This window comes from Ambystoma mexicanum, chromosome 4q (assembly GCF_040938575.1).
Source record: "Ambystoma mexicanum isolate Mex_15411 chromosome 4q, UKY_AmexF1_1, whole genome shotgun sequence".
Lineage (NCBI taxonomy): Eukaryota > Metazoa > Chordata > Amphibia > Caudata > Ambystomatidae > Ambystoma > Ambystoma mexicanum.
Genome location: NC_090928.1, coordinates 531,188,607 through 531,332,785, shown reverse-complemented (window position 1 = coordinate 531,332,785; position 144,179 = coordinate 531,188,607). Strand labels below are relative to the sequence as shown.

The following is a 144,179-nucleotide window of genomic DNA, read 5'->3' as shown; positions in this document are numbered from 1 at the left end:
GCTGATGTGTGTTTTCTTTCCAAACTCCACCAGAGCCTATGATTACACAGCATCCTATCTGTGGAAAGCGGCAGTGCAGGGAGAGGGAAGAAAACTATAGGCATCCTAAGGAGCCCTGCTAGCTCAGTCGGTAGAGCTTGAGTCTCTTAATCTCAGGGTCGTGGGTTCGAGCCCCACGTTGGGCGAAAACAACTAAGATTGTAGTGCTTTTTGACCAAAAAAATACATCCTATCTGTGGAAAACGGCAGTGCAGGGATAGGGAAGAAAACTATAGGCATCCAAAGGAGCCCGGCTAGCTCAGTCGGTAGAGCATGAGACTCTTAATCTCAGGGTCGTGGGTTCGAGCCCCACGTTGGGCGAAAACAACTAAAATTTTAGTGCTTTTTGACCAAAAAAATAGAAATTGAAAGTCTCTTTACAATATTTGCAATATTTTCATTGTTAACATGCAATATATGAATGCATGTCTGGATGATGTGTAATGGGGCAATACCATACCTTAATGTATTCACTGTAAAAGAAAAAGTATGTATCATCTTACTATAAAATAAAGTGGAGAAAACACAAATAAGACTTTTTTCCACACAGGTTTAATCGGCTATTTCCTGATATTCTTCAATGCGTTCTGATATTGACTGGTAATTGTGTTTGATACTTTCTTAGACTATTTCTGCCTCTGGCTGATGTGTATTTTCTTTCCAAACTCCACCAGAGCCTATGATTACACAGCATCCTATCTGTGGAAAGCGGCAGTGTAGGGATAGGGAAGAAAACTATAGGCATCCAAAGGAGCCTGGCTAGTTCAGTTGGTAGAGCATGAGACTCTTAATCTCAGGGTCGTGGGTTCGAGCCCCACGTTGGGCGAAAACAACTAAAATTGTAGTGCTTCTTGACCAAAAAAATAGAAATTGAAAGTCTCTTTACAATATTTGCAATATTTTCATTGTTAACATGCAATATATGAATGCATGTCTGGATGATGTGTAATGGGGCAATACCATACCTTAATGTATTCACTGTAAAATAAAAAGTATGTATCATCTTATTATAAAATAAAGTGGAGAAAACACAAATAAGACTTTTTTTCACACAGGTTCAGTCAGCTATTTCCTTATATTCTTCAAAGCGTTCTCATATTGACTGGTAATTGTGTTTGATACTTTCTTAGACTATTTCTGCCTCTGGCTGATGTGTATTTTCTTTCCAAACTCCACCAGAGCCTATGATTACACAGCATCCTATCTGTGGAAACCGGCAGTGCAGGGATAGGGAAGAAAACTATAGGCATCCAAAGGAGCCCGGCTAGCTCAGTCGGTAGAGCATGAGACTCTTAATCTCAGGGTCGTGGGTTCGAGCCCCATGTTGGGCGAAAACAACTAAAATTTTAGTGCTTTTTGACCAAAAAAATAGAAATTGAAAGTCTCTTTACAATATTTGCAATATTTTCATTGTTAACATGCAATATATGAATGCATGTCTGGATGATGTGTAATGGGGCAATACCATACCTTAATGTATTCACTGTAAAAGAAAAAGTATGTATCATCTTACTATAAAATAAAGTGGAGAAAACACAAATAAGACTTTTTTCCACACAGGTTTAATCGGCTATTTCCTGATATTCTTCAATGCGTTCTGATATTGACTGGTAATTGTGTTTGATACTTTCTTAGACTATTTCTGCCGCTGGCTGATGTGTATTTTCTTTCCAAACTCCACCAGAGCCTATGATTACACATCATCCTATCTGTGGAAACCGGCAGTGCAGGGATAGGGAAGAAAACTATAGCCATCCAAAGGAGCCCGGCTAGCTCAGTCGGTAGAGCATGAGACTCTTAATCTCAAGGTCGTGGGTTCGAGCCCCACGTTGGGCGAAAACAACTAAAATTTTAGTGCTTTTTGACCAAAAAAATAGAAATTGAAAGTCTCTTTACAATATTTGCAATATTTTCATTGTTAACATGCAATATATGAATGCATGTCTGGATGATGTGTAATGGGGCAATACCATACCTTAATGTATTCACTGTAAAAGAAAAAGTATGTATCATCTTACTATAAAATAAAGTGGAGAAAACACAAATAAGACTTTTTTCCACACAGGTTTAATCGGCTATTTCCTGATATTCTTCAATGCGTTCTGATATTGACTGGTAATTGTGTTTGATACTTTCTTAGACTATTTCTGCCGCTGGCTGATGTGTATTTTCTTTCCAAACTCAACCAGAGCCTATGATTACACAGCATCCTATCTGTGGAAAGCGGCAGTGCAGGGATAGGGAAGAAAACTATAGGCATCCAAAGGAGCCTGGCTAGTTCAGTTGGTAGAGCGTGAGACTCTTAATCTCAGGGTCGTGGGTTCGAGCCCCACGTTGGGCGAAAACAACTAAAATTGTAGTGCTTTTTGACCAAAAAAATAGAAATTGAAAGTCTCTTTACAATATTTGCAATATTTTCATTGTTAACATGCAATGTATGAATGCATGTCTGGATGATGTGTAATGGGGCAATACCATACCTTAATGTATTCACTGTAAAAGAAAAAGTATGCATCATCTTACTATAAAATAAAGTGGAGAAAACACAAATAAGACTTTTTTCCACACAGGTTTAATCGGCTATTTCCTGATATTCTTCAATGCGTTCTGATATTGACTGGTAATTGTGTTTGATACTTTCTTAGACTATTTCTGCCTCTGGCTGATGTGTATTTTCTTTCCAAACTCCACCAGAGCCTATGATTACACAGCATCCTATCTGTGGAAAGCGGCAGTGTAGGGATAGGGAAGAAAACTATAGGCATCCAAAGGAGCCTGGCTAGTTCAGTTGGTAGAGCATGAGACTCTTAATCTCAGGGTCGTGGGTTCGAGCCCCACGTTGGGCGAAAACAACTAAAATTGTAGTGCTTCTTGACCATAAAAATAGAAATTGAAAGTCTCTTTACAATATTTGCAATATTTTCATTGTTAACATGCAATATATGAATGCATGTCTGGATGATGTGTAATGGGGCAATACCATACCTTAATGTATTCACTGTAAAATAAAAAGTATGTATCATCTTATTATAAAATAAAGTGGAGAAAACACAAATAAGACTTTTTTTCACACAGGTTCAGTCAGCTATTTCCTTATATTCTTCAAAGCGTTCTCATATTGACTGGTAATTGTGTTTGATACTTTCTTAGACTATTTCTGCCTCTGGCTGATGTGTATTTTCTTTCCAAACTCCACCAGAGCCTATGATTACACAGCATCCTATCTGTGGAAAGCGGCAGTGCAGGGATAGGGAAGAAAACTATAGGCATCCAAAGGAGCCCGGCTAGCTCAGTCGGTAGAGCATGAGACTCTTAATCTCAGGGTCGTGGGTTCGAGCCCCACGTTGGGCGAAAACAACTAAAATCTTAGTGCTTTTTGACCCAAAAAATAGAAATTGAAAGTCTCTTTACAATATTTGCAATATTTTCATTGTTAACATGCAATATATGAATGCATGTCTGGATGATGTGTAATGGGGCAATACCATACCTTAATGTATTCACTGTAAAAGAAAAAGTATGTATCATCTTACTATAAAATAAAGTGGAGAAAACACAAATAAGACTTTTTTCCACACAGGTTTAATCGGCTATTTCCTGATATTCTTCAATGCGTTCTGATATTGACTGGTAATTGTGTTTGATACTTTCTTAGACTATTTCTGCCGCTGGCTGATGTGTATTTTCTTTCCAAACTCCACCAGAGCCTATGATTACACAGCATCCTATCTGTGGAAAGCGGCAGTGCAGGGATAGGGAAGAAAACTATAGGCATCCAAAGGAGCCTGGCTAGTTCAGTTGGTAGAGCATGAGACTCTTAATCTCAGGGTCGTGGGTTCGAGCCCCACGTTGGGCGAAAACAACTAAAATTGTAGTGCTTTTTGACCAAAAAAATAGAAATTGAAAGTCTCTTTACAATATTTGCAATATTTTCATTGTTAACATGCAATGTATGAATGCATGTCTGGATGATGTGTAATGGGGCAATACCATACCTTAATGTATTCACTGTAAAAGAAAAAGTATGCATCATCTTACTATAAAATAAAGTGGAGAAAACACAAATAAGACTTTTTTCCACACAGGTTTAATCGGCTATTTCCTGATATTCTTCAATGCGTTCTGATATTGACTGGTAATTGTGTTTGATACTTTCTTAGACTATTTCTGCCTCTGGCTGATGTGTATTTTCTTTCCAAACTCCACCAGAGCCTATGATTACACAGCATCCTATCTGTGGAAAGCGGCAGTGCAGGGAGAGGGAAGAAAACTATAGGCATCCTAAGGAGCCCTGCTAGCTCAGTCGGTAGAGCTTGAGTCTCTTAATCTCAGGGTCGTGGGTTCGAGCCCCACGTTGGGCGAAAACAACTAAGATTGTAGTGCTTTTTGACCAAAAAAATACATCCTATCTGTGGAAAACGGCAGTGCAGGGATAGGGAAGAAAACTATAGGCATCCAAAGGAGCCCGGCTAGCTCAGTCGGTAGAGCATGAGACTCTTAATCTCAGGGTCGTGGGTTCGAGCCCCACGTTGGGCGAAAACAACTAAAATTGTAGTGCTTCTTGACCATAAAAATAGAAATTGAAAGTCTCTTTACAATATTTGCAATATTTTCATTGTTAACATGCAATATATGAATGCATGTCTGGATGATGTGTAATGGGGCAATACCATACCTTAATGTATTCACTGTAAAATAAAAAGTATGTATCATCTTATTATAAAATAAAGTGGAGAAAACACAAATAAGACTTTTTTTCACACAGGTTTAATCGGCTATTTCCTGATATTCTTCAATGCGTTCTGATATTGACTGGTAATTGTGTTTGATACTTTCTTAGACTATTTCTGCCTCTGGCTGATGTGTATTTTCTTTCCAAACTCCACCAGAGCCTATGATTACACAGCATCCTATCTGTGGAAAGCGGCAGTGTAGGGATAGGGAAGAAAACTATAGGCATCCAAAGGAGCCTGGCTAGTTCAGTTGGTAGAGCATGAGACTCTTAATCTCAGGGTCGTGGGTTCGAGCCCCACGTTGGGCGAAAACAACTAAAATTGTAGTGCTTCTTGACCAAAAAAATAGAAATTGAAAGTCTCTTTACAATATTTGCAATATTTTCATTGTTAACATGCAATATATGAATGCATGTCTGGATGATGTGTAATGGGGCAATACCATACCTTAATGTATTCACTGTAAAATAAAAAGTATGTATCATCTTATTATAAAATAAAGTGGAGAAAACACAAATAAGACTTTTTTTCACACAGGTTCAGTCAGCTATTTCCTTATATTCTTCAAAGCGTTCTCATATTGACTGGTAATTGTGTTTGATACTTTCTTAGACTATTTCTGCCTCTGGCTGATGTGTATTTTCTTTCCAAACTCCACCAGAGCCTATGATTACACAGCATCCTATCTGTGGAAACCGGCAGTGCAGGGATAGGGAAGAAAACTATAGGCATCCAAAGGAGCCCGGCTAGCTCAGTCGGTAGAGCATGAGACTCTTAATCTCAGGGTCGTGGGTTCGAGCCCCATGTTGGGCGAAAACAACTAAAATTTTAGTGCTTTTTGACCAAAAAAATAGAAATTGAAAGTCTCTTTACAATATTTGCAATATTTTCATTGTTAACATGCAATATATGAATGCATGTCTGGATGATGTGTAATGGGGCAATACCATACCTTAATGTATTCACTGTAAAAGAAAAAGTATGTATCATCTTACTATAAAATAAAGTGGAGAAAACACAAATAAGACTTTTTTCCACACAGGTTTAATCGGCTATTTCCTGATATTCTTCAATGCGTTCTGATATTGACTGGTAATTGTGTTTGATACTTTCTTAGACTATTTCTGCCGCTGGCTGATGTGTATTTTCTTTCCAAACTCCACCAGAGCCTATGATTACACATCATCCTATCTGTGGAAACCGGCAGTGCAGGGATAGGGAAGAAAACTATAGCCATCCAAAGGAGCCCGGCTAGCTCAGTCGGTAGAGCATGAGACTCTTAATCTCAGGGTCGTGGGTTCGAGCCCCACGTTGGGCGAAAACAACTAAAATTTTAGTGCTTTTTGACCAAAAAAATAGAAATTGAAAGTCTCTTTACAATATTTGCAATATTTTCATTGTTAACATGCAATATATGAATGCATGTCTGGATGATGTGTAATGGGGCAATACCATACCTTAATGTATTCACTGTAAAAGAAAAAGTATGTATCATCTTACTATAAAATAAAGTGGAGAAAACACAAATAAGACTTTTTTCCACACAGGTTTAATCGGCTATTTCCTGATATTCTTCAATGCGTTCTGATATTGACTGGTAATTGTGTTTGATACTTTCTTAGACTATTTCTGCCGCTGGCTGATGTGTATTTTCTTTCCAAACTCAACCAGAGCCTATGATTACACAGCATCCTATCTGTGGAAAGCGGCAGTGCAGGGATAGGGAAGAAAACTATAGGCATCCAAAGGAGCCTGGCTAGTTCAGTTGGTAGAGCATGAGACTCTTAATCTCAGGGTCGTGGGTTCGAGCCCCACGTTGGGCGAAAACAACTAAAATTGTAGTGCTTTTTGACCAAAAAAATAGAAATTGAAAGTCTCTTTACAATATTTGCAATATTTTCATTGTTAACATGCAATGTATGAATGCATGTCTGGATGATGTGTAATGGGGCAATACCATACCTTAATGTATTCACTGTAAAAGAAAAAGTATGCATCATCTTACTATAAAATAAAGTGGAGAAAACACAAATAAGACTTTTTTCCACACAGGTTTAATCGGCTATTTCCTGATATTCTTCAATGCGTTCTGATATTGACTGGTAATTGTGTTTGATACTTTCTTAGACTATTTCTGCCTCTGGCTGATGTGTATTTTCTTTCCAAACTCCACCAGAGCCTATGATTACACAGCATCCTATCTGTGGAAAGCGGCAGTGCAGGGATAGGGAAGAAAACTATAGGCATCCAAAGGAGTCCGGCTAGCTCAGTCGGTAGAGCTTGAGTCTCTTAATCTCAGGGTCGTGGGTTCGAGCCCCACGTTGGGCGAAAACAACTAAAATTGTAGTGCTTTTTGACCAAAAAAATAAATCCTATCTGTGGAAAACGGCAGTGCAGGGATAGGGAAGAAAACTATAGGCATCCAAAGGAGCCCGGCTAGCTCAGTCGGTAGAGCATGAGACTCTTAATCTCAGGGTCGTGGGTTCGAGCCCCACGTTGGGCGAAAACAACTAAAATTTTAGTGCTTTTTGACCAAAAAAATAGAAATTGAAAGTCTCTTTACAATATTTGCAATATTTTCATTGTTAACATGCAATATATGAATGCATGTCTGGATGATGTGTAATGGGGCAATACCATACCTTAATGTATTCACTGTAAAAGAAAAAGTATGTATCATCTTACTATAAAATAAAGTGGAGAAAACACAAATAAGACTTTTTTCCACACAGGTTTAATCGGCTATTTCCTGATATTCTTCAATGCGTTCTGATATTGACTGGTAATTGTGTTTGATACTTTCTTAGACTATTTCTGCCTCTGGCTGATGTGTATTTTCTTTCCAAACTCCACCAGAGCCTATGATTACACAGCATCCTATCTGTGGAAAGCGGCAGTGTAGGGATAGGGAAGAAAACTATAGGCATCCAAAGGAGCCTGGCTAGTTCAGCTGGTAGAGCATGAGACTCTTAATCTCAGGGTCGTGGGTTCGAGCCCCACGTTGGGCGAAAACAACTAAAATTGTAGTGCTTCTTGACCAAAAAAATAGAAATTGAAAGTCTCTTTACAATATTTGCAATATTTTCATTGTTAACATGCAATATATGAATGCATGTCTGGATGATGTGTAATGGGGCAATACCATACCTTAATGTATTCACTGTAAAATAAAAAGTATGTATCATCTTATTATAAAATAAAGTGGAGAAAACACAAATAAGACTTTTTTTCACACAGGTTCAGTCAGCTATTTCCTTATATTCTTCGAAGCGTTCTCATATTGACTGGTAATTGTGTTTGATACTTTCTTAGACTATTTCTGCCTCTGGCTGATGTGTATTTTCTTTCCAAACTCAACCAGAGCCTATGATTACACAGCATCCTATCTGTGGAAACCGGCAGTGCAGGGATAGGGAAGAAAACTATAGGCATCCAAAGGAGCCCGGCTAGCTCAGTCGGTAGAGCATGAGACTCTTAATCTCAGGGTCGTGGGTTCGAGCCCCACGTTGGGCAAAAACAACTAAAATTTTAGTGCTTTTTGACCAAAAAAATAGAAATTGAAAGTCTCTTTACAATATTTGCAATATTTTCATTGTTAACATGCAATATATGAATGCATGTCTGGATGATGTGTAATGGGGCAATACCATACCTTAATGTATTCACTGTAAAAGAAAAAGTATGCATCATCTTACTATAAAATAAAGTGGAGAGAACACAAATAAGACTTTTTTCCACACAGGTTTAATCGGCTATTTCCTGATATTCTTCAATGCGTTCTGATATTGACTGGTAATTGTGTTTGATACTTTCTTAGACTATTTCTGCCGCTGGCTGATGTGTATTTTCTTTCCAAACTCCACCAGAGCCTATGATTACACAGCATCCTATCTGTGGAAAGCGGCAGTGCAGGGATAGGGAAGAAAACTATAGGCATCCAAAGGAGCCTGGCTAGTTCAGTTGGTAGAGCATGAGACTCTTAATCTCAGGGTCGTGGGTTCGAGCCCCACGTTGGGCGAAAACAACTAAAATTGTAGTGCTTTTTGACCAAAAAAATAGAAATTGAAAGTCTCTTTACAATATTTGCAATATTTTCATTGTTAACATGCAATGTATGAATGCATGTCTGGATGATGTGTAATGGGGCAATACCATACCTTAATGTATTCACTGTAAAAGAAAAAGTATGCATCATCTTACTATAAAATAAAGTGGAGAAAACACAAATAAGACTTTTTTCCACACAGGTTTAATCGGCTATTTCCTGATATTCTTCAATGCGTTCTGATATTGACTGGTAATTGTGTTTGATACTTTCTTAGACTATTTCTGCCTCTGGCTGATGTGTATTTTCTTTCCAAACTCCACCAGAGCCTATGATTACACAGCATCCTATCTGTGGAAAGCGGCAGTGCAGGGATAGGGAAGAAAACTATAGGCATCCAAAGGAGCCCGGCTAGCTCAGTCGGTAGAGCTTGAGTCTCTTAATCTCAGGGTCGTGGGTTCGAGCCCCACGTTGGGCGAAAACAACTAAAATTGTAGTGCTTTTTGACCAAAAAAATACATCCTATCTGTGGAAAACGGCAGTGCAGGGATAGGGAAGAAAACTATAGGCATCCAAAGGAGCCCGGCTAGCTCAGTCGGTAGAGCATGAGACTCTTAATCTCAGGGTCGTGGGTTCGAGCCCCACGTTGGGCGAAAACAACTAAAATTTTAGTGCTTTTTGACCAAAAAAATAGAAATTGAAAGTCTCTTTACAATATTTGCAATATTTTCATTGTTAACATGCAATATATGAATGCATGTCTGGATGATGTGTAATGGGGCAATACCATACCTTAATGTATTCACTGTAAAAGAAAAAGTATGTATCATCTTACTATAAAATAAAGTGGAGAAAACACAAATAAGACTTTTTTCCACACAGGTTTAATCGGCTATTTCCTGATATTCTTCAATGCGTTCTGATATTGACTGGTAATTGTGTTTGATACTTTCTTAGACTATTTCTGCCTCTGGCTGATGTGTATTTTCTTTCCAAACTCCACCAGAGCCTATGATTACACAGCATCCTATCTGTGGAAAGCGGCAGTGTAGGGATAGGGAAGAAAACTATAGGCATCCAAAGGAGCCTGGCTAGTTCAGTTGGTAGAGCATGAGACTCTTAATCTCAGGGTCGTGGGTTCGAGCCCCACGTTGGGCGAAAACAACTAAAATTGTAGTGCTTCTTGACCAAAAAAATAGAAATTGAAAGTCTCTTTACAATATTTGCAATATTTTCATTGTTAACATGCAATATATGAATGCATGTCTGGATGATGTGTAATGGGGCAATACCATACCTTAATGTATTCACTGTAAAATAAAAAGTATGTATCATCTTATTATAAAATAAAGTGGAGAAAACACAAATAAGACTTTTTTTCACACAGGTTCAGTCAGCTATTTCCTTATATTCTTCAAAGCGTTCTCATATTGACTGGTAATTGTGTTTGATACTTTCTTAGACTATTTCTGCCGCTGGCTGATGTGTATTTTCTTTCCAAACTCCACCAGAGCCTATGATTACACAGCATCCTATCTGTGGAAAGCGGCAGTGCAGGGATAGGGAAGAAAACTATAGGCATCCAAAGGAGCCTGGCTAGTTCAGTTGGTAGAGCATGAGACTCTTAATCTCAGGGTCGTGGGTTCGAGCCCCACGTTGGGCGAAAACAACTAAAATTGTAGTGCTTTTTGACCAAAAAAATAGAAATTGAAAGTCTCTTTACAATATTTGCAATATTTTCATTGTTAACATGCAATGTATGAATGCATGTCTGGATGATGTGTAATGGGGCAATACCATACCTTAATGTATTCACTGTAAAAGAAAAAGTATGCATCATCTTACTATAAAATAAAGTGGAGAAAACACAAATAAGACTTTTTTCCACACAGGTTTAATCGGCTATTTCCTGATATTCTTCAATGCGTTCTGATATTGACTGGTAATTGTGTTTGATACTTTCTTAGACTATTTCTGCCTCTGGCTGATGTGTATTTTCTTTCCAAACTCCACCAGAGCCTATGATTACACAGCATCCTATCTGTGGAAAGCGGCAGTGCAGGGATAGGGAAGAAAACTATAGGCATCCAAAGGAGCCCGGCTAGCTCAGTCGGTAGAGCTTGAGTCTCTTAATCTCAGGGTCGTGGGTTCGAGCCCCACGTTGGGCGAAAACAACTAAAATTGTAGTGCTTTTTGACCAAAAAAATACATCCTATCTGTGGAAAACGGCAGTGCAGGGATAGGGAAGAAAACTATAGGCATCCAAAGGAGCCCGGCTAGCTCAGTCGGTAGAGCATGAGACTCTTAATCTCAGGGTCGTGGGTTCGAGCCCCACGTTGGGCGAAAACAACTAAAATTTTAGTGCTTTTTGACCAAAAAAATAGAAATTGAAAGTCTCTTTACAATATTTGCAATATTTTCATTGTTAACATGCAATATATGAATGCATGTCTGGATGATGTGTAATGGGGCAATACCATACCTTAATGTATTCACTGTAAAAGAAAAAGTATGTATCATCTTACTATAAAATAAAGTGGAGAAAACACAAATAAGACTTTTTTCCACACAGGTTTAATCGGCTATTTCCTGATATTCTTCAATGCGTTCTGATATTGACTGGTAATTGTGTTTGATACTTTCTTAGACTATTTCTGCCTCTGGCTGATGTGTATTTTCTTTCCAAACTCCACCAGAGCCTATGATTACACAGCATCCTATCTGTGGAAAGCGGCAGTGTAGGGATAGGGAAGAAAACTATAGGCATCCAAAGGAGCCTGGCTAGTTCAGTTGGTAGAGCATGAGACTCTTAATCGGCGAAAACAACTAAAATTGTAGTGCTTCTTGACCAAAAAAATAGAAATTGAAAGTCTCTTTACAATATTTGCAATATTTTCATTGTTAACATGCAATATATGAATGCATGTCTGGATGATGTGTAATGGGGCAATACCATACCTTAATGTATTCACTGTAAAATAAAAAGTATGTATCATCTTATTATAAAATAAAGTGGAGAAAACACAAATAAGACTTTTTTTCACACAGGTTCAGTCAGCTATTTCCTTATATTCTTCAAAGCGTTCTCATATTGACTGGTAATTGTGTTTGATACTTTCTTAGACTATTTCTGCCTCTGGCTGATGTGTATTTTCTTTCCAAACTCCACCAGAGCCTATGATTACACAGCATCCTATCTGTGGAAACCGGCAGTGCAGGGATAGGGAAGAAAACTATAGGCATCCAAAGGAGCCTGGCTAGCTCAGTCGGTAGAGCATGAGACTCTTAATCTCAGGGTCGTGGGTTCGAGCCCCACGTTGGGCGAAAACAACTAAAATTTTAGTGCTTTTTGACCAAAAAAATAGAAATTGAAAGTCTCTTTACAATATTTGCAATATTTTCATTGTTAACATGCAATATATGAATGCATGTCTGGATGATGTGTAATGGGGCAATACCATACCTTAATGTATTCACTGTAAAAGAAAAAGTATGTATCATCTTACTATAAAATAAAGTGGAGAAAACACAAATAAGACTTTTTTCCACACAGGTTTAATCGGCTATTTCCTGATATTCTTCAATGCGTTCTGATATTGACTGGTAATTGTGTTTGATACTTTCTTAGACTATTTCTGCCGCTGGCTGATGTGTATTTTCTTTCCAAACTCCACCAGAGCCTATGATTACACAGCATCCTATCTGTGGAAAGCGGCAGTGCAGGGATAGGGAAGAAAACTATAGGCATCCAAAGGAGCCTGGCTAGTTCAGTTGGTAGAGCATGAGACTCTTAATCTCAGGGTCGTGGGTTCGAGCCCCACGTTGGGCGAAAACAACTAAAATTGTAGTGCTTTTTGACCAAAAAAATAGAAATTGAAAGTCTCTTTACAATATTTGCAATATTTTCATTGTTAACATGCAATGTATGAATGCATGTCTGGATGATGTGTAATGGGGCAATACCATACCTTAATGTATTCACTGTAAAAGAAAAAGTATGCATCATCTTACTATAAAATAAAGTGGAGAAAACACAAATAAGACTTTTTTCCACAAAGGTTTAATCGGCTATTTCCTGATATTCTTCAATGCGTTCTGATATTGACTGGTAATTGTGTTTGATACTTTCTTAGACTATTTCTGCCTCTGGCTGATGTGTATTTTCTTTCCAAACTCCACCAGAGCCTATGATTACACAGCATCCTATCTGTGGAAAGCGGCAGTGCAGGGATAGGGAAGAAAACTATAGGCATCCAAAGGAGCCCGGCTAGCTCAGTCGGTAGAGCTTGAGTCTCTTAATCTCAGGGTCGTGGGTTCGAGCCCCACGTTGGGCGAAAACAACTAAAATTGTAGTGCTTTTTGACCAAAAAAATACATCCTATCTGTGGAAAACGGCAGTGCAGGGATAGGGAAGAAAACTATAGGCATCCAAAGGAGCCCGGCTAGCTCAGTAGGTAGAGCATGAGACTCTTAATCTCAGGGTCGTGGGTTCGAGCCCCACGTTGGGCGAAAACAACTAAAATTTTAGTGCTTTTTGACCAAAAAAATAGAAATTGAAAGTCTCTTTACAATATTTGCAATATTTTCATTGTTAACATGCAATATATGAATGCATGTCTGGATGATGTGTAATGGGGCAATACCATACCTTAATGTATTCACTGTAAAAGAAAAAGTATGTATCATATTACTATAAAATAAAGTGGAGAAAACACAAATAAGACTTTTTTCCACACAGGTTTAATCGGCTATTTCCTGATATTCTTCAATGCGTTCTGATATTGACTGGTAATTGTGTTTGATACTTTCTTAGACTATTTCTGCCTCTGGCTGATGTGTATTTTCTTTCCAAACTCCACCAGAGCCTATGATTACACAGCATCCTATCTGTGGAAACCGGCAGTGCAGGGATAGGGAAGAAAACTATAGGCATCCAAAGGAGCCAGGCTAGCTCAGTCGGTAGAGCATGAGACTCTTAATCTCAGGGTCGTGGGTTCGAGCCCCACGGTGGGTGAAAACAACTAAAATTTTAGTGCTTTTTGACCAAAAAAATAGAAATTGAAAGTCTCTTTACAATATTTGCAATATTTTCATTGTTAACATGCAATGTATGAATGCATGTCTTGATGATGTGTAATGGGGCAATACCATACCTTAATGTATTCACTGTAAAAGAAAAAGTATGCATCATCTTACTATAAAATAAAGTGGAGAAAACACAAATAAGACTTTTTTCCACACAGGTTTAATCGGCTATTTCCTGATATTCTTCAATGCGTTCTGATATTGACTGGTAATTGTGTTTGATACTTTCTTAGACTATTTCTGCCTCTGGCTGATGTGTATTTTCTTTCCAAACTCCACCAGAGCCTATGATTACACAGCATCCTATCTGTGGAAAGCGGCAGTGCAGGGATAGGGAAGAAAACTATAGGCATCCAAAGGAGCCTGGCTAGCTCAGTCGGTAGAGCTTGAGTCTCTTAATCTCAGGGTCGTGGGTTGGAGCCCCATGTTGGGCGAAAACAACTAAAATTGTAGTGCTTTTTGACCAAAAAAATACATCCTATCTGTGGAAAACGGCAGTGCAGGGATAGGGAAGAAAACTATAGGCATCCAAAGGAGCCCGGCTAGCTCAGTCGGTAGAGCATGAGACTCTTAATCTCAGGTCATGGGTTCGAGCCCCACGTTGGGCGAAAACAACTAAAAATTTAGTGCTTTTTGACCAAAAAAATAGAAATTGAAAGTCTCTTTACAATATTTGCAATATTTTCATTGTTAACATGCAATATATGAATGCATGTCTGGATGATGTGTAATGGGGCAATACCATACCTTAATGTATTCACTGTAAAAGAAAAAGTATGTATCATCTTACTATAAAATAAAGTGGAGAAAACACAAATAAGACTTTTTTTCACACAGGTTCAGTCAGCTATTTCCTTATATTCTTCAAAGCGTTCTGATATTGACTGGTAATTGTGTTTGATACTTTCTTAGACTATTTCTGCCTCTGGCTGATGTGTATTTTCTTTCCAAACTCCACCAGAGCCTATGATAATACAGCATCCTATCTGTGGAAACCGGCAGTGCAGGGATAGGGAAGAAAACTATAGGCATCCAAAGGAGCCCGGCTAGCTCAGTCGGTAGAGCATGAGACTCTTAATCTCAGGGTCGTGGGTTCGAGCCCCACGTTGGGCGAAAACAACTAAAATTTTAGTGCTTTTTGACCAAAAAAATAGAAATTGAAAGTCTCTTTACAATATTTGCAATATTTTCATTGTTAACATGCAATATATGAATGCATGTCTGGATGATGTGTAATGGGGCAATACCATACCTTAATGTATTCACTGTAAAAGAAAAAGTATGTATCATCTTACTATAAAATAAAGTGGAGAAAACACAAATAAGACATTTTTCCACACAGGTTTAATCGGCTACTTCCTGATATTCTTCAATGCGTTCTGATATTGACTGGTAATTGTGTTTGATACTTTCTTAGACTATTTCTGCCGCTGGCTGATGTGTATTTTCTTTCCAAACTCCACCAGAGCCTATGATTACACAGCATCCTATCTGTGGAAAGCGGCAGTGCAGGGATAGGGAAGAAAACTATAGGCACCCAAAGGAGCCTGGCTAGTTCAGTTGGTAGAGCATGAGACTCTTAATCTCAGGGTCGTGGGTTCGAGCCCCACGTTGGGCGAAAACAACTAAAATTGTAGTGCTTTTTGACCAAAAAAATAGAAATTGAAAGTCTCTTTACAATATTTGCAATATTTTCATTGTTAACATGCAATGTATGAATGCATGTCTGGATGATGTGTAATGGGGCAATACCATACCTTAATGTATTCACTGTAAAAGAAAAAGTATGCATCATCTTACTATAAAATAAAGTGGAGAAAACACAAATAAGACTTTTTTCCACACAGGTTTAATCGGCTATTTCCTGATATTCTTCAATGCGTTCTGATATTGACTGGTAATTGTGTTTGATACTTTCTTAGACTATTTCTGCCTCTGGCTGATGTGTATTTTCTTTCCAAACTCCACCAGAGCCTATGATTACACAGCATCCTATCTGTGGAAAGCGGCAGTGCAGGGATAGGGAAGAAAACTATAGGCATCCAAAGGAGCCCGGCTAGCTCAGTCGGTAGAGCTTGAGTCTCTTAATCTCAGGGTCGTGGGTTCGAGCTCCACGTTGGGCGAAAACAACTAAAATTGTAGTGCTTTTTGACCAAAAAAATACATCCTATCTGTGGAAAACGGCAGTGCAGGGATAGGGAAGAAAACTATAGGCATCCAAAGGAGCCCGGCTAGCTCAGTCGGTAGAGCATGAGACTCTTAATCTCAGGGTCGTGGGTTCGAGCCCCACGTTGGGTGAAAACAACTAAAGTTTTAGTGCTTTTTGACCAAAAAAATAGAAATTGAAAGTCTCTTTACAATATTTGCAATATTTTCATTGTTAACATGCAATATATGAATGCATGTCTGGATGATGTGTAATGGGGCAATACCACACCTTAATGTATTCACTGTAAAAGAAAAAGTATGTATCATCTTACTATAAAATAAAGTGGAGAAAACACAAATAAGACTTTTTTCCACACAGGTTTAATCAGCTATTTCCTGATATTCTTCAATGCGTTCTGATATTGACTGGTAATTGTGTTTGATACTTTCTTAGACTATTTCTGCCTCTGGCTGATGTGTATTTTCTTTCCAAACTCCACCAGAGCCTATGATTACACAGCATCCTATCTGTGGAAAACGGCAGTGCAGGGATAGGGAAGAAAACTATAGGTATCCAAAGGAGCCCGGCTAGCTCAGTCGGTAGAGCATGAGACTCTTAATCTCAGGGTTGTGGGTTTGAGCCCCACGTTGGGCGAAAACAACTAAAATTGTAGGACTTTTTGACCAAAAAAATACATCCTATCTGTGGAAAACGGCAGTGCAGGGATAGGGAAGAAAACTATAGGCATCCAAAGGAGCCCGGCTAGCTCAGTCAGTAGAGCATGAGACTCTTAATCTCAGGGTTGTGGGTTCGAGCCCCACGTTGGGCGAAAACAACTAAAATTGTAGGACTTTTTGACCAAAAAAATACATCCTGTCTGTGGAAAACGGCAGTGCAGGGATAGGGAAGAAAACTATAGGCATCCAAAGGAGCCCGGCTAGCTCAGTCGGTAGAGCATGAGACTCTTAATCTCAGGGTCGTGGGTTTGAGCCCCACGTTGGGCAAAAACAACTAAAATTTTAGTGCTTTTTGACCAAAAAATAGAAATTGAAAGTCTCTTTACAATATTTGCAATATTTTCATTGTTAACATGCAATATATGAATGCATGTCTGGATGATGTGTAATGGGGCAATACCATACCTTAATGTATTCACTGTAAAAGAAAAAGTATGTATCATCTTACTATAAAATAAAGTGGAGAAAACACAAATAAGACTTTTTTCCACACAGGTTTAATCGGCTATTTCCTGATATTCTTCAATGCGTTCTGATATTGACTGGTAATTGTGTTTGATACTTTCTTAGACTATTTCTGCCTCTGGCTGATGTGTATTTTCCTTCCAAACTCCACCAGAGCCTATGATTACACAGCATCCTATCTGTGGAAAGCGGCAGTGTAGGGATAGGGAAGAAAACTATAGGCATCCAAAGGAGCCTGGCTAGTTCAGTTGGTAGAGCATGAGACTCTTAATCTCAGGGTCGTGGGTTCGAGCCCCACGTTGGGCGAAAACAACTAAAATTGTAGTGCTTTTTGACCAAAAAAATAGAAATTGAAAGTCTCTTTACAATATTTGCAATATTTTCATTGTTAACATGCAATATATGAATGCATGTCTGGATGATGTGTAATGGGGCAATACCATACCTTAATGTATTCACTGTAAAATAAAAAGTATGTATCATCTTATTATAAAATAAAGTGGAGAAAACACAAATAAGACTTTTTTTCACACAGGTTCAGTCAGCTATTTCCTTATATTCTTCAAAGCGTTCTCATATTGACTGGTAATTGTGTTTGATACTTTCTTAGACTATTTCTGCCTCTGGCTGATGTGTATTTTCTTTCCAAACTCCACCAGAGCCTATGATTACACAGCATCCTATCTGTGGAAACCGGCAGTGCAGGGATAGGGAAGAAAACTATAGGCATCCAAAGGAGCCCGGCTAGCTCAGTCGGTAGAGCATGAGACTCTTAATCTCAGGGTCGTGGGTTCGAGCCCCACGTTGGGCGAAAACAACTAAAATTTTAGTGCTTTTTGACCAAAAAAATAGAAATTGAAAGTCTCTTTACAATATTTGCAATATTTTCATTGTTAACATGCAATATATGAATGCATGTCTGGATGATGTGTAATGGGGCAATACCATACCTTAATGTATTCACTGTAAAAGAAAAAGTATGTATCATCTTACTATAAAATAAAGTGGAGAAAACACAAATAAGACTTTTTTCCACACAGGTTTAATCGGCTATTTCCTGATATTCTTCAATGCGTTCTGATATTGACTGGTAATTGTGTTTGATACTTTCTTAGACTATTTCTGCCGCTGGCTGATGTGTATTTTCTTTCCAAACTCCACCAGAGCCTATGATTACACAGCATCCTATCTGTGGAAAGCGGCAGTGCAGGGATAGGGAAGAAAACTATAGACATCCAAAGGAGCCTGGCTAGTTCAGTTGGTAGAGCATGAGACTCTTAATCTCAGGGTCGTGGGTTCGAGCCCCACGTTGGGCGAAAACAACTAAAATTGTAGTGCTTTTTGACCAAAAAAATACATCCTATCTGTGGAAAACGCCAGTGCAGGGATAGGGAAGAAAACTATAGGCATCCAAAGGAGCCCGGCTTGCTCAGTCGGTAGCGCATGAGACTCTTAATCTCAGGGTCGTGGGTTCGAGCCCCACGTTGGGTGAAAACAACTAAAATTTTAGTGCTTTTTGACCAAAAAATAGAAATTGAAAGTCTCTTTACAATATTTGCAATATTTTCATTGTTAACATGCAATATATGAATGCATGTCTGGATGATGTGTAATGGGGCAATACCATACCTTAATGTATTCACTGTAAAAGAAAAAGTATGTATCATCTTACTATAAAATAAAGTGGAGAAAACACAAATAAGACTTTTTTCCACACAGGTTTAATCGGCTATTTCCTGATATTCTTCAATGCGTTCTGATATTGACTGGTAATTGTGTTTGATACTTTCTTAGACTATTTCTGCCTCTGGCTGATGTGTATTCTCTTTCCAAACTCCACCAGAGCCTATGATTACACAGCATCCTATCTGTGGAAACCGGCAGTGCAGGGATAGGGAAGAAAACTATAGGCATCCAAAGGAGCCTGGCTAGTTCAGTCGGTAGAGCCTGAGACTCTTAATCTCAGGGTCGTGGGTTCGAGCCCACGGTGGGTGAAAACAACTAAAATTTTAATGCTTTTTGACCAAAAAAATAGAAATTGAAAGTCTCTTTACAATATTTGCAATATTTTCATTGTTAACATGCAATGTATGAATGCATGTCTGGATGATGTGTAATGGGGCAATACCATACCTTAATGTATTCACTGTAAAATAAAAAGTATGTATCATCTTATTATAAAATAAAGTGGAGAAAACACAAATAAGACTTTTTTTCACACAGGTTCAGTCAGCTATTTCCTTATATTCTTCAAAGCGTTCTCATATTGACTGGTAATTGTGTTTGATACTTTCTTAGACTATTTCTGCCTCTGGCTGATGTGTATTTTCTTTCCAAACTCCACCAGAGCCTATGATTACACAGCATCCTATCTGTGGAAACCGGCAGTGCAGGGATAGGGAAGAAAACTATAGGCATCCAAAGGAGCCTGGCTAGTTCAGTTGGTAGAGCATGAGACTCTTAATCTCAGGGTCGTGGGTTCGAGCCCCACGTTGGGCGAAAACAACTAAAATTGTATTGCTTTTTGACCAAAAAAATAGAAATTGAAAGTCTCTTTACAATATTTGCAATATTTTGATTGTTAACATGCAATATATGAATGCATGTCTGGATGATGTGTAATGGGGCAATACCACACCTTAATGTATTCACTGTAAAAGAAAAAGTATGTATCATCTTACTATAAAATAAAGTGGAGAAAACACAAATAAGACTTTTTTCCACACAGGTTTAATCAGCTATTTCCTGATATTCTTCAATGCGTTCTGATATTGACTGGTAATTGTGTTTGATACTTTCTTAGACTATTTCTGCCTCTGGCTGATGTGTATTTTCTTTCCAAACTCCACCAGAGCCTATGATTACACAGCATCCTATCTGTGGAAAACGGCAGTGCAGGGATAGGGAAGAAAACTATAGGTATCCAAAGGAGCCCAGCTAGCTCAGTCGGTAGAGCATGAGACTCTTAATCTCAGGGTTGTGGGTTCGAGCCCCACGTTGGGCGAAAACAACTAAAATTGTAGGACTTTTTGACCAAAAAAATACATCCTATCTGTGGAAAACGGCAGTGCAGGGATAGGGAAGAAAACTATAAGCATCCAAAGGAGCCTGGCTAGCTCAGTCGGTAGAGCATGAGACTCTTAATCTCAGGGTTGTGGGTTCGAGCCCCACGTTGGGCGAAAACAACTAAAATTGTAGGACTTTTTGACCAAAAAAATACATCCTGTCTGTGGAAAACGGCAGTGCAGGGATAGGGAAGAAAACTATAGGCATCCAAAGGAGCCCGGCTAGCTCAGTCGGTAGAGCATGAGACTCTTAATCTCAGGGTGGTGGGTTTGAGCCCCACGTTGGGCAAAAACAACTAAAATTTTAGTGCTTTTTGACCAAAAAATAGAAATTGAAAGTCTCTTTACAATATTTGCAATATTTTCATTGTTAACATGCAATATATGAATGCATGTCTGGATGATGTGTAATGGGGCAATACCATACCTTAATGTATTCACTGTAAAAGAAAAAGTATGTATCATCTTACTATAAAATAAAGTGGAGAAAACACAAATAAGACTTTTTTCCACACAGGTTTAATCGGCTATTTCCTGATATTCTTCAATGCGTTCTGATATTGACTGGTAATTGTGTTTGATACTTTCTTAGACTATTTCTGCCTCTGGCTGATGTGTATTTTCTTTCCAAACTCCACCAGAGCCTATGATTACACAGCATCCTATCTGTGGAAAGCGGCAGTGTAGGGATAGGGAAGAAAACTATAGACATCCAAAGGAGCCTGGCTAGTTCAGTTGGTAGAGCATGAGACTCTTAATCTCAGGGTCGTGGGTTCGAGCCCCACGTTGGGCGAAAACAACTAAAATTGTAGTGCTTTTTGACCAAAAAAATAGAAATTGAAAGTCTCTTTACAATATTTGCAATATTTTCATTGTTAACATGCAATATATGAATGCATGTCTGGATGATGTGTAATGGGGCAATACCATACCTTAATGTATTCACTGTAAAATAAAAAGTATGTATCATCTTATTATAAAATAAAGTGGAGAAAACACAAATAAGACTTTTTTTCACACAGGTTCAGTCAGCTATTTCCTTATATTCTTCAAAGCGTTCTCATATTGACTGGTAATTGTGTTTGATACTTTCTTAGACTATTTCTGCCTCTGGCTGATGTGTATTTTCTTTCCAAACTCCACCAGAGCCTATGATTACACAGCATCCTATCTGTGGAAACCGGCAGTGCAGGGATAGGGAAGAAAACTATAGGCATCCAAAGGAGCCCGGCTAGCTCAGTCGGTAGAGCATGAGACTCTTAATCTCAGGGTCGTGGGTTCGAGCCCCACGTTGGGCGAAAACAACTAAAATTTTAGTGCTTTTTGACCAAAAAAATAGAAATTGAAAGTCTCTTTACAATATTTGCAATATTTTCATTGTTAACATGCAATATATGAATGCATGTCTGGATGATGTGTAATGGGGCAATACCATACCTTAATGTATTCACTGTAAAAGAAAAAGTATGTATCATCTTACTATAAAATAAAGTGGAGAAAACACAAATAAGACTTTTTTCCACACAGGTTTAATCGGCTATTTCCTGATATTCTTCAATGCGTTCTGATATTGACTGGTAATTGTGTTTGATACTTTCTTAGACTATTTCTGCCTCTGGCTGATGTGTATTTTCTTTCCAAACACCACCAGAGCCTATGATTACACAGCATCCTATCTGTGGAAACCGGCAGTGCAGGGATAGGGAAGAAAACTATAGGCATCCAAAGGAGCCCGGCTAGCTCAGTCGGTAGAGCATGAGACTCTTAATCTCAGGGTCGTGGGTTCGAGCCCCACGGTGGGTGAAAACAACTAAAATTGTAGGACTTTTTGACCAAAAAAATACATCCTGTCTGTGGAAAACGGCAGTGCAGGGATAGGGAAGAAAACTATAAGCATCCAAAGGAGCCTGGCTAGCTCAGTCGGTAGAGCATGAGACTCTTAATCTCAGGGTTGTGGGTTCGAGCCCCACGTTGGGGGAAAACAACTAAAATTGTAGGACTTTTTGACCAAAAAAATACATCCTGTCTGTGGAAAACGGCAGTGCAGGGATAGGGAAGAAAACTATAGGCATCCAAAGGAGCCCGGCTAGCTCAGTCGGTAGAGCATGAGACTCTTAATCTCAGGGTCGTGGGTTTGAGCCCCACGTTGGGCAAAAACAACTAAAATTTTAGTGCTTTTTGACCAAAAAATAGAAATTGAAAGTCTCTTTACAATATTTGCAATATTTTCATTGTTAACATGCAATATATGAATGCATGTCTGGATGATGTGTAATGGGGCAATACCATACCTTAATGTATTCACTGTAAAAGAAAAAGTATGTATCATCTTACTATAAAATAAAGTGGAGAAAACACAAATAAGACTTTTTTCCACACAGGTTTAATTGGCTATTTCCTGATATTCTTCAATGCGTTCTGATATTGACTGGTAATTGTGTTTGATACTTTCTTAGACTATTTCTGCCTCTGGCTGATGTGTATTTTCTTTCCAAACTCCACCAGAGCCTATGATTACACAGCATCCTATCTGTGGAAAGCGGCAGTGTAGGGATAGGGAAGAAAACTATAGACATCCAAAGGAGCCTGGCTAGTTCAGTTGGTAGAGCATGAGACTCTTAATCTCAGGGTCGTGGGTTCGAGCCCCATGTTGGGCGAAAACAACTAAAATTGTAGTGCTTTTTGACCAAAAAAATAGAAATTGAAAGTCTCTTTACAATATTTGCAATATTTTCATTGTTAACATGCAATATATGAATGCATGTCTGGATGATGTGTAATGGGGCAATACCATACCTTAATGTATTCACTGTAAAATAAAAAGTATGTATCATCTTATTATAAAATAAAGTGGAGAAAACACAAATAAGACTTTTTTTCACACAGGTTCAGTCAGCTATTTCCTTATATTCTTCAAAGCGTTCTCATATTGACTGGTAATTGTGTTTGATACTTTCTTAGACTATTTCTGCCTCTGGCTGATGTGTATTTTCTTTCCAAACTCCACCAGAGCCTATGATTACACAGCATCCTATCTGTGGAAACCGGCAGTGCAGGGATAGGGAAGAAAACTATAGGCATCCAAAGGAGCCCGGCTAGCTCAGTCGGTAGAGCATGAGACTCTTAATCTCAGGGTCGTGGGTTCGAGCCCCACGTTGGGCGAAAACAACTAAAATTTTAGTGCTTTTTGACCAAAAAAATAGAAATTGAAAGTCTCTTTACAATATTTGCAATATTTTCATTGTTAACATGCAATATATGAATGCATGTCTGGATGATGTGTAATGGGGCAATACCATACCTTAATGTATTCACTGTAAAAGAAAAAGTATGTATCATCTTACTATAAAATAAAGTGGAGAAAACACAAATAAGACTTTTTTCCACACAGGTTTAATCGGCTATTTCCTGATATTCTTCAATGCGTTCTGATATTGACTGGTAATTGTGTTTGATACTTTCTTAGACTATTTCTGCCTCTGGCTGATGTGTATTTTCTTTCCAAACACCACCAGAGCCTATGATTACACAGCATCCTATCTGTGGAAACCGGCAGTGCAGGGATAGGGAAGAAAACTATAGGCATCCAAAGGAGCCCGGCTAGCTCAGTCGGTAGAGCATGAGACTCTTAATCTCAGGGTCGTGGGTTCGAGCCCCACGGTGGGTGAAAACAACTAAAATTTTAGTGCTTTTTGACCAAAAAAATAGAAATTGAAAGTCTCTTTGCAATATTTTCATTGTTAACATGCAATATATGAATGCATGTCTGGATGATGTGTAATGGGGCAGTACCACACCTTAATGTATTCACTGTAAAAGAAAAAGTATGCATCATCTTACTATAAAATAAAGTGGAGAGAACACAAATAAGACTTTTTTCCACACAGGTTTAATCGGCTATTTCCTGATATTCTTCAATGCGTTCTGATATTGACTGGTAATTGTGTTTGATACTTTCTTAGACTATTTCTGCCTCTGGCTGATGTGTATTTTCTTTCCAAACTCCACCAGAGCCTATGATTACACAGCATCCTATCTGTGGAAAGCGGCAGTGTAGGGATAGGGAAGAAAACTATAGGCATCCAAAGGAGCCTGGCTAGTTCAGTTGGTAGAGCATGAGACTCTTAATCTCAGGGTCGTGGGTTCGAGCCCCACGTTGGGCGAAAACAACTAAAATTGTAGTGCTTTTTGACCAAAAAAATACATCCTATCTGTGGAAAACGGCAGTGCAGGGATAGGGAAGAAAACTATAGGCATCCAAAGGAGCCCGGCTAGCTTAGTCGGTAGAGCATGAGACTCTTAATCTCAGGGTCGTGGGTTCGAGCCCCACGTTGGGCGAAAACAACTAAAATTTTAGTGCTTTTTGACCAAAAAAATAGAAATTGAAAGTCTCTTTACAATATTTGCAATATTTTCATTGTTAACATGCAATGTATGAATGCATGTCTGGATGATGTGTAATGGGGCAATACCATACCTTAATGTATTCACTGTAAAAGAAAAAGTATGTATCATCTTACTATAAAATAAAGTGGAGAAAACACAAATAAGACTTTTTTCCACACAGGTTTAATCGGCTATTTCCTGATATTCTTCAATGCGTTCTGATATTGACTGGTAATTGTGTTTGATACTTTCTTAGACTATTTCTGCCTCTGGCTGATGTGTATTTTCTTTCCAAACTCCACCAGAGCCTATGATTACACAGCATCCTATCTGTGGAAAGCGGCAGTGCAGGAATAGGGAAGAAAACTATAGGCATCCAAAGGAGCCCGGCTAGCTCAGTCGGTAGAGCATGAGACTCTTAATCTCAGGGTCGTGGGTTCGAGCCCCACGTTGGGCGAAAACAACTAAAATTTTAGTGCTTTTTGACCAAAAAAATAGAAATTGAAAGTCTCTTTACAATATTTGCAATATTTTCATTGTTAACATGCAATATATGAATGCATGTCTGGATGATGTGTAATGGGGCAATACCATACCTTAATGTATTCACTGTAAAAGAAAAAGTATGTATCATCTTACTATAAAATAAAGTGGAGAAAACACAAATAAGACTTTTTTCCACACAGGTTTAATCGGCTATTTCCTGATATTCTTCAATGCGTTCTGATATTGACTGGTAATTGTGTTTGATACTTTCTTAGACTATTTCTGCCTCTGGCTGATGTGTATTTTCTTTCCAAACTCCACCAGAGCCTATGATTACACAGCATCCTATCTGTGGAAAGCGGCAGTGCAGGGATAGGGAAGAAAACTATAGGCATCCAAAGGAGCCTGGCTAGTTCAGTTGGTAGAGCATGAGACTCTTAATCTCAGGGTCGTGGGTTCGAGCCCCACGTTGGGCGAAAACAACTAAAATTGTAGTGCTTTTTGACCAAAAAAATAGAAATTGAAAGTCTCTTTACAATATTTGCAATATTTTCATTGTTAACATGCAATGTATGAATGCATGTCTGGATGATGTGTAATGGGGCAATACCATACCTTAATGTATTCACTGTAAAAGAAAAAGTATGCATCATCTTACTATAAAATAAAGTGGAGAAAACACAAATAAGACTTTTTTCCACACAGGTTTAATCGGCTATTTCCTGATATTCTTCAATGCGTTCTGATATTGACTGGTAATTGTGTTTGATACTTTCTTAGACTATTTCTGCCTCTGGCTGATGTGTATTTTCTTTCCAAACTCCACCAGAGCCTATGATTACACAGCATCCTATCTGTGGAAAGCGGCAGTGCAGGGATATGGAAGAAAACTATAGGCATCCAAAGGAGCCCGGCTAGCTCAGTCGGTAGAGCTTGAGTCTCTTAATCTCAGGGTCGTGGGTTCGAGCCCCACGTTGGGCGAAAACAACTAAAATTTTAGTGCTTTTTGACCAAAAAAATAGAAATTGAAAGTCTCTTTACAATATTTGCAATATTTTCATTGTTAACATGCAATGTATGAATGCATGTCTTGATGATGTGTAATGGGGCAATACCATACCTTAATGTATTCACTGTAAAAGAAAAAGTATGCATCATCTTACTATAAAATAAAGTGGAGAAAACACAAATAAGACTTTTTTCCACACAGGTTTAATCGGCTATTTCCTGATATTCTTCAATGCGTTCTGATATTGACTGGTAATTGTGTTTGATACTTTCTTAGACTATTTCTGCCTCTGGCTGATGTGTATTTTCTTTCCAAACTCCACCAGAGCCTATGATTACACAGCATCCTATCTGTGGAAAGCGGCAGTGCAGGGATAGGGAAGAAAACTATAGGCATCCAAAGGAGCCCGGCTAGCTCAGTCGGTAGAGCTTGAGTCTCTTAATTTCAGGGTCGTGGGTTCGAGCCCCACGTTGGGCGAAAACAACTAAAATTGTAGTGCTTTTTGACCAAAAAAATACATCCTATCTGTGGAAAACGGCAGTGCAGGGATAGGGAAGAAAACTATAGGCATCCAAAGGAGCCCGGCTAGCTCAGTCGGTAGAGCATGAGACTCTTAATCTCAGGGTCGTGGGTTCGACCCCCACGTTGGGCGAAAACAACTAAAATTTTAGTGCTTTTTGACCAAAAAAATAGAAATTGAAAGTCTCTTTACAATATTTGCAATATTTTCATTGTTAACATGCAATATATGAATGCATGTCTGGATGATGTGTAATGGGGCAATACCATACCTTAATGTATTCACTGTAAAAGAAAAAGTATGTATCATCTTATTATAAAATAAAGTGGAGAAAACACAAATAAGACTTTTTTTCACACAGGTTCAGTCAGCTATTTCCTTATATTCTTCAAAGCGTTCTCATATTGACTGGTAATTGTGTTTGATACTTTCTTAGACTATTTCTGCCTCTGGCTGATGTGTATTTTCTTTCCAAACTCCACCAGAGCCTATGATTACACAGCATCCTATCTGTGGAAAGCGGCAGTGCAGGGATAGGGAAGAAAACTATAGGCATCCAAAGGAGCCCGGCTAGCTCAGTCGGTAGAGCATGAGACTCTTAATCTCAGGGTCGTGGGTTCGAGCCCCACGTTGGGCGAAAACAACTAAAATTTTAGTGCTTTTTGACCAAAAAAATAGAAATTGAAAGTCTCTTTACAATATTTGCAATATTTTCATTGTTAACATGCAATATATGAATGCATGTCTGGATGATGTGTAATGGGGCAATACCATACCTTAATGTATTCACTGTAAAAGAAAAAGTATGTATCATCTTACTATAAAATAAAGTGGAGAAAACACAAATAAGACTTTTTTCCACACAGGTTTAATCGGCTATTTCCTGATATTCTTCAATGCGTTCTGATATTGACTGGTAATTGTGTTTGATACTTTCTTAGACTATTTCTGCCTCTGGCTGATGTGTATTTTCTTTCCAAACTCCACCAGAGCCTATGATTACACAGCATCCTATCTGTGGAAACCGGCAGTGCAGGGATAGGGAAGAAAACTATAGGCATCCAAAGGAGCCCGGCTAGCTCAGTCCGTAGAGCATGAGACTCTTAATCTCAGGGTCGTGGGTTCGAGCCCCACGTTGGGCGAAAACAACTAAAATTGTAGTGCTTTTTGACCAAAAAAATACATCCTATCTGTGGAAAACGGCAGTGCAGGGATAGGGAAGAAAACTATAGACATCCAAACGAGCCTGGCTAGCTCAGTCGGTAGAGCATGAGACTTTTAATCTCAGGGTCGTGGGTTCGAGCCCCACGTTGGGTGAAAACAACTAATATTTTAGTGCTTTTTGACCAAAAAAATAGAAATTGAAAGTCTCTTTACAATATTTGCAATATTTTGATTGTTAACATGCAATATATGAATGCATGTCTGGATGATGTGTAATGGGGCAATACCACACCTTAATGTATTCACTGTAAAAGAAAAAGTATGCATCATCTTACTATAAAATAAAGTGGAGAAAACACAAATAAGACTTTTTTCCACACAGGTTTAATCGGCTATTTCCTGATATTCTTCAATGCGTTCTGATATTGACTGGTAATTGTGTTTGATACTTTCTTAGACTATTTCTGCCTCTGGCTGATGTGTATTTTCTTTCCAAACTCCACCAGAGCCTATGATTACACAGCATCCTATCTGTGGAAAGCGGCAGTGCAGGGATAGGGAAGAAAACTATAGGCATCCAAAGGAGCCCGGCTAGCTCAGTCGGTAGAGCTTGAGTCTCTTAATCTCAGGGTTGTGGGTTCGAGCCCCACGTTGGGCGAAAACAACTAAAATTGTAGTGCTTTTTGACCAAAAAAATACATCCTATCTGTGGAAAACGGCAGTGCAGGGATAGGGAAGAAAACTATAGGCATCCAAAGGAGCCCGGCTAGCTCAGTCGGTAGAGCATGAGACTCTTAATCTCAGGGTCGTGGGTTCGACCCCCACGTTGGGCGAAAACAACTAAAATTTTAGTGCTTTTTGACCAAAAAAATAGAAATTGAAAGTCTCTTTACAATATTTGCAATATTTTCATTGTTAACATGCAATATATGAATGCATGTCTGGATGATGTGTAATGGGGCAATACCATACCTTAATGTATTCACTGTAAAAGAAAAAGTATGTATCATCTTATTATAAAATAAAGTGGAGAAAACACAAATAAGACTTTTTTTCACACAGGTTCAGTCAGCTATTTCCTTATATTCTTCAAAGCGTTCTCATATTGACTGGTAATTGTGTTTGATACTTTCTTAGACTATTTCTGCCTCTGGCTGATGTGTATTTTCTTTCCAAACTCCACCAGAGCCTATGATTACACAGCATCCTATCTGTGTATAGCGGCAGTGCAGGGATAGGGAAGAAAACTATAGTCATCCAAAGGAGCCCGGCTAGCTCAGTCGGTAGAGCATGAGACTCTTAATCTCAGGGTCGTGGGTTCGAGCCCCACGTTGGGCGAAAACAACTAAAATTTTAGTGCTTTTTGACCAAAAAAATACATCCTATCTGTGGAAAACGGCAGTGCAGGGATAGGGAAGAAAACTATAGGCATCCAAAGGAGCCCGGCTAGCTCAGTCGGTAGAGCATGAGACTCTTAATCTCAGGGTCGTGGGTTCGAGCCCCACGTTGGGCGAAAACAACTAAAATTTTAGTGCTTTTTGACCAAAAAAATAGAAATTGAAAGTCTCTTTACAATATTTGCAATATTTTCATTGTTAACATGCAATATATGAATGCATGTCTGGATGATGTGTAATGGGGCAATACCATACCTTAATGTATTCACTGTAAAAGAAAAAGTATGTATCATCTTACTATAAAATAAAGTGGAGAAAACACAAATAAGACTTTTTTCCACACAGGTTTAATCGGCTATTTCCTGATATTCTTCAATGCGTTCTGATATTGACTGGTAATTGTGTTTGATACTTTCTTAGACTATTTCTGCCTCTGGCTGATGTGTATGTATCATCTTACTATAAAATAAAGTGGAGAAAACACAAATAAGACTTTTTTCCACACAGGTTTAATCGGCTATTTCCTGATATTCTTCAATGCGTTCTGATATTGACTGGTAATTGTGTTTGATACTTTCTTAGACTATTTCTGCCTCTGGCTGATGTGTATTTTCTTTCCAAACTCCACCAGAGCCTATGATTACACAGCATCCTATCTGTGGAAACCGGCAGTGCAGGGATAGGGAAGAAAACTATAGGCATCCAAAGGAGCCCGGCTAGCTCAGTCCGTAGAGCATGAGACTCTTAATCTCAGGGTCGTGGGTTCGAGCCCCACGTTGGGCGAAAACAACTAAAATTGTAGTGCTTTTTGACCAAAAAAATACATCCTATCTGTGGAAAACGGCAGTGCAGGGATAGGGAAGAAAACTATAGACATCCAAACGAGCCTGGCTAGCTCAGTCGGTAGAGCATGAGACTTTTAATCTCAGGGTCGTGGGTTCGAGCCCCACGTTGGGTGAAAACAACTAATATTTTAGTGCTTTTTGACCAAAAAAATAGAAATTGAAAGTCTCTTTACAATATTTGCAATATTTTGATTGTTAACATGCAATATATGAATGCATGTCTGGATGATGTGTAATGGGGCAATACCACACCTTAATGTATTCACTGTAAAAGAAAAAGTATGCATCATCTTACTATAAAATAAAGTGGAGAAAACACAAATAAGACTTTTTTCCACACAGGTTTAATCGGCTATTTCCTGATATTCTTCAATGCGTTCTGATATTGACTTGTAATTGTGTTTGATACTTTCTTAGACTATTTCTGCCTCTGGCTGATGTGTATTTTCTTTCCAAACTCCACCAGAGCCTATGATTACACAGCATCCTATCTGTGGAAAGCGGCAGTGCAGGGATAGGGAAGAAAACTATAGGCATCCAAAGGAGCCCGGCTAGCTCAGTCGGTAGAGCTTGAGTCTCTTAATCTCAGGGTCGTGGGTTCGAGCCCCACGTTGGGCGAAAACAACTAAAATTGTAGTGCTTTTTGACCAAAAAAATACATCCTATCTGTGGAAAACGGCAGTGCAGGGATAGGGAAGAAAACTATAGGCATCCAAAGGAGCCCGGCTAGCTCAGTCGGTAGAGCATGAGACTCTTAATCTCAGGGTCGTGGGTTCGACCCCCACGTTGGGCGAAAACAACTAAAATTTTAGTGCTTTTTGACCAAAAAAATAGAAATTGAAAGTCTCTTTACAATATTTGCAATATTTTCATTGTTAACATGCAATATATGAATGCATGTCTGGATGATGTGTAATGGGGCAATACCATACCTTAATGTATTCACTGTAAAAGAAAAAGTATGTATCATCTTATTATAAAATAAAGTGGAGAAAACACAAATAAGACTTTTTTTCACACAGGTTCAGTCAGCTATTTCCTTATATTCTTCAAAGCGTTCTCATATTGACTGGTAATTGTGTTTGATACTTTCTTAGACTATTTCTGCCTCTGGCTGATGTGTATTTTCTTTCCAAACTCCACCAGAGCCTATGATTACACAGCATCCTATCTGTGTATAGCGGCAGTGCAGGGATAGGGAAGAAAACTATAGTCATCCAAAGGAGCCCGGCTAGCTCAGTCGGTAGAGCATGAGACTCTTAATCTCAGGGTCGTGGGTTCGAGCCCCACGTTGGGCGAAAACAACTAAAATTTTAGTGCTTTTTGACCAAAAAAATACATCCTATCTGTGGAAAACGGCAGTGCAGGGATAGGGAAGAAAACTATAGGCATCCAAAGGAGCCCGGCTAGCTCAGTCGGTAGAGCATGAGACTCTTAATCTCAGGGTCGTGGGTTCGAGCCCCACGTTGGGTGAAAACAACTAAAATTTTAGTGCTTTTTGACCAAAAAAATAGAAATTGAAAGTCTCTTTACAATATTTGCAATATTTTCATTGTTAACATGCAATATATGAATGCATGTCTGGATGATGTGTAATGGGGCAATACCATACCTTAATGTATTCACTGTAAAAGAAAAAGTATGTATCATCTTACTATAAAATAAAGTGGAGAAAACACAAATAAGACTTTTTTCCACACAGGTTTAATCGGCTATTTCCTGATATTCTTCAATGCGTTCTGATATTGACTGGTAATTGTGTTTGATACTTTCTTAGACTATTTCTGCCTCTGGCTGATGTGTATTTTCTTTCCAAACTCCACCAGAGCCTATGATTACACAGCATCCTATCTGTGGAAAGCGGCAGTGTAGGGATAGGGAAGAAAACTATAGGCATCCAAAGGAGCCTGGCTAGTTCAGTTGGTAGAGCATGAGACTCTTAATCTCAGGGTCGTGGGTTCGAGCCCCACGTTGGGCGAAAACAACTAAAATTGTAGTGCTTTTTGACCAAAAAAATAGAAATTGAAAGTCTCTTTACAATATTTGCAATATTTTCATTGTTAACATGCAATATATGAATGCATGTCTGGATGATGTGTAATGGGGCAATACCATACCTTAATGTATTCACTGTAAAATAAAAAGTATGTATCATCTTATTATGAAATAAAGTGGAGAAAACACAAATAAGACTTTTTTTCACACAGGTTCAGTCAGCTATTTCCTTATATTCTTCAAAGCGTTCTCATATTGACTGGTAATTGTGTTTGATACTTTCTTAGACTATTTCTGCCTCTGGCTGATGTGTATTTTCTTTCCAAACTCCACCAGAGCCTATGATTACACAGCATCCTATCTGTGGAAACCGGCAGTGCAGGGATAGGGAAGAAAACTATAGGCATCCAAAGGAGCCTGGCTAGTTCAGTTGGTAGAGCATGAGACTCTTAATCTCAGGGTCGTGGGTTCGAGCCCCACGTTGGGCGAAAACAACTAAAATTGTAGTGCTTTTTGACCAAAAAAATAGAAATTGAAAGTCTCTTTACAATATTTGCAATATTTTGATTGTTAACATGCAATATATGAATGCATGTCTGGATGATGTGTAATGGGGCAATACCACACCTTAATGTATTCACTGTAAAAGAAAAAGTATGTATCATCTTACTATAAAATAAAGTGGAGAAAACACAAATAAGACTTTTTTCCACACAGGTTTAATCAGCTATTTCCTGATATTCTTCAATGCGTTCTGATATTGACTGGTAATTGTGTTTGATACTTTCTTAGACTATTTCTGCCTCTGGCTGATGTGTATTTTCTTTCCAAACTCCACCAGAGCCTATGATTACACAGCATCCTATCTGTGGAAAACGGCAGTGCAGGGATAGGGAAGAAAACTATAGGTATCCAAAGGAGCCCGGCTAGCTCAGTCGGTAGAGCATGAGACTCTTAATCTCAGGGTTGTGGGTTCGAGCCCCACGTTGGGCGAAAACAACTAAAATTGTAGGACTTTTTGACCAAAAAAATACATCCTATCTGTGGAAAACGGCAGTGCAGGGATAGGGAAGAAAACTATAAGCATCCAAAGGAGCCCGGCTAGCTCAGTCGGTAGAGCATGAGACTCTTAATCTCAGGGTTGTGGGTTCGAGCCCCACGTTGGGCGAAAACAACTAAAATTGTAGGACTTTTTGACCAAAAAAATACATCCTGTCTGTGGAAAACGGCAGTGCAGGGATAGGGAAGAAAACTATAGGCATCCAAAGGAGCCCGGCTAGCTCAGTCGGTAGAGCATGAGACTCTTAATCTCAGGGTCGTGGGTTTGAGCCCCACGTTGGGCAAAAACAACTAAAATTTTAGTGCTTTTTGACCAAAAAATAGAAATTGAAAGTCTCTTTACAATATTTGCAATATTTTCATTGTTAACATGCAATATATGAATGCATGTCTGGATGATGTGTAATGGGGCAATACCATACCTTAATGTATTCACTGTAAAAGAAAAAGTATGTATCATCTTACTATAAAATAAAGTGGAGAAAACACAAATAAGACTTTTTTCCACACAGGTTTAATCGGCTATTTCCTGATATTCTTCAATGCGTTCTGATATTGACTGGTAATTGTGTTTGATACTTTCTTAGACTATTTCTGCCTCTGGCTGATGTGTATTTTCTTTCCAAACTCCACCAGAGCCTATGATTACACAGCATCCTATCTGTGGAAACCGGCAGTGTAGGGATAGGGAAGAAAACTATAGGCAACCAAAGGAGCCTGGCTAGTTCAGTTGGTAGAGCATGAGACTCTTAATCTCAGGGTCGTGGGTTCGAGCCCCACGTTGGGCGAAAACAACTAAAATTGTAGTGCTTTTTGACCAAAAAAATAGAAATTGAAAGTCTCTTTACAATATTTGCAATATTTTCATTGTTAACATGCAATATATGAATGCATGTCTGGATGATGTGTAATGGGGCAATACCATACCTTAATGTATTCACTGTAAAATAAAAAGTATGTATCATCTTATTATAAAATAAAGTGGAGAAAACACAAATAAGACTTTTTTTCACACAGGTTCAGTCAGCTATTTCCTTATATTCTTCAAAGCGTTCTCATATTGACTGGTAATTGTGTTTGATACTTTCTTAGACTATTTCTGCCTCTGGCTGATGTGTATTTTCTTTCCAAACTCCACCAGAGCCTATGATTACACAGCATCCTATCTGTGGAAACCGGCAGTGCAGGGATAGGGAAGAAAACTATAGGCATCCAAAGGAGCCCGGCTAGCTCAGTCGGTAGAGCATGAGACTCTTAATCTCAGGGTCGTGGGTTCGAGCCCCACGTTGGGCGAAAACAACTAAAATTTTAGTGCTTTTTGACCAAAAAAATAGAAATTGAAAGTCTCTTTACAATATTTGCAATATTTTCATTGTTAACATGCAATATATGAATGCATGTCTGGATGATGTGTAATGGGGCAATACCATACCTTAATGTATTCACTGTAAAAGAAAAAGTATGTATCATCTTACTATAAAATAAAGTGGAGAAAACACAAATAAGACTTTTTTCCACACAGGTTTAATCGGCTATTTCCTGATATTCTTCAATGCGTTCTGATATTGACTGGTAATTGTGTTTGATACTTTCTTAGACTATTTCTGCCGCTGGCTGATGTGTATTTTCTTTCCAAACTCCACCAGAGCCTATGATTACACAGCATCCTATCTGTGGAAAGCGGCAGTGCAGGGATAGGGAAGAAAACTATAGGCATCCAAAGGAGCCCGGCTAGCTCAGTCGGTAGAGCTTGAGTCTCTTAATCTCAGGGTCGTGGGTTCGAGCCCCACGTTGGGCGAAAACAACTAAAATTGTAGTGCTTTTTGACCAATAAAATACATCCTATCTGTGGAAACCGGCAGTGCAGGGATAGGGAAGAAAACTATAGGCATCCAAAGGAGCCCGGCTAGCTCAGTCGGTAGAGCATGAGACTCTTAATCTCAGGGTTGTGGGTTCGAGCCCCACGTTGGGCGAAAACAACTAAAATTGTAGGACTTTTTGACCAAAAAAATACATCCTATCTGTGGAAAACGGCAGTGCAGGGATAGGGAAGAAAACTATAAGCATCGAAAGGAGCCCGGCTAGCTCAGTCGGTAGAGCATGAGACTCTTAATCTCAGGGTTGTGGGTTCGAGCCCCACGTTGGGCGAAAACAACTAAAATTGTAGGACTTTTTGACCAAAAATATACATCCTGTCTGTGGAAAACGGCAGTGCAGGGATAGGGAAGAAAACTATAGGCATCCAAAGGAGCCCGGCTAGCTCAGTCGGTAGAGCATGAGACTCTTAATCTCAGGGTCGTGGGTTTGAGCCCCACGTTGGGCAAAAACAACTAAAATTTTAGTGCTTTTTGACCAAAAAATAGAAATTGAAAGTCTCTTTACAATATTTGCAATATTTTCATTGTTAACATGCAATATATGAATGCATGTCTGGATGATGTGTAATGGGGCAATACCATACCTTAATGTATTCACTGTAAAAGAAAAAGTATGTATCATCTTACTATAAAATAAAGTGGAGAAAACACAAATAAGACTTTTTTCCACACAGGTTTAATCGGCTATTTCCTGATATTCTTCAATGCGTTCTGATATTGACTGGTAATTGTGTTTGATACTTTCTTAGACTATTTCTGCCTCTGGCTGATGTGTATTTTCTTTCCAAACTCCACCAGAGCCTATGATTACACAGCATCCTATCTGTGGAAACCGGCAGTGTAGGGATAGGGAAGAAAACTATAGGCATCCAAAGGAGCCTGGCTAGTTCAGTTGGTAGAGCATGAGACTCTTAATCTCAGGGTCGTGGGCTCGAGCCCCACGTTGGGCGAAAACAACTAAAATTGTAGTGCTTTTTGACCAAAAAAATAGAAATTGAAAGTCTCTTTACAATATTTGCAATATTTTCATTGTTAACATGCAATATATGAATGCATGTCTGGATGATGTGTAATGGGGCAATACCATACCTTAATGTATTCACTGTAAAATAAAAAGTATGTATCATCTTATTATAAAATAAAGTGGAGAAAACACAAATAAGACTTTTTTTCACACAGGTTCAGTCAGCTATTTCCTTATATTCTTCAAAGCGTTCTCATATTGACTGGTAATTGTGTTTGATACTTTCTTAGACTATTTCTGCCTCTGGCTGATGTGTATTTTCTTTCCAAACTCCACCAGAGCCTATGATTACACAGCATCCTATCTGTGGAAACCGGCAGTGCAGGGATAGGGAAGAAAACTATAGGCATCCAAAGGAGCCCGGCTAGCTCAGTCGGTAGAGCATGAGACTCTTAATCTCAGGGTCGTGGGTTCGAGCCCCACGTTGGGCGAAAACAACTAAAATTTTAGTGCTTTTTGACCAAAAAAATAGAAATTGAAAGTCTCTTTACAATATTTGCAATATTTTCATTGTTAACATGCAATATATGAATGCATGTCTGGATGATGTGTAATGGGGCAATACCATACCTTAATGTATTCACTGTAAAAGAAAAAGTATGTATCATCTTACTATAAAATAAAGTGGAGAAAACACAAATAAGACTTTTTTCCACACAGGTTTAATCGGCTATTTCCTGATATTCTTCAATGCGTTCTGATATTGACTGGTAATTGTGTTTGATACTTTCTTAGACTATTTCTGCCGCTGGCTGATGTGTATTTTCTTTCCAAACTCCACCAGAGCCTATGATTACACAGCATCCTATCTGTGGAAAGCGGCAGTGCAGGGATAGGGAAGAAAACTATAGGCATCCAAAGGAGCCCGGCTAGCTCAGTCGGTAGAGCTTGAGTCTCTTAATCTCAGGGTCGTGGGTTCGAGCCCCACGTTGGGCGAAAACAACTAAAATTGTAGTGCTTTTTGACCAAAAAAATACATCCTATCTGTGGAAACCGGCAGTGCAGGGATAGGGAAGAAAACTATAGGCATCCAAAGGAGCCCGGCTAGCTCAGTCGGTAGAGCATGAGACTCTTAATCTCAGGGTCGTGGGTTCTAGCCCCACGTTGGGCGAAAACAACTAAAATTTTAGTGCTTTTTGACCAAAAAAATAGAAATTGAAAGTCTCTTTACAATATTTGCAATATTTTCATTGTTAACATGCAATATATGAATGCATGTCTGGATGATGTGTAATGGGGCAATACCATACCTTAATGTATTCACTGTAAAAGAAAAAGTATGTATCATCTTACTATAAAATAAAGTGGAGAAAACACAAATAAGACTTTTTTCCACACAGGTTTAATCGGCTATTTCCTGATATTCTTCAATGCGTTCTGATATTGACTGGTAATTGTGTTTGATACTTTCTTAGACTATTTCTGCCGCTGGCTGAGGTGTATTTTCTTTCCAAACTCCACCAGAGCCTATGATTACACAGCATCCTATCTGTGGAAAGCGGCAGTGCAGGGATAGGGAAGAAAACTATAGGCATCCAAAGGAGCCTGGCTAGTTCAGTTGGTAGAGCATGAGACTCTTAATCTCAGGGTCGTGGGTTCGAGCCCCACGTTGGGCGAAAACAACTAAAATTGTAGTGCTTTTTGACCAAAAAAATAGAAATTGAAAGTCTCTTTACAATATTTGCAATATTTTCATTGTTAACATGCAATGTATGAATGCATGTCTGGATGATGTGTAATGGGGCAATACCATACCTTAATGTATTCACTGTAAAAGAAAAAGTATGCATCATCTTACTATAAAATAAAGTGGAGAAAACACAAATAAGACTTTTTTCCACACAGGTTTAATCGGCTATTTCCTGATATTCTTCAATGCGTTCTGATATTGACTGGTAATTGTGTTTGATACTTTCTTAGACTATTTCTGCCTCTGGCTGATGTGTATTTTCTTTCCAAACTCCACCAGAGCCTATGATTACACAGCATCCTATCTGTGGAAAGCGGCAGTGCAGGGATAGGGAAGAAAACTATAGGCATCCAAAGGAGCCCGGCTAGCTCAGTCGGTAGAGCTTGAGTCTCTTAATCTCAGGGTCGTGGGTTCGAGCCCCACGTTGGGCGAAAACAACTAAAATTGTAGTGCTTTTTGACCAAAAAAATACATCCTATCTGTGGAAAACGGCAGTGCAGGGATAGGGAAGAAAACTATAGGCATCCAAAGGAGCCCGGCTAGCTCAGTCGGTAGAGCATGAGACTCTTAATCTCAGGGTCGTGGGTTCGAGCCCCACGTTGGGCGAAAACAACTAAAATTTTAGTGCTTTTTGACCAAAAAAATAGAAATTGAAAGTCTCTTTACAATATTTGCAATATTTTCATTGTTAACATGCAATATATGAATGCATGTCTGGATGATGTGTAATGGGGCAATACCATACCTTAATGTATTCACTGTAAAAGAAAAAGTATGTATCATCTTACTATAAAATAAAGTGGAGAAAACACAAATAAGACTTTTTTCCACACAGGTTTAATCGGCTATTTCCTGATATTCTTCAATGCGTTCTGATATTGACTGGTAATTGTGTTTGATACTTTCTTAGACTATTTCTGCCTCTGGCTGATGTGTATTTTCTTTCCAAACTCCACCAGAGCCTATGATTACACAGCATCCTATCTGTGGAAAGCGGCAGTGTAGGGATAGGGAAGAAAACTATAGGCATCCAAAGGAGCCTGGCTAGTTCAGTTGGTAGAGCATGAGACTCTTAATCTCAGGGTCGTGGGTTCGAGCCCCACGTTGGGCGAAAACAACTAAAATTGTAGTGCTTTTTGACCAAAAAAATAGAAATTGAAAGTCTCTTTACAATATTTGCAATATTTTCATTGTTAACATGCAATATATGAATGCATGTCTGGATGATGTGTAATGGGGCAATACCATACCTTAATGTATTCACTGTAAAATAAAAAGTATGTATCATCTTATTATGAAATAAAGTGGAGAAAACACAAATAAGACTTTTTTTCACACAAGTTCAGTCAGCTATTTCCTTATATTCTTCAAAGCGTTCTCATATTGACTGGTAATTGTGTTTGATACTTTCTTAGACTATTTCTGCCTCTGGCTGATGTGTATTTTCTTTCCAAACTCCACCAGAGCCTATGATTACACAGCATCCTATCTGTGGAAACCGGCAGTGCAGGGATAGGGAAGAAAACTATAGGCATCCAAAGGAGCCTGGCTAGTTCAGTTGGTAGAGCATGAGACTCTTAATCTCAGGGTCGTGGGTTCGAGCCCCACGTTGGGCGAAAACAACTAAAATTGTAGTGCTTTTTGACCAAAAAAATAGAAATTGAAAGTCTCTTTACAATATTTGCAATATTTTGATTGTTAACATGCAATATATGAATGCATGTCTGGATGATGTGTAATGGGGCAATACCACACCTTAATGTATTCACTGTAAAAGAAAAAGTATGTATCATCTTACTATAAAATAAAGTGGAGAAAACACAAATAAGACTTTTTTCCACACAGGTTTAATCAGCTATTTCCTGATATTCTTCAATGCGTTCTGATATTGACTGGTAATTGTGTTTGATACTTTCTTAGACTATTTCTGCCTCTGGCTGATGTGTATTTTCTTTCCAAACTCCACCAGAGCCTATGATTACACAGCATCCTATCTGTGGAAAACGGCAGTGCAGGGATAGGGAAGAAAACTATAGGTATCCAAAGGAGCCCGGCTAGCTCAGTCGGTAGAGCATGAGACTCTTAATCTCAGGGTTGTGGGTTCGAGCCCCACGTTGGGCGAAAACAACTAAAATTGTAGGACTTTTTGACCAAAAAAATACATCCTATCTGTGGAAAACGGCAGTGCAGGGATAGGGAAGAAAACTATAGGCATCCAAAGGAGCCCGGCTAGCTCAGTCGGTAGAGCATGAGACTCTTAATCTCAGGGTCGTGGGTTTGAGCCCCACGTTGGGCAAAAACAACTAAAATTTTAGTGCTTTTTGACCAAAAAATAGAAATTGAAAGTCTCTTTACAATATTTGCAATATTTTCATTGTTAACATGCAATATATGAATGCATGTCTGGATGATGTGTAATGGGGCAATACCATACCTTAATGTATTCACTGTAAAAGAAAAAGTATGTATCATCTTACTATAAAATAAAGTGGAGAAAACACAAATAAGACTTTTTTCCACACAGGTTTAATCGGCTATTTCCTGATATTCTTCAATGCGTTCTGATATTGACTGGTAATTGTGTTTGATACTTTCTTAGACTATTTCTGCCTCTGGCTGATGTGTATTTTCTTTCCAAACTCCACCAGAGCCTATGATTACACAGCATCCTATCTGTGGAAACCGGCAGTGTAGGGATAGGGAAGAAAACTATAGGCATCCAAAGGAGCCTGGCTAGTTCAGTTGGTAGAGCATGAGACTCTTAATCTCAGGGTCGTGGGTTCGAGCCCCACGTTGGGCGAAAACAACTAAAATTGTAGTGCTTTTTGACCAAAAAAATAGAAATTGAAAGTCTCTTTACAATATTTGCAATATTTTCATTGTTAACATGCAATATATGAATGCATGTCTGGATGATGTGTAATGGGGCAATACCATACCTTAATGTATTCACTGTAAAATAAAAAGTATATATCATCTTATTATAAAATAAAGTGGAGAAAACACAAATAAGACTTTTTTTCACACAGGTTCAGTCAGCTATTTCCTTATATTCTTCAAAGCGTTCTCATATTGACTGGTAATTGTGTTTGATACTTTCTTAGACTATTTCTGCCTCTGGCTGATGTGTATTTTCTTTCCAAACTCCACCAGAGCCTATGATTACACAGCATCCTATCTGTGGAAACCGGCAGTGCAGGGATAGGGAAGAAAACTATAGGCATCCAAAGGAGCCCGGCTAGCTCTGTCGGTAGAGCATGAGACTCTTAATCTCAGGGTCGTGGGTTCGAGCCCCACGTTGGGTGAAAACAACTAAAATTTTAGTGCTTTTTGACCAAAAAAATAGAAATTGAAAGTCTCTTTACAATATTTGCAATATTTTCATTGTTAACATGCAATATATGAATGCATGTCTGGATGATGTGTAATGGGGCAATACCATACCTTAATGTATTCACTGTAAAAGAAAAAGTATGTATCATCTTACTATAAAATAAAGTGGAGAAAACACAAATAAGACTTTTTTCCACACAGGTTTAATCGGCTATTTCCTGATATTCTTCAATGCGTTCTGATATTGACTGGTAATTGTGTTTGATACTTTCTTAGACTATTTCTGCCGCTGGCTGATGTGTATTTTCTTTCCAAACTCCACCAGAGCCTATGATTACACAGCATCCTATCTGTGGAAAGCGGCAGTGCAGGGATAGGGAAGAAAACTATAGGCATCCAAAGGAGCCTGGCTAGTTCAGTTGGTAGAGCATGAGACTCTTAATCTCAGGGTCGTGGGTTCGAGCCCCACGTTGGGCGAAAACAACTAAAATTGTAGTGCTTTTTGACCAAAAAAATAGAAATTGAAAGTCTCTTTACAATATTTGCAATATTTTCATTGTTAACATGCAATGTATGAATGCATGTCTGGATGATGTGTAATGGGGCAATACCATACCTTAATGTATTCACTGTAAAAGAAAAAGTATGCATCATCTTACTATAAAATAAAGTGGAGAAAACACAAATAAGACTTTTTTCCACACAGGTTTAATCGGCTATTTCCTGATATTCTTCAATGCGTTCTGATATTGACTGGTAATTGTGTTTGATACTTTCTTAGACTATTTCTGCCTCTGGCTGATGTGTATTTTCTTTCCAAACTCCACCAGAGCCTATGATTACACAGCATCCTATCTGTGGAAAGCGGCAGTGCAGGGATAGGGAAGAAAACTATAGGCATCCAAAGGAGCCTGGCTAGCTCAGTCGGTAGAGCTTGAGTCTCTTAATCTCAGGGTTGTGGGTTCGAGCCCCACGTTGGGCGAAAACAACTAAAATTGTAGGACTTTTTGACCAAAAAAATACATCCTATCTGTGGAAAACGGCAGTGCAGGGATAGGGAAGAAAACTATAGGCATCCAAAGGAGCCCGGCTAGCTCAGTCGGTAGAGCATGAGACTCTTAATCTCAGGGTTGTGGGTTCGAGCCCCACGTTGGGCGAAAACAACTAAAATTGTAGGACTTTTTGACCAAAAAAATACATCCTGTCTGTGGAAAACGGCAGTGCAGGGATAGGGAAGAAAACTATAGGCATCCAAAGGAGCCCGGCTAGCTCAGTCGGTAGAGCATGAGACTCTTAATCTCAGGGTCGTGGGTTTGAGCCCCACGTTGGGCAAAAACAACTAAAATTTTAGTGCTTTTTGACCAAAAAATAGAAATTGAAAGTCTCTTTACAATATTTGCAATATTTTCATTGTTAACATGCAATATATGAATGCATGTCTGGATGATGTGTAATGGGGCAATACCATACCTTAATGTATTCACTGTAAAAGAAAAAGTATGTATCATCTTACTATAAAATAAAGTGGAGAAAACACAAATAAGACTTTTTTCCACACAGGTTTAATCGGCTATTTCCTGATATTCTTCAATGCGTTCTGATATTGACTGGTAATTGTGTTTGATACTTTCTTAGACTATTTCTGCCTCTGGCTGATGTGTATTTTCTTTCCAAACTCCACCAGAGCCTATGATTACACAGCATCCTATCTGTGGAAACCGGCAGTGTAGGGATAGGGAAGAAAACTATAGGCATCCAAAGGAGCCTGGCTAGTTCAGTTGGTAGAGCATGAGACTCTTAATCTCAGGGTCGTGGGTTCGAGCCCCACGTTGGGCGAAAACAACTAAAATTGTAGTGCTTTTTGACCAAAAAAATAGAAATTGAAAGTCTCTTTACAATATTTGCAATATTTTCATTGTTAACATGCAATATATGAATGCATGTCTGGATGATGTGTAATGGGGCAATACCATACCTTAATGTATTCACTGTAAAATAAAAAGTATATATCATCTTATTATAAAATAAAGTGGAGAAAACACAAATAAGACTTTTTTTCACACAGGTTCAGTCAGCTATTTCCTTATATTCTTCAAAGCGTTCTCATATTGACTGGTAATTGTGTTTGATACTTTCTTAGACTATTTCTGCCTCTGGCTGATGTGTATTTTCTTTCCAAACTCCACCAGAGCCTATGATTACACAGCATCCTATCTGTGGAAACCGGCAGTGCAGGGATAGGGAAGAAAACTATAGGCATCCAAAGGAGCCCGGCTAGCTCAGTCGGTAGAGCATGAGACTCTTAATCTCAGGGTCGTGGGTTCGAGCCCCACGTTGGGCGAAAACAACTAAAATTTTAGTGCTTTTTGACCAAAAAAATAGAAATTGAAAGTCTCTTTACAATATTTGCAATATTTTCATTGTTAACATGCAATATATGAATGCATGTCTGGATGATGTGTAATGGGGCAATACCATACCTTAATGTATTCACTGTAAAAGAAAAAGTATGTATCATCTTACTATAAAATAAAGTGGAGAAAACACAAATAAGACTTTTTTCCACACAGGTTTAATCGGCTATTTCCTGATATTCTTCAATGCGTTCTGATATTGACTGGTAATTGTGTTTGATACTTTCTTAGACTATTTCTGCCGCTGGCTGATGTGTATTTTCTTTCCAAACTCCACCAGAGCCTATGATTACACAGCATCCTATCTGTGGAAAGCGGCAGTGCAGGGATAGGGAAGAAAACTATAGGCATCCAAAGGAGCCTGGCTAGTTCAGTTGGTAGAGCATGAGACTCTTAATCTCAGGGTCGTGGGTTCGAGCCCCACGTTGGGCGAAAACAACTAAAATTGTAGTGCTTTTTGACCAAAAAAATAGAAATTGAAAGTCTCTTTACAATATTTGCAATATTTTCATTGTTAACATGCAATATATGAATGCATGTCTGGATGATGTGTAATGGGGCAATACCATACCTTAATGTATTCACTGTAAAATAAAAAGTATATATCATCTTATTATAAAATAAAGTGGAGAAAACACAAATAAGACTTTTTTTCACACAGGTTCAGTCAGCTATTTCCTTATATTCTTCAAAGCGTTCTCATATTGACTGGTAATTGTGTTTGATACTTTCTTAGACTATTTCTGCCTCTGGCTGATGTGTATTTTCTTTCCAAACTCCACCAGAGCCTATGATTACACAGCATCCTATCTGTGGAAACCGGCAGTGCAGGGATAGGGAAGAAAACTATAGGCATCCAAAGGAGCCCGGCTAGCTCAGTCGGTAGAGCATGAGACTCTTAATCTCAGGGTCGTGGGTTCGAGCCCCACGTTGGGCGAAAACAACTAAAATTTTAGTGCTTTTTGACCAAAAAAATAGAAATTGAAAGTCTCTTTACAATATTTGCAATATTTTCATTGTTAACATGCAATATATGAATGCATGTCTGGATGATGTGTAATGGGGCAATACCATACCTTAATGTATTCACTGTAAAAGAAAAAGTATGTATCATCTTACTATAAAATAAAGTGGAGAAAACACAAATAAGACTTTTTTCCACACAGGTTTAATCGGCTATTTCCTGATATTCTTCAATGCGTTCTGATATTGACTGGTAATTGTGTTTGATACTTTCTTAGACTATTTCTGCCGCTGGCTGATGTGTATTTTCTTTCCAAACTCCACCAGAGCCTATGATTACACAGCATCCTATCTGTGGAAAGCGGCAGTGCAGGGATAGGGAAGAAAACTATAGGCATCCAAAGGAGCCTGGCTAGTTCAGTTGGTAGAGCATGAGACTCTTAATCTCAGGGTCGTGGGTTCGAGCCCCACGTTGGGCGAAAACAACTAAAATTGTAGTGCTTTTTGACCAAAAAAATAGAAATTGAAAGTCTCTTTACAATATTTGCAATATTTTCATTGTTAACATGCAATGTATGAATGCATGTCTGGATGATGTGTAATGGGGCAATACCATACCTTAATGTATTCACTGTAAAAGAAAAAGTATGCATCATCTTACTATAAAATAAAGTGGAGAAAACACAAATAAGACTTTTTTCCACACAGGTTTAATCGGCTATTTCCTGATATTCTTCAATGCGTTCTGATATTGACTGGTAATTGTGTTTGATACTTTCTTAGACTATTTCTGCCTCTGGCTGATGTGTATTTTCTTTCCAAACTCCACCAGAGCCTATGATTACACAGCATCCTATCTGTGGAAAGCGGCAGTGCAGGGATAGGGAAGAAAACTATAGGCATCCAAAGGAGCCCGGCTAGCTCAGTCGGTAGAGCTTGAGTCTCTTAATCTCAGGGTCGTGGGTTCGAGCCCCACGTTGGGCGAAAACAACTAAAATTGTAGTGCTTTTTGACCAAAAAAATACATCCTATCTGTGGAAAACGGCAGTGCAGGGATAGGGAAGAAAACTATAGGCATCCAAAGGAGCCCGGCTAGCTCAGTCGGTAGAGCATGAGACTCTTAATCTCAGGGTCGTGGGTTCGAGCCCCACGTTGGGCGAAAACAACTAAAAATTTAGTGCTTTTTGACCAAAAAAATAGAAATTGAAAGTCTCTTTACAATATTTGCAATATTTTCATTGTTAACATGCAATATATGAATGCATGTCTGGATGATGTGTAATGGGGCAATACCATACCTTAATGTATTCACTGTAAAAGAAAAAGTATGTATCATCTTACTATAAAATAAAGTGGAGAAAACACAAATAAGACTTTTTTCCACACAGGTTTAATCGGCTATTTCCTGATATTCTTCAATGCGTTCTGATATTGACTGGTAATTGTGTTTGATACTTTCTTAGACTATTTCTGCCTCTGGCTGATGTGTATTTTCTTTCCAAACTCCACCAGAGCCTATGATTACACAGCATCCTATCTGTGGAAAGCGGCAGTGTAGGGATAGGGAAGAAAACTATAGGCATCCAAAGGAGCCTGGCTAGTTCAGTTGGTAGAGCATGAAACTCTTAATCTCAGGGTCGTGGGTTCGAGCCCCACGTTGGGCGAAAACAACTAAAATTGTAGTGCTTTTTGACCAAAAAAATAGAAATTGAAAGTCTCTTTACAATATTTGCAATATTTTCATTGTTAACATGCAATATATGAATGCATGTCTGGATGATGTGTAATGGGGCAATACCATACCTTAATGTATTCACTGTAAAATAAAAAGTATGTATCATCTTATTATGAAATAAAGTGGAGAAAACACAAATAAGACTTTTTTTCACACAGGTTCAGTCAGCTATTTCCTTATATTCTTCAAAGCGTTCTCATATTGACTGGTAATTGTGTTTGATACTTTCTTAGACTATTTCTGCCTCTGGCTGATGTGTATTTTCTTTCCAAACTCCACCAGAGCCTATGATTACACAGCATCCTATCTGTGGAAACCGGCAGTGCAGGGATAGGGAAGAAAACTATAGGCATCCAAAGGAGCCTGGCTAGTTCAGTTGGTAGAGCATGAGACTCTTAATCTCAGGGTCGTGGGTTCGAGCCCCACGTTGGGCGAAAACAACTAAAATTGTAGTGCTTTTTGACCAAAAAAATAGAAATTGAAAGTCTCTTTACAATATTTGCAATATTTTGATTGTTAACATGCAATATATGAATGCATGTCTGGATGATGTGTAATGGGGCAATACCACACCTTAATGTATTCACTGTAAAAGAAAAAGTATGTATCATCTTACTATAAAATAAAGTGGAGAAAACACAAATAAGACTTTTTTCCACACAGGTTTAATCAGCTATTTCCTGATATTCTTCAATGCGTTCTGATATTGACTGGTAATTGTGTTTGATACTTTCTTAGACTATTTCTGCCTCTGGCTGATGTGTATTTTCTTTCCAAACTCCACCAGAGCCTATGATTACACAGCATCCTATCTGTGGAAAACGGCAGTGCAGGGATAGGGAAGAAAACTATAGGCATCCAAAGGAGCCCGGCTAGCTCAGTCGGTAGAGCATGAGACTCTTAATCTCAGGGTCGTGGGTTCGAGCCCCACGTTGGGTGAAAACAACTAAAATTTTAGTGCTTTTTGACCAAAAAAATAGAAATTGAAAGTCTCTTTACAATATTTGCAATATTTTCATTGTTAACATGCAATATATGAATGCATGTCTGGATGATGTGTAATGGGGCAATACCATACCTTAATGTATTCACTGTAAAAGAAAAAGTATGTATCATCTTACTATAAAATAAAGTGGAGAAAACACAAATAAGACTTTTTTCCACACAGGTTTAATCGGCTATTTCCTGATATTCTTCAATGCGTTCTGATATTGACTGGTAATTGTGTTTGATACTTTCTTAGACTATTTCTGCCGCTGGCTGATGTGTATTTTCTTTCCAAACTCCACCAGAGCCTATGATTACACAGCATCCTATCTGTGGAAAGCGGCAGTGCAGGGATAGGGAAGAAAACTATAGGCATCCAAAGGAGCCTGGCTAGTTCAGTTGGTAGAGCATGAGACTCTTAATCTCAGGGTCGTGGGTTCGAGCCCCACGTTGGGCGAAAACAACTAAAATTGTAGTGCTTTTTGACCAAAAAAATAGAAATTGAAAGTCTCTTTACAATATTTGCAATATTTTCATTGTTAACATGCAATGTATGAATGCATGTCTGGATGATGTGTAATGGGGCAATACCATACCTTAATGTATTCACTGTAAAAGAAAAAGTATGCATCATCTTACTATAAAATAAAGTGGAGAAAACACAAATAAGACTTTTTTCCACACAGGTTTAATCGGCTATTTCCTGATATTCTTCAATGCGTTCTGATATTGACTGGTAATTGTGTTTGATACTTTCTTAGACTATTTCTGCCTCTGGCTGATGTGTATTTTCTTTCCAAACTCCACCAGAGCCTATGATTACACAGCATCCTATCTGTGGAAAGCGGCAGTGCAGGGATAGGGAAGAAAACTATAGGCATCCAAAGGAGCCCGGCTAGCTCAGTCGGTAGAGCTTGAGTCTCTTAATCTCAGGGTTGTGGGTTCGAGCCCCACGTTGGGCGAAAACAACTAAAATTGTAGGACTTTTTGACCAAAAAAATACATCCTATCTGTGGAAAACGGCAGTGCAGGGATAGGGAAGAAAACTATAGGCATCCAAAGGAGCCCGGCTAGCTCAGTCGGTAGAGCATGAGACTCTTAATCTCAGGGTTGTGGGTTCGAGCTCCACGTTGGGCGAAAACAACTAAAATTGTAGGACTTTTTGACCAAAAAAATACATCCTGTCTGTGGAAAACGGCAGTGCAGGGATAGGGAAGAAAACTATAGGCATCCAAAGGAGCCCGGCTAGCTCAGTCGGTAGAGCATGAGACTCTTAATCTCAGGGTCGTGGGTTTGAGCCCCACGTTGGGCAAAAACAACTAAAATTTTAGTGCTTTTTGACCAAAAAATAGAAATTGAAAGTCTCTTTACAATATTTGCAATATTTTCATTGTTAACATGCAATATATGAATGCATGTCTGGATGATGTGTAATGGGGCAATACCATACCTTAATGTATTCACTGTAAAAGAAAAAGTATGTATCATCTTACTATAAAATAAAGTGGAGAAAACACAAATAAGACTTTTTTCCACACAGGTTTAATCGGCTATTTCCTGATATTCTTCAATGCGTTCTGATATTGACTGGTAATTGTGTTTGATACTTTCTTAGACTATTTCTGCCTCTGGCTGATGTGTATTTTCTTTCCAAACTCCACCAGAGCCTATGATTACACAGCATCCTATCTGTGGAAACCGGCAGTGTAGGGATAGGGAAGAAAACTATAGGCATCCAAAGGAGCCTGGCTAGTTCAGTTGGTAGAGCATGAGACTCTTAATCTCAGGGTCGTGGGTTCGAGCCCCACGTTGGGCGAAAACAACTAAAATTGTAGTGCTTTTTGACCAAAAAAATAGAAATTGAAAGTCTCTTTACAATATTTGCAATATTTTCATTGTTAACATGCAATATATGAATGCATGTCTGGATGATGTGTAATGGGGCAATACCATACCTTAATGTATTCACTGTAAAATAAAAAGTATATATCATCTTATTATAAAATAAAGTGGAGAAAACACAAATAAGACTTTTTTTCACACAGGTTCAGTCAGCTATTTCCTTATATTCTTCAAAGCGTTCTCATATTGACTGGTAATTGTGTTTGATACTTTCTTAGACTATTTCTGCCTCTGGCTGATGTGTATTTTCTTTCCAAACTCCACCAGAGCCTATGATTACACAGCATCCTATCTGTGGAAACCGGCAGTGCAGGGATAGGGAAGAAAACTATAGGCATCCAAAGGAGCCCGGCTAGCTCAGTCGGTAGAGCATGAGACTCTTAATCTCAGGGTCGTGGGTTCGAGCCCCACGTTGGGCGAAAACAACTAAAATTTTAGTGCTTTTTGACCAAAAAAATAGAAATTGAAAGTCTCTTTACAATATTTGCAATATTTTCATTGTTAACATGCAATATATGAATGCATGTCTGGATGATGTGTAATGGGGCAATACCATACCTTAATGTATTCACTGTAAAAGAAAAAGTATGTATCATCTTACTATAAAATAAAGTGGAGAAAACACAAATAAGACTTTTTTCCACACAGGTTTAATCGGCTATTTCCTGATATTCTTCAATGCGTTCTGATATTGACTGGTAATTGTGTTTGATACTTTCTTAGACTATTTCTGCCGCTGGCTGATGTGTATTTTCTTTCCAAACTCCACCAGAGCCTATGATTACACAGCATCCTATCTGTGGAAAGCGGCAGTGCAGGGATAGGGAAGAAAACTATAGGCATCCAAAGGAGCCTGGCTAGTTCAGTTGGTAGAGCATGAGACTCTTAATCTCAGGGTCGTGGGTTCGAGCCCCACGTTGGGCGAAAACAACTAAAATTGTAGTGCTTTTTGACCAAAAAAATAGAAATTGAAAGTCTCTTTACAATATTTGCAATATTTTCATTGTTAACATGCAATGTATGAATGCATGTCTGGATGATGTGTAATGGGGCAATACCATACCTTAATGTATTCACTGTAAAAGAAAAAGTATGCATCATCTTACTATAAAATAAAGTGGAGAAAACACAAATAAGACTTTTTTCCACACAGGTTTAATCGGCTATTTCCTGATATTCTTCAATGCGTTCTGATATTGACTGGTAATTGTGTTTGATACTTTCTTAGACTATTTCTGCCTCTGGCTGATGTGTATTTTCTTTCCAAACTCCACCAGAGCCTATGATTACACAGCATCCTATCTGTGGAAAGCGGCAGTGCAGGGATAGGGAAGAAAACTATAGGCATCCAAAGGAGCCCGGCTAGCTCAGTCGGTAGAGCTTGAGTCTCTTAATCTCAGGGTCGTGGGTTCGAGCCCCACGTTGGGCGAAAACAACTAAAATTGTAGTGCTTTTTGACCAAAAAAATAGAAATTGAAAGTCTCTTTACAATATTTGCAATATTTTCATTGTTAACATGCAATATATGAATGCATGTCTGGATGATGTGTAATGGGGCAATACCATACCTTAATGTATTCACTGTAAAATAAAAAGTATGTATCATCTTATTATGAAATAAAGTGGAGAAAACACAAATAAGACTTTTTTTCACACAGGTTCAGTCAGCTATTTCCTTATATTCTTCAAAGCGTTCTCATATTGACTGGTAATTGTGTTTGATACTTTCTTAGACTATTTCTGCCTCTGGCTGATGTGTATTTTCTTTCCAAACTCCACCAGAGCCTATGATTACACAGCATCCTATCTGTGGAAAGCGGCAGTGTAGGGATAGGGAAGAAAACTATAGGCATCCAAAGGAGCCTGGCTAGTTCAGTTGGTAGAGCATGAGACTCTTAATCTCAGGGTCGTGGGTTCGAGCCCCACGTTGGGCGAAAACAACTAAAATTGTAGTGCTTTTTGACCAAAAAAATAGAAATTGAAAGTCTCTTTACAATATTTGCAATATTTTGATTGTTAACATGCAATATATGAATGCATGTCTGGATGATGTGTAATGTGGCAATACCACACCTTAATGTATTCACTGTAAAAGAAAAAGTATGTATCATCTTACTATAAAATAAAGTGGAGAAAACACAAATAAGACTTTTTTTCCACACAGGTTTAATCAGCTATTTCCTGATATTCTTCAATGCGTTCTGATATTGACTGGTAATTGTGTTTGATACTTTCTTAGACTATTTCTGCCTCTGGCTGATGTGTATTTTCTTTCCAAACTCCACCAGAGCCTATGATTACACAGCATCCTATCTGTGGAAAACGGCAGTGCAGGGATAGGGAAGAAAACTATAGGCATCCAAAGGAGCCCGGCTAGCTCAGTCGGTAGAGCATGAGACTCTTAATCTCAGGGTTGTGGGTTCGAGCCCCACGTTGGGCGAAAACAAGTAAAATTTTAGTGCTTTTTGACCAAAAAAATAGAAATTGAAAGTCTCTTTACAATATTTGCAATATTTTCATTGTTAACATGCAATATATGAATGCATGTCTGGATGATGTGTAATGGGGCAATACCATACCTTAATGTATTCACTGTAAAAGAAAAAGTATGTATCATCTTACTATAAAATAAAGTGGAGAAAACACAAATAAGACTTTTTTCCACACAGGTTTAATCGGCTATTTCCTGATATTCTTCAAAGCGTTCTCATATTGACTGGTAATTGTGTTTGATACTTTCTTAGACTATTTCTGCCTCTGGCTGATGTGTATTTTCTTTCCAAACTCCACCAGAGCCTATGATTACACAGCATCCTATCTGTGGAAACCGGCAGTGTAGGGATAGGGAAGAAAACTATAGGCATCCAAAGGAGCCTGGCTAGTTCAGTTGGTAGAGCATGAGACTCTTAATCTCAGGGTCGTGGGTTCGAGCCCCACGTTGGGCGAAAACAACTAAAATTGTAGTGCTTTTTGACCAAAAAAATAGAAATTGAAAGTCTCTTTACAATATTTGCAATATTTTCATTGTTAACATGCAATATATGAATGCATGTCTGGATGATGTGTAATGGGGCAATACCATACCTTAATGTATTCACTGTAAAATAAAAAGTATATATCATCTTATTATAAAATAAAGTGGAGAAAACACAAATAAGACTTTTTTTCACACAGGTTCAGTCAGCTATTTCCTTATATTCTTCAAAGCGTTCTCATATTGACTGGTAATTGTGTTTGATACTTTCTTAGACTATTTCTGCCTCTGGCTGATGTGTATTTTCTTTCCAAACTCCACCAGAGCCTATGATTACACAGCATCCTATCTGTGGAAAGCGGCAGTGCAGGGATAGGGAAGAAAACTATAGGCATCCAAAGGAGCCCGGCTAGCTCAGTCGGTAGAGCATGAGACTCTTAATCTCAGGGTCGTGGGTTCGAGCCCCACGTTGGGCGAAAACAACTAAAATTTTAGTGCTTTTTGACCAAAAAAATAGAAATTGAAAGTCTCTTTACAATATTTGCAATATTTTCATTGTTAACATGCAATATATGAATGCATGTCTGGATGATGTGTAATGGGGCAATACCATACCTTAATGTATTCACTGTAAAATAAAAAGTATGTATCATCTTATTATGAAATAAAGTGGAGAAAACACAAATAAGACTTTTTTTCACACAGGTTCAGTCAGCTATTTCCTTATATTCTTCAAAGCGTTCTCATATTGACTGGTAATTGTGTTTGATACTTTCTTAGACTATTTCTGCCTCTGGCTGATGTGTATTTTCTTTCCAAACTCCACCAGAGCCTATGATTACACAGCATCCTATCTGTGGAAACCGGCAGTGCAGGGATAGGGAAGAAAACTATAGGCATCCAAAGGAGCCTGGCTAGTTCAGTTGGTAGAGCATGAGACTCTTAATCTCAGGGTCGTGGGTTCGAGCCCCACGTTGGGCGAAAACAACTAAAATTGTAGTGCTTTTTGACCAAAAAAATAGAAATTGAAAGTCTCTTTACAATATTTGCAATATTTTGATTGTTAACATGCAATATATGAATGCATGTCTGGATGATGTGTAATGTGGCAATACCACACCTTAATGTATTCACTGTAAAAGAAAAAGTATGTATCATCTTACTATAAAATAAAGTGGAGAAAACACAAATAAGACTTTTTTCCACACAGGTTTAATCAGCTATTTCCTGATATTCTTCAATGCGTTCTGATATTGACTGGTAATTGTGTTTGATACTTTCTTAGACTATTTCTGCCTCTGGCTGATGTGTATTTTCTTTCCAAACTCCACCAGAGCCTATGATTACACAGCATCCTATCTGTGGAAAACGGCAGTGCAGGGATAGGGAAGAAAACTATAGGCATCCAAAGGAGCCCGGCTAGTTCAGTTGGTAGAGCATGAGACTCTTAATCTCAGGGTCGTGGGTTCGAGCCCCACGTTGGGCGAAAACAACTAAAATTGTAGTGCTTTTTGACCAAAAAAATAGAAATTGAAAGTCTCTTTACAATATTTGCAATATTTTCATTGTTAACATGCAATATATGAATGCATGTCTGGATGATGTGTAATGGGGCAATACCATACCTTAATGTATTCACTGTAAAATAAAAAGTATATATCATCTTATTATAAAATAAAGTGGAGAAAACACAAATAAGACTTTTTTTCACACAGGTTCAGTCAGCTATTTCCTTATATTCTTCAAAGCGTTCTCATATTGACTGGTAATTGTGTTTGATACTTTCTTAGACTATTTCTGCCTCTGGCTGATGTGTATTTTCTTTCCAAACTCCACCAGAGCCTATGATTACACAGCATCCTATCTGTGGAAACCGGCAGTGCAGGGATAGGGAAGAAAACTATAGGCATCCAAAGGAGCCCGGCTAGCTCAGTCGGTAGAGCATGAGACTCTTAATCTCAGGGTCGTGGGTTCGAGCCCCATGTTGGGCGAAAACAACTAAAATTTTAGTGCTTTTTGACCAAAAAAATAGAAATTGAAAGTCTCTTTACAATATTTGCAATATTTTCATTGTTAACATGCAATATATGAATGCATGTCTGGATGATGTGTAATGGGGCAATACCATACCTTAATGTATTCACTGTAAAATAAAAAGTATGTATCATCTTATTATGAAATAAAGTGGAGAAAACACAAATAAGACTTTTTTTCACACAGGTTCAGTCAGCTATTTCCTTATATTCTTCAAAGCGTTCTCATATTGACTGGTAATTGTGTTTGATACTTTCTTAGACTATTTCTGCCTCTGGCTGATGTGTATTTTCTTTCCAAACTCCACCAGAGCCTATGATTACACAGCATCCTATCTGTGGAAACCGGCAGTGCAGGGATAGGGAAGAAAACTATAGGCATCCAAAGGAGCCTGGCTAGTTCAGTTGGTAGAGCATGAGACTCTTAATCTCAGGGTCGTGGGTTCGAGCCCCACGTTGGGCGAAAACAACTAAAATTGTAGTGCTTTTTGACCAAAAAAATAGAAATTGAAAGTCTCTTTACAATATTTGCAATATTTTGATTGTTAACATGCAATATATGAATGCATGTCTGGATGATGTGTAATGTGGCAATACCACACCTTAATGTATTCACTGTAAAAGAAAAAGTATGTATCATCTTACTATAAAATAAAGTGGAGAAAACACAAATAAGACTTTTTTCCACACAGGTTTAATCAGCTATTTCCTGATATTCTTCAATGCGTTCTGATATTGACTGGTAATTGTGTTTGATACTTTCTTAGACTATTTCTGCCTCTGGCTGATGTGTATTTTCTTTCCAAACTCCACCAGAGCCTATGATTACACAGCATCCTATCTGTGGAAAACGGCAGTGCAGGGATAGGGAAGAAAACTATAGGCATCCAAAGGAGCCCGGCTAGTTCAGTTGGTAGAGCATGAGACTCTTAATCTCAGGGTCGTGGGTTCGAGCCCCACGTTGGGCGAAAACAACTAAAATTGTAGTGCTTTTTGACCAAAAAAATAGAAATTGAAAGTCTCTTTACAATATTTGCAATATTTTCATTGTTAACATGCAATATATGAATGCATGTCTGGATGATGTGTAATGGGGCAATACCATACCTTAATGTATTCACTGTAAAATAAAAAGTATATATCATCTTATTATAAAATAAAGTGGAGAAAACACAAATAAGACTTTTTTTCACACAGGTTCAGTCAGCTATTTCCTTATATTCTTCAAAGCGTTCTCATATTGACTGGTAATTGTGTTTGATACTTTCTTAGACTATTTCTGCCTCTGGCTGATGTGTATTTTCTTTCCAAACTCCACCAGAGCCTATGATTACACAGCATCCTATCTGTGGAAACCGGCAGTGCAGGGATAGGGAAGAAAACTATAGGCATCCAAAGGAGCCCGGCTAGCTCAGTCGGTAGAGCATGAGACTCTTAATCTCAGGGTCGTGGGTTCGAGCCCCACGTTGGGCGAAAACAACTAAAATTTTAGTGCTTTTTGACCAAAAAAATAGAAATTGAAAGTCTCTTTACAATATTTGCAATATTTTCATTGTTAACATGCAATATATGAATGCATGTCTGGATGATGTGTAATGGGGCAATACCATACCTTAATGTATTCACTGTAAAAGAAAAAGTATGTATCATCTTACTATAAAATAAAGTGGAGAAAACACAAATAAGACTTTTTTCCACACAGGTTTAATCGGCTATTTCCTGATATTCTTCAATGCGTTCTGATATTGACTGGTAATTGTGTTTGATACTTTCTTAGACTATTTCTGCCGCTGGCTGATGTGTATTTTCTTTCCAAACTCCACCAGAGCCTATGATTACACAGCATCCTATCTGTGGAAAGCGGCAGTGCAGGGATAGGGAAGAAAACTATAGGCATCCAAAGGAGCCTGGCTAGTTCAGTTGGTAGAGCATGAGACTCTTAATCTCAGGGTCGTGGGTTCGAGCCCCACGTTGGGCGAAAACAACTAAAATTGTAGTGCTTTTTGACCAAAAAAATAGAAATTGAAAGTCTCTTTACAATATTTGCAATATTTTCATTGTTAACATGCAATGTATGAATGCATGTCTGGATGATGTGTAATGGGGCAATACCATACCTTAATGTATTCACTGTAAAAGAAAAAGTATGCATCATCTTACTATAAAATAAAGTGGAGAAAACACAAATAAGACTTTTTTCCACACAGGTTTAATCGGCTATTTCCTGATATTCTTCAATGCGTTCTGATATTGACTGGTAATTGTGTTTGATACTTTCTTAGACTATTTCTGCCTCTGGCTGATGTGTATTTTCTTTCCAAACTCCACCAGAGCCTATGATTACACAGCATCCTATCTGTGGAAAGCGGCAGTGCAGGGATAGGGAAGAAAACTATAGGCATCCAAAGGAGCCCGGCTAGCTCAGTCGGTAGAGCTTGAGTCTCTTAATCTCAGGGTCGTGGGTTCGAGCCCCACGTTGGGCGAAAACAACTAAAATTGTAGTGCTTTTTGACCAAAAAAATACATCCTATCTGTGGAAAACGGCAGTGCAGGGATAGGGAAGAAAACTATAGGCATCCAAAGGAGCCCGGCTAGCTCAGTCGGTAGAGCATGAGACTCTTAATCTCAGGGTCGTGGGTTCGAGCCCCACGTTGGGCGAAAACAACTAAAAATTTAGTGCTTTTTGACCAAAAAAATAGAAATTGAAAGTCTCTTTACAATATTTGCAATATTTTCATTGTTAACATGCAATATATGAATGCATGTCTGGATGATGTGTAATGGGGCAATACCATACCTTAATGTATTCACTGTAAAAGAAAAAGTATGTATCATCTTACTATAAAATAAAGTGGAGAAAACACAAATAAGACTTTTTTCCACACAGGTTTAATCGGCTATTTCCTGATATTCTTCAATGCGTTCTGATATTGACTGGTAATTGTGTTTGATACTTTCTCAGACTATTTCTGCCTCTGGCTGATGTGTATTTTCTTTCCAAACTCCACCAGAGCCTATGATTACACAGCATCCTATCTGTGGAAAGCGGCAGTGTAGGGATAGGGAAGAAAACTATAGGCACCCAAAGGAGCCTGGCTAGTTCAGTTGGTAGAGCATGAGACTCTTAATCTCAGGGTCGTGGGTTCGAGCCCCACGTTGGGCGAAAACAACTAAAATTGTAGTGCTTTTTGACCAAAAAAATAGAAATTGAAAGTCTCTTTACAATATTTGCAATATTTTGATTGTTAACATGCAATATATGAATGCATGTCTGGATGATGTGTAATGGGGCAATACCACACCTTAATGTATTCACTGTAAAAGAAAAAGTATGTATCATCTTACTATAAAATAAAGTGGAGAAAACACAAATAAGACTTTTTTCCACACAGGTTTAATCAGCTATTTCCTGATATTCTTCAATGCGTTCTGATATTGACTGGTAATTGTGTTTGATACTTTCTTAGACTATTTCTGCCTCTGGCTGATGTGTATTTTCTTTCCAAACTCCACCAGAGCCTATGATTACACAGCATCCTATCTGTGGAAAACGGCAGTGCAGGGATAGGGAAGAAAACTATAGGTATCCAAAGGAGCCCGGCTAGCTCAGTCGGTAGAGCATGAGACTCTTAATCTCAGGGTTGTGGGTTCGAGCCCCACGTTGGGCGAAAACAACTAAAATTGTAGGACTTTTTGACCAAAAAAATACATCCTATCTGTGGAAAACGGCAGTGCAGGGATAGGGAAGAAAACTATAGGCATCCAAAGGAGCCCGGCTAGCTCAGTCGGTAGAGCATGAGACTCTTAATCTCAGGGTTGTGGGTTCGAGCCCCACGTTGGGCGAAAACAACTAAAATTGTAGGACTTTTTGACCAAAAAAATACATCCTGTCTGTGGAAAACGGCAGTGCAGGGATAGGGAAGAAAACTATAGGCATCCAAAGGAGCCCGGCTAGCTCAGTCGGTAGAGCATGAGACTCTTAATCTCAGGGTCGTGGGTTTGAGCCCCACGTTGGGCAAAAACAACTAAAATTTTAGTGCTTTTTGACCAAAAAATAGAAATTGAAAGTCTCTTTACAATATTTGCAATATTTTCATTGTTAACATGCAATATATGAATGCATGTCTGGATGATGTGTAATGGGGCAATACCATACCTTAATGTATTCACTGTAAAAGAAAAAGTATGTATCATCTTACTATAAAATAAAGTGGAGAAAACACAAATAAGACTTTTTTCCACACAGGTTTAATCGGCTATTTCCTGATATTCTTCAATGCGTTCTGATATTGACTGGTAATTGTGTTTGATACTTTCTTAGACTATTTCTGCCTCTGGCTGATGTGTATTTTCTTTCCAAACTCCACCAGAGCCTATGATTACACAGCATCCTATCTGTGGAAACCGGCAGTGTAGGGATAGGGAAGAAAACTATAGGCATCCAAAGGAGCCTGGCTAGTTCAGTTGGTAGAGCATGAGACTCTTAATCTCAGGGTCGTGGGTTCGAGCCCCACGTTGGGCGAAAACAACTAAAATTGTAGTGCTTTTTGACCAAAAAAATAGAAATTGAAAGTCTCTTTACAATATTTGCAATATTTTCATTGTTAACATGCAATATATGAATGCATGTCTGGATGATGTGTAATGGGGCAATACCATACCTTAATGTATTCACTGTAAAATAAAAAGTATGTATCATCTTATTATAAAATAAAGTGGAGAAAACACAAATAAGACTTTTTTTCACACAGGTTCAGTCAGCTATTTCCTTATATTCTTCAAAGCGTTCTCATATTGACTGGTAATTGTGTTTGATACTTTCTTAGACTATTTCTGCCTCTGGCTGATGTGTATTTTCTTTCCAAACTCCACCAGAGCCTATGATTACACAGCATCCTATCTGTGGAAACCGGCAGTGCAGGGATAGGGAAGAAAACTATAGGCATCCAAAGGAGCCCGGCTAGCTCAGTCGGTAGAGCATGAGACTCTTAATCTCAGGGTCGTGGGTTTGAGCCCCACGTTGGGCGAAAACAACTAAAATTTTAGTGCTTTTTGACCAAAAAAATAGAAATTGAAAGTCTCTTTACAATATTTGCAATATTTTCATTGTTAACATGCAATATATGAATGCATGTCTGGATGATGTGTAATGGGGCAATACCATACCTTAATGTATTCACTGTAAAAGAAAAAGTATGTATCATCTTACTATAAAATAAAGTGGAGAAAACACAAATAAGACTTTTTTCCACACAGGTTTAATCGGCTATTTCCTGATATTCTTCAATGCGTTCTGATATTGACTGGTAATTGTGTTTGATACTTTCTTAGACTATTTCTGCCGCTGGCTGATGTGTATTTTCTTTCCAAACTCCACCAGAGCCTATGATTACACAGCATCCTATCTGTGGAAAGCGGCAGTGCAGGGATAGGGAAGAAAACTATAGGCATCCAAAGGAGCCCGGCTAGCTCAGTCGGTAGAGCTTGAGTCTCTTAATCTCAGGGTCGTGGGTTCGAGCCCCACGTTGGGCGAAAACAACTAAAATTGTAGTGCTTTTTGACCAAAAAAATACATCCTATCTGTGGAAAACGGCAGTGCAGGGATAGGGAAGAAAACTATAGGCATCCAAAGGAGCCCGGCTAGCTCAGTCGGTAGAGCATGAGTCTCTTAATCTCAGGGTCGTGGGTTCGAGCCCCACGTTGGGCGAAAACAACTAAAATTTTAGTGCTTTTTGACCAAAAAAATAGAAATTGAAAGTCTCTTTACAATATTTGCAATATTTTCATTGTTAACATGCAATATATGAATGCATGTCTGGATGATGTGTAATGGGGCAATACCATACCTTAATGTATTCACTGTAAAAGAAAAAGTATGTATCATCTTACTATAAAATAAAGTGGAGAAAACACAAATAAGACTTTTTTCCACACAGGTTTAATCGGCTATTTCCTGATATTCTTCAATGCGTTCTGATATTGACTGGTAATTGTGTTTGATACTTTCTTAGACTATTTCTGCCTCTGGCTGATGTGTATTTTCTTTCCAAACTCCACCAGAGCCTATGATTACACAGCATCCTATCTGTGGAAACCGGCAGTGCAGGGATAGGGAAGAAAACTATAGGCATCCAAAGGAGCCCAGCTAGCTCAGTCGGTAGAGCATGAGACTCTTAATCTCAGGGTCGTGAGTTCGAGCCCCACGGTGGGTGAAAACAACTAATATTTTAGTGCTTTTTGACCAAAAAAATAGAAATTGAAAGTCTCTTTACAATATTTGCAATATTTTCATTGTTAACATGCAATGTATGAATGCATGTCTTGATGATGTGTAATGGGGCAATACCATACCTTAATGTATTCACTGTAAAAGAAAAAGTATGCATCATCTTACTATAAAATAAAGTGGAGAAAACACAAATAAGACTTTTTTCCACACAGGTTTAATCGGCTATTTCCTGATATTCTTCAATGCGTTCTGATATTGACTGGTAATTGTGTTTGATACTTTCTTAGACTATTTCTGCCTCTGGCTGATGTGTATTTTCTTTCCAAACTCCACCAGAGCCTATGATTACACAGCATCCTATCTGTGGAAAGCGGCAGTGCAGGGATAGGGAAGAAAACTATAGGCATCCAAAGGAGCCCGGCTAGCTCAGTCGGTAGAGCTTGAGTCTCTTAATCTCAGGGTCGTGGGTTGGAGCCCCACGTTGGGCGAAAACAACTAAAATTGTAGTGCTTTTTGACCAAAAAAATACATCCTATCTGTGGAAAACGGCAGTGCAGGGATAGGGAAGAAAACTATAGGCATCCAAAGGAGCCCGGCTAGCTCAGTCGGTAGAGCATGAGACTCTTAATCTCAGGGTCGGGGGTTCGAGCCCCACGTTGGGCGAAAACAACTAAAAATTTAGTGCTTTTTGACCAAAAAAATAGAAATTGAAAGTCTCTTTACAATATTTGCAATATTTTCATTGTTAACATGCAATATATGAATGCATGTCTGGATGATGTCTAATGGGGCAATACCATACCTTAATGTATTCACTGTAAAAGAAAAAGTATGTATCATCTTACTATAAAATAAAGTGGAGAAAACACAAATAAGACTTTTTTCCACACAGGTTTAATCGGCTATTTCCTGATATTCTTCAATGCGTTCTGATATTGACTGGTAATTGTGTTTGATACTTTCTTAGACTATTTCTGCCTCTGGCTGATGTGTATTTTCTTTCCAAACTCCACCAGAGCCTATGATTACACAGCATCCTATCTGTGGAAAGCGGCAGTGTAGGGATAGGGAAGAAAACTATAGGCACCCAAAGGAGCCTGGCTAGTTCAGTTGGTAGAGCATGAGACTCTTAATCTCAGGGTTGTGGGTTCGAGCCCCACGTTGGGCGAAAACAACTAAAATTGTAGGACTTTTTGACCAAAAAAATACATCCTATCTGTGGAAAACGGCAGTGCAGGGATAGGGAAGAAAACTATAGGCATCCAAAGTAGCCCGGCTAGCTCAGTCGGTAGAGCATGAGACTCTTAATCTCAGGGTTGTGGGTTCGAGCCCCACGTTGGGCGAAAACAACTAAAATTGTAGGACTTTTTGACCAAAAAAATACATCCTGTCTGTGGAAAACGGCAGTGCAGGGATAGGGAAGAAAACTATAGGCATCCAAAGGAGCCCGGCTAGCTCAGTCGGTAGAGCATGAGACTCTTAATCTCAGGGTCGTGGGTTTGAGCCCCACGTTGGGCAAAAACAACTAAAATTTTAGTGCTTTTTGACCAAAAAATAGAAATTGAAAGTCTCTTTACAATATTTGCAATATTTTCATTGTTAACATGCAATATATGAATGCATGTCTGGATGATGTGTAATGGGGCAATACCATACCTTAATGTATTCACTGTAAAAGAAAAAGTATGTATCATCTTACTATAAAATAAAGTGGAGAAAACACAAATAAGACTTTTTTCCACACAGGTTTAATCGGCTATTTCCTGATATTCTTCAATGCGTTCTGATATTGACTGGTAATTGTGTTTGATACTTTCTTAGACTATTTCTGCCTCTGGCTGATGTGTATATTCTTTCCAAACTCCACCAGAGCCTATCATTACACAGCATCCTATCTGTGGAAAGCGGCAGTGTAGGGATAGGGAAGAAAACTATAGGCATCCAAAGGAGCCTGGCTAGTTCAGTTGGTAGAGCATGAGACTCTTAATCTCAGGGTCGTGGGTTCGAGCCCCACGTTGGGCGAAAACAACTAAAATTGTAGTGCTTTTTGACCAAAAAAATAGAAATTGAAAGTCTCTTTACAATATTTGCAATATTTTCATTGTTAACATGCAATATATGAATGCATGTCTGGATGATGTGTAATGGGGCAATACCATACCTTAATGTATTCACTGTAAAATAAAAAGTATGTATCATCTTATTATAAAATAAAGTGGAGAAAACACAAATAAGACTTTTTTTCACACAGGTTCAGTCAGCTATTTCCTTATATTCTTCAAAGCGTTCTCATATTGACTGGTAATTGTGTTTGATACTTTCTTAGACTATTTCTGCCTCTGGCTGATGTGTATTTTCTTTCCAAACTCCACCAGAGCCTATGATTACACAGCATCCTATCTGTGGAAACCGGCAGTGCAGGGATAGGGAAGAAAACTATAGGCATCCAAAGGAGCCCGGCTAGCTCAGTCGGTAGAGCATGAGACTCTTAATCTCAGGGTCGTGGGTTCGAGCCCCACGTTGGGCGAAAACAACTAAAATTTTAGTGCTTTTTGACCAAAAAAATAGAAATTGAAAGTCTCTTTAAAATATTTGCAATATTTTCATTGTTAACATGCAATATATGAATGCATGTCTGGATGATGTGTAATGGGGCAATACCATACCTTAATGCATTCACTGTAAAAGAAAAAGTATGTATCATCTTACTATAAAATAAAGTGGAGAAAACACAAATAAGACTTTTTTCCACACAGGTTTAATCGGCTATTTCCTGATATTCTTCAATGCGTTCTGATATTGACTGGTAATTGTGTTTGATACTTTCTTAGACTATTTCTGCCTCTGGCTGATGTGTATTTTCTTTCCAAACTCCACCAGAGCCTATGATTACACAGCATCCTATCTGTGGAAAGCGGCAGTGTAGGGATAGGGAAGAAAACTATAGGCATCCAAAGGAGCCTGGCTAGTTCAGTTGGTAGAGCATGAGACTCTTAATCTCAGGGTCGTGGGTTCGAGCCCCACGTTGGGCGAAAACAACTAAAATTGTTGTGCTTCTTGACCAAAAAAATAGAAATTGAAAGTCTCTTTGCAATATTTTCATTGTTAACATGCAATATATGAATGCATGTCTGGATGATGTGTAATGGGGCAATATCATACCTTAATGTATTCACTGTAAAATAAAAAGTATGTATCATCTTATTATAAAATAAAGTGGAGAAAACACAAATAAGACTTTTTTTCACACAGGTTCAGTCAGCTATTTCCTTATATTCTTCAAAGCGTTCTCATATTGACTGGTAATTGTGTTTGATACTTTCTTAGACTATTTCTGCCTCTGGCTGATGTGTATTTTCTTTCCAAACTCCACCAGAGCCTATGATTACACAGCATCCTATCTGTGGAAAGCGGCAGTGCAGGGATAGGGAAGAAAACTATAGGCATCCAAAGGAGCCCGGCTAGCTCAGTCGGTAGAGCTTGAGTCTCTTAATCTCAGGGTCGTGGGTTGGAGCCCCACGTTGGGCAAAAACAACTAAAATTGTAGTGCTTTTTGACCAAAAAAATACATCCTATCTGTGGAAAACGGCAGTGCAGGGATAGGGAAGAAAACTATAGGCATCCAAAGGAGCCCGGCTAGCTCAGTCGGTAGAGCATGAGACTTTTAATCTCAGGGTCGTGGGTTCGAGCCCCACGTTGGGCGAAAACAACTAAAAATTTAGTGCTTTTTGACCAAAAAAATAGAAATTGAAAGTCTCTTTACAATATTTGCAATATTTTCATTGTTAACATGCAATATATGAATGCATGTCTGGATGATGTGTAATGGGGCAATACCATACCTTAATGTATTCACTGTAAAAGAAAAAGTATGTATCATTTTACTATAAAATAAAGTGGAGAAAACACAAATAAGACTTTTTTCCACACAGGTTTAATCGGCTATTTCCTGATATTCTTCAATGCGTTCTGATATTGACTGGTAATTGTGTTTGATACTTTCTTAGACTATTTCTGCCTCTGGCTGATGTGTATTTTCTTTCCAAACTCCACCAGAGCCTATGATTACACAGCATCCTATCTGTGGAAAACGGCAGTGTAGGGATAGGGAAGAAAACTATAGGCATCCAAAGGAGCCTGGCTAGTACAGTTGGTAGAGCATGAGACTCTTAATCTCAGGGTCGTGGGTTCGAGCCCCACGTTGGGCGAAAACAACTAAAATTGTAGTGCTTTTTGACCAAAAAAATAGAAATTGAAAGTCTCTTTACAATATTTGCAATATTTTCATTGTTAACATGCAATATATGAATGCATGTCTGGATGATGTGTAATGGGGCAATACCATACCTTAACGTATTCACTGTAAAATAAAAAGTATGTATCATCTTATTATAAAATAAAGTGGAGAAAACACAAATAAGACTTTTTTTCACACAGGTTCAGTCAGCTATTTCCTTATATTCTTCAAAGCGTTCTCATATTGACTGGTAATTGTGTTTGATACTTTCTTAGACTATTTCTGCCTCTGGCTGATGTGTATTTTCTTTCCAAACTCCACCAGAGCCTATGATTACACAGCATCCTATCTGTGGAAACCGGCAGTGCAGGGATAGGGAAGAAAACTATAGGCATCCAAAGGAGCCCGGCTAGCTCAGTCGGTAGAGCATGAGACTCTTAATCTCAGGGTCGTGGGTTGGAGCCCCACGTTGGGCGAAAACAACTAAAATTTTAGTGCTTTTTGACCAAAAAAATAGAAATTGAAAGTCTCTTTACAATATTTGCAATATTTTCATTGTTAACATGCAATATATGAATGCATGTCTGGATGATGTGTAATGGGGCAATACCATACCTTAATGTATTCACTGTAAAAGAAAAAGTATGTATCATCTTACTATAAAATAAAGTGGAGAAAACACAAATAAGACTTTTTTCCACACAGGTTTAATCGGCTATTTCCTGATATTCTTCAATGCGTTCTGATATTGACTGGTAATTGTGTTTGATACTTTCTTAGACTATTTCTGCCTCTGGCTGATGTGTATTTTCTTTCCAAACTCCACCAGAGCCTATGATTACACAGCATCCTATCTGTGGAAAGCGGCAGTGTAGGGATAGGGAAGAAAACTATAGGCATCCAAAGGAGCCTGGCTAGTTCAGTTGGTAGAGCATGAGACTCTTAATCTCAGGGTCGTGGGTTCGAGCCCCACGTTGGGCGAAAACAACTAAAATTGTAGTGCTTCTTGACCTAGAAATTGAAAGTCTCTTTACAATATTTGCAATATTTTCATTGTTAACATGCAATATATGAATGCATGTCTGGATGATGTGTAATGGGGCAATACCATACCTTAATGTATTCACTGTAAAATAAAAAGTATGTATCATCTTATTATAAAATAAAGTGGAGAAAACACAAATAAGACTTTTTTTCACACAGGTTCAGTCAGCTATTTCCTTATATTCTTCAAAGCGTTCTCATATTGACTGGTAATTGTGTTTGATACTTTCTTAGACTATTTCTGCCTCTGGCTGATGTGTATTTTCTTTCCAAACTCCACCAGAGCCTATGATTACACAGCATCCTATCTGTGGAAACCGGCAGTGCAGGGATAGGGAAGAAAACTATAGGCATCCAAAGGAGCCCGGCTAGCTCAGTCAGTAGAGCATGAGACTCTTAATCTCAGGGTCGTGGGTTCGAGCCCCACGTTGGGCGTAAACAACTAAAATTTTAGTGCTTTTTGACCAAAAAAATAGAAATTGAAAGTCTCTTTACAATATTTGCAATATTTTCATTGTTAACATGCAATATATGAATGCATGTCTGGATGATGTGTAATGGGGCAATACCATACCTTAATGTATTCACTGTAAAAGAAAAAGTATGTATCATCTTACTATAAAATAAAGTGGAGAAAACACAAATAAGACTTTTTTCCACACAGGTTTAATCGGCTATTTCCTGATATTCTTCAATGCGTTCTGATATTGACTGGTAATTGTGTTTGATACTTTCTTAGACTATTTCTGCCTCTGGCTGATGTGTATTTTCTTTCCAAACTCCACCAGAGCCTATGATTACACAGCATCCTATCTGTGGAAAGCGGCAGTGTAGGGATAGGGAAGAAAACTATAGGCATCCAAAGGAGCCTGGCTAGTTCAGTTGGTAGAGCATGAGACTCTTAATCTCAGGGTCGTGGGTTCGAGCCCCACGTTGGGCGAAAACAACTAAAATTGTAGTGCTTCTTGACCTAGAAATTGAAAGTCTCTTTACAATATTTGCAATATTTTCATTGTTAACATGCAATATATGAATGCATGTCTGGATGATGTGTAATGGGGCAATACCATACCTTAATGTATTCACTGTAAAATAAAAAGTATGTATCATCTTATTATAAAATAAAGTGGAGAAAACACAAATAAGACTTTTTTTCACACAGGTTCAGTCAGCTATTTCCTTATATTCTTCAAAGCGTTCTCATATTGACTGGTAATTGTGTTTGATACTTTCTTAGACTATTTCTGCCTCTGGCTGATGTGTATTTTCTTTCCAAACTCCACCAGAGCCTATGATTACACAGCATCCTATCTGTGGAAACCGGCAGTGCAGGGATAGGGAAGAAAACTATAGGCATCCAAAGGAGCCCGGCTAGCTCAGTCGGTAGAGCATGAGACTCTTAATCTCAGGGTCGTGGGTTCGAGCCCCACGTTGGGCGAAAACAACTAAAATTTTAGTGCTTTTTGACCAAAAAAATAGAAATTGAAAGTCTCTTTACAATATTTGCAATATTTTCATTGTTAACATGCAATGTATGAATGCATGTCTGGATGATGTGTAATGGGGCAATACCATACCTTAATGTATTCACTGTAAAAGAAAAAGTATGCATCATCTTACTATAAAATAAAGTGGAGAAAACACAAATAAGACTTTTTTCCACACAGGTTTAATCGGCTATTTCCTGATATTCTTCAATGCGTTCTGATATTGACTGGTAATTGTGTTTGATACTTTCTTAGACTATTTCTGCCTCTGGCTGATGTGTATTTTCTTTCCAAACTCCACCAGAGCCTATGATAACACAGCATCATATCTGTGGAAAGCGGCAGTGCAGGGATAGGGAAGAAAACTATAGGCATCCAAAGGAGCCTGGCTAGTTCAGTTGGTAGAGCATGAGACTCTTAATCTCAGGGTCGTGGGTTCGAGCCCCACGTTGGGCGAAAACAACTAAAATTGTAGTGCTTTTTGACCATAGAAATTGAAAGTCTCTTTACAATATTTGCAATATTTTCATTGTTAACATGCAATGTATGAATGCATGTCTGGATGATGTGTAATGGGGCAATACCATACCTTAATGTATTCACTGTAAAAGAAAAAGTATGCATCATCTTACTATAAAATAAAGTGGAGAAAACACAAATAAGACTTTTTTCCACACAGGTTTAATCGGCTATTTCCTGATATTCTTCAATGCGTTCTGATATTGACTGGTAATTGTGTTTGATACTTTCTTAGACTATTTCTGCCTCTGGCTGATGTGTATTTTCTTTCCAAACTCCACCAGAGCCTATGATTACACAGCATCCTATCTGTGGAAAGCGGCAGTGCAGGGATAGGGAAGAAAACTATAGGCATCCAAAGGAGCCCGGCTAGCTCAGTCGGTAGAGCTTGAGTCTCTTAATCTCAGGGTCGTGGGTTCGAGCCCCACGTTGGGCGAAAACAACTAAAATTGTAGTGCTTTTTGACCAAAAAAATACATCCTATCTGTGGAAAACAGCAGTGCAGGGATAGGGAAGAAAACTATAGGCATCCAAAGGAGCCCGGCTAGCTCAGTCGGTAGAGCATGAGACTCTTAATCTCAGGGTCGTGGGTTCGAGCCCCACATTGGGCGAAAACTTTTAGTAAAATTTTAGTGCTTTTTGACCAAAAAAATAGAAATTGAAAGTCTCTTTACAATATTTGCAATATTTTCATTGTTAACATGCAATATATGAATGCATGTCTGGATGATGTGTAATGGGGCAATACCATACCTTAATGTATTCACTGTAAAAGAAAAAGTATGTATCATCTTACTATAAAATAAAGTGGAGAAAACACAAGTAAGACTTTTTTCCACACAGGTTTAATCGGCTATTTCCTGATATTCTTCAATGCGTTCTGATATTGACTGGTAATTGTGTTTGATACTTTCTTAGACTATTTCTGCCTCTGGCTGATGTGTATTTTCTTTCCAAACTCCACCAGAGCCTATGATTACACAGCATCCTATCTGTGGAAAACGGCAGTGCAGGGATAGGGAAGTAAACTATAGGCATCCAAAGGAGCCCGGCTAGCTCAGTCGGTAGAGCATGAGACTCTTAATCTCAGGGTCGTGGGTTCGAGCCCCACGTTGGGCGAAAACAACTAAAAATTTAGTGCTTTTTGACCAAAAAAATAGAAATTGAAAGTCTCTTTACAATATTTGCAATATTTTCATTGTTAACATGCAATATATGAATGCATGTCTGGATGATGTGTAATGGGGCAATACCATACCTTAATGTATTCACTGTAAAAGAAAAAGTATGTATCATCTTACTATAAAATAAAGTGGAGAAAACACAAATAAGACTTTTTTCCACACAGGTTTAATCGGCTATTTCCTGATATTCTTCAATGCGTTCTGATATTGACTGGTAATTGTGTTTGATACTTTCTTAGACTATTTCTGCCTCTGGCTGATGTGTATTTTCTTTCCAAACTCCACCAGAGCCTATGATTACACAGCATCCTATCTGTGGAAACCGGCAGTGCAGGGATAGGGAAGAAAACTATAGGCATCCAAAGGAGCCCGGCTAGCTCAGTCGGTAGAGCATGAGACTCTTAATCTCAGGGTCGTGGGTTCGAGCCCCACGTTGGGCGAAAACAACTAAAATTTTAGTGCTTTTTGACCAAAAAAATAGAAATTGAAAGTCTCTTTACAATATTTGCAATATTTTCATTGTTAACATGCAATGTATGAATGCATGTCTGGATGATGTGTAATGGGGCAATACCATACCTTAATGTATTCACTGTAAAAGAAAAAGTATGCATCATCTTACTATAAAATAAAGTGGAGAAAACACAAATAAGACTTTTTTCCACACAGGTTTAATCGGCTATTTCCTGATATTCTTCAATGCGTTCTGATATTGACTGGTAATTGTGTTTGATACTTTCTTAGACTATTTCTGCCTCTGGCTGATGTGTATTTTCTTTCCAAACTCCACCAGAGCCTATGATAACACAGCATCCTATCTGTGGAAAGCGGCAGTGCAGGGATAGGGAAGAAAACTATAGGCATCCAAAGGAGCCTGGCTAGTTCAGTTGGTAGAGCATGAGACTCTTAATCTCAGGGTCGTGGGTTCGAGCCCCACGTTGGGCGAAAACAACTAAAATTGTAGTGCTTTTTGACCATAGAAATTGAAAGTCTCTTTACAATATTTGCAATATTTTCATTGTTAACATGCAATGTATGAATGCATGTCTGGATGATGTGTAATGGGGCAATACCATACCTTAATGTATTCACTGTAAAAGAAAAAGTATGCATCATCTTACTATAAAATAAAGTGGAGAAAACACAAATAAGACTTTTTTCCACACAGGTTTAATCGGCTATTTCCTGATATTCTTCAATGCGTTCTGATATTGACTGGTAATTGTGTTTGATACTTTCTTAGACTATTTCTGCCTCTGGCTGATGTGTATTTTCTTTCCAAACTCCACCAGAGCCTATGATTACACAGCATCCTATCTGTGGAAAGCGGCAGTGCAGGGATAGGGAAGAAAACTATAGGCATCCAAAGGAGCCCGGCTAGCTCAGTCGGTAGAGCTTGAGTCTCTTAATCTCAGGGTCGTGGGTTCGAGCCCCACGTTGGGCGAAAACAACTAAAATTGTAGTGCTTTTTGACCAAAAAAATACATCCTATCTGTGGAAAACAGCAGTGCAGGGATAGGGAAGAAAACTATAGGCATCCAAAGGAGCCCGGCTAGCTCAGTCGGTAGAGCATGAGACTCTTAATCTCAGGGTCGTGGGTTCGAGCCCCATGTTGGGCGAAAACTTTTAGTAAAATTTTAGTGCTTTTTGACCAAAAAAATAGAAATTGAAAGTCTCTTTACAATATTTGCAATATTTTCATTGTTAACATGCAATATATGAATGCATGTCTGGATGATGTGTAATGGGGCAATACCATACCTTAATGTATTCACTGTAAAAGAAAAAGTATGTATCATCTTACTATAAAATAAAGTGGAGAAAACACAAGTAAGACTTTTTTCCACACAGGTTTAATCGGCTATTTCCTGATATTCTTCAATGCGTTCTGATATTGACTGGTAATTGTGTTTGATACTTTCTTAGACTATTTCTGCCTCTGGCTGATGTGTATTTTCTTTCCAAACTCCACCAGAGCCTATGATTACACAGCATCCTATCTGTGGAAAACGGCAGTGCAGGGATAGGGAAGTAAACTATAGGCATCCAAAGGAGCCCGGCTAGCTCAGTCGGTAGAGCATGAGACTCTTAATCTCAGGGTCGTGGGTTCGAGCCCCACGTTGGGCGAAAACAACTAAAAATTTAGTGCTTTTTGACCAAAAAAATAGAAATTGAAAGTCTCTTTACAATATTTGCAATATTTTCATTGTTAACATGCAATATATGAATGCATGTCTGGATGATGTGTAATGGGGCAATACCATACCTTAATGTATTCACTGTAAAAGAAAAAGTATGTATCATCTTACTATAAAATAAAGTGGAGAAAACACAAATAAGACTTTTTTCCACACAGGTTTAATCGGCTATTTCCTGATATTCTTCAATGCGTTCTGATATTGACTGGTAATTGTGTTTGATACTTTCTTAGACTATTTCTGCCTCTGGCTGATGTGTATTTTCTTTCCAAACTCCACCAGAGCCTATGATTACACAGCATCCTATCTGTGGAAAGCGGCAGTGTAGGGATAGGGAAGAAAACTATAGGCATCCAAAGGAGCCTGGCTAGTTCAGTTGGTAGAGCATGAGACTCTTAATCTCAGGGTCGTGGGTTCGAGCCCCATGTTGGGCGAAAACAACTAAAATTGTAGTGCTTTTTGACCAAAAAAATAGAAATTGAAAGTCTCTTTACAATATTTGCAATATTTTCATTGTTAACATGCAATATATGAATGCATGTCTGGATGATGTGTAATGGGGCAATACCATACCTTAATGTATTCACTGTAAAATAAAAAGTATGTATCATCTTATTATAAAATAAAGTGGAGAAAACACAAATAAGACTTTTTTTCACACAGGTTCAGTCAGCTATTTCCTTATATTCTTCAAAGCGTTCTCATATTGACTGGTAATTGTGTTTGATACTTTCTTAGACTATTTCTGCCTCTGGCTGATGTGTATTTTCTTTCCAAACTCCACCAGAGCCTATGATTACACAGCATCCTATCTGTGGAAACCGGCAGTGCAGGGATAGGGAAGAAAACTATAGGCATCCAAAGGAGCCCGGCTAGCTCAGTCGGTAGAGCATGAGACTCTTAATCTCAGGGTCGTGGGTTCGAGCCCCACGTTGGGCGAAAACAACTAAAATTTTAGTGCTTTTTGACCAAAAAAATAGAAATTGAAAGTCTCTTTACAATATTTGCAATATTTTCATTGTTAACATGCAATATATGAATGCATGTCTGGATGATGTGTAATGGGGCAATACCATACCTTAATGTATTCACTGTAAAAGAAAAAGTATGTATCATCTTACTATAAAATAAAGTGGAGAAAACACAAGTAAGACTTTTTTCCACACAGGTTTAATCGGCTATTTCCTGATATTCTTCAATGCGCTCTGATATTGACTGGTAATTGTGTTTGATACTTTCTTAGACTATTTCTGCCTCTGGCTGATGTGTATTTTCTTTCCAAACTCCACCAGAGCCTATGATTACACAGCATCCTATCTGTGGAAAACGGCAGTGCAGGGATAGGGAAGTAAACTATAGGCATCCAAAGGAGCCCGGCTAGCTCAGTCGGTAGAGCATGAGACTCTTAATCTCAGGGTCGTGGGTTCGAGCCCCACGTTGGGCGAAAACAACTAAAAATTTAGTGCTTTTTGACCAAAAAAATAGAAATTGAAAGTCTCTTTACAATATTTGCAATATTTTCATTGTTAACATGCAATATATGAATGCATGTCTGGATGATGTGTAATGGGGCAATACCATACCTTAATGTATTCACTGTAAAAGAAAAAGTATGTATCATCTTACTATAAAATAAAGTGGAGAAAACACAAATAAGACTTTTTTCCACACAGGTTTAATCGGCTATTTCCTGATATTCTTCAATGCGTTCTGATATTGACTGGTAATTGTGTTTGATACTTTCTTAGACTATTTCTGCCTCTGGCTGATGTGTATTTTCTTTCCAAACTCCACCAGAGCCTATGATTACACAGCATCCTATCTGTGGAAAGCGGCAGTGTAGGGATAGGGAAGAAAACTATAGGCATCCAAAGGAGCCTGGCTAGTTCAGTTGGTAGAGCATGAGACTCTTAATCTCAGGGTCGTGGGTTCGAGCCCCATGTTGGGCGAAAACAACTAAAATTGTAGTGCTTTTTGACCAAAAAAATAGAAATTGAAAGTCTCTTTACAATATTTGCAATATTTTCATTGTTAACATGCAATATATGAATGCATGTCTGGATGATGTGTAATGGGGCAATACCATACCTTAATGTATTCACTGTAAAATAAAAAGTATGTATCATCTTATTATAAAATAAAGTGGAGAAAACACAAATAAGACTTTTTTTCACACAGGTTCAGTCAGCTATTTCCTTATATTCTTCAAAGCGTTCTCATATTGACTGGTAATTGTGTTTGATACTTTCTTAGACTATTTCTGCCTCTGGCTGATGTGTATTTTCTTTCCAAACTCCACCAGAGCCTATGATTACACAGCATCCTATCTGTGGAAACCGGCAGTGCAGGGATAGGGAAGAAAACTATAGGCATCCAAAGGAGCCCGGCTAGCTCAGTCGGTAGAGCATGAGACTCTTAATCTCAGGGTCGTGGGTTCGAGCCCCACGTTGGGCGAAAACAACTAAAATTTTAGTGCTTTTTGACCAAAAAAATAGAAATTGAAAGTCTCTTTACAATATTTGCAATATTTTCATTGTTAACATGCAATATATGAATGCATGTCTGGATGATGTGTAATGGGGCAATACCATACCTTAATGTATTCACTGTAAAAGAAAAAGTATGTATCATCTTACTATAAAATAAAGTGGAGAAAACACAAATAAGACTTTTTTCCACACAGGTTTAATCGGCTATTTCCTGATATTCTTCAATGCGTTCTGATATTGACTGGTAATTGTGTTTGATACTTTCTTAGACTATTTCTGCCTCTGGCTGATGTGTATTTTCTTTCCAAACTCCACCAGAGCCTATGATTACACAGCATCCTATCTGTGGAAAGCGGCAGTGCAGCGATAGGGAAGAAAACTATAGGCATCCAAAGGAGCCCGGCTAGCTCAGTCGGTAGAGCATGAGTCTCTTAATCTCAGGGTCGTGGGTTCGAGCCCCACGTTGGGCGAAAACAACTAAAATTGTAGTGCTTTTTGACCAAAAAAATACATCCTATCTGTGGAAAACGGCAGTGCAGGGATAGGGAAGAAAACTATAGGCATCCAAAGGAGCCCGGCTAGCTCAGTCGGTAGAGCATGAGACTCTTAATCTCAGGGTCGTGGGTTCGAGCCCCACGTTGGGCAAAAACTTTTAGTAAAATTTTAGTGCTTTTTGACCAAAAAAATAGAAATTGAAAGTCTCTTTACAATATTTGCAATATTTTCATTGTTAACATGCAATATATGAATGCATGTCTGGATGATGTGTAATGGGGCAATACCATACCTTAATGTATTCACTGTAAAAGAAAAAGTATGTATCATCTTACTATAAAATAAAGTGGAAAAAACACAAATAAGACTTTTTTCCACACAGGTTTAATCGGCTATTTCCTGATATTCTTCAATGCGTTCTGATATTGACTGGTAATTGTGTTTGATACTTTCTTAGACTATTTCTGCCTCTGGCTGATGTGTATTTTCTTTCCAAACTCCACCAGAGCCTATGATTACACAGCATCCTATCTGTGGAAAACGGCAGTGCAGGGATAGGGAAGTAAACTATAGGCATCCAAAGGAGCCCGGCTAGCTCAGTCGGTAGAGCATGAGACTCTTAATCTCAGGGTCGTGGGTTCGAGCCCCACGTTGGGCGAAAACAACTAAAAATTTAGTGCTTTTTGACCAAAAAAATAGAAATTGAAAGTCTCTTTACAATATTTGCAATATTTTCATTGTTAACATGCAATATATGAATGCATGTCTGGATGATGTGTAATGGGGCAATACCATACCTTAATGTATTCACTGTAAAAGAAAAAGTATTTATCATCTTACTATAAAATAAAGTGGAGAAAACACAAATAAGACTTTTTTCCACACAGGTTTAATCGGCTATTTCCTGATATTCTTCAATGCGTTCTGATATTGACTGGTAATTGTGTTTGATACTTTCTTAGACTATTTCTGCCTCTGGCTGATGTGTATTTTCTTTCCAAACTCCACCAGAGCCTATGATTACACAGCATCCTATAAGCGGCAGTGTAGGGATAGGGAAGAAAACTATAGGCATCCAAAGGAACCTGGCTAGTTCAGTTGGTAGAGCATGAGACTCTTAATCTCAGGGTCGTGGGTTCGAGCCCCACGTTGGGCGAAAACAATGAAAATTGTAGTGCTTTTTGACCAAAAAAATAGAAATTGAAAGTCTCTTTACAATATTTGCAATATTTTCATTGTTAACATGCAATATATGAATGAATGTCTGGATGATGTGTAATGGGGCAATACCACACCTTAATGTATTCACTGTAAAAGAAAAAGTATGTATCATCTTACTATAAAATAAAGTGGAGAAAACACAAATAAGACTTTTTTCCACACAGGTTTAATTGGCTATTTCCTGATATTCTTCAATGCGTTCTGATATTGACTGGTAATTGTGTTTGATACTTTCTTAGACTATTTCTGCCTCTGGCTGATGTGTATTTTCTTTCCAAACTCCACCAGAGCCTATGATTACACAGCATCCTATCTGTGGAAAGCGGCAGTGCAGGGATAGGGAAGAAAACTATAGGCATCCAAAGGAGCCCGGCTAGCTCAGTCGGTAGAGCTTGAGTCTCTTAATCTCAGGGTCGTGGGTTCGAGCCCCACGTTGGGCGAAAACAACTAAAATTGTCGGGCTTTTTGACCAAAAAAATACATCCTATCTGTGGAAAACGGCAGTGCAGGGATAGGGAAGAAAACTATAGGCATCCAAAGGAGCCCGGCTAGCTCAGTCGGTAGAGCATGAGACTCTTAATCTCAGGGTCGTGGGTTTGAGCCCCACGTTGGGCGAAAACAACTAAAATTGTAGTGCTTTTTGACCAAAAAAATAGAAATTGAAAGTCTCTTTACAATATTTGCAATATTTTCATTGTTAACATGCAATATATGAATGCATGTCTGGATGATGTGTAATGGGGCAATACCATACCTTAATGTATTCACTGTAAAAGAAAAAGTATGTATCATCTTACTATAAAATAAAGTGGAGAAAACACAAATAAGACTTTTTTCCACACAGGTTTAATCGGCTATTTCCTGATATTCTTCAATGCGTTCTGATATTGACTGGTAATTGTGTTTGATACTTTCTTAGACTATTTCTGCCTCTGGCTGATGTGTATTTTCTTTCCAAACTCCACCAGAGCCTATGTTTACACAGCATCCTATCTGTGGAAACCGGCAGTGCAGGAATAGGGAAGAAAACTATAGGCATCCAAAGGAGCCCGGCTAGCTCAGTCGGTAGAGCATGAGACTCTTAATCTCAGGGTCGTGGGTTCGAGCCCCACGGTGGGTGAAAACAACTAAAATTGTAGTGCTTTTTGACCAAAAAAATACATCCTATCTGTGGAAAACGGCAGTGCAGGGATAGGGAAGAAAACTATAGGCATCCAAAGGAGCCCGGCTAGCTCAGTCGGTAGAGCATGAGACTCTTAATCTCAGGGTCGTGGGTTCGAGCCCCACGTTGGGCGAAAACAACTAAAATTGTAGTGCTTCTTGACCAAAAAAATAGAAATTGAAAGTCTCTTTGCAATATTTTCATTGTTAACATGCAATATATGAATGCATGTCTGGATGATGTGTAATGGGGCAATACCATACCTTAATGTATTCACTGTAAAATAAAAAGTATGTATCATCTTATTATAAAATAAAGTGGAGAAAACACAAATAAGACTTTTTTTCACACAGGTTCAGTCAGCTATTTCCTTATATTCTTCAAAGCGTTCTCATATTGACTGGTAATTGTGTTTGATACTTTCTTAGACTATTTCTGCCTCTGGCTGATGTGTATTTTCTTTCCAAACTCCACCAGAGCCTATGATTACACAGCATCCTATCTGTGGAAACCGGCAGTGCAGGGATAGGGAAGAAAACTATAGGCATCCAAAGGAGCCCGGCTAGCTCAGTCGGTAGAGCATGAGACTCTTAATCTCAGGGTCGTGGGTTCGAGCCCCACGTTGGGCGAAAACAACTAAAATTTTAGTGCTTTTTGACCAAAAAAATAGAAATTGAAAGTCTCTTTACAATATTTGCAATATTTTCATTGTTAACATGCAATATATGAATGCATGTCTGGATGATGTGTAATGGGGCAATACCATACCTTAATGTATTCACTGTAAAAGAAAAAGTATGTATCATCTTACTATAAAATAAAGTGGAGAAAACACAAATAAGACTTTTTTCCACACAGGTTTAATCGGCTATTTCCTGATATTCTTCAATGCGTTCTGATATTGACTGGTAATTGTGTTTGATACTTTCTTAGACTATTTCTGCCGCTGGCTGATGTGTATTTTCTTTCCAAACTCCACCAGAGCCTATGATTACACAGCATCCTATCTGTGGAAAGCGGCAGTGCAGGGATAGGGAAGAAAACTATAGGCATCCAAAGGAGCCTGGCTAGTTCAGTTGGTAGAGCATGAGACTCTTAATCTCAGGGTCGTGGGTTCGAGCCCCACGTTGGGCGAAAACAACTAAAATTGTAGTGCTTTTTGACCAAAAAAATAGAAATTGAAAGTCTCTTTACAATATTTGCAATATTTTCATTGTTAACATGCAATGTATGAATGCATGTCTGGATGATGTGTAATGGGGCAATACCATACCTTAATGTATTCACTGTAAAAGAAAAAGTATGCATCATCTTACTATAAAATAAAGTGGAGAAAACACAAATAAGACTTTTTTCCACACAGGTTTAATCGGCTATTTCCTGATATTCTTCAATGCGTTCTGATATTGACTGGTAATTGTGTTTGATACTTTCTTAGACTATTTCTGCCTCTGGCTGATGTGTATTTTCTTTCCAAACTCCACCAGAGCCTATGATTACACAGCATCCTATCTGTGGAAAGCGGCAGTGCAGGGATAGGGAAGAAAACTATAAGCATCCAAAGGAGCCTGGCTAGCTCAGTCGGTAGAGCTTGAGTCACTTAATCTCAGGGTCGTGGGTTCGAGCCCCACGTTGGGCGAAAACAACTAAAATTGTAGTGCTTTTTGACCAAAAAAATACATCCTATCTGTGGAAAACGGCAGTGCAGGGATAGGGAAGAAAACTATAGGCATCCAAAGGAGCCTGGCTAGCTCAGTAGGTAGAGCATGAGACTCTTAATCTCAGGGTCGTGGGTTCGAGCCCCACGTTGGGCGAAAACTTTTAGTAAAATTTTAGTGCTTTTTGACCAAAAAAATAGAAATTGAAAGTCTCTTTACAATATTTGCAATATTTTCATTGTTAACATGCAATATATGAATGCATGTCTGGATGATGTGTAATGGGGCAATACCATACCTTAATGTATTCACTGTAAAAGAAAAAGTATGTATCATCTTACTATAAAATAAAGTGGAGAAAACACAAATAAGACTTTTTTCCACACAGGTTTAATCGGCTATTTCCTGATATTCTTCAATGCGTTCTGATATTGACTGGTAATTGTGTTTGATACTTTCTTAGACTATTTCTGCCTCTGGCTGATGTGTATTTTCTTTCCAAACTCCACCAGAGCCTATGATTACACAGCATCCTATCTGTGGAAAACGGCAGTGCAGGGATAGGGAAGTAAACTATAGGCATCCAAAGGAGCCCGGCTAGCTCAGTCGGTAGAGCATGAGACTCTTAATCTCAGGGTCGTGGGTTCGAGCCTCACGTTGGGCGAAAACACCTAAAAATTTAGTGCTTTTTGACCAAAAAAATAGAAATTGAAAGTCTCTTTACAATATTTGCAATATTTTCATTGTTAACATGCAATATATGAATGCATGTCTGGATGATGTGTAATGGGGCAATACCATACCTTAATGTATTCACTGTAAAAGAAAAAGTATGTATCATCTTACTATAAAATAAAGTGGAGAAAACACAAATAAGACTTTTTTCCACACAGGTTTAATCGGCTATTTCCTGATATTCTTCAATGCGTTCTGATATTGACTGGTAATTGTGTTTGATACTTTCTTAGACTATTTCTGCCTCTGGCTGATGTGTATTTTCTTTCCAAACTCCACCAGAGCCTATGATTACACAGCATCCTATATGTGGAAACCGGCAGTGTAGGGATAGGGAAGAAAACTATAGGCATCCAAAGGAGCCTGGCTAGTTCAGTTGGTAGAGCATGAGACTCTTAATCTCAGGGTCGTGGGTTCGAGCCCCACATTGGGCGAAAACAACTAAAATTGTAGTGCTTTTTGACCAAAAAAATAGAAATTGAAAGTCTCTTTACAATATTTGCAATATTTTCATTGTTAACATGCAATATATGAATGCATGTCTGGATGATGTGTAATGGGGCAATACCATACCTTAATGTATTCACTGTAAAATAAAAAGTATGTATCATCTTATTATAAAATAAAGTGGAGAAAACACAAATAAGACTTTTTTTCACACAGGTTCAGTCAGCTATTTCCTTATATTCTTCAAAGCGTTCTCATATTGACTGGTAATTGTGTTTGATACTTTCTTAGACTATTTCTGCCTCTGGCTGATGTGTATTTTCTTTCCAAACTCCACCAGAGCCTATGATTACACAGCATCCTATCTGTGGAAACCGGCAGTGCAGGGATAGGGAAGAAAACTATAGGCATCCAAAGGAGCCCGGCTAGCTCAGTCGGTAGAGCATGAGACTCTTAATCTCAGGGTCGTGGGTTCAAGCCCCACGTTGGGCGAAAACAACTAAAAATTTAGTGCTTTTTGACCAAAAAAATAGAAATTGAAAGTCTCTTTACAATATTTGCAATATTTTCATTGTTAACATGCAATATATGAATGCATGTCTGGATGATGTGTAATGGGGCAATACCATACCTTAATGTATTCACTGTAAAAGAAAAAGTATGTATCATCTTACTATAAAATAAAGTGGAGAAAACACAAATAAGACTTTTTTCCACACAGGTTTAATCGGCTATTTCCTGATATTCTTCAATGCGTTCTGATATTGACTGGTAATTGTGTTTGATACTTTCTTAGACTATTTCTGCCTCTGGCTGATGTGTATTTTCTTTCCAAACTCCACCAGAGCCTATGATTACACAGCATCCTATCTGTGGAAAGCGGCAGTGTAGGGATAGGGAAGAAAACTATAGGCATCCAAAGGAGCCTGGCTAGTTCAGTTGGTAGAGCATGAGACTCTTAATCTCAGGGTCGTGGGTTCGAGCCCCACCTTGGGCAAAAACAACTAAAATTTTAGTGCTTTTTGACCAAAAAAATAGAAATTGAAAGTCTCTTTACAATATTTGCAATATTTTCATTGTTAACATGCAATGTATGAATGCATGTCTGGATGATGTGTAATGGGGCAATACCATACCTTAATGTATTCACTGTAAAAGAAAAAGTATGTATCATCTTACTATAAAATAAAGTGGAGAAAACACAAATAAGACTTTTTTCCACACAGGTTTAATCGGCTATTTCCTGATATTCTTCAATGCGTTCTGATATTGACTGGTAATTGTGTTTGATACTTTCTTAGACTATTTCTGCCTCTGGCTGATGTGTATTTTCTTTCCAAACTCCACCAGAGCCTATGATTACACAGCATCCTATCTGTGGAAAGCGGCAGTGTAGGGATAGGGAAGAAAACTATAGGCATCCAAAGGAGCCTGGCTAGTTCAGTTGGTAGAGCATGAGACTCTTAATCTCAGGGTCGTGGGTTCGAGCCCCACGTTGGGCGAAAACAACTAAAATTTTAGTGCTTTTTGACCAAAAAAATAGAAGTTGAAAGTCTCTTTACAATATTTGCAATATTTTCATTGTTAACATGCAATGTATGAATGCATGTCTGGATGATGTGTAATGGGGCAATACCATACCTTAATGTATTCACTGTAAAAGAAAAAGTATGCATCATCTTACTATAAAATAAAGTGGAGAAAACACAAATAAGACTTTTTTCCACACAGGTTTAATCGGCTATTTCCTGATATTCTTCAATGCGTTCTGATATTGACTGGTAATTGTGTTTGATACTTTCTTAGACTATTTCTGCCTCTGGCTGATGTGTATTTTCTTTCCAAACTCCACCAGAGCCTATGATTACACAGCATCCTATCTGTGGAAAGCGGCAGTGCAGGGATAGGGAAGAAAACTATAGGCATCCAAAGGAGCCCGGCTAGCTCAGTCGGTAGAGCTTGAGTCTCTTAATCTCAGGGTCGTGGGTTCGAGCCCCACGTTGGGCGAAAACAACTAAAATTGTAGTGCTTTTTGACCAAAAAAATACATCCTATCTGTGGAAAACGGCAGTGCAGGGATAGGGAAGAAAACTATAGGCATCCAAAGGAGCCCGGCTAGCTCAGTTGGTAGAGCATGAGACTCTTAATTTCAGGGTCGTGGGTTCGACCCCCACGTTGGGCGAAAACAACTAAAATTTTAGTGCTTTTTGACCAAAAAAATAGAAATTGAAAGTCTCTTTACAATATTTGCAATATTTTCATTGTTAACATGCAATATATGAATGCATGTCTGGATGATGTGTAATGGGGCAATACCATACCTTAATGTATTCACTGTAAAAGAAAAAGTATGTATCATCTTATTATAAAATAAAGTGGAGAAAACACAAATAAGACTTTTTTTCACACAGGTTCAGTCAGCTATTTCCTTATATTCTTCAAAGCGTTCTCATATTGACTGGTAATTGTGTTTGATACTTTCTTAGACTATTTCTGCCTCTGGCTGATGTGTATTTTCTTTCCAAACTCCACCAGAGCCTATGATTACACAGCATCCTATCTGTGGAAAGCGGCAGTGCAGGGATAGGGAAGAAAACTATAGGCATCCAAAGGAGCCCGGCTAGCTCAGTCGGTAGAGCATGAGACTCTTAATCTCAGGGTCGTGGGTTCGAGCCACACGTTGGGCGAAAACAACTAAAATTTTAGTGCTTTTTGACCAAAAAAATAGAAATTGAAAGTCTCTTTACAATATTTGCAATATTTTCATTGTTAACATGCAATGTATGAATGCATGTCTTGATGATGTGTAATGGGGCAATACCATACCTTAATGTATTCACTGTAAAAGAAAAAGTATGCATCATCTTACTATAAAATAAAGTGGAGAAAACACAAATAAGACTTTTTTCCACACAGGTTTAATCGGCTATTTCCTGATATTCTTCAATGCGTTCTGATATTGACTGGTAATTGTGTTTGATACTTTCTTAGACTATTTCTGCCTCTGGCTGATGTGTATTTTCTTTCCAAACTCCACCAGAGCCTATGATTACACAGCATCCTATCTGTGGAAAGCGGCAGTGCAGGGATAGGGAAGAAAACTATAGGCATCCAAAGGAGCCCGGCTAGCTCAGTCGGTAGAGCTTGAGTCTCTTAATCTCAGGGTCGTGGGTTCGAGCCCCACGTTGGGCGAAAACAACTAAAATTGTAGTGCTTTTTGACCAAAAAAATACATCCTATCTGTGGAAAACGGCAGTGCAGGGATAGGGAAGAAAACTATAGGCATCCAAAGGAGCCCGGCTAGCTCAGTCGGTAGAGCATGAGACTCTTAATTTCAGGGTCGTGGGTTCGACCCCCACGTTGGGCGAAAACAACTAAAATTTTAGTGCTTTTTGACCAAAAAAATAGAAATTGAAAGTCTCTTTACAATATTTGCAATATTTTCATTGTTAACATGCAATATATGAATGCATGTCTGGATGATGTGTAATGGGGCAATACCATACCTTAATGTATTCACTGTAAAAGAAAAAGTATGTATCATCTTATTATAAAATAAAGTGGAGAAAACACAAATAAGACTTTTTTTCACACAGGTTCAGTCAGCTATTTCCTTATATTCTTCAAAGCGTTCTCATATTGACTGGTAATTGTGTTTGATACTTTCTTAGACTATTTCTGCCTCTGGCTGATGTGTATTTTCTTTCCAAACTCCACCAGAGCCTATGATTACACAGCATCCTATCTGTGGAAAGCGGCAGTGCAGGGATAGGGAAGAAAACTATAGGCATCCAAAGGAGCCTGGCTAGCTCAGTCGGTAGAGCATGAGACTCTTAATCTCAGGGTCGTGGGTTCGAGCCACACGTTGGGCGAAAACAACTAAAATTTTAGTGCTTTTTGACCAAAAAAATAGAAATTGAAAGTCTCTTTACAATATTTGCAATATTTTCATTGTTAACATGCAATGTATGAATGCATGTCTGGATGATGTGTAATGGGGCAATACCATACCTTAATGTATTCACTGTAAAAGAAAAAGTATGTATCATCTTATTATAAAATAAAGTGGAGAAAACACAAATAAGACTTTTTTTCACACAGGTTCAGTCAGCTATTTCCTGATATTCTTCAAAGCGTTCTGATATTGACTGGTAATTGTGTTTGATACTTTCTTAGACTATTTCTGCCTCGGGCTGATGTGTATTTTCTTTCCAAACTCCACCCGAGCCTATGATTGCACAGCATCCTATCTGTGGAAACCGGCAGTGCAGGGATAGGGAAGAAAACTAGAGGCATCCAAAGGAGCCTGGCTAGCTCAGTCGGTAGAGCATGAGACTCTTAATCTCAGGGTCGTGGGTTCGAGCCCCACGTTGGGTGAAAACAACTAAAATTTTAGTGCTTTTTGACCAAAAAAATAGAAATTGAAAGTCTCTTTACAATATTTGCAATATTTTGATTGTTAACATGCAATATATGAATGCATGTCTGGATGATGTGTAATGGGGCAATACCACACCTTAATGTATTCACTGTAAAAGAAAAAGTATGCATCATCTTACTATAAAATAAAGTGGAGAAAACACAAATAAGACTTTTTTCCACACAGGTTTAATCGGCTATTTCCTGATATTCTTCAATGCGTTCTGATATTGACTGGTAATTGTGTTTGATACTTTCTTAGACTATTTCTGCCTCTGGCTGATGTGTATTTTCTTTCCAAACTCCACCAGAGCCTATGATTACACAGCATCCTATCTGTGGAAAGCGGCTGTGCAGGGATAGGGAAGAAAACTATAGGTATCCAAAGGAGCCCGGCTAGCTCAGTCGGTAGAGCATGAGACTCTTAATCTCAGGGTCGTGTGTTCGAGCCCCACGTTGGGCGAAAACAACTAAAATTTTAGTGCTTTTTGACCAAAAAAATAGAAATTGAAAGTCTCTTTACAATATTTGCAATATTTTCATTGTTAACATGCAATATATGAATGCATGTCTGGATGATGTGTAATGGGGCAATACCATACCTTAATGTATTCACTGGAAAAGAAAAAGTATGTGTCATCTTACTATAAAATAAAGTGGAGAAAACACAAATAAGACTTTTTTCCACACAGGTTTAATCGGCTATTTCCTGATATTCTTCAATGCGTTCTGATATTGACTGGTAATTGTGTTTGATACTTTCTTAGACTATTTCTGCCTCTGGCTGATGTGTATTTTCTTTCCAAACTCCACCAGAGCCTATGATTACACAGCATCCTATCTGTGGAAAGCGGCTGTGCAGGGATAGGGAAGAAAACTATAGGTATCCAAAGGAGCCCGGCTAGCTCAGTCGGTAGAGCATGAGACTCTTAATCTCAGGGTCGTGGGTTCGAGCCCCACGTTGGGCGAAAACAACTAAAATTTTAGTGCTTTTTGACCAAAAAAATACATCCTATCTGTGGAAAACGGCAGCGCAGGGATAGGGAAGAAAACTATAGGCATCCAAAGGAGCCCGGCTAGCTCAGTCGGTAGAGCAAGAGACTATTAATCTCAGGGTCGTGGGTTCGAGCCCCACGTTGGGCGAAAACAACTAAAATTTTAGTGCTTTTTGACCAAAAAAATAGAAATTGAAAGTCTCTTTACAATATTTGCAATATTTTCATTGTTAACATGCAATATATGAATGCATGTCTGGATGATGTGTAATGGGGCAATACCATACCTTAATGTATTCACTGTAAAAGAAAAAGTATGTGTCATCTTACTATAAAATAAAGTGGAGAAAACACAAATAAGACTTTTTTCCACACAGGTTTAATCGGCTATTTCCTGATATTCTTCAATGCGTTCTGATATTGACTGGTAATTGTGTTTGATACTTTCTTAGACCATTTCTGCCTCTGGCTGATGTGTATTTTCTTTCCAAACTCCACCAGAGCCTATGATTACACAGCATCCTATCTGTGGAAAGCGGCTGTGCAGGGATAGGGAAGAAAACTATAGGTATCCAAAGGAGCCCGGCTAGCTCAGTCGGTAGAGCATGAGACTCTTAATCTCAGGGTCGTGGGTTCGAGCCCCACGTTGGGCGAAAACAACTAAAATTTTAGTGCTTTTTGACCAAAAAAATAGAAATTGATAGTCTCTTTACAATATTTGCAATATTTTCATTGTTAACATGCAATATATGAATGCATGTCTGGATGATGTGTAATGGGGCAATACCACACCTTAATGTATTCACTGTAAAAGAAAAAGTATGTATCATCTTACTATAAAATAAAGTGGAGAAAACACAAATAAGACTTTTTTCCACACAGGTTTAATCGGCTATTTCCTGATATTCTTCAATGCGTTCTGATATTGACTGGTAATTGTGTTTGATACTTTCTTAGACTATTTCTGCCTCTGGCTGATGTGTATTTTCTTTCCAAACTCCACCAGAGCCTATGATTACACAGCATCCTATCTGTGGAAACCGGCAGTGCAGGGATAGGGAAGAAAACTATCAGCATCCAAAGGAGCCCGGCTAGCTCAGTCGGTAGAGCATGAGACTCTTAATCTCAGGGTCGTGGGTTCGAGCCCCACGTTGGGCGAAAACAACTAAAATTTTAGTGCTTTTTGACCAAAAAAATAGAAATTGAAAGTCTCTTTACAATATTTGCAATATTTTCATTGTTAACATGCAATATATGAATGCATGTCTGGATGATGTGTAATGGGGCAATACCACACCTTAATGTATTCACTGTAAAAGAAAAAGTATGTATCATCTTACTATAAAATAAAGTGGAGAAAACACAAATAAGACTTTTTTCCACACAGGTTTAATCGGCTATTTCCTGATATTCTTCAATGCGTTCTGATATTGACTGGTAATTGTGTTTGATACTTTCTTAGACTATTTCTGCCTCTGGCTGATGTGTATTTTCTTTCCAAACTCCACCAGAGCCTATGATTACACAGCATCCTATCTGTGGAAAGCGGCTGTGCAGGGATAGGGAAGAAAACTATATGCATCCAAAGGAGCCCGGCTAGCTCAGTCGGTAGAGCATGAGACTCTTAATCTCAGGGTCGTGGGTTCGAGCCCCACGTTGGGCGAAAACAACTAAAATTTTAGTGCTTTTTGACCAAAAAAATAGAAATTGAAAGTCTCTTTACAATATTTGCAATATTTTGATTGTTAACATGCAATATATGAATGCATGTCTGGATGATGTGTAATGAGGCAATACCACACCTTAATGTATTCACTGTAAAAGAAAAAGTATGTATCATCTTACTATAAAATAAAGTGGAGAAAACACAAATAAGACTTTTTCCACACAGGTTTAATCGGCTATTTCCTGATATTCTTCAATGCGTTCTGATATTGACTGGTAATTGTGTTTGATACTTTCTTAGACTATTTCTGCCTCTGGCTGATGTGTATTTTCTTTCCAAACTCCACCAGAGCCTATGATTACACAGCATCCTATCTGTGGAAAGCGGCTGTGCAGGGATAGGGAAGAAAACTATAGGCATCCAAAGGAGCCCGGCTAGCTCAGTCGGTAGAGCATGAGACTCTTAATCTCAGGGTCGTGGGTTCGAGCCCCACGTTGGGCGAAAACAACTAAAAATTTAGTGCTTTTTGACCAAAAAAATAGAAATTGAAAGTCTCTTTACAATATTTGCAATATTTTCATTGTTAACATGCAATATATGAATGCATGTCTGGATGATGTGTAATGGGGCAATACCATACCTTAATGTATTCACTGTAAAAGAAAAAGTATGTATCATCTTACTATAAAATAAAGTGGAGAAAACACAAATAAGACTTTTTTCCACACAGGTTTAATCGGCTATTTCCTGATATTCTTCAATGCGTTCTGATATTGACTGGTAATTGTGTTTGATACTTTCTTAGACTATTTCTGCCTCTGGCTGATGTGTATTTTCTTTCCAAACTCCACCAGAGCCTATGATTACACAGCATCCTATCTGTGGAAAGCGGCAGTGTAGGGATAGGGAAGAAAACTATAGGCATCCAAAGGAGCCTGGCTAGTTCAGTTGGTAGAGCATGAGACTCTTAATCTCAGGGTCGTGGGTTCGAGCCCCACCTTGGGCAAAAACAACTAAAATTTTAGTGCTTTTTGACCAAAAAAATAGAAATTGAAAGTCTCTTTACAATATTTGCAATATTTTCATTGTTAACATGCAATGTATGAATGCATGTCTGGATGATGTGTAATGGGGCAATACCATACCTTAATGTATTCACTGTAAAAGAAAAAGTATGTATCATCTTACTATAAAATAAAGTGGAGAAAACACAAATAAGACTTTTTTCCACACAGGTTTAATCGGCTATTTCCTTATATTCTTCAATGCGTTCTGATATTGACTGGTAATTGTGTTTGATACTTTCTTAGACTATTTCTGCCTCTGGCTGATGTGTATTTTCTTTCCAAACTCCACCAGAGCCTATGATTACACAGCATCCTATCTGTGGAAAGCGGCAGTGCAGGGATAGGGAAGAAAACTATAGGCATCCAAAGGAGCCCGGCTAGCTCAGTCGGTAGAGCATGAGACTCTTAATTTCAGGGTCGTGGGTTCGAGCCCCAAGTTGGGCGAAAACAACTAAAATTTTAGTGCTTTTTGACCAAAAAAATAGAAATTGAAAGTCTCTTTACAATATTTGCAATATTTTCATTGTTAACATGCAATATATGAATGCATGTCTGGATGATGTGTAATGGGGCAATACCACACCTTAATGTATTCACTGTAAAAGAAAAAGTATGTATCATCTTACTATAAAATAAAGTGGAGAAAACACAAATAAGACTTTTTTCCACACAGGTTTAATCGGCTATTTCCTGATATTCTTCAATGCGTTCTGATATTGACTGGTAATTGTGTTTGATACTTTCTTAGACTATTTCTGCCTCTGGCTGATGTGTATTTTCTTTCCAAACTCCACCAGAGCCTATGATTACACAGCATCCTATCTGTGGAAAGCGGCTGTGCAGGGATAGGGAAGAAAACTATAGGTATCCAAAGGAGCCCGGCTAGCTCAGTCGGTAGAGCATGAGACTCTTAATCTCAGGGTCGTGGGTTCGAGTCCCACGTTGGGCGAAAACAACTAAAATTTTAGTGCTTTTTGACCAAAAAAATACATCCTATCTGTGGAAAACGGCAGTGCAGGGATAGGGAAGAAAACTAGAGGCATCCAAAGGAGCCCAGCTAGCTCAGTCGGTAGAGCAAGAGACTATTAATCTCAGGGTAGTGGGTTCGAGCCCCAGGTTGGGCAAAAACAACTAAAATTTTAGTGCTTTTTGACCAAAAAAATAGAAATTGAAAGTCTCTTTACAATATTTGCAATATTTTCATTGTTAACATGCAATGTATGAATGCATGTCTGGATGATGTGTAATGGGGCAATACCATACCTTAATGTATTCACTGTAAAAGAAAAAGTATGTATCATCTTATTATAAAATAAAGTGGAGAAAACACAAATAAGACTTTTTTTCACACAGGTTCAGTCAGCTATTTCCTGATATTCTTCAAAGCGTTCTGATATTGACTGGTAATTGTGTTTGATACTTTCTTAGACTATTTCTGCCTCTGGCTGATGTGTATTTTCTTTCCAAACTCCACCAGAGCCTATGATTGCACAGCATCCTATCTGTGGAAACCGGCAGTGCAGGGATAGGGAAGAAAACTATAGGCATCCAAAGGAGCCTGGCTAGCTCAGTCGGTAGAGCATGAGACTCTTAATCTCAGGGTCGTGTGTTCGAGCCCCACGTTGGGCGAAAACAACTAAAATTTTAGTGCTTTTTGACCAAAAAAATAGAAATTGAAAGTCTCTTTACAATATTTGCAATATTTTCATTGTTAACATGCAATATATGAATGCATGTCTGGATGATGTGTAATGGGGCAATACCATACCTTAATGTATTCACTGGAAAAGAAAAAGTATGTGTCATCTTACTATAAAATAAAGTGGAGAAAACACAAATAAGACTTTTTTCCACACAGGTTTAATCGGCTATTTCCTGATATTCTTCAATGCGTTCTGATATTGACTGGTAATTGTGTTTGATACTTTCTTAGACTATTTCTGCCTCTGGCTGATGTGTATTTTCTTTCCAAACTCCACCAGAGCCTATGATTACACAGCATCCTATCTGTGGAAAGCGGCTGTGCAGGGATAGGGAAGAAAACTATAGGTATCCAAAGGAGCCCGGCTAGCTCAGTCGGTAGAGCATGAGACTCTTAATCTCAGGGTCGTGGGTTCGAGCCCCACGTTGGGCGAAAACAACTAAAATTTTAGTGCTTTTTGACCAAAAAAATACATCCTATCTGTGGAAAACGGCAGCGCAGGGATAGGGAAGAAAACTATAGGCATCCAAAGGAGCCCGGCTAGCTCAGTCGGTAGAGCATGAGACTCTTAATCTCAGGGTCGTGGGTTCGAGCCCCACGTTGGGCGAAAACAACTAAAATTTTAGTGCTTTTTGACCAAAAAAATACATCCTATCTGTGGAAAACGGCAGCGCAGGGATAGGGAAGAAAACTATAGGCATCCAAAGGAGCCCGGCTAGCTCAGTCGGTAGAGCAAGAGACTATTAATCTCAGGGTCGTGGGTTCGAGCCCCACGTTGGGCGAAAACAACTAAAAATTTAGTGCTTTTTGACCAAAAAAATAGAAATTGAAAGTCTCTTTACAATATTTGCAATATTTTGATTGTTAACATGCAATATATGAATGCATGTCTGGATGATGTGTAATGAGGCAATACCACACCTTAATGTATTCACTGTAAAAGAAAAAGTATGTATCATCTTACTATAAAATAAAGTGGAGAAAACACAAATAAGACTTTTTCCACACAGGTTTAATCGGCTATTTCCTGATATTCTTCAATGCGTTCTGATATTGACTGGTAATTGTGTTTGATACTTTCTTAGACTATTTCTGCCTCTGGCTGATGTGTATTTTCTTTCCAAACTCCACCAGAGCCTATGATTACACAGCATCCTATCTGTGGAAAGCGGCTGTGCAGGGATAGGGAAGAAAACTATAGGCATCCAAAGGAGCCCGGCTAGCTCAGTCGGTAGAGCATGAGACTCTTAATCTCAGGGTCGTGGGTTCGAGCCCCACGTTGGGCGAAAACAACTAAAAATTTAGTGCTTTTTGACCAAAAAAATAGAAATTGAAAGTCTCTTTACAATATTTGCAATATTTTCATTGTTAACATGCAATATATGAATGCATGTCTGGATGATGTGTAATGGGGCAATACCATACCTTAATGTATTCACTGTAAAAGAAAAAGTATGTATCATCTTACTATAAAATAAAGTGGAGAAAACACAAATAAGACTTTTTTCCACACAGGTTTAATCGGCTATTTCCTGATATTCTTCAATGCGTTCTGATATTGACTGGTAATTGTGTTTGATACTTTCTTAGACTATTTCTGCCTCTGGCTGATGTGTATTTTCTTTCCAAACTCCACCAGAGCCTATGATTACACAGCATCCTATCTGTGGAAAGCGGCAGTGTAGGGATAGGGAAGAAAACTATAGGCATCCAAAGGAGCCTGGCTAGTTCAGTTGGTAGAGCATGAGACTCTTAATCTCAGGGTCGTGGGTTCGAGCCCCACCTTGGGCAAAAACAACTAAAATTTTAGTGCTTTTTGACCAAAAAAATAGAAATTGAAAGTCTCTTTACAATATTTGCAATATTTTCATTGTTAACATGCAATGTATGAATGCATGTCTGGATGATGTGTAATGGGGCAATACCATACCTTAATGTATTCACTGTAAAAGAAAAAGTATGTATCATCTTACTATAAAATAAAGTGGAGAAAACACAAATAAGACTTTTTTCCACACAGGTTTAATCGGCTATTTCCTTATATTCTTCAATGCGTTCTGATATTGACTGGTAATTGTGTTTGATACTTTCTTAGACTATTTCTGCCTCTGGCTGATGTGTATTTTCTTTCCAAACTCCACCAGAGCCTATGATTACACAGCATCCTATCTGTGGAAAGCGGCAGTGCAGGGATAGGGAAGAAAACTATAGGCATCCAAAGGAGCCCGGCTAGCTCAGTCGGTAGAGCATGAGACTCTTAATTTCAGGGTCGTGGGTTCGAGCCCCAAGTTGGGCGAAAACAACTAAAATTTTAGTGCTTTTTGACCAAAAAAATAGAAATTGAAAGTCTCTTTACAATATTTGCAATATTTTCATTGTTAACATGCAATATATGAATGCATGTCTGGATGATGTGTAATGGGGCAATACCACACCTTAATGTATTCACTGTAAAAGAAAAAGTATGTATCATCTTACTATAAAATAAAGTGGAGAAAACACAAATAAGACTTTTTTCCACACAGGTTTAATCGGCTATTTCCTGATATTCTTCAATGCGTTCTGATATTGACTGGTAATTGTGTTTGATACTTTCTTAGACTATTTCTGCCTCTGGCTGATGTGTATTTTCTTTCCAAACTCCACCAGAGCCTATGATTACACAGCATCCTATCTGTGGAAAGCGGCTGTGCAGGGATAGGGAAGAAAACTATAGGTATCCAAAGGAGCCCGGCTAGCTCAGTCGGTAGAGCATGAGACTCTTAATCTCAGGGTCGTGGGTTCGAGTCCCACGTTGGGCGAAAACAACTAAAATTTTAGTGCTTTTTGACCAAAAAAATACATCCTATCTGTGGAAAACGGCAGTGCAGGGATAGGGAAGAAAACTAGAGGCATCCAAAGGAGCCCAGCTAGCTCAGTCGGTAGAGCAAGAGACTATTAATCTCAGGGTAGTGGGTTCGAGCCCCAGGTTGGGCAAAAACAACTAAAATTTTAGTGCTTTTTGACCAAAAAAATAGAAATTGAAAGTCTCTTTACAATATTTGCAATATTTTCATTGTTAACATGCAATGTATGAATGCATGTCTGGATGATGTGTAATGGGGCAATACCATACCTTAATGTATTCACTGTAAAAGAAAAAGTATGTATCATCTTATTATAAAATAAAGTGGAGAAAACACAAATAAGACTTTTTTTCACACAGGTTCAGTCAGCTATTTCCTGATATTCTTCAAAGCGTTCTGATATTGACTGGTAATTGTGTTTGATACTTTCTTAGACTATTTCTGCCTCTGGCTGATGTGTATTTTCTTTCCAAACTCCACCAGAGCCTATGATTGCACAGCATCCTATCTGTGGAAACCGGCAGTGCAGGGATAGGGAAGAAAACTATAGGCATCCAAAGGAGCCTGGCTAGCTCAGTCGGTAGAGCATGAGACTCTTAATCTCAGGGTCGTGTGTTCGAGCCCCACGTTGGGCGAAAACAACTAAAATTTTAGTGCTTTTTGACCAAAAAAATAGAAATTGAAAGTCTCTTTACAATATTTGCAATATTTTCATTGTTAACATGCAATATATGAATGCATGTCTGGATGATGTGTAATGGGGCAATACCATACCTTAATGTATTCACTGGAAAAGAAAAAGTATGTGTCATCTTACTATAAAATAAAGTGGAGAAAACACAAATAAGACTTTTTTCCACACAGGTTTAATCGGCTATTTCCTGATATTCTTCAATGCGTTCTGATATTGACTGGTAATTGTGTTTGATACTTTCTTAGACTATTTCTGCCTCTGGCTGATGTGTATTTTCTTTCCAAACTCCACCAGAGCCTATGATTACACAGCATCCTATCTGTGGAAAGCGGCTGTGCAGGGATAGGGAAGAAAACTATAGGTATCCAAAGGAGCCCGGCTAGCTCAGTCGGTAGAGCATGAGACTCTTAATCTCAGGGTCGTGGGTTCGAGCCCCACGTTGGGCGAAAACAACTAAAATTTTAGTGCTTTTTGACCAAAAAAATACATCCTATCTGTGGAAAACGGCAGCGCAGGGATAGGGAAGAAAACTATAGGCATCCAAAGGAGCCCGGCTAGCTCAGTCGGTAGAGCAAGAGACTATTAATCTCAGGGTCGTGGGTTCGAGCCCCACGTTGGGCGAAAACAACTAAAATTTTAGTGCTTTTTGACCAAAAAAATAGAAATTGAAAGTCTCTTTACAATATTTGCAATATTTTCATTGTTAACATGCAATATATGAATGCATGTCTGGATGATGTGTAATGGGGCAATACCATACCTTAATGTATTCACTGTAAAAGAAAAAGTATGTATCATCTTACTATAAAATAAAGTGGAGAAAACACAAATAAGACTTTTTTCCACACAGGTTTAATCGGCTATTTCCTGATATTCTTCAATGCGTTCTGATATTGACTGGTAATTGTGTTTGATACTTTCTTAGACTATTTCTGCCTCTGGCTGATGTGTATTTTCTTTCCAAACTCCACCAGAGCCTATGATTACACAGCATCCTATCTGTGGAAAGCGGCAGTGTAGGGATAGGGAAGAAAACTATAGGCATCCAAAGGAGCCTGGCTAGTTCAGTTGGTAGAGCATGAGACTCTTAATCTCAGGGTCGTGGGTTCGAGCCCCACCTTGGGCAAAAACAACTAAAATTTTAGTGCTTTTTGACCAAAAAAATAGAAATTGAAAGTCTCTTTACAATATTTGCAATATTTTCATTGTTAACATGCAATGTATGAATGCATGTCTGGATGATGTGTAATGGGGCAATACCATACCTTAATGTATTCACTGTAAAAGAAAAAGTATGTATCATCTTACTATAAAATAAAGTGGAGAAAACACAAATAAGACTTTTTTCCACACAGGTTTAATCGGCTATTTCCTTATATTCTTCAATGCGTTCTGATATTGACTGGTAATTGTGTTTGATACTTTCTTAGACTATTTCTGCCTCTGGCTGATGTGTATTTTCTTTCCAAACTCCACCAGAGCCTATGATTACACAGCATCCTATCTGTGGAAAGCGGCAGTGTAGGGATAGGGAAGAAAACTATAGGCATCCAAAGGAGCCTGGCTAGTTCAGTTGGTAGAGCATGAGACTCTTAATCTCAGGGTCGTGGGTTCGAGCCCCACGTTGGGCGAAAACAACTAAAATTTTAGTGCTTTTTGACCAAAAAAATAGAAATTGAAAGTCTCTTTACAATATTTGCAATATTTTCATTGTTAACATGCAATGTATGAATGCATGTCTGGATGATGTGTAATGGGGCAATACCATACCTTAATGTATTCACTGTAAAAGAAAAAGTATGCATCATCTTACTATAAAATAAAGTGGAGAAAACACAAATAAGACTTTTTTCCACACAGGTTTAATCGGCTATTTCCTGATATTCTTCAATGCGTTCTGATATTGACTGGTAATTGTGTTTGATACTTTCTTAGACTATTTCTGCCTCTGGCTGATGTGTATTTTCTTTCCAAACTCCACCAGAGCCTATGATTACACAGCATCCTATCTGTGGAAAGCGGCAGTGCAGGGATAGGGAAGAAAACTATAGGCATCCAAAGGAGACCGGCTAGCTCAGTCGGTAGAGCTTGAGTCTCTTAATCTCAGGGTCGTGGGTTCGAGCCCCACGTTGGGCGAAAACAACTAAAATTGTAGTGCTTTTTGACCAAAAAAATACATCCTATCTGTGGAAAACGGCAGTGCAGGGATAGGGAAGAAAACTATAGGCATCCAAAGGAGCCCGGCTAGCTCAGTCGGTAGAGCATGAGACTCTTAATTTCAGGGTCGTGGGTTCGACCCCCACGTTGGGCGAAAACAACTAAAATTTTAGTGCTTTTTGACCAAAAAAATAGAAATTGAAAGTCTCTTTACAATATTTGCAATATTTTCATTGTTAACATGCAATATATGAATGCATGTCTGGATGATGTGTAATGGGGCAATACCATACCTTAATGTATTCACTGTAAAAGAAAAAGTATGTATCATCTTATTATAAAATAAAGTGGAGAAAACACAAATAAGACTTTTTTTCACACAGGTTCAGTCAGCTATTTCCTTATATTCTTCAAAGCGTTCTCATATTGACTGGTAATTGTGTTTGATACTTTCTTAGACTATTTCTGCCTCTGGCTGATGTGTATTTTCTTTCCAAACTCCACCAGAGCCTATGATTACACAGCATCCTATCTGTGGAAAGCGGCAGTGCAGGGATAGGGAAGAAAACTATAGGCATCCAAAGGAGCCCGGCTAGCTCAGTCGGTAGAGCATGAGACTCTTAATCTCAGGGTCGTGGGTTCGACCCCCACGTTGGGCGAAAACAACTAAAATTTTAGTGCTTTTTGACCAAAAAAATAGAAATTGAAAGTCTCTTTACAATATGTGCAATATTTTCATTGTTAACATGCAATATATGAATGCATGTCTTGATGATGTGTAATGGGGCAATACCATACCTTAATGTATTCACTGTAAAAGAAAAAGTATGTATCATCTTATTATAAAATAAAGTGGAGAAAACACAAATAAGACTTTTTTTCACACAGGTTCAGTCAGCTATTTCCTTATATTCTTCAAAGCGTTCTCATATTGACTGGTAATTGTGTTTGATACTTTCTTAGACTATTTCTGCCTCTGGCTGATGTGTATTTTCTTTCCAAACTCCACCAGAGCCTATGATTACACAGCATCCTATCTGTGGAAAGCGGCAGTGCAGGGATAGGGAAGAAAACTATAGGCATCCAAAGGAGCCCGGCTAGCTCAGTCGGTAGAGCATGAGACTCTTAATCTCAGGGTCGTGGGTTCGACCCCCACGTTGGGCGAAAACAACTAAAATTTTAGTGCTTTTTGACCAAAAAAATAGAAATTGAAAGTCTCTTTACAATATTTGCAATATTTTCATTGTTAACATGCAATGTATGAATGCATGTCTGGATGATGTGTAATGGGGCAATACCATACCTTAATGTATTCACTGTAAAAGAAAAAGTATGCATCATCTTACTATAAAATAAAGTGGAGAAAACACAAATAAGACTTTTTTCCACACAGGTTTAATCGGCTATTTCCTGATATTCTTCAATGCGTTCTGATATTGACTGGTAATTGTGTTTGATACTTTCTTAGACTATTTCTGCCTCTGGCTGATGTGTATTTTCTTTCCAAACTCCACCAGAGCCTATGATTACACAGCATCCTATCTGTGGAAAGCGGCAGTGCAGGGATAGGGAAGAAAACTATAGGCATCCAAAGGAGCCCGGCTAGCTCAGTCGGTAGAGCTTGAGTCTCTTAATCTCAGGGTCGTGGGTTCGAGCCCCACGTTGGGCGAAAACAACTAAAATTGTAGTGCTTTTTGACCAAAAAAATACATCCTATCTGTGGAAAACGGCAGTGCAGGGATAGGGAAGAAAACTATAGGCATCCAAAGGAGCCCGGCTAGCTCAGTCGGTAGAGCATGAGACTCTTAATTTCAGGGTCGTGGGTTCGACCCCCACGTTGGGCGAAAACAACTAAAATTTTAGTGCTTTTTGACCAAAAAAATAGAAATTGAAAGTCTCTTTACAATATTTGCAATATTTTCATTGTTAACATGCAATATATGAATGCATGTCTGGATGATGTGTAATGGGGCAATACCATACCTTAATGTATTCACTGTAAAAGAAAAAGTATGTATCATCTTATTATAAAATAAAGTGGAGAAAACACAAATAAGACTTTTTTTCACACAGGTTCAGTCAGCTATTTCCTTATATTCTTCAAAGCGTTCTCATATTGACTGGTAATTGTGTTTGATACTTTCTTAGACTATTTCTGCCTCTGGCTGATGTGTATTTTCTTTCCAAACTCCACCAGAGCCTATGATTACACAGCATCCTATCTGTGGAAAGCGGCAGTGCAGGGATAGGGAAGAAAACTATAGGCATCCAAAGGAGCCCGGCTAGCTCAGTCGGTAGAGCATGAGACTCTTAATCTCAGGGTCGTGGGTTCGACCCCCACGTTGGGCGAAAACAACTAAAATTTTAGTGCTTTTTGACCAAAAAAATAGAAATTGAAAGTCTCTTTACAATATGTGCAATATTTTCATTGTTAACATGCAATATATGAATGCATGTCTTGATGATGTGTAATGGGGCAATACCATACCTTAATGTATTCACTGTAAAAGAAAAAGTATGCATCATCTTACTATAAAATAAAGTGGAGAAAACACAAATAAGACTTTTTTCCACACAGGTTTAATCGGCTATTTCCTGATATTCTTCAATGCGTTCTGATATTGACTGGTAATTGTGTTTGATACTTTCTTAGACTATTTCTGCCTCTGGCTGATGTGTATTTTCTTTCCAAACTCCACCAGAGCCTATGATTACACAGCATCCTATCTGTGGAAAGCGGCAGTGCAGGGATAGGGAAGAAAACTATAGGCATCCAAAGGAGCCCGGCTAGCTCAGTCGGTAGAGCATGAGACTCTTAATCTCAGGGTCGTGGGTTTGAGCCACACGTTGGGCGAAAACAACTAAAATTTTAGTGCTTTTTGACCAAAAAAATAGAAATTGAAAGTCTCTTTACAATATTTGCAATATTTTCATTGTTAACATGCAATGTATGAATGCATGTCTGGATGATGTGTAATGGGGCAATACCATACCTTAATGTATTCACTGTAAAAGAAAAAGTATGTATCATCTTATTATAAAATAAAGTGGAGAAAACACAAATAAGACTTTTTTTCACACAGGTTCAGTCAGCTATTTCCTGATATTCTTCAAAGCGTTCTGATATTGACTGGTAATTGTGTTTGATACTTTCTTAGACTATTTCTGCCTCGGGCTGATGTGTATTTTCTTTCCAAACTCCACCCGAGCCTATGATTGCACAGCATCCTATCTGTGGAAACCGGCAGTGCAGGGATAGGGAAGAAAACTAGAGGCATCCAAAGGAGCCTGGCTAGCTCAGTCGGTAGAGCATGAGACTCTTAATCTCAGGGTCGTGGGTTCGAGCCCCACGTTGGGTGAAAACAACTAAAATTTTAGTGCTTTTTGACCAAAAAAATAGAAATTGAAAGTCTCTTTACAATATTTGCAATATTTTGATTGTTAACATGCAATATATGAATGCATGTCTGGATGATGTGTAATGGGGCAATACCACACCTTAATGTATTCACTGTAAAAGAAAAAGTATGCATCATCTTACTATAAAATAAAGTGGAGAAAACACAAATAAGACTTTTTTCCACACAGGTTTAATCGGCTATTTCCTGATATTCTTCAATGCGTTCTGATATTGACTGGTAATTGTGTTTGATACTTTCTTAGACTATTTCTGCCTCTGGCTGATGTGTATTTTCTTTCCAAACTCCACCAGAGCCTATGATTACACAGCATCCTATCTGTGGAAAGCGGCTGTGCAGGGATAGGGAAGAAAACTATAGGTATCCAAAGGAGCCCGGCTAGCTCAGTCGGTTGAGCATGAGACTCTTAATCTCAGGGTCGTGGGTTCAAGCCCCACGTTGGGCGAAAACAACTAAAATTTTAGTGCTTTTTGACCAAAAAAATACATCCTATCTGTGGAAAACGGCAGTGCAGGGATAGGGAAGAAAACTATAGGCATCCAAAGGAGCCCGGCTAGCTCAGTCGGTAGAGCAAGAGACTATTAATCTCAGGGTCCTGGGTTCGAGCCCCAGGTTGGGCGAAAACAACTAAAATTTTAGTGCTTTTTGACCAAAAAAATAGAAATTGAAAGTCTCTTTACAATATTTGCAATATTTTCATTGTTAACATGCAATATATGAATGCATGTCTGGATAATGTGTAATGGGGCAATACCATACCTTAATGTATTCACTGTAAAAGAAAAAGTATGTGTCATCTTACTATAAAATAAAGTGGAGAAAACACAAATAAGACTTTTTTCCACACAGGTTTAATCGGCTATTTCCTGATATTCTTCAATGCGTTCTGATATTGACTGGTAATTGTGTTTGATACTTTCTTAGACTATTTCTGCCTCTGGCTGATGTGTATTTTCTTTCCAAACTCCACCAGAGCCTATGATTACACAGCATCCTATCTGTGGAAACCGGCAGTGCAGGGATAGGGAAGAAAACTATCAGCATCCAAAGGAGCCCGGCTAGCTCAGTCGGTAGAGCATGAGACTCTTAATTTCAGGGTCGTGGGTTCGAGCCCCAAGTTGGGCGAAAACAACTAAAATTTTAGTGCTTTTTGACCAAAAAAATAGAAATTGAAAGTCTCTTTACAATATTTGCAATATTTTCATTGTTAACATGCAATATATGAATGCATGTCTGGATGATGTGTAATGGGGCAATACCACACCTTAATGTATTCACTGTAAAAGAAAAAGTATGTATCATCTTACTATAAAATAAAGTGGAGAAAACACAAATAAGACTTTTTTCCACACAGGTTTAATCGGCTATTTCCTGATATTCTTCAATGCGTTCTGATATTGACTGGTAATTGTGTTTGATACTTTCTTAGACTATTTCTGCCTCTGGCTGATGTGTATTTTCTTTCCAAACTCCACCAGAGCCTATGATTACACAGCATCCTATCTGTGGAAAGCGGCTGTGCAGGGATAGGGAAGAAAACTATAGGTATCCAAAGGAGCCCGGCTAGCTCAGTCGGTAGAGCATGAGACTCTTAATCTCAGGGTCGTGGGTTCGAGTCCCACGTTGGGCGAAAACAACTAAAATTTTAGTGCTTTTTGACCAAAAAAATACATCCTATCTGTGGAAAACGGCAGTGCAGGGATAGGGAAGAAAACTAGAGGCATCCAAAGGAGCCCAGCTAGCTCAGTCGGTAGAGCAAGAGACTATTAATCTCAGGGTAGTGGGTTCGAGCCCCAGGTTGGGCAAAAACAACTAAAATTTTAGTGCTTTTTGACCAAAAAAATAGAAATTGAAAGTCTCTTTACAATATTTGCAATATTTTCATTGTTAACATGCAATGTATGAATGCATGTCTGGATGATGTGTAATGGGGCAATACCATACCTTAATGTATTCACTGTAAAAGAAAAAGTATGTATCATCTTATTATAAAATAAAGTGGAGAAAACACAAATAAGACTTTTTTTCACACAGGTTCAGTCAGCTATTTCCTGATATTCTTCAAAGCGTTCTGATATTGACTGGTAATTGTGTTTGATACTTTCTTAGACTATTTCTGCCTCTGGCTGATGTGTATTTTCTTTCCAAACTCCACCAGAGCCTATGATTGCACAGCATCCTATCTGTGGAAACCGGCAGTGCAGGGATAGGGAAGAAAACTATAGGCATCCAAAGGAGCCTGGCTAGCTCAGTCGGTAGAGCATGAGACTCTTAATCTCAGGGTCGTGTGTTCGAGCCCCACGTTGGGCGAAAACAACTAAAATTTTAGTGCTTTTTGACCAAAAAAATAGAAATTGAAAGTCTCTTTACAATATTTGCAATATTTTCATTGTTAACATGCAATATATGAATGCATGTCTGGATGATGTGTAATGGGGCAATACCATACCTTAATGTATTCACTGGAAAAGAAAAAGTATGTGTCATCTTACTATAAAATAAAGTGGAGAAAACACAAATAAGACTTTTTTCCACACAGGTTTAATCGGCTATTTCCTGATATTCTTCAATGCGTTCTGATATTGACTGGTAATTGTGTTTGATACTTTCTTAGACTATTTCTGCCTCTGGCTGATGTGTATTTTCTTTCCAAACTCCACCAGAGCCTATGATTACACAGCATCCTATCTGTGGAAAGCGGCTGTGCAGGGATAGGGAAGAAAACTATAGGTATCCAAAGGAGCCCGGCTAGCTCAGTCGGTAGAGCATGAGACTCTTAATCTCAGGGTCGTGGGTTCGAGCCCCACGTTGGGCGAAAACAACTAAAATTTTAGTGCTTTTTGACCAAAAAAATACATCCTATCTGTGGAAAACGGCAGCGCAGGGATAGGGAAGAAAACTATAGGCATCCAAAGGAGCCCGGCTAGCTCAGTCGGTAGAGCAAGAGACTATTAATCTCAGGGTCGTGGGTTCGAGCCCCACGTTGGGCGAAAACAACTAAAATTTTAGTGCTTTTTGACCAAAAAAATAGAAATTGAAAGTCTCTTTACAATATTTGCAATATTTTCATTGTTAACATGCAATATATGAATGCATGTCTGGATGATGTGTAATGGGGCAATACCATACCTTAATGTATTCACTGTAAAAGAAAAAGTATGTATCATCTTACTATAAAATAAAGTGGAGAAAACACAAATAAGACTTTTTTCCACACAGGTTTAATCGGCTATTTCCTGATATTCTTCAATGCGTTCTGATATTGACTGGTAATTGTGTTTGATACTTTCTTAGACTATTTCTGCCTCTGGCTGATGTGTATTTTCTTTCCAAACTCCACCAGAGCCTATGATTACACAGCATCCTATCTGTGGAAAGCGGCTGTGCAGGGATAGGGAAGAAAACTATAGGTATCCAAAGGAGCCCGGCTAGCTCAGTCGGTTGAGCATGAGACTCTTAATCTCAGGGTCGTGGGTTCAAGCCCCACGTTGGGCGAAAACAACTAAAATTTTAGTGCTTTTTGACCAAAAAAATACATCCTATCTGTGGAAAACGGCAGTGCAGGGATAGGGAAGAAAACTATAGGCATCCAAAGGAGCCCGGCTAGCTCAGTCGGTAGAGCAAGAGACTATTAATCTCAGGGTCCTGGGTTCGAGCCCCAGGTTGGGCGAAAACAACTAAAATTTTAGTGCTTTTTGACCAAAAAAATAGAAATTGAAAGTCTCTTTACAATATTTGCAATATTTTCATTGTTAACATGCAATATATGAATGCATGTCTGGATAATGTGTAATGGGGCAATACCATACCTTAATGTATTCACTGTAAAAGAAAAAGTATGTGTCATCTTACTATAAAATAAAGTGGAGAAAACACAAATAAGACTTTTTTCCACACAGGTTTAATCGGCTATTTCCTGATATTCTTCAATGCGTTCTGATATTGACTGGTAATTGTGTTTGATACTTTCTTAGACTATTTCTGCCTCTGGCTGATGTGTATTTTCTTTCCAAACTCCACCAGAGCCTATGATTACACAGCATCCTATCTGTGGAAACCGGCAGTGCAGGGATAGGGAAGAAAACTATCAGCATCCAAAGGAGCCCGGCTAGCTCAGTCGGTAGAGCATGAGACTCTTAATTTCAGGGTCGTGGGTTCGAGCCCCAAGTTGGGCGAAAACAACTAAAATTTTAGTGCTTTTTGACCAAAAAAATAGAAATTGAAAGTCTCTTTACAATATTTGCAATATTTTCATTGTTAACATGCAATATATGAATGCATGTCTGGATGATGTGTAATGGGGCAATACCACACCTTAATGTATTCACTGTAAAAGAAAAAGTATGTATCATCTTACTATAAAATAAAGTGGAGAAAACACAAATAAGACTTTTTTCCACACAGGTTTAATCGGCTATTTCCTGATATTCTTCAATGCGTTCTGATATTGACTGGTAATTGTGTTTGATACTTTCTTAGACTATTTCTGCCTCTGGCTGATGTGTATTTTCTTTCCAAACTCCACCAGAGCCTATGATTACACAGCATCCTATCTGTGGAAAGCGGCTGTGCAGGGATAGGGAAGAAAACTATAGGTATCCAAAGGAGCCCGGCTAGCTCAGTCGGTAGAGCATGAGACTCTTAATCTCAGGGTCGTGGGTTCGAGTCCCACGTTGGGCGAAAACAACTAAAATTTTAGTGCTTTTTGACCAAAAAAATACATCCTATCTGTGGAAAACGGCAGTGCAGGGATAGGGAAGAAAACTAGAGGCATCCAAAGGAGCCCAGCTAGCTCAGTCGGTAGAGCAAGAGACTATTAATCTCAGGGTAGTGGGTTCGAGCCCCAGGTTGGGCAAAAACAACTAAAATTTTAGTGCTTTTTGACCAAAAAAATAGAAATTGAAAGTCTCTTTACAATATTTGCAATATTTTCATTGTTAACATGCAATGTATGAATGCATGTCTGGATGATGTGTAATGGGGCAATACCATACCTTAATGTATTCACTGTAAAAGAAAAAGTATGTATCATCTTATTATAAAATAAAGTGGAGAAAACACAAATAAGACTTTTTTTCACACAGGTTCAGTCAGCTATTTCCTGATATTCTTCAAAGCGTTCTGATATTGACTGGTAATTGTGTTTGATACTTTCTTAGACTATTTCTGCCTCTGGCTGATGTGTATTTTCTTTCCAAACTCCACCAGAGCCTATGATTGCACAGCATCCTATCTGTGGAAACCGGCAGTGCAGGGATAGGGAAGAAAACTATAGGCATCCAAAGGAGCCTGGCTAGCTCAGTCGGTAGAGCATGAGACTCTTAATCTCAGGGTCGTGTGTTCGAGCCCCACGTTGGGCGAAAACAACTAAAATTTTAGTGCTTTTTGACCAAAAAAATAGAAATTGAAAGTCTCTTTACAATATTTGCAATATTTTCATTGTTAACATGCAATATATGAATGCATGTCTGGATGATGTGTAATGGGGCAATACCATACCTTAATGTATTCACTGGAAAAGAAAAAGTATGTGTCATCTTACTATAAAATAAAGTGGAGAAAACACAAATAAGACTTTTTTCCACACAGGTTTAATCGGCTATTTCCTGATATTCTTCAATGCGTTCTGATATTGACTGGTAATTGTGTTTGATACTTTCTTAGACTATTTCTGCCTCTGGCTGATGTGTATTTTCTTTCCAAACTCCACCAGAGCCTATGATTACACAGCATCCTATCTGTGGAAAGCGGCTGTGCAGGGATAGGGAAGAAAACTATAGGTATCCAAAGGAGCCCGGCTAGCTCAGTCGGTAGAGCATGAGACTCTTAATCTCAGGGTCGTGGGTTCGAGCCCCACGTTGGGCGAAAACAACTAAAATTTTAGTGCTTTTTGACCAAAAAAATACATCCTATCTGTGGAAAACGGCAGCGCAGGGATAGGGAAGAAAACTATAGGCATCCAAAGGAGCCCGGCTAGCTCAGTCGGTAGAGCAAGAGACTATTAATCTCAGGGTCGTGGGTTCGAGCCCCACGTTGGGCGAAAACAACTAAAATTTTAGTGCTTTTTGACCAAAAAAATAGAAATTGAAAGTCTCTTTACAATATTTGCAATATTTTCATTGTTAACATGCAATATATGAATGCATGTCTGGATGATGTGTAATGGGGCAATACCATACCTTAATGTATTCACTGTAAAAGAAAAAGTATGTGTCATCTTACTATAAAATAAAGTGGAGAAAACACAAATAAGACTTTTTTCCACACAGGTTTAATCGGCTATTTCCTGATATTCTTCAATGCGTTCTGATATTGACTGGTAATTGTGTTTGATACTTTCTTAGACTATTTCTGCCTCTGGCTGATGTGTATTTTCTTTCCAAACTCCACCAGAGCCTATGATTACACAGCATCCTATCTGTGGAAAGCGGCTGTGCAGGGATAGGGAAGAAAACTATAGGTATCCAAAGGAGCCCGGCTAGCTCAGTCGGTAGAGCATGAGACTCTTAATCTCAGGGTCGTGGGTTCGAGCCCCACGTTGGGCGAAAACAACTAAAATTTTAGTGCTTTTTGACCAAAAAAATAGAAATTGATAGTCTCTTTACAATATTTGCAATATTTTCATTGTTAACATGCAATATATGAATGCATGTCTGGATGATGTGTAATGGGGCAATACCACACCTTAATGTATTCACTGTAAAAGAAAAAGTATGTATCATCTTACTATAAAATAAAGTGGAGAAAACACAAATAAGACTTTTTTCCACACAGGTTTAATCGGCTATTTCCTGATATTCTTCAATGCGTTCTGATATTGACTGGTAATTGTGTTTGATACTTTCTTAGACTATTTCTGCCTCTGGCTGATGTGTATTTTCTTTCCAAACTCCACCAGAGCCTATGATTACACAGCATCCTATCTGTGGAAAGCGGCTGTGCAGGGATAGGGAAGAAAACTATAGGTACCCAAAGGAGCCGGCTAGCTCAGTCGGTAGAGCATGAGACTCTTAATCTCAGGGTCGTGGGTTCGAGTCCCACGTTGGGCGAAAACAACTAAAATTTTAGGGCTTTTTGACCAAAAAAATACATCCTATCTGTGGAAAACGGCAGTGCAGGGATAGGGAAGAAAACTATAGGCATCCAAAGGAGCCCAGCTAGCTCAGTCGGTAGAGCAAGAGACTATTAATCTCAGGGTAGTGGGTTCGATCCCCAGGTTGGGCGAAAACAACTAAAATTTTAGTGCTTTTTGACCAAAAAAATAGAAATTGAAAGTCTCTTTACAATATTTGCAATATTTTCATTGTTAACATGCAATGTATGAATGCATGTCTGGATGATGTGTAATGGGGCAATACCATACCTTAATGTATTCACTGTAAAAGAAAAAGTATGTATCATCTTATTATAAAATAAAGTGGAGAAAACACAAATAAGACTTTTTTTCACACAGGTTCAGTCAGCTATTTCCTGATATTCTTCAAAGCGTTCTGATATTGACTGGTAATTGTGTTTGATACTTTCTTAGACTATTTCTGCCTCTGGCTGATGTGTATTTTCTTTCCAAACTCCACCAGAGCCTATGATTGCACAGCATCCTATCTGTGGAAACCGGCAGTGCAGGGATAGGGAAGAAAACTATAGGCATCCAAAGGAGCCTGGCTAGCTCAGTCGGTAGAGCATGAGACTCTTAATCTCAGGGTCGTGTGTTCGAGCCCCACGTTGGGCGAAAACAACTAAAATTTTAGTGCTTTTTGACCAAAAAAATAGAAATTGAAAGTCTCTTTACAATATTTGCAATATTTTCATTGTTAACATGCAATATATGAATGCATGTCTGGATGATGTGTAATGGGGCAATACCATACCTTAATGTATTCACTGGAAAAGAAAAAGTATGTGTCATCTTACTATAAAATAAAGTGGAGAAAACACAAATAAGACTTTTTTCCACACAGGTTTAATCGGCTATTTCCTGATATTCTTCAATGCGTTCTGATATTGACTGGTAATTGTGTTTGATACTTTCTTAGACTATTTCTGCCTCTGGCTGATGTGTATTTTCTTTCCAAACTCCACCAGAGCCTATGATTACACAGCATCCTATCTGTGGAAAGCGGCTGTGCAGGGATAGGGAAGAAAACTATAGGTATCCAAAGGAGCCCGGCTAGCTCAGTCGGTAGAGCATGAGACTCTTAATCTCAGGGTCGTGGGTTCGAGCCCCACGTTGGGTGAAAACAACTAAAATTTTAGTGCTTTTTGACCAAAAAAATACATCCTATCTGTGGAAAACGGCAGCGCAGGGATAGGGAAGAAAACTATAGGCATCCAAAGGAGCCCGGCTAGCTCAGTCGGTAGAGCAAGAGACTATTAATCTCAGGGTCGTGGGTTCGAGCCCCACGTTGGGCGAAAACAACTAAAATTTTAGTGCTTTTTGACCAAAAAAATAGAAATTGAAAGTCTCTTTACAATATTTGCAATATTTTCATTGTTAACATGCAATATATGAATGCATGTCTGGATGATGTGTAATGGGGCAATACCATACCTTAATGTATTCACTGTAAAAGAAAAAGTATGTGTCATCTTACTATAAAATAAAGTGGAGAAAACACAAATAAGACTTTTTTCCACACAGGTTTAATCGGCTATTTCCTGATATTCTTCAATGCGTTCTGATATTGACTGGTAATTGTGTTTGATACTTTCTTAGACTATTTCTGCCTCTGGCTGATGTGTATTTTCTTTCCAAACTCCACCAGAGCCTATGATTACACAGCATCCTATCTGTGGAAAGCGGCTGTGCAGGGATAGGGAAGAAAACTATAGGTATCCAAAGGAGCCCGGCTAGCTCAGTCGGTAGAGCATGAGACTCTTAATCTCAGGGTCGTGGGTTCGAGCCCCACGTTGGGCGAAAACAACTAAAATTTTAGTGCTTTTTGACCAAAAAAATAGAAATTGATAGTCTCTTTACAATATTTGCAATATTTTCATTGTTAACATGCAATATATGAATGCATGTCTGGATGATGTGTAATGGGGCAATACCACACCTTAATGTATTCACTGTAAAAGAAAAAGTATGTATCATCTTACTATAAAATAAAGTGGAGAAAACACAAATAAGACTTTTTTCCACACAGGTTTAATCGGCTATTTCCTGATATTCTTCAATGCGTTCTGATATTGACTGGTAATTGTGTTTGATACTTTCTTAGACTATTTCTGCCTCTGGCTGATGTGTATTTTCTTTCCAAACTCCACCAGAGCCTATGATTACACAGCATCCTATCTGTGGAAACCGGCAGTGCAGGGATAGGGAAGAAAACTCTCAGCATCCAAAGGAGCCCGGCTAGCTCAGTCGGTAGAGCATGAGACTCTTAATCTCAGGGTCGTGGGTTCGAGCCCCACGTTGGGCGAAAACAACTAAAATTGTAGTGCTTTTTGACCAAAAAAATACATCCTATCTGTGGAAACCGGCAGTGCAGGGATAGGGAAGAAAACTAGAGGCATCCAAAGGAGCCTGGCTAGCTCAGTCGGTAGAGCATGAGACTCTTAATCTCAGGGTCGTGGGTTCGAGCCCCACGTTGGGCGAAAACAACTAAAATTTTAGTGCTTTTTGACCAAAAAAATAGAAATTGAAAGTCTCTTTACAATATTTGCAATATTTTCATTGTTAACATGCAATATATGAATGCATGTCTGGATGATGTGTAATGGGGCAATACCACACCTTAATGTATTCACTGTAAAAGAAAAAGTATGTATCATCTTACTATAAAATAAAGTGGAGAAAACACAAATAAGACTTTTTTCCACACAGGTTTAATCGGCTATTTCCTGATATTCTTCAATGCGTTCTGATATTGACTGGTAATTGTGTTTGATACTTTCTTAGACTATTTCTGCCTCTGGCTGATGTGTATTTTCTTTCCAAACTCCACCAGAGCCTATGATTACACAGCATCCTATCTGTGGAAAACGGCAGTGCAGGGATAGGGAAGAAAACTATAGGCCTCCAAAGGAGCACGGCTAGCTCAGTCGGTAGAGCATGAGACTCTTAATCTCAGGGTCGTGGGTTCGAGCCCCACGTTGGGCGAAAACAACTAAAATTTTAGTGCTTTTTGACCAAAAAAATAGAAATTGAAAGTCTCTTTACAATATTTGCAATATTTTGATTGTTAACATGCAATATATGAATGCATGTCTGGATGATGTGTAATGAGGCAATACCACACCTTAATGTATTCACTGTAAAAGAAAAAGTATGTATCATCTTACTATAAAATAAAGTGGAGAAAACACAAATAAGACTTTTTCCACACAGGTTTAATCGGCTATTTCCTGATATTCTTCAATGCGTTCTGATATTGACTGGTAATTGTGTTTGATACTTTCTTAGACTATTTCTGCCTCTGGCTGATGTGTATTTTCTTTCCAAACTCCACCAGAGCCTATGATTACACAGCATCCTATCTGTGGAAAGCGGCTGTGCAGGGATAGGGAAGAAAACTATAGGCATCCAAAGGAGCCCGGCTAGCTCAGTCGGTAGAGCATGAGACTCTTAATCTCAGGGTCGTGGGTTCGAGCCCCACGTTGGGCGAAAACAACTAAAATTGTAGTGCTTTTTGACCAAAAAAATACATCCTATCTGTGGAAACCGGCAGTGCAGGGATAGGGAAGAAAACTAGAGGCATCCAAAGGAGCCTGGCTAGCTCAGTCGGTAGAGCATGAGACTCTTAATCTCAGGGTCGTGGGTTCGAGCCCCACGTTGGGCGAAAACAACTAAAATTTTAGTGCTTTTTGACCAAAAAAATAGAAATTGAAAGTCTCTTTACAATATTTGCAATATTTTGATTGTTAACATGCAATATATGAATGCATGTCTGGATGATGTGTAATGGGGCAATACCACACCTTAATGTATTCACTGTAAAAGAAAAAGTATGCATCATCTTACTATAAAATAAAGTGGAGAAAACACAAATAAGACTTTTTTCCACACAGGTTTAATCGGCTATTTCCTGATATTCTTCAATGCGTTCTGATATTGACTGGTAATTGTGTTTGATACTTTCTTAGACTATTTCTGCCTCTGGCTGATGTGTATTTTCTTTCCAAACTCCACCAGAGCCTATGATTACACAGCATCCTATCTGTGGAAAGCGGCTGTGCAGGGATAGGGAAGAAAACTATAGGCATCCAAAGGAGCCCGACTAGCTCAGACGGTAGAGCAAGAGACTATTAATCTCAGGGTCGTGGGTTCGAGCCCCACGTTGGGCGAAAACAACTAAAATTTTAGTGCTTTTTGACCAAAAAAATAGAAATTGAAAGTCTCTTTACAATATTTGCAATATTTTCATTGTTAACATGCAATGTATGAATGCATGTCTGGATGATGTGTAATGGGGCAATACCATACCTTAATGTATTCACTGTAAAAGAAAAAGTATGTATCATCTTATTATAAAATAAAGTGGAGAAAACACAAATAAGACTTTTTTTCACACAGGTTCAGTCAGCTATTTCCTGATATTCTTCAAAGCGTTCTGATATTGACTGGTAATTGTGTTTGATACTTTCTTAGACTATTTCTGCCTCTGGCTGATGTGTATTTTCTTTCCAAACTCCACCAGAGCCTATGATTGCACAGCATCCTATCTGTGGAAACCGGCAGTGCAGGGATAGGGAAGAAAACTATAGGCATCCAAAGGAGCCTGGCTAGCTCAGTCGGTAGAGCATGAGACTCTTAATCTCAGGGTCGTGTGTTCGAGCCCCACGTTTGGCGAAAACAACTAAAATTTTAGTGCTTTTTGACCAAAAAAATAGAAATTGAAAGTCTCTTTACAATATTTGCAATATTTTCATTGTTAACATGCAATATATGAATGCATGTCTGGATGATGTGTAATGGGGCAATACCATACCTTAATGTATTCACTGTAAAAGAAAAAGTATGTGTCATCTTACTATAAAATAAAGTGGAGAAAACACAAATAAGACTTTTTTTCCACACAGGTTTAATCGGCTATTTCCTGATATTCTTCAATGCGTTCTGATATTGACTGGTAATTGTGTTTGATACTTTCTTAGACTATTTCTGCCTCTGGCTGATGTGTATTTTCTTTCCAAACTCCACCAGAGCCTATGATTGCACAGCATCCTATCTGTGGAAACCGGCAGTGCAGGGATAGGGAAGAAAACTATATGCATCCAAAGGAGCCCAGCTAGCTCAGTCGGTAGAGCATGAGACTCTTAATCTCAGGGTCGTGTGTTCGAGCCCCACGTTGGGCGAAAACAACTAAAATTTTAGTGCTTTTTGACCAAAAAAATAGAAATTGAAAGTCTCTTTACAATATTTGCAATATTTTCATTGTTAACATGCAATATATGAATGCATGTCTGGATGATGTGTAATGGGGCAATACCATACCTTAATGTATTCACTGTAAAAGAAAAAGTATGTGTCATCTTACTATAAAATAAAGTGGAGAAAACACAAATAAGACTTTTTTCCACACAGGTTTAATCGGTTATTTCCTGATATTCTTCAATGCGTTCTGATATTGACTGGTAATTGTGTTTGATACTTTCTTAGACTATTTCTGCCTCTGGCTGATGTGTATTTTCTTTCCAAACTCCACCAGAGCCTATGATTACACAGCATCCTATCTGTGGAAAACGGCAGTGCAGGGATAGGGAAGAAAACTATATGCATCCAAAGGAGCCCGGCTAGCTCAGTCGGTAGAGCATGAGACTCTTAATCTCAGGGTCGTGGGTTCGAGCCCCACGTTGGGCGAAAACAACTAAAATTTTAGAGCTTTTTGACCAAAAAAATAGAAATTGAAAGTCTCTTTACAATATTTGCAATATTTTCATTGTTAACATGCAATATATGAATGCATGTCTGGATGATGTGTAATGGGGCAATACCACACCTTAATGTATTCACTGTAAAAGAAAAAGTATGTATCATCTTACTATAAAATAAAGTGGAGAAAACACAAATAAGACTTTTTTCCACACAGGTTTAATCGGCTATTTCCTGATATTCTTCAATGCGTTCTGATATTGACTGGTAATTGTGTTTGATACTTTCTTAGACTATTTCTGCCTCTGGCTGATGTGTATTTTCTTTCCAAACTCCACCAGAGCCTATGATTACACAGCATCCTATCTGTGGAAACCGGCAGTGCAGGGATAGGGAAGAAAACTATCAGCATCCAAAGGAGCCTGGCTAGCTCAGTCGGTAGAGCATGAGACTCTTAATCTCAGGGTCGTGGGTTCGAGCCCCACGTTGGGCGAAAACAACTAAAATTTTAGTGCTTTTTGACCAAAAAAATAGAAATTGAAAGTCTCTTTACAATATTTGCAATATTTTCATTGTTAACATGCAATATATGAATGCATGTCTGGATGATGTGTAATGGGGCAATACCACACCTTAATGTATTCACTGTAAAAGAAAAAGTATGTATCATCTTACTATAAAATAAAGTGGAGAAAACACAAATAAGACTTTTTTCCACACAGGTTTAATCGGCTATTTCCTGATATTCTTCAATGCGTTCTGATATTGACTGGTAATTGTGTTTGATACTTTCTTAGACTATTTCTGCCTCTGGCTGATGTGTATTTTCTTTCCAAACTCCACCAGAGCCTATGATTACACAGCATCCTATCTGTGGAAAGCGGCTGTGCAGGGATAGGGAAGAAAACTATAGGTATCCAAAGGAGCCCGGCTAGCTCAGTCGGTAGAGCATGAGACTCTTAATCTCAGGGTCGTGGGTTCGAGCCCCACGTTGGGCGAAAACAACTAAAATTTTAGTGCTTTTTGACCAAAAAAATACATCCTATCTGTGGAAAACGGCAGTGCAGGGATAGGGAAGAAAACTATAGGCTTCCAAAGGAGCCCGGCTAGCTCAGTCGGTAGAGCAAGAGACTATTAATCTCAGGGTAGTGGGTTCGAGCCCCACGTTGGGCGAAAACAACTAAAATTTTAGTGCTTTTTGACCAAAAAAATAGAAATTGAAAGTCTCTTTACAATATTTGCAATATTTTCATTGTTAACATGCAATGTATGAATGCATGTCTGGATGATGTGTAATGGGGCAATACCATACCTTAATGTATTCACTGTAAATGAAAAAGTATGTATCATCTTATTATAAAATAAAGTGGAGAAAACACAAATAAGACTTTTTTTCACACAGGTTCAGTCAGCTATTTCCTGATATTCTTCAAAGCGTTCTGATATTGACTGGTAATTGTGTTTGATACTTTCTTAGACTATTTCTGCCTCTGGCTGATGTGTATTTTCTTTCCAAACTCCACCAGAGCCTATGATTGCACAGCATCCTATCTGTGGAAACCGGCAGTGCAGGGATAGGGAAGAAAACTATAGGCATCCAAAGGAGCCTGGCTAGCTCAGTCGGTAGAGCATGAGACTCTTAATCTCAGGGTCGTGTGTTCGAGCCCCACGTTGGGCGAAAACAACTAAAATTTTAGTGCTTTTTGACCAAAAAAATAGAAATTGAAAGTCTCTTTACAATATTTGCAATATTTTCATTGTTAACATGCAATATATGAATGCATGTCTGGATGATGTGTAATGGGGCAATACCATACCTTAATGTATTCACTGTAAAAGAAAAAGTATGTGTCATCTTACTATAAAATAAAGTGGAGAAAACACAAATAAGACTTTTTTCCACACAGGTTTAATCGGCTATTTCCTGATATTCTTCAATGCGTTCTGATATTGACTGGTAATTGTGTTTGATACTTTCTTAGACTATTTCTGCCTCTGGCTGATGTGTATTTTCTTTCCAAACTCCACCAGAGCCTATGATTACACAGCATCCTATCTGTGGAAAGCGGCTGTGCAGGGATAGGGAAGAAAACTATAGGTATCCAAAGGAGCCCGGCTAGCTCAGTCGGTAGAGCATGAGACTCTTAATCTCAGGGTCGTGGGTTAGAGCCCCACGTTGGGCGAAAACAACTAAAATTTTAGTGCTTTTTGACCAAAAAAATACATCCTATCTGTGGAAAACGGCAGTGCAGGGATAGGGAAGAAAACTATAGGCATCCAAAGGAGCCCGGCTAGCTCTGTCGGTAGAGCAAGAGACTATTAATCTCAGGGTCGTGTGTTCGAGCCCCACGTTGGGCGAAAACAACTAAAATTTTAGTGCTTTTTGACCAAAAAAATAGAAATTGAAAGTCTCTTTACAATATTTGCAATATTTTCATTGTTAACATGCAATGTTTGAATGCATGTCTGGATGATGTGTAATGGGGCAATACCATACCTTAATGTATTCACTGTAAAAGAAAAAGTATGTATCATCTTATTATAAAATAAAGTGGAGAAAACACAAATAAGACTTTTTTTCACACAGGTTCAGTCAGCTATTTCCTGATATTCTTCAAAGCGTTCTGATATTGACTGGTAATTGTGTTTGATACTTTCTTAGACTATTTCTGCCTCTGGCTGATGTGTATTTTCTTTCCAAACTCCACCAGAGCCTATGATTACACAGCATCCTATCTGTGTAAAGCGGCAGTGCAGGGATAGGGAAGAAAACTATAGGCATCCAAAGGAGCCCGGCTAGCTCAGTCGGTAGAGCATGAGACTCTTAATCTCAGGGTCGTGGGTTCGAGCCCCACGTTGGGCGAAAACAACTAAAATTTTAGTGCTTTTTGACCAAAAAAATAGAAATTGAAAGTCTCTTTACAATATTTGCAATATTTTCATTGTTAACATGCAATATATGAATGCATGTCTGGATGATGTGTAATGGGGCAATACCACACCTTAATGTATTCACTGTAAAAGAAAAAGTATGTATCATCTTACTATAAAATAAAGTGGAGAAAACACAAATAAGACTTTTTTCCACACAGGTTTAATCGGCTATTTCCTGATATTCTTCAATGCGTTCTGATATTGACTGGTAATTGTGTTTGATACTTTCTTAGACTATTTCTGCCTCTGGCTGATGTGTATTTTCTTTCCAAACTCCACCAGAGCCTATGATTACACAGCATCCTATCTGTGGAAAGCGGCTGTGCAGGGATAGGGAAGAAAACTATAGGTATCCAAAGGAGCCCGGCTAGCTCAGTCGGTAGAGCATGAGACTCTTAATCTCAGGGTCGTGGGTTCGAGCCCCACGTTGGGCGAAAACAACTAAAATTTTAGTGCTTTTTGACCAAAAAAATACATCCTATCTGTGGAAAACGGCAGCGCAGGGATAGGGAAGAAAACTATAGGCATCCAAAGGAGCCCGGCTAGCTCAGTCGGTAGAGCAAGAGACTATTAATCTCAGGGTCGTGGGTTCGAGCCCCACGTTGGGCGAAAACAACTAAAATTTTAGTGCTTTTTGACCAAAAAAATAGAAATTGAAAGTCTCTTTACAATATTTGCAATATTTTCATTGTTAACATGCAATATATGAATGCATGTCTGGATGATGTGTAATGGGGCAATACCATACCTTAATGTATTCACTGTAAAAGAAAAAGTATGTGTCATCTTACTATAAAATAAAGTGGAGAAAACACAAATAAGACTTTTTTCCACACAGGTTTAATCGGCTATTTCCTGATATTCTTCAATGCGTTCTGATATTGACTGGTAATTGTGTTTGATACTTTCTTAGACTATTTCTGCCTCTGGCTGATGTGTATTTTCTTTCCAAACTCCACCAGAGCCTATGATTACACAGCATCCTATCTGTGGAAAGCGGCTGTGCAGGGATAGGGAAGAAAACTATAGGTATCCAAAGGAGCCCGGCTAGCTCAGTCGGTAGAGCATGAGACTCTTAATCTCAGGGTCGTGGGTTCGAGCCCCACGTTGGGCGAAAACAACTAAAATTTTAGTGCTTTTTGACCAAAAAAATAGAAATTGATAGTCTCTTTACAATATTTGCAATATTTTCATTGTTAACATGCAATATATGAATGCATGTCTGGATGATGTGTAATGGGGCAATACCACACCTTAATGTATTCACTGTAAAAGAAAAAGTATGTATCATCTTACTATAAAATAAAGTGGAGAAAACACAAATAAGACTTTTTTCCACACAGGTTTAATCGGCTATTTCCTGATATTCTTCAATGCGTTCTGATATTGACTGGTAATTGTGTTTGATACTTTCTTAGACTATTTCTGCCTCTGGCTGATGTGTATTTTCTTTCCAAACTCCACCAGAGCCTATGATTACACAGCATCCTATCTGTGGAAACCGGCAGTGCAGGGATAGGGAAGAAAACTCTCAGCATCCAAAGGAGCCCGGCTAGCTCAGTCGGTAGAGCATGAGACTCTTAATCTCAGGGTCGTGGGTTCGAGCCCCACGTTGGGCGAAAACAACTAAAATTGTAGTGCTTTTTGACCAAAAAAATACATCCTATCTGTGGAAACCGGCAGTGCAGGGATAGGGAAGAAAACTAGAGGCATCCAAAGGAGCCTGGCTAGCTCAGTCGGTAGAGCATGAGACTCTTAATCTCAGGGTCGTGGGTTCGAGCCCCACGTTGGGCGAAAACAACTAAAATTTTAGTGCTTTTTGACCAAAAAATAGAAATTGAAAGTCTCTTTACAATATTTGCAATATTTTGATTGTTAACATGCAATATATGAATGCATGTCTGGATGATGTGTAATGGGGCAATACCACACCTTAATGTATTCACTGTAAAAGAAAAAGTATGTATCATCTTACTATAAAATAAAGTGGAGAAAACACAAATAAGACTTTTTTCCACACAGGTTTAATCGGCTATTTCCTGATATTCTTCAATGCGTTCTGATATTGACTGGTAATTGTGTTTGATACTTTCTTAGACTATTTCTGCCTCTGGCTGATGTGTATTTTCTTTCCAAACTCCACCAGAGCCTATGATTACACAGCATCCTATCTGTGGAAAGCGGCTGTGCAGGGATAGGGAAGAAAACTATATGCATCCAAAGGAGCCCGGCTAGCTCAGTCGGTAGAGCATGAGACTCTTAATCTCAGGGTCGTGGGTTGGGCGAAAACAACTAAAATTTTAGTGCTTTTTGACCAAAAAAATAGAAATTGAAAGTCTCTTTACAATATTTGCAATATTTTCATTGTTAACATGCAATGTATGAATGCATGTCTGGATGATGTGTAATGGGGCAATACCATACCTTAATGTATTCACTGTAAAAGAAAAAGTATGTATCATCTTATTATAAAATAAAGTGGAGAAAACACAAATAAGACTTTTTTTCACACAGGTTCAGTCAGCTATTTCCTGATATTCTTCAAAGCGTTCTGATATTGACTGGTAATTGTGTTTGATACTTTCTTAGACTATTTCTGCCTCTGGCTGATGTGTATTTTCTTTCCAAACTCCACCAGAGCCTATGATTGCACAGCATCCTATCTGTGGAAACCGGCAGTGCAGGGATAGGGAAGAAAACTATAGGCATCCAAAGGAGCCTGACTAGCTCAGTCGGTAGAGCATGAGACTCTTAATCTCAGGGTCGTGTGTTCGAGCCCCACGTTGGGCGAAAACAACTAAAATTTTAGTGCTTTTTGACCAAAAAAATAGAAATTGAAAGTCTCTTTACAATATTTGCAATATTTTCATTGTTAACATGCAATATATGAATGCATGTCTGGATGATGTGTAATGGGGCAATACCATACCTTAATGTATTCACTGTAAAAGAAAAAGTATGTGTCATCTTACTATAAAAAAAAGTGGAGAAAACACAAATAAGACTTTTTTCAACACAGGTTTAATCGGCTATTTCCTGATATTCTTCAATGCGTTCTGATATTGACTGGTAATTGTGTTTGATACTTTCTTAGACTATTTCTGCCTCTGGCTGATGTGTATTTTCTTTCCAAACTCCACCTGAGCCTATGATTACACAGCATCCTATCTGTGGAAAGCGGCTGTGCAGGGATAGGGAAGAAAACTATATGCATCCAAAGGAGCCCGGCTAGCTCAGTCGGTAGAGCATGAGACTCTTAATCTCAGGGTCGTGGGTTCGAGCCCCATGTTGGGCGAAAACAACTAAAATTTTAGTGCTTTTTGACCAAAAAAATAGAAATTGAAAGTCTCTTTACAATATTTGCAATATTTTCATTGTTAACATGCAATATATGAATGCATGTCTGGATGATGTGTAATGGGGCAATACCACACCTTAATGTATTCACTGTAAAAGAAAAAGTATGTATCATCTTACTATAAAATAAAGTGGAGAAAACACAAATAAGACTTTTTTCCACACAGGTTTAATCGGCTATTTCCTGATATTCTTCAATGCGTTCTGATATTGACTGGTAATTGTGTTTGATACTTTCTTAGACTATTTCTGCCTCTGGCTGATGTGTATTTTCTTTCCAAACTCCACCAGAGCCTATGATTACACAGCATCCTATCTGTGGAAAACGGCAGTGCAGGGATAGGGAAGAAAACTATAGGCCTCCAAAGGAGCACGGCTAGCTCAGTCGGTAGAGCATGAGACTCTTAATCTCAGGGTCGTGGGTTCGAGCCCCACGTTGGGCGAAAACAACTAAAATTTTAGTGCTTTTTGACCAAAAAAATAGAAATTGAAAGTCTCTTTACAATATTTGCAATATTTTGATTGTTAACATGCAATATATGAATGCATGTCTGGATGATGTGTAATGAGGCAATACCACACCTTAATGTATTCACTGTAAAAGAAAAAGTATGTATCATCTTACTATAAAATAAAGTGGAGAAAACACAAATAAGACTTTTTCCACACAGGTTTAATCGGCTATTTCCTGATATTCTTCAATGCGTTCTGATATTGACTGGTAATTGTGTTTGATACTTTCTTAGACTATTTCTGCCTCTGGCTGATGTGTATTTTCTTTCCAAACTCCACCAGAGCCTATGATTACACAGCATCCTATCTGTGGAAAGCGGCTGTGCAGGGATAGGGAAGAAAACTATAGGCATCCAAAGGAGCCCGGCTAGCTCAGTCGGTAGAGCATGAGACTCTTAATCTCAGGGTCGTGGGTTCGAGCCCCACGTTGGGCAAAAACAACTAAAATTGTAGTGCTTTTTGACCAAAAAAATACATCCTATCTGTGGAAACCGGCAGTGCAGGGATAGGGAAGAAAACTAGAGGCATCCAAAGGAGCCTGGCTAGCTCAGTCGGTAGAGCATGAGACTCTTAATCTCAGGGTCGTGGGTTCGAGCCCCACGTTGGGCGAAAACAACTAAAATTTTAGTGCTTTTTGACCAAAAAAATAGAAATTGAAAGTCTCTTTACAATATTTGCAATATTTTGATTGTTAACATGCAATATATGAATGCATGTCTGGATGATGTGTAATGGGGCAATACCACACCTTAATGTATTCACTGTAAAAGAAAAAGTATGCATCATCTTACTATAAAATAAAGTGGAGAAAACACAAATAAGACTTTTTTCCACACAGGTTTAATCGGCTATTTCCTGATATTCTTCAATGCGTTCTGATATTGACTGGTAATTGTGTTTGATACTTTCTTAGACTATTTCTGCCTCTGGCTGATGTGTATTTTCTTTCCAAACTCCACCAGAGCCTATGATTACACAGCATCCTATCTGTGGAAAGCGGCTGTGCAGGGATAGGGAAGAAAACTATAGGCATCCAAAGGAGCCCGACTAGCTCAGACGGTAGAGCAAGAGACTATTAATCTCAGGGTCGTGGGTTCGAGCCCCACGTTGGGCGAAAACAACTAAAATTTTAGTGCTTTTTGACCAAAAAAATAGAAATTGAAAGTCTCTTTACAATATTTGCAATATTTTCATTGTTAACATGCAATGTATGAATGCATGTCTGGATGATGTGTAATGGGGCAATACCATACCTTAATGTATTCACTGTAAAAGAAAAAGTATGTATCATCTTATTATAAAATAAAGTGGAGAAAACACAAATAAGACTTTTTTTCACACAGGTTCAGTCAGCTATTTCCTGATATTCTTCAAAGCGTTCTGATATTGACTGGTAATTGTGTTTGATACTTTCTTAGACTATTTCTGCCTCTGGCTGATGTGTATTTTCTTTCCAAACTCCACCAGAGCCTATGATTGCACAGCATCCTATCTGTGGAAACCGGCAGTGCAGGGATAGGGAAGAAAACTATAGGCATCCAAAGGAGCCTGGCTAGCTCAGTCGGTAGAGCATGAGACTCTTAATCTCAGGGTCGTGTGTTCGAGCCCCACGTTTGGCGAAAACAACTAAAATTTTAGTGCTTTTTGACCAAAAAAATAGAAATTGAAAGTCTCTTTACAATATTTGCAATATTTTCATTGTTAACATGCAATATATGAATGCATGTCTGGATGATGTGTAATGGGGCAATACCATACCTTAATGTATTCACTGTAAAAGAAAAAGTATGTGTCATCTTACTATAAAATAAAGTGGAGAAAACACAAATAAGACTTTTTTTCCACACAGGTTTAATCGGCTATTTCCTGATATTCTTCAATGCGTTCTGATATTGACTGGTAATTGTGTTTGATACTTTCTTAGACTATTTCTGCCTCTGGCTGATGTGTATTTTCTTTCCAAACTCCACCAGAGCCTATGATTGCACAGCATCCTATCTGTGGAAACCGGCAGTGCAGGGATAGGGAAGAAAACTATATGCATCCAAAGGAGCCCAGCTAGCTCAGTCGGTAGAGCATGAGACTCTTAATCTCAGGGTCGTGTGTTCGAGCCCCACGTTGGGCGAAAACAACTAAAATTTTAGTGCTTTTTGACCAAAAAAATAGAAATTGAAAGTCTCTTTACAATATTTGCAATATTTTCATTGTTAACATGCAATATATGAATGCATGTCTGGATGATGTGTAATGGGGCAATACCATACCTTAATGTATTCACTGTAAAAGAAAAAGTATGTGTCATCTTACTATAAAATAAAGTGGAGAAAACACAAATAAGACTTTTTTCCACACAGGTTTAATCGGTTATTTCCTGATATTCTTCAATGCGTTCTGATATTGACTGGTAATTGTGTTTGATACTTTCTTAGACTATTTCTGCCTCTGGCTGATGTGTATTTTCTTTCCAAACTCCACCAGAGCCTATGATTACACAGCATCCTATCTGTGGAAAACGGCAGTGCAGGGATAGGGAAGAAAACTATATGCATCCAAAGGAGCCCGGCTAGCTCAGTCGGTAGAGCATGAGACTCTTAATCTCAGGGTCGTGGGTTCGAGCCCCACGTTGGGCGAAAACAACTAAAATTTTAGAGCTTTTTGACCAAAAAAATAGAAATTGAAAGTCTCTTTACAATATTTGCAATATTTTCATTGTTAACATGCAATATATGAATGCATGTCTGGATGATGTGTAATGGGGCAATACCACACCTTAATGTATTCACTGTAAAAGAAAAAGTATGTATCATCTTACTATAAAATAAAGTGGAGAAAACACAAATAAGACTTTTTTCCACACAGGTTTAATCGGCTATTTCCTGATATTCTTCAATGCGTTCTGATATTGACTGGTAATTGTGTTTGATACTTTCTTAGACTATTTCTGCCTCTGGCTGATGTGTATTTTCTTTCCAAACTCCACCAGAGCCTATGATTACACAGCATCCTATCTGTGGAAACCGGCAGTGCAGGGATAGGGAAGAAAACTATCAGCATCCAAAGGAGCCCGGCTAGCTCAGTCGGTAGAGCATGAGACTCTTAATCTCAGGGTCGTGGGTTCGAGCCCCACGTTGGGCGAAAACAACTAAAATTTTAGTGCTTTTTGACCAAAAAAATAGAAATTGAAAGTCTCTTTACAATATTTGCAATATTTTCATTGTTAACATGCAATATATGAATGCATGTCTGGATGATGTGTAATGGGGCAATACCACACCTTAATGTATTCACTGTAAAAGAAAAAGTATGTATCATCTTACTATAAAATAAAGTGGAGAAAACACAAATAAGACTTTTTTCCACACAGGTTTAATCGGCTATTTCCTGATATTCTTCAATGCGTTCTGATATTGACTGGTAATTGTGTTTGATACTTTCTTAGACTATTTCTGCCTCTGGCTGATGTGTATTTTCTTTCCAAACTCCACCAGAGCCTATGATTACACAGCATCCTATCTGTGGAAAGCGGCTGTGCAGGGATAGGGAAGAAAACTATAGGTATCCAAAGGAGCCCGGCTAGCTCAGTCGGTAGAGCATGAGACTCTTAATCTCAGGGTCGTGGGTTCGAGCCCCACGTTGGGCGAAAACAACTAAAATTTTAGTGCTTTTTGACCAAAAAAATACATCCTATCTGTGGAAAACGGCAGTGCAGGGATAGGGAAGAAAACTATAGGCTTCCAAAGGAGCCCGGCTAGCTCAGTCGGTAGAGCAAGAGACTATTAATCTCAGGGTAGTGGGTTCGAGCCCCACGTTGGGCGAAAACAACTAAAATTTTAGTGCTTTTTGACCAAAAAAATAGAAATTGAAAGTCTCTTTACAATATTTGCAATATTTTCATTGTTAACATGCAATGTATGAATGCATGTCTGGATGATGTGTAATGGGGCAATACCATACCTTAATGTATTCACTGTAAATGAAAAAGTATGTATCATCTTATTATAAAATAAAGTGGAGAAAACACAAATAAGACTTTTTTTCACACAGGTTCAGTCAGCTATTTCCTGATATTCTTCAAAGCGTTCTGATATTGACTGGTAATTGTGTTTGATACTTTCTTAGACTATTTCTGCCTCTGGCTGATGTGTATTTTCTTTCCAAACTCCACCAGAGCCTATGATTGCACAGCATCCTATCTGTGGAAACCGGCAGTGCAGGGATAGGGAAGAAAACTATAGGCATCCAAAGGAGCCTGGCTAGCTCAGTCGGTAGAGCATGAGACTCTTAATCTCAGGGTCGTGTGTTCGAGCCCCACGTTGGGCGAAAACAACTAAAATTTTAGTGCTTTTTGACCAAAAAAATAGAAATTGAAAGTCTCTTTACAATATTTGCAATATTTTCATTGTTAACATGCAATATATGAATGCATGTCTGGATGATGTGTAATGGGGCAATACCATACCTTAATGTATTCACTGTAAAAGAAAAAGTATGTGTCATCTTACTATAAAATAAAGTGGAGAAAACACAAATAAGACTTTTTTCCACACAGGTTTAATCGGCTATTTCCTGATATTCTTCAATGCGTTCTGATATTGACTGGTAATTGTGTTTGATACTTTCTTAGACTATTTCTGCCTCTGGCTGATGTGTATTTTCTTTCCAAACTCCACCAGAGCCTATGATTACACAGCATCCTATCTGTGGAAAGCGGCTGTGCAGGGATAGGGAAGAAAACTATAGGTATCCAAAGGAGCCCGGCTAGCTCAGTCGGTAGAGCATGAGACTCTTAATCTCAGGGTCGTGGGTTAGAGCCCCACGTTGGGCGAAAACAACTAAAATTTTAGTGCTTTTTGACCAAAAAAATACATCCTATCTGTGGAAAACGGCAGTGCAGGGATAGGGAAGAAAACTATAGGCATCCAAAGGAGCCCGGCTAGCTCTGTCGGTAGAGCAAGAGACTATTAATCTCAGGGTCGTGTGTTCGAGCCCCACGTTGGGCGAAAACAACTAAAATTTTAGTGCTTTTTGACCAAAAAAATAGAAATTGAAAGTCTCTTTACAATATTTGCAATATTTTCATTGTTAACATGCAATGTTTGAATGCATGTCTGGATGATGTGTAATGGGGCAATACCATACCTTAATGTATTCACTGTAAAAGAAAAAGTATGTATCATCTTATTATAAAATAAAGTGGAGAAAACACAAATAAGACTTTTTTTCACACAGGTTCAGTCAGCTATTTCCTGATATTCTTCAAAGCGTTCTGATATTGACTGGTAATTGTGTTTGATACTTTCTTAGACTATTTCTGCCTCTGGCTGATGTGTATTTTCTTTCCAAACTCCACCAGAGCCTATGATTACACAGCATCCTATCTGTGGAAACCGGCAGTGCAGGGATAGGGAAGAAAACTATCAGCATCCAAAGGAGCCCGGCTAGCTCAGTCGGTAGAGCATGAGACTCTTAATCTCAGGGTCGTGGGTTGGAGCCCCACGTTGGGCGAAAACAACTAAAATTTTAGTGCTTTTTGACCAAAAAAATAGAAATTGAAAGTCTCTTTACAATATTTGCAATATTTTCATTGTTAACATGCAATATATGAATGCATGTCTGGATGATGTGTAATGGGGCAATACCACACCTTAATGTATTCACTGTAAAAGAAAAAGTATGTATCATCTTACTATAAAATAAAGTGGAGAAAACACAAATAAGACTTTTTTCCACACAGGTTTAATCGGCTATTTCCTGATATTCTTCAATGCGTTCTGATATTGACTGGTAATTGTGTTTGATACTTTCTTAGACTATTTCTGCCTCTGGCTGATGTGTATTTTCTTTCCAAACTCCACCAGAGCCTATGATTACACAGCATCCTATCTGTGGAAAGCGGCTGTGCAGGGATAGGGAAGAAAACTATAGGTATCCAAAGGAGCCCGGCTAGCTCAGTCGGTAGAGCATGAGACTCTTAATCTCAGGGTCGTGGGTTCGAGCCCCACGTTGGGCGAAAACAACTAAAATTTTAGTGCTTTTTGACCAAAAAAATAGAAATTGAAAGTCTCTTTACAATATTTGCAATATTTTCATTGTTAACATGCAATATATGAATGCATGTCTGGATGATGTGTAATGGGGCAATACCACACCTTAATGTATTCACTGTAAACGAAAAAGTATGTATCATCTTACTATAAAATAAAGTGGAGAAAACACAAATAAGACTTTTTTCCACACAGGTTTAATCGGCTATTTCCTGATATTCTTCAATGCGTTCTGATATTGACTGGTAATTGTGTTTGATACTTTCTTAGACTATTTCTGCCTCTGGCTGATGTGTATTTTCTTTCCAAACTCCACCAGAGCCTATGATTACACAGCATCCTATCTGTGGAAACCGGCAGTGCAGGGATAGGGAAGAAAACTATCAGCATCCAAAGGAGCCCGGCTAGCTCAGTCGGTAGAGCATGAGACTCTTAATCTCAGGGTCGTGGGTTGGAGCCCCACGTTGGGCGAAAACAACTAAAATTTTAGTGCTTTTTGACCAAAAAAATAGAAATTGAAAGTCTCTTTACAATATTTGCAATATTTTCATTGTTAACATGCAATATATGAATGCATGTCTGGATGATGTGTAATGGGGCAATACCACACCTTAATGTATTCACTGTAAAAGAAAAAGTATGTATCATCTTACTATAAAATAAAGTGGAGAAAACACAAATAAGACTTTTTTCCACACAGGTTTAATCGGCTATTTCCTGATATTCTTCAATGCGTTCTGATATTGACTGGTAATTGTGTTTGATACTTTCTTAGACTATTTCTGCCTCTGGCTGATGTGTATTTTCTTTCCAAACTCCACCAGAGCCTATGATTACACAGCATCCTATCTGTGGAAAGCGGCTGTGCAGGGATAGGGAAGAAAACTATAGGTATCCAAAGGAGCCCGGCTAGCTCAGTCGGTAGAGCATGAGACTCTTAATCTCAGGGTCGTGGGTTCGAGCCCCACGTTGGGCGAAAACAACTAAAATTTTAGTGCTTTTTGACCAAAAAAATACATCCTATCTGTGGAAAACGGCAGTGCAGGGATAGGGAAGAAAACTATAGGCATCCAAAGGAGCCCGGCTAGCTCAGTCGGTAGAGCAAGAGACTATTAATCTCAGGGTAGTGGGTTCGAGCCCCACGTTGGGCGAAAACAACTAAAATTTTAGTGCTTTTTGACCAAAAAAATAGAAATTGAAAGTCTCTTTACAATATTTGCAATATTTTCATTGTTAACATGCAATGTATGAATGCATGTCTGGATGATGTGTAATGGGGCAATACCATACCTTAATGTATTCACTGTAAATGAAAAAGTATGTATCATCTTATTATAAAATAAAGTGGAGAAAACACAAATAAGACTTTTTTTCACACAGGTTCAGTCAGCTATTTCCTGATATTCTTCAAAGCGTTCTGATATTGACTGGTAATTGTGTTTGATACTTTCTTAGACTATTTCTGCCTCTGGCTGATGTGTATTTTCTTTCCAAACTCCACCAGAGCCTATGATTGCACAGCATCCTATCTGTGGAAACCGGCAGTGCAGGGATAGGGAAGAAAACTATAGGCATCCAAAGGAGCCTGGCTAGCTCAGTCGGTAGAGCATGAGACTCTTAATCTCAGGGTCGTGTGTTCGAGCCCCACGTTGGGCGAAAACAACTAAAATTTTAGTGCTTTTTGACCAAAAAAATAGAAATTGAAAGTCTCTTTACAATATTTGCAATATTTTCATTGTTAACATGCAATATATGAATGCATGTCTGGATGATGTGTAATGGGGCAATACCATACCTTAATGTATTCACTGTAAAAGAAAAAGTATGTGTCATCTTACTATAAAATAAAGTGGAGAAAACACAAATAAGACTTTTTTCCACACAGGTTTAATCGGCTATTTCCTGATATTCTTCAATGCGTTCTGATATTGACTGGTAATTGTGTTTGATACTTTCTTAGACTATTTCTGCCTCTGGCTGATGTGTATTTTCTTTCCAAACTCCACCAGAGCCTATGATTACACAGCATCCTATCTGTGGAAAGCGGCTGTGCAGGGATAGGGAAGAAAACTATAGGTATCCAAAGGAGCCCGGCTAGCTCAGTCGGTAGAGCATGAGACTCTTAATCTCAGGGTCGTGGGTTCAAGCCCCACGTTGGGCGAAAACAACTAAAATTTTAGTGCTTTTTGACCAAAAAAATACATCCTATCTGTGGAAAACGGCAGTGCAGGGATAGGGAAGAAAACTATAGGCATCCAAAAGAGCCCGGCTAGCTCAGTCGGTAGAGCAAGAGACTATTAATCTCAGGGTCGTGTGTTCGAGCCCCACGTTGGGCGAAAACAACTAAAATTTTAGTGCTTTTTGACCAAAAAAATAGAAATTGAAAGTCTCTTTACAATATTTGCAATATTTTCATTGTTAACATGCAATGTATGAATGCATGTCTGGATGATGTGTAATGGGGCAATACCATACCTTAATGTATTCACTGTAAAAGAAAAAGTATGTATCATCTTATTATAAAATAAAGTGGAGAAAACACAAATAAGACTTTTTTCACACAGGTTCAGTCAGCTATTTCCTGATATTCTTCAAAGCATTCTGATATTGACTGGTAATTGTGTTTGATACTTTCTTAGACTATTTCTGCCTCTGGCTGATGTGTATTTTCTTTCCAAACTCCACCAGAGCCTATGATTGCACAGCATCCTATCTGTGGAAACCGGCAGTGCAGGGATAGGGAAGAAAACTATAGGCATCCAAAGGAGCCTGGCTAGCTCAGTCGGTAGAGCATGAGACTCTTAATCTCAGGGTCGTGTGTTCGAGCCCCACGTTGGGCGAAAACAACTAAAATTTTAGTGCTTTTTGACCAAAAAAATAGAAATTGAAAGTCTCTTTACAATATTTGCAATATTTTCATTGTTAACATGCAATATATGAATGCATGTCTGGATGATGTGTAATGGGGCAATACCACACCTTAATGTATTCACTGTAAAAGAAAAAGTATGTATCATCTTACTATAAAATAAAGTGGAGAAAACACAAATAAGACTTTTTTCCACACAGGTTTAATCGGCTATTTCCTGATATTCTTCAATGCGTTCTGATATTGACTGGTAATTGTGTTTGATACTTTCTTAGACTATTTCTGCCTCTGGCTGATGTGTATTTTCTTTCCAAACTCCACCAGAGCCTATGATTACACAGCATCATATCTGTGGAAAGCGGCAGTGCAGGGATAGGGAAGAAAACTATAGTCATCCAAAGGAGCCCGGCTAGCTCAGTCGGTAGAGCATGAGACTCTTAATCTCAGGGTCGTGGGTTCGAGCCCCACGGTGGGCGAAAACAACTAAAATTGTAGTGCTTTTTGACCAAAAAAATACATCCTATCTGTGGAAAACGGCAGTGCAGGGATAGGGAAGAAAACTATAGTCATCCAAAGGAGCCCGGCTAGCTCAGTCGGTAGAGCAAGAGACTATTAATCTCAGGGTAGTGGGTTCGAGCCCCACGTTGGGCGAAAACAACTAAAACTTTAGTGCTTTTTGACCAAAAAAATAGAAATTGAAAGTCTCTTTACAATATTTGCAATATTTTCATTGTTAACATGCAATGTATGAATGCATGTCTGGATGATGTGTAATGGGGCAATACCATACCTTAATGTATTCACTGTAAATGAAAAAGTATGTATCATCTTATTATAAAATAAAGTGGAGAAAACACAAATAAGACTTTTTTTCACACAGGTTCAGTCAGCTATTTCCTGATATTCTTCAAAGCGTTCTGATATTGACTGGTAATTGTGTTTGATACTTTCTTAGACTATTTCTGCCTCTGGCTGATGTGTATTTTCTTTCCAAACTCCACCAGAGCCTATGATTGCACAGCATCCTATCTGTGGAAACCGGCAGTGCAGGGATAGGGAAGAAAACTATAGGCATCCAAAGGAGCCTGGCTAGCTCAGTCGGTAGAGCATGAGACTCTTAATCTCAGGGTCGTGTGTTCGAGCCCCACGTTGGGCGAAAACAACTAAAATTTTAGTGCTTTTTGACCAAAAAAATAGAAATTGAAAGTCTCTTTACAATATTTGCAATATTTTCATTGTTAACATGCAATATATGAATGCATGTCTGGATGATGTGTAATGGGGCAATACCATACCTTAATGTATTCACTGTAAACGAAAAAGTATGTGTCATCTTACTATAAAATAAAGTGGAGAAAACACAAATAAGACTTTTTTCCACACAGGTTTAATCGGCTATTTCCTGATATTCTTCAATGCGTTCTGATATTGACTGGTAATTGTGTTTGATACTTTCTTAGACTATTTCTGCCTCTGGCTGATGTGTATTTTCTTTCCAAACTCCACCAGAGCCTATGATTACACAGCATCCTATCTGTGGAAAGCGGCTGTGCAGGGATAGGGAAGAAAACTATAGGTATCCAAAGGAGCCCGGCTAGCTCAGTCGGTAGAGCATGAGACTCTTAATCTCAGGGTCGTGGGTTCAAGCCCCACGTTGGGCGAAAACAACTAAAATTTTAGTGCTTTTTGACCAAAAAAATACATCCTATCTGTGGAAAACGGCAGTGCAGGGATAGGGAAGAAAACTATAGGCATCCAAAGGAGCCCGGCTAGCTCAGTCGGTAGAGCAAGAGACTATTAATCTCAGGGTCGTGTGTTCGAGCCCCACGTTGGGCGAAAACAACTAAAATTTTAGTGCTTTTTGACCAAAAAAATAGAAATTGAAAGTCTCTTTACAATATTTGCAATATTTTCATTGTTAACATGCAATGTATGAATGCATGTCTGGATGATGTGTAATGGGGCAATACCATACCTTAATGTATTCACTGTAAAAGAAAAAGTATGTATCATCTTATTATAAAATAAAGTGGAGAAAACACAAATAAGACTTTTTTCACACAGGTTCAGTCAGCTATTTCCTGATATTCTTCAAAGCATTCTGATATTGACTGGTAATTGTGTTTGATACTTTCTTAGACTATTTCTGCCTCTGGCTGATGTGTATTTTCTTTCCAAACTCCACCAGAGCCTATGATTGCACAGCATCCTATCTGTGGAAACCGGCAGTGCAGGGATAGGGAAGAAAACTATAGGCATCCAAAGGAGCCTGGCTAGCTCAGTCGGTAGAGCATGAGACTCTTAATCTCAGGGTCGTGGGTTTGAGCCCCCCGTTGGGCGAAAACAACTAAAATTGTAGTGCTTTTTGACCAAAAAAATACATCCTATCTGTGGAACACGGCAGTGCAGGGATAGGGAAGAAAACTATAGGCATCCAAAGGAGCCCGGCTAGCTCAGTTGGTAGAGCATGAGACTCTTAATCTCAGGGTCGTGGGTGCGAGCCCCACGTTGGGCAAAAACAACTAAAATTTTAATGCTTTTTGACCAAAAAAATAGAAATTGAAAGTCTCTTTACAATATTTGCAATATTTTGATAGTTAACATGCAGTATATGAATGCATGTCTGGATGATGTGTAATGGGGCAATACCACACCTTAATGTATTCACTGTAAAAGAAAAAGTATGTATCATCTTACTATAAAATAAAGTGGAGAAAACACAAATAAGACTTTTTTCCACACAGGTTTAATCGGCTATTTCCTGATATTCTTCAATGCGTTCTGATATTGACTGGTAATTGTGTTTGATACTTTCTTAGACAATTTCTGCCTCTGGCTGATGTGTATTTTCTTTCCAAACTCCACCAGAGCCTATGATTACACAGCATCCTATCTGTGGAAAACGGCAGTGCAGGGATAGGGAAGAAAACTATAGGCATCCAAAGGAGCCCGGCTAGCTCAGTCGGTAGAGCATGAGACTCTTAATCGCAGGGTCGTGGGTTCGAGCCCCACATTGGGCGAAAACAACTAAAATTGTAGTACTTTTTGACCAAAAAAATACATCCTATCTGTGGAAAACGGCAGTGCAGGGATAGGGAAGAAAACTATAGGCATCCAAAGGAGCCCGGCTAGCTCAGTCGGTAGAGCATGAGACTCTTAATCTCAGGGTCGTGGGTGCGAGCCCCACGTTGGGCGAAAACAACTAAAATTTTAATGCTTTTTGACCAACAAAATAGAAATTGAAAGTCTCTTTACAATATTTGCAATATTTTGATAGTTAACATGCAGTATATGAATGCATGTCTGGATGATGTGTAATGGGGCAATACCACACCTTAATGTATTCACTGTAAAAGAAAAAGTATGTATCATCTTACTATAAAATAAAGTGGAGAAAACACAAATAAGACTTTTTTCCACACAGGTTTAATCGGCTATTTCCTGATATTCTTCAATGCATTCTGATATTGACTGGTAATTGTGTTTGATACTTTCTTAGACTATTTCTGCCTCTGGCTGATGTGTATTTTCTTTCCAAACTCCACCAGAGCCTATGATTACACAGCATCCTATCTGTGGAAAACGGCAGTGCAGGGATAGGGAAGAAAACTATAGGCATCCAAAGGAGCCCGGCTAGCTCAGTCGGTAGAGCATGAGACTCTTAATCTCAGGGTTGTGGGTTCGAGCCCCACGTTGGGGGAAAACAACTAAAATTGTAGTGCTTTTTGACCAAAAAAATAGAAATTGAAAGTCTCTTTGCAATATTTTCATTGTTAACATGCAATATATGAATGCATGTCTGGATGATGTGTAATGGGGCAATACCATACCTTAATGTATTCACTGTAAAAGAAAAAGTATGCATCATCTTACTATAAAATAAAGTGGAGAAAACACAAATAAGACTTTTTTCCACACAGGTTTAATCGGCTATTTCCTGATATTCTTCAATGCGTTCTGATATTGACTGGTAATTGTGTTTGATACTTTCTTAGACTATTTCTGCCTCTGGCTGATGTGTATTTTCTTTCCAAACTCCACCAGAGCCTATGATTACACAGCATCCTATCTGTGGAAAGCGGCAGTGCAGGGATAGGGAAGAAAACTATAGGCATCCAAAGGAGCCCGGCTAGCTCAGTCGGTAGAGCATGAGACTCTTAATCTCAGGGTCGTGGTTTTGAGCCCCACGTTGGGCGAAAACAACTAAAATTTTAGTGCTTTTTGACCAAAAAAATAGAAATTGAAAGTCTCTTTACAATATTTGCAATATTTTGATTGTTAACATGCAATATATGAATGCATGTCTGGATGATGTGTAATGGGGCAATACCACACCTTAATGTATTCACTGTAAAAGAAAAAGTATGTATCATCTTACTATAAAATAAAGTGGAGAAAACACAAATAAGACTTTTTTCCACACAGGTTTAATCGGCTATTTCCTGATATTCTTCAATGCGTTCTGATATTGACTGGTAATTGTGTTTGATACTTTCTTAGACTATTTCTGCCTCTGGCTGATGTGTATTTTCTTTCCAAACTCCCCCAGAGCCTATGATTACACAGCATCCTATCTGTGGAAAGCGGCAGTGCAGGGATAGGGAAGAAAACTATAGGAATACAAAGGAGCCCGGCTAGCTCAGTCGGTAGAGCATGAGACTCTTAATCTCAGGGTCGTGGGTTCGAGCCCCACGTTGGGCGAAAACAACTAAAATTTTAGTGCTTTTTGACCAAAAAAATAGAAATTGAAAGTCTCTTTGCAATATTTTCATTGTTAACATGCAATATATGAATGCATGTCTGGATGATGTGTAATGGGGCAATACCACACCTTAATGTATTCACTGTAAAAGAAAAAGTATGTATCATCTTACTATAAAATAAAGTGGAGAAAACACAAATAAGACTTTTTTCCACACAGGTTTAATCGGCTATTTCCTGATATTCTTCAATGCGTTCTGATATTGACTGGTAATTGTGTTTGATACTTTCTTAGACTATTTCTGCCTCTGGCTGATGTGTATTTTCTTTCCAAACTCCACCAGAGCCTATGATTACACAGCATCCTATCTGTGAAAAACGGCAGTGCAGGGATAGGGAAGAAAACTATAGGCATCCAAAGGAGCCCGGCTAGCTCAGTCGGTAGAGCATGAGACTCTTAATCTCAGGGTTGTGGGTTCGAGCCCCACGTTGGGCGAAAACAACTAAAATTGTAGTGCTTTTTGACCAAAAAAATACATCCTATCTGTGGAAAAAGGCAGTGCAGGGATAGGGAAGAAAACTATAGGCATCCAAAGGAGCCCGTCTAGCTCAGTCGGTAGAGCATGAGACTCTTAATCTCAGGGTCGTGGGTTCGAGCCCCACGTTGGGCGAAAACAACTAAAATTGTAGTGCTTTTTGACCAAAAAAATACATCCTATCTGTGGAAAACGGCAGTGCAGGGATAGGGAAGAAAACTATGGGCATCCAAAGAAGCCCGGCTAGCTCAGTCGGTAGAGCATGAGACTCTTAACCTCAGGGTTGTGGGTTCGAGCCCCACTTTGGGCGAACACAACTAAAATTGTAGTGCTTTTTGACCAAAAAAATACATCCTATCTGTGGAAAACGGCACGGATAGGGAAGAAAACTATGGGCATCCAAAGGAGCCCGGCTTGCTCAGTCAGTAGCGCATGAGACGCTTAATCTCAGGGTCGTGGGTGCGAGCCCCACGTTGGGCGAAAACAAATAAAATTTTAATGCTTTTTGACCAAAAAAATAGAAATTGAAAGTCTCTTTACAATATTTGGAATATTTTGATTGTTAACATGCAATATATGAATGCATGTCTGGATGATGTGTAATGGGGCAATACCACACCTTAATGTATTCACTGTAAAAGAAAAAGTATGTATCATCTTACTATAAAATAAAGTGGAGAAAACACAAATAAGACTTTTTTCCACACAGGTTTAATCGGCTATTTCCTGATATTCTTCAATGCGTTCTGATATTGACTGGTAATTGTGTTTGATACTTTCTTAGACTATTTCTGCCTCTGGCTGATGTGTATTTTCTTTCCAAACTCCACCAGAGCCTATGATTACACAGCATCCTATCTGTGGAAAACGGCAGTGCAGGGATAGGGAAGAAAACTATAGGCATCCCAAGGAGCCCGGCTAGCTCAGTCGGTAGAGCATGAGACTCTTAATCTCAGGGTTGTGGGTTCGAGCCCCACGTTGGGCGAAAACAACTAAAATTTTAGTGCTTTTTGACCAAAAAAATAGAAATTGAAAGTCTCTTTGCAATATTTTCATTGTTAACATGCAATATATGAATGCATGTCTGGATGATGTGTAATGGGGCAATACCACACCTTAATGTATTCACTGTAAAAGAAAAAGTATGTATCATCTTACTATAAAATAAAGTGGAGAAAACACAAATAAGACTTTTTTCCACACAGGTTTAATCGGCTATTTCCTGATATTCTTCAATGCGTTCTGATATTGACTGGTAATTGTGTTTGATACTTTCTTAGACTATTTCTGCCTCTGGCTGATGTGTATTTTCTTTCCAAACTCCACCAGAGCCTATGATTACACAGCATCCTATCTGTGAAAAACGGCAGTGCAGGGATAGGGAAGAAAACTATAGGCATCCAAAGGAGCCCGGCTAGCTCAGTCGGTAGAGCATGAGACTCTTAATCTCAGGGTTGTGGGTTCGAGCCCCACGTTGGGCGAAAACAACTAAAATTGTAGTGCTTTTTGACCAAAAAAAACATCCTATCTGTGGAAAAAGGCAGTGCAGGGATAGGGAAGAAAACTATAGGCATCCAAAGGAGCCCGGCTAGCTCAGTCGGTAGAGCATGAGACTCTTAACCTCAGGGTTGTGGGTTCGAGCCCCACTTTGGGCGAACACAACTAAAATTGTAGTGCTTTTTGACCAAAAAAATACATCCTATCTGTGGAAAACGGCACGGATAGGGAAGAAAACTATGGGCATCCAAAGGAGCCCGGCTTGCTCAGTCAGTAGCGCATGAGACGCTTAATCTCAGGGTCGTGGGTTCGGGCCCCACGTTGGGGGTAACAACTAAAATTTTAGTGCTTTTTGACCAAAAAAATAGAAATTGAAAGTCTCTTTACAATATTTGCAATATTTTCATTGTTAACATGCAATATATGAATGCATGTCTGGATGATATGTAATGGGGCAATACCACACCTTAATGTATTCACTGTAAAAGAAAAAGTATGTATCATCTTACTATAAAATAAAGTGGAGAAAACACAAATAAGACTTTTTTCCACACAGGTTTAATCGGCTATTTCCTGATATTCTTCAATGCGTTCTGATATTGACTGGTAATTGTGTTTGATACTTTCTTAGACTATTTCTGCCTCTGGCTGATGTGTATTTTCTTTCCAAACTCCACCAGAGCCTATGATTACACAGCATCCTATCTGTGGAAAACGGCAGTGCAGGGATAGGGAAGAAAACTATAGGCATCCAAAAGAGCCCGGCTAGCTCAGTCGGTAGAGCATGAGACTCTTAATCTCAGGGTCGTGGGTTCGAGCCCCACGTTGGGCGAACACAACTAAAATTGTAGTGCTTTTTGACCAAAAAAATACATCCTATCTGTGGAAAACGGCAGTGCAGGGATAGGGAAGAAAACTATGGGCATCCAAAGGAGCCTGGCTTGCTCAGTCGGTAGCGCATGAGACACTTAATCTCAGGGTTGTGGGTTCGAGCCCCACGTTGGGCGAAAACAACTAAAATTTTAGTGCTTTTTGACCAAAAAAATAGAAATTGAAAGTCTCTTTACAATATTTGCAATATTTTGATTGTTAACATGCAATATATGAATGCATGTCTGGATGATGTGTAATGGGGCAATACCACACCTTAATGTATTCACTGTAAAAGAAAAAGTATGTATCATCTTACTATAAAATAAAGTGGAGAAAACACAAATAAGACTTTTTTCCACACAGGTTTAATCGGCTATTTCCTGATATTCTTCAATGCGTTCTGATATTGACTGGTAATTGTGTTTGATACTTTCTTAGACTATTTCTGCCTCTGGCTGATGTGTATTTTCTTTCCAAACTCCACCAGAGCCTATGATTACACAGCATCCTATCTGTGGAAAACGGCAGTGCAGGGATAGGGAAGAAAACTATAGGCATCCAAAGGAGCCCGGCTAGCTCAGTCGGTAGAGCATGAGACTCTTAATCTCAGGGTCGTGGGTTCGAGCCCCACGTTGGGCGAAAACAACTAAAATTGTAGTGCTTTTTGACCAAAAAAATACATCCTATCTGTGGAAAACGGCAGTGCAGGGATAGGGAAGAAAACTATGGGCATCCAAAGAAGCCCGGCTAGCTCAGTCGGTAGAGCATGAGACTCTTAACCTCAGGGTTGTGGGTTCGAGCCCCACTTTGGGCGAACACAACTAAAATTGTAGTGCTGTTTGACCAAAAAAATACATCCTATCTGTGGAAAACGGCACGGATAGGGAAGAAAACTATGGGCATCCAAAGGAGCCCGGCTTGCTCAGTCAGTAGCGCATGAGACGCTTAATCTCAGGGTCGTGGGTTCGGGCCCCACGTTGGGGGTAACAACTAAAATTTTAGTGCTTTTTGACCAAAAAAATAGAAATTGAAAGTCTCTTTACAATATTTGCAATATTTTCATTGTTAACATGCAATATATGAATGCATGTCTGGATGATATGTAATGGGGCAATACCACACCTTAATGTATTCACTGTAAAAGAAAAAGTATGTATCATCTTACTATAAAATAAAGTGGAGAAAACACAAATAAGACTTTTTTCCACACAGGTTTAATCGGCTATTTCCTGATATTCTTCAATGCGTTCTGATATTGACTGGTAATTGTGTTTGATACTTTCTTAGACTATTTCTGCCTCTGGCTGATGTGTATTTTCTTTCCAAACTCCACCAGAGCCTATGATTACACAGCATCCTATCTGTGGAAAACGGCAGTGCAGGGATAGGGAAGAAAACTATAGGCATCCAAAAGAGCCCGGCTAGCTCAGTCGGTAGAGCATGAGACTCTTAATCTCAGGGTCGTGGGTTCGAGCCCCACGTTGGGCGAACACAACTAAAATTGTAGTGCTTTTTGACCAAAAAAATACATCCTATCTGTGGAAAACGGCAGTGCAGGGATAGGGAAGAAAACTATGGGCATCCAAAGGAGCCTGGCTTGCTCAGTCGGTAGCGCATGAGACTCTTAATCTCAGGGTTGTGGGTTCGAGCCCCACGTTGGGCGAAAACAACTAAAATTTTAGTGCTTTTTGACCAAAAAAATAGAAATTGAAAGTCTCTTTACAATATTTGCAATATTTTGATTGTTAACATGCAATATATGAATGCATGTCTGTATGATGTGTAATGGGGCAATACCACACCTTAATGTATTCACTGTAAAAGAAAAAGTATGTATCATCTTACTATAAAATAAAGTGGAGAAAACACAAATAAGACTTTTTTCCACACAGGTTTAATCGGCTATTTCCTGATATTCTTCAATGCGTTCTGATATTGACTGGTAATTGTGTTTGATACTTTCTTAGACTATTTCTGCCTCTGGCTGATGTGTATTTTCTTTCCAAACTCCACCAGAGCCTATGATTACACAGCATCCTATCTGTGGAAAACGGCAGTGCAGGGATAGGGAAGAAAACTATAGGCATCCAAAGGAGCCCGGCTAGCTCAGTCGGTAGAGCATGAGACTCTTAATCTCAGGGTCGTGGGTTCGAGCCCCACGTTGGGCGAAAACAACTAAAATTGTAGTGCTTTTTGACCAAAAAAATACATCCTATCTGTGGAAAACGGCAGTGCAGGGATAGGGAAGAAAACTATAGACATCCAAAGGAGCCCGGCTAGCTCAGTCGGTAGAGCATGAGACTCTTAATCTCAGGGTCGTGGGTTCGAGCCCCACGTTGGGCGAAAACAACTAAAATTGTAGTGCTTTTTGACCAAAAAAATACATCCTATCTGTGGAAAACGGCAGTGCAGGGATAGGGAAGAAAACTATGGGCATCCAAAGAAGCCCGGCTAGCTCAGTCGGAAGAGCATGAGACTCTTAATTTCAGCGTCGTGGGTTCGAGCTCCACGTTGGGCGAACACAACTAAAATTGTAGTGCTTTTTGACCAAAAAAATACATCCTATCTGTGGAAAACGGCAGTGCAGGGATAGGGAAGAAAACTATGGGCATCCAAAGGAGCCTGGCTTGCTCAGTCGATAGCGCATGAGACTCTTAATCTCAGGGTTGTGGGTTCGAGCCCCACGTTGGGCGAAAACAACTAAAATTTTAGTGCTTTTTGACCAAAAAAATAGAAATTGAAAGTCTCTTTACAATATTTGCAATATTTTGATTGTTAACATGCAATATATGAATGCATGTCTGGATGATGTGTAATGGGGCAATACCACACCTTAATGTATTCACTGTAAAAGAAAAAGTATGTATCATCTTACTATAAAATAAAGTGGAGAAAACACAAATAAGACTTTTTTCCACACAGGTTTAATCGGCTATTTCCTGATATTCTTCAATGTGTTCTGATATTGACTGGTAATTGTGTTTGATACTTTCTTAGACTATTTCTGCCTCTGGCTGATGTGTATTTTCTTTCCAAACTCCACCAGAGCCTATGATTACACAGCATCCTATCTGTGGAAAACGGCAGTGCAGGGATAGGGAAGAAAACTATAGGCATCCAAAGGAGCCCGGCTAGCTCGGTCGGTAGAGCATGAGACTCTTAATCTCAGGGTCGTGGGTTCGAGCCCCACGTTGGGCAAAAACAACTAAAATTGTAGTGCTTTTTGACCAAAAAAATACATCCTATCTGTGGAAAATGGCAGTGCAGGGATAGGGAAGAAAACTATAGGCATCCAAAGGAGCCTGGCTAGCTCAGTCGGTAGAGCATGAGACTCTTAATCTCAGGGTCGTGGGTTCGAGCCCCACGTTGGGGGAAAACAACTAAAATTTTAGTGCTTTTTGACCAAAAAAATAGAAATTGAAAGTCTCTTTACAATATTTGCAATATTTTCATTGTTAACATGCAATATATGAATGCATGACTGGATGATGTGTAATGGGGCAATACCACACCTTAATGTATTCACTGTAAAAGAAAAAGTATGTATCATCTTACTATAAAATAAAGTGGAGAAAACACAAATAAGACTTTTTTCCACACAGGTTTAATCGGCTATTTCCTGATATTCTTCAATGCGTTCTGATATTGACTGGTAATAGTGTTTGATACTTTCTTAGACTATTTCTGCCTCTGGCTGATGTGTATTTTCTTTCCAAACTCCACCAGAGCCTATGATTACACAGCATCCTATCTGTGGAAAGCGGCAGTGCAGGGATAGGGAAGAAAACTATAGGCATCCAAAGGAGCCCGGCTAGCTCAGTCGGTAGAGCATGAGACTCTTAATCTCAGGGTCGTGGGTTCGAACCCCACGTTGGGCGAAAACAACTAAAATTGTAGTGCTTTTTGACCAAAAAAATAGAAATTGAAAGTCTCTTTGCAATATTTTCATTGTTAACATGCAATATATGAATGCATGTCTGGATGATGTGTAATGGGGCAATACCATACCTTAATGTATTCACTGTAAAAGAAAAAGTATGCATCATCTTACTATAAAATAAAGTGGAGAAAACACAAATAAGACTTTTTTCCACACAGGTTTAATCGGCTATTTCCTGATATTCTTCAATGCGTTCTGATATTGACTGGTAATTGTGTTTGATACTTTCTTAGACTATTTCTGCCTCTGGCTGATGTGTATTTTCTTTCCAAACTCCACCAGAGCCTATGATTACACAGCATCCTATCTGTGGAAAACGGCAGTGCAGGGATAGGGAAGAAAACTATAGGCATCCAAAGGAGCCCGGCTAGCTCAGTCGGTAGAGCATGAAACTCTTCATCTCAGGGTCGTGGGTTCGAGCCCCACGTTGGGCGAAAACAACTAAAATTGTAGTGCTTTTTGACCAAAAAAATACATCCTATCTGTGGAAAACAGCAGTGCAGGGATAGGGAAGAAAACTATAGGCATCCAAAGAAGCCCGGCTAGCTCAGTCGGTAGAGCATGAGACTCTTAATCTCAGGGTCGTGGGTTCGAGCCCCACGTTGGGCGAACACAACTAAAATTGTAGTGCTTTTTGACCAAAAAAATACATCCTATCTGTGGAAAACGGCAGTGCAGGGATAGGGAAGAAAACTATAGGCATCCAAAGGAGCCCAGCTAGCTCAGTCGGTAGAGCATGAGACTCTTAATCTCAGGGTCGTGGGTTTGAGCCCCACGTTGGGCGAAAACAACTAAATTTTTAGTGCTTTTTGACCAAAAAAATAGAAATTGAAAGTCTCTTTACAATATTTGCAATATTTTCATTGTTAACATGCAATATATGAATGCATGTCTGGATGATGTGTAATGGGGCAATACCACACCTTAATGTATTCACTGTAAAAGAAAAAGTATGTATCATCTTACTATAAAATAAAGTGGAGAAAACACAAATAAGACTTTTTTCCACACAGGTTTAATCGGCTATTTCCTGATATTCTTCAATGCGTTCTGATATTGACTGGTAATTGTGTTTGATACTTTCTTAGACTATTTCTGCCTCTGGCTGATGTGTATTTTCTTTCCAAACTCCACCAGAGCCTATGATTACACAGCATCCTATCTGTGGAAAGCGGCAGTGCAGGGATAGGGAAGAAAACTATAGGCATCCAAAGGAGCCCGGCTAGCTCAGTCGGTAGAGCATGAGACTCTTAATCTCAGGGTCGTGGGTTCGAGCCCCACGTTGGGCGAACACAACTAAAATTGTAGTGCTTTTTGACCAAAAAAATACATCCTATCTGTGGAAAACGGCAGTGCAGGGATAGGGAAGAAAACTATGGGCATCCAAAGGAGCCCGGCTAGATCAGTCGGTAGAGCATGAGACTCTTAATCTCAGGGTCGTGGGTTCGAGCCCCACGTTGGGCGAAAACAACTAAAATTGTAGTGCTTTTTGACCAAAAAAATAGAAATTGAAAGTCTCTTTGCAATATTTTCATTGTTAACATGCAATATATGAATGCATGTCTGGATGATGTGTAATGGGGCAATACCATACCTTAATGTATTCACTGTAAAAGAAAAATTATGCATCATTTTACTATAAAATAAAGTGGAGAAAACACAAATAAGACTTTTTTCCACACAGGTTTAATCGGCTATTTCCTGATATTCTTCAATGCGTTCTGATATTGACTGGTAATTGTGTTTGATACTTTCTTAGACTATTTATGCCTCTGGCTGATGTGTATTTTCTTTCCAAACTCCACCAGATCCTATGATTACACAGCATCCTATCTGTGGAAAACGGCAGTGCAGGGATAGGGAAGAAAACTATAGGTATGCAAAGGAGCCTGGCTAGCTCAGTCGGCAGAGCATGAGACTCTTAATCTCAGGGTCGTGGGTTCGAGCCCCACGTTGGGCGAAAACAACTAAAATTGTAGGACTTTTTGACCAAAAAATAGAAATTGAAAGTCTCTTTACAATATTTGCAATATTTTGATTGTTAACATGCAATATATGAATGCATGTCTGGATGATGTGTAATGGGGCAATACCACACCTTAATGTATTCACTGTAAAAGAAAAAGTATGTATCATCTTACTATAAAATAAAGTGGAGAAAACACAAATAAGACTTTTTTCCACACAGGTTTAATCGGCTATTTCCTGATATTCTTCAATGCGTTCTGATATTGACTGGTAATTGTGTTTGATACTTTCTTAGAGTATTTCTGCCTCTGGCTGATGTGTATTTTCTTTCCAAACTCCACCAGAGCCTATGATTACACAGCATCCTATCTGTGGAAAACGGCAGTGCAGGGATAGGGAAGAAAACTATAGGCATCCAAAGGAGCCCGGCTAGCTCGGTCGGTAGAGCATGAGACTCTTAATCTCAGGGTCGTGGGTTCAGCCCCACGTTGGGCGAAAACAACTAAGATTGTAGTGCTTTTTGACCAAAAAAATACATCCTATCTGTGGAAAACGGCAGTGCAGGGATAGGGAAGACAACTATAGGAATCCAAAGGAGCCCGGCTAGCTCAGTCGGTAGAGCATGAGACTCTTAATCTCAGGGTCGTGGGTGCGAGCCCCACGTTGGGCGAAAACAACTAAAATTTTAATGCTTTTTGACCAAAAAAATAGAAATTGAAAGTCTCTTTACAATATTTGCAATATTTTGATTGTTAACATGCAATATATGAATGCTTGTCTGGATGATGTGTAATGGGGCAATACCACACCTTAATGTATTCACTGTAAAAGAAAAAGTATGTATCATCTTACTATAAAAAAAAGTGGAGAAAACACAAATAAGACTTTTTTCCACACAGGTTTAATCGGCTATTTCCTGATATTCTTCAATGCGTTCTGATATTGACTGGTAATTGTGTTTGATACTTTCTTAGACTATTTCTGCCTCTGGCTGATGTGTATTTTCTTTCCAAACTCCACCAGAGCCTATGATTACACAGCATCCTATCTGTGGAAAACGGCAGTGCAGGGATAGGGAAGAAAACTATAGGTATGCAAAGGAGCCCGGCTAGCTCAGTCGGCAGAGCATGAGACTCTTAATCTCAGGGTCGTGGGTTCGAGCCCCACGTTGGGCGAAAACAACTAAAATTGTAGGACTTTTTGACCAAAAAAATACATCCTATCTGTGGAAAACAGCAGTGCAGGGATAGGGAAGAAAACTATAGGCATCCAAAGGAGCCCGGCTAGCTCAGTCGGTAGAGCATGAGACTCTTAATCTCAGGGTCGTGGGTTTGAGCCCCACGTTGGGCGAAAACAACTAAAATTTTAGTGCTTTTTGACCAAAAAAATAGAAATTGAAAGTCTCTTTACAATATTTGCAATATTTTCATTGTTAACATGCAATATATGAATGCATGTCTGGATGATGTGTAATGGGGCAATACCACACCTTAATGTATTCACTGTAAAAGAAAAAGTATGCATCATCTTACTATAAAATAAAGTGGAGAAAACACAAATAAGACTTTTTTCCACACAGGTTTAATCGGCTATTTCCTGATATTCTTCAATGCGTTCTGATATTGACTGGTAATTGTGTTTGATACTTTCTTAGACTATTTCTGCCTCTGGCTGATGTGTATTTTCTTTCCAAACTCCACCAGAGCCTATGATTACACAGCATCCTATCTGTGGAAAACGGCAGTGCAGGGATAGGGAAGAAAACTATAGGCATCCAAAGGAGCCCGGCTAGCTCAGTCGGTAGAGCATGAGACTCTTAATCTCAGGGTCGTGGGTTCGAGCCCCACGTTGGGCGAAAACAACTAAAATTGTAGTGCTTTTTGACCAAAAAAATACATCCTATCTGTGGAAAACAGCAGTGCAGGGATAGGGAAGAAAACTATAGGCATCCAAAGAAGCCCGGCTAGCTCAGTCGGTAGAGCATGAGAATCTTAATCTCAGGGTCGTGGGTTCGAGCCCCACGTTGGGCGAACACAACTAAAATTGTAGTGCTTTTTGACCAAAAAAATACATCCTATCTGTGGAAAACGGCAGTGCAGGGATAGGGAAGAAAACTATAGGCATCCAAAGGAGCCCAGCTAGCTCAGTCGGTAGAGCATGAGACTCTTAATCTCAGGGTCGTGGGTTTGAGCCCCACGTTGGGCGAAAACAACTAAAATTTTAGTGCTTTTTGACCAAAAAAATAGAAATTGAAAGTCTCTTTACAATATTTGCAATATTTTCATTGTTAACATGCAATATATGAATGCATGTCTGGATGATGTGTAATGGGGCAATACCACACCTTAATGTATTCACTGTAAAAGAAAAAGTATGTATCATCTTACTATAAAATAAAGTGGAGAAAACACAAATAAGACTTTTTTCCACACAGGTTTAATCGGCTATTTCCTGATATTCTTCAATGCGTTCTGATATTGACTGGTAATTGTGTTTGATACTTTCTTAGACTATTTCTGCCTCTGGCTGATGTGTATTTTCTTTCCAAACTCCACCAGAGCCTATGATTACACAGCATCCTATCTGTGGAAAGCGGCAGTGCAGGGATAGGGAAGAAAACTATAGGCATCCAAAGGAGCCCGGCTAGCTCAGTCGGTAGAGCATGAGACTCTTAATCTCAGGGTCGTGGGTTTGAGCCCCACGTTGGGCGAAAACAACTAAAATTGTAGTACTTTATGACCAAAAAAATACATACTATCTGTGGAAAACGGCAGTGCAGGGATAGGGAAGAAAACTATAGGCATCCAAAGGAGCCCGGCTAGCTCAGTCGGTAGAGCATGAGACTCTTAATCTCAGGGTCGTGGGTTCGAGCCCCACGTTGGGCGAACACAACTAAAATTGTAGTGCTTTTTGACCAAAAAAATACATCCTATCTGTGGAAAACGGCAGTGCAGGGATAGGGAAGAAAACTATGGGCATCCAAAGGAGCCCGGCTAGATCAGTCGGTAGAGCATGAGACTCTTAATCTCAGGGTCGTGGGTTCGAGCCCCACGTTGGGCGAAAACAACTAAAATTTTAGTGCTTTTTGACCAAAAAAATAGAAATTGAAAGTCTCTTTACAATATTTGCAATATTTTCATTGTTAACATGCAATATATGAATGCATGTCTGGATGATGTGTAATGGGGCAATACCACACCTTAATGTATTCACTGTAAAAGAAAAAGTATGTATCATCTTACTATAAAATAAAGTGGAGAAAACACAAATAAGACTTTTTTCCACACAGGTTTAATCGGCTATTTCCTGATATTCTTCAATGCGTTCTGATATTGACTGGTAATTGTGTTTGATACTTTCTTAGACTATTTCTGCCTCTGGCTGATGTGTATTTTCTTTCCAAACTCCACCAGAGCCTATGATTACACAGCATCCTATCTGTGGAAAGCGGCAGTGCAGGGATAGGGAAGAAAACTATAGGCATACAAAGGAGCCCGGCTAGCTCAGTCGGTAGAGCATGAGACTCTTAATCTCAGGGTCGTGGGTTCGAGCCCCACGTTGGGCGAAAACAACTAAAATTGTAGTGCTTTTTGACCAAAAAAATAGAAATTGAAAGTCTCTTTGCAATATTTTCATTGTTAACATGCAATATATGAATGCATGTCTGGATGATGTGTAATGGGGCAATACCATACCTTAATGTATTCACTGTAAAAGAAAAATTATGCATCATTTTACTATAAAATAAAGTGGAGAAAACACAAATAAGACTTTTTTCCACACAGGTTTAATCGGCTATTTCCTGATATTCTTCAATGCGTTCTGATATTGACTGGTAATTGTGTTTGATACTTTCTTAGACTATTTATGCCTCTGGCTGATGTGTATTTTCTTTCCAAACTCCACCAGAGCCTATGATTACACAGCATCCTATCTGTGGAAAACGGCAGTGCAG

The 144,179-nt window shown here is 38.8% G+C and overlaps 34 non-coding genes across 34 annotated transcripts; all 34 read left to right on the top strand.

Annotated features, from left to right (window-relative positions):
* Positions 1 to 1,802: 1,802 nt before the first annotated feature.
* Positions 1,803 to 1,875, top strand: TRNAK-CUU (transfer RNA lysine (anticodon CUU)). The gene has a single exon. It is a non-coding gene; the product is annotated as a tRNA-Lys (tRNA).
* A 6,337-nt stretch (positions 1,876 to 8,212) lies between these two features.
* Positions 8,213 to 8,285, top strand: TRNAK-CUU (transfer RNA lysine (anticodon CUU)). The gene has a single exon. It is a non-coding gene; the product is annotated as a tRNA-Lys (tRNA).
* Positions 8,286 to 63,970: 55,685 nt separating this feature from the next.
* TRNAK-UUU (transfer RNA lysine (anticodon UUU)) lies at positions 63,971 to 64,043 on the top strand. Its single transcript has one exon. It is a non-coding gene; the product is annotated as a tRNA-Lys (tRNA).
* A 10,027-nt stretch (positions 64,044 to 74,070) lies between these two features.
* TRNAK-CUU (transfer RNA lysine (anticodon CUU)) lies at positions 74,071 to 74,143 on the top strand. The gene has a single exon. It is a non-coding gene; the product is annotated as a tRNA-Lys (tRNA).
* Positions 74,144 to 84,705: 10,562 nt separating this feature from the next.
* On the top strand, positions 84,706 to 84,778 carry TRNAN-AUU (transfer RNA asparagine (anticodon AUU)). Its single transcript has one exon. It is a non-coding gene; the product is annotated as a tRNA-Asn (tRNA).
* Positions 84,779 to 88,239: 3,461 nt separating this feature from the next.
* TRNAK-CUU (transfer RNA lysine (anticodon CUU)) lies at positions 88,240 to 88,312 on the top strand. The gene has a single exon. It is a non-coding gene; the product is annotated as a tRNA-Lys (tRNA).
* A 102-nt stretch (positions 88,313 to 88,414) lies between these two features.
* TRNAN-AUU (transfer RNA asparagine (anticodon AUU)) lies at positions 88,415 to 88,487 on the top strand. The gene has a single exon. It is a non-coding gene; the product is annotated as a tRNA-Asn (tRNA).
* Positions 88,488 to 89,774: 1,287 nt separating this feature from the next.
* Positions 89,775 to 89,847, top strand: TRNAN-AUU (transfer RNA asparagine (anticodon AUU)). Its single transcript has one exon. It is a non-coding gene; the product is annotated as a tRNA-Asn (tRNA).
* A 1,946-nt stretch (positions 89,848 to 91,793) lies between these two features.
* Positions 91,794 to 91,866, top strand: TRNAK-CUU (transfer RNA lysine (anticodon CUU)). Its single transcript has one exon. It is a non-coding gene; the product is annotated as a tRNA-Lys (tRNA).
* A 102-nt stretch (positions 91,867 to 91,968) lies between these two features.
* TRNAN-AUU (transfer RNA asparagine (anticodon AUU)) lies at positions 91,969 to 92,041 on the top strand. Its single transcript has one exon. It is a non-coding gene; the product is annotated as a tRNA-Asn (tRNA).
* A 1,112-nt stretch (positions 92,042 to 93,153) lies between these two features.
* TRNAN-AUU (transfer RNA asparagine (anticodon AUU)) lies at positions 93,154 to 93,226 on the top strand. The gene has a single exon. It is a non-coding gene; the product is annotated as a tRNA-Asn (tRNA).
* A 5,502-nt stretch (positions 93,227 to 98,728) lies between these two features.
* TRNAN-AUU (transfer RNA asparagine (anticodon AUU)) lies at positions 98,729 to 98,801 on the top strand. Its single transcript has one exon. It is a non-coding gene; the product is annotated as a tRNA-Asn (tRNA).
* A 937-nt stretch (positions 98,802 to 99,738) lies between these two features.
* TRNAK-CUU (transfer RNA lysine (anticodon CUU)) lies at positions 99,739 to 99,811 on the top strand. Its single transcript has one exon. It is a non-coding gene; the product is annotated as a tRNA-Lys (tRNA).
* A 102-nt stretch (positions 99,812 to 99,913) lies between these two features.
* On the top strand, positions 99,914 to 99,986 carry TRNAN-AUU (transfer RNA asparagine (anticodon AUU)). Its single transcript has one exon. It is a non-coding gene; the product is annotated as a tRNA-Asn (tRNA).
* A 1,112-nt stretch (positions 99,987 to 101,098) lies between these two features.
* TRNAN-AUU (transfer RNA asparagine (anticodon AUU)) lies at positions 101,099 to 101,171 on the top strand. The gene has a single exon. It is a non-coding gene; the product is annotated as a tRNA-Asn (tRNA).
* A 607-nt stretch (positions 101,172 to 101,778) lies between these two features.
* Positions 101,779 to 101,851, top strand: TRNAN-AUU (transfer RNA asparagine (anticodon AUU)). Its single transcript has one exon. It is a non-coding gene; the product is annotated as a tRNA-Asn (tRNA).
* Positions 101,852 to 102,788: 937 nt separating this feature from the next.
* TRNAK-CUU (transfer RNA lysine (anticodon CUU)) lies at positions 102,789 to 102,861 on the top strand. The gene has a single exon. It is a non-coding gene; the product is annotated as a tRNA-Lys (tRNA).
* Positions 102,862 to 102,963: 102 nt separating this feature from the next.
* Positions 102,964 to 103,036, top strand: TRNAN-AUU (transfer RNA asparagine (anticodon AUU)). Its single transcript has one exon. It is a non-coding gene; the product is annotated as a tRNA-Asn (tRNA).
* Positions 103,037 to 104,148: 1,112 nt separating this feature from the next.
* TRNAN-AUU (transfer RNA asparagine (anticodon AUU)) lies at positions 104,149 to 104,221 on the top strand. The gene has a single exon. It is a non-coding gene; the product is annotated as a tRNA-Asn (tRNA).
* A 1,111-nt stretch (positions 104,222 to 105,332) lies between these two features.
* On the top strand, positions 105,333 to 105,405 carry TRNAN-AUU (transfer RNA asparagine (anticodon AUU)). The gene has a single exon. It is a non-coding gene; the product is annotated as a tRNA-Asn (tRNA).
* A 1,112-nt stretch (positions 105,406 to 106,517) lies between these two features.
* Positions 106,518 to 106,590, top strand: TRNAN-AUU (transfer RNA asparagine (anticodon AUU)). Its single transcript has one exon. It is a non-coding gene; the product is annotated as a tRNA-Asn (tRNA).
* Positions 106,591 to 109,391: 2,801 nt separating this feature from the next.
* TRNAN-AUU (transfer RNA asparagine (anticodon AUU)) lies at positions 109,392 to 109,464 on the top strand. The gene has a single exon. It is a non-coding gene; the product is annotated as a tRNA-Asn (tRNA).
* A 2,628-nt stretch (positions 109,465 to 112,092) lies between these two features.
* On the top strand, positions 112,093 to 112,165 carry TRNAN-AUU (transfer RNA asparagine (anticodon AUU)). Its single transcript has one exon. It is a non-coding gene; the product is annotated as a tRNA-Asn (tRNA).
* A 1,112-nt stretch (positions 112,166 to 113,277) lies between these two features.
* TRNAN-AUU (transfer RNA asparagine (anticodon AUU)) lies at positions 113,278 to 113,350 on the top strand. The gene has a single exon. It is a non-coding gene; the product is annotated as a tRNA-Asn (tRNA).
* A 1,112-nt stretch (positions 113,351 to 114,462) lies between these two features.
* TRNAN-AUU (transfer RNA asparagine (anticodon AUU)) lies at positions 114,463 to 114,535 on the top strand. The gene has a single exon. It is a non-coding gene; the product is annotated as a tRNA-Asn (tRNA).
* A 3,622-nt stretch (positions 114,536 to 118,157) lies between these two features.
* TRNAK-CUU (transfer RNA lysine (anticodon CUU)) lies at positions 118,158 to 118,230 on the top strand. The gene has a single exon. It is a non-coding gene; the product is annotated as a tRNA-Lys (tRNA).
* Positions 118,231 to 118,837: 607 nt separating this feature from the next.
* On the top strand, positions 118,838 to 118,910 carry TRNAN-AUU (transfer RNA asparagine (anticodon AUU)). Its single transcript has one exon. It is a non-coding gene; the product is annotated as a tRNA-Asn (tRNA).
* A 2,628-nt stretch (positions 118,911 to 121,538) lies between these two features.
* TRNAN-AUU (transfer RNA asparagine (anticodon AUU)) lies at positions 121,539 to 121,611 on the top strand. The gene has a single exon. It is a non-coding gene; the product is annotated as a tRNA-Asn (tRNA).
* A 1,112-nt stretch (positions 121,612 to 122,723) lies between these two features.
* Positions 122,724 to 122,796, top strand: TRNAN-AUU (transfer RNA asparagine (anticodon AUU)). The gene has a single exon. It is a non-coding gene; the product is annotated as a tRNA-Asn (tRNA).
* A 2,122-nt stretch (positions 122,797 to 124,918) lies between these two features.
* TRNAN-AUU (transfer RNA asparagine (anticodon AUU)) lies at positions 124,919 to 124,991 on the top strand. Its single transcript has one exon. It is a non-coding gene; the product is annotated as a tRNA-Asn (tRNA).
* Positions 124,992 to 126,103: 1,112 nt separating this feature from the next.
* TRNAN-AUU (transfer RNA asparagine (anticodon AUU)) lies at positions 126,104 to 126,176 on the top strand. The gene has a single exon. It is a non-coding gene; the product is annotated as a tRNA-Asn (tRNA).
* A 1,111-nt stretch (positions 126,177 to 127,287) lies between these two features.
* On the top strand, positions 127,288 to 127,360 carry TRNAN-AUU (transfer RNA asparagine (anticodon AUU)). Its single transcript has one exon. It is a non-coding gene; the product is annotated as a tRNA-Asn (tRNA).
* A 1,112-nt stretch (positions 127,361 to 128,472) lies between these two features.
* On the top strand, positions 128,473 to 128,545 carry TRNAN-AUU (transfer RNA asparagine (anticodon AUU)). The gene has a single exon. It is a non-coding gene; the product is annotated as a tRNA-Asn (tRNA).
* Positions 128,546 to 138,121: 9,576 nt separating this feature from the next.
* Positions 138,122 to 138,194, top strand: TRNAK-CUU (transfer RNA lysine (anticodon CUU)). The gene has a single exon. It is a non-coding gene; the product is annotated as a tRNA-Lys (tRNA).
* The last annotated feature ends 5,985 nt before the right edge of the window (positions 138,195 to 144,179 follow it).